The sequence below is a fragment of the Citrus sinensis genome, chromosome 9 (genome assembly GCF_022201045.2).
Source record: "Citrus sinensis cultivar Valencia sweet orange chromosome 9, DVS_A1.0, whole genome shotgun sequence".
Lineage (NCBI taxonomy): Eukaryota > Viridiplantae > Streptophyta > Magnoliopsida > Sapindales > Rutaceae > Citrus > Citrus sinensis.
Window position 1 is genome coordinate 13,651,720 of NC_068564.1, and position 144,179 is coordinate 13,795,898.

The following is a 144,179-nucleotide window of genomic DNA, read 5'->3' on the forward strand; positions in this document are numbered from 1 at the left end:
ATAACACCCATCAATGATTCTTTCCCTGATAAATTTTTATTTTCTGTTACTTTAATGCCATGGTATGCTAACATTGTTAATTTTCTTGTTACAGGTAAAATGCCTTTGCAATGGAATGCTCAAGAGAAGAAGAAATGTTTTGTTGAAATAAAGAAATTTTATTGGGATGACCCTTGTTCAAATATTGTCCAGATCAAATTTTTCGATGATGTATTACTGATAATGAGGTAAGTAGTGTCATTAATTTTTGTCATTCTGAAGCATGTGGTGGACACTTTTCTTCAAGAAAAACTACTGCTAAAATTTTGCAGTGTGGATTTTATTGGCCTACCATGTTCAAAGACACATATGAATTTTACAAAAGTTGTGAAAAATGTCAAAAATTGGGATCAATTACAAAAAGAAACATGATGCCCTTAAATCTCATACTTGAAATTGAAATATTTGACTGTTGGGGAATTGATTTCATAGGTCCATTTTCATCATCTTTTGGATTTGTGTATATATTAGTTGTAGTTGATTATGTCTCAAAATGGATTGAAGCAATTTCTGGTCGAAATAATGATAGTAAAACTGTGGTTAAATTTTTAAGAGAAAATATTTTAATTCGATTTAGAATCCCTCGAGCCATTATCAGTGATGGAGGTAAGCATTTTTGTAATAAGTCATTTGACTCTTTAATGAAGAAATATGGAATTACACATAAAGTTGCTACCCCTTATCATCCTCAAACAAATGGTCAAGTTGAATTAGCAAATAGGGAGATAAAATAAATTTTGAAAAAAAGGGATAACCCAAACCGAAAAGATAGGTCTCTTAGACTTAATGATGCACTTTGGGCTTACCATACTGCATTTAAAACGTCATTAGGAATGTCACCCTATCGGTTAGTTTATGGTAAACCTTGTCATTTACCTGTTGAACTTGAACATAAATCACTTTGGGCTATTAAAGCTTTTAATTCAATTTTAGATGATGCTGGTAATTTCGAAAATTGCAATTAAATGAACTTGAGGAATTAAGGAATGATACATATGAAAATTTAAGAATTATTAAGGCAAGAACAAAAACATTTCATGATAAAAGAATTTTTCGAAAAACATTTGAGATTGGTCAAAAAGTGTTGTTTTATAATTCTCGTCTTCATTTATTTATAGGGAAGTTAAAGTCAAAATGGAGTGGCCCATTTGTTGTAAAAAATGTATATTCATATGGGGCCATAGAAATTGAGAATCCAAATAATGGTGTCACATTTAAAATTAATGGTCAAAGATTAAAACCATATCTGGAACATCACCCACGTGACAAGAACACAGAAATTAATTTGGGTGACCCACCAGTTCTTGACACAATCTTTAATGATTGATTTTTTTGTGTTTTATTATTATTTTGCTGTTTCATTGTTTGATTTTTTTTTCTAGATAGATGCACTGTACATATTTTTTTTAACATTATTTTTCTTGTGCAAGCGTGTTTATTTGACAGTTGTACATTCTCTCATCAATTTTCATTTTACATCATGAGCACCTCAATGAGAAAATTCCTGTTCACACATCTTAAAAGATTTATGCATGTGAAATTTCACTTAAGAGGCCTGATACAAAGTTGTAAATCACATCCACTTTGGGATCTGCAACCACCAAAATTTTTGTCCTATGTTAAGGATCTAGAAATACAACTCAAAGAAATAGAGCGTGGTATATATGAATTTAAATTGGAGCTTGAGGTTAACTCAATGAGAGGACGAATGTAAGTTCATTTTCCTTTTATATTGTGTGTTTCTTTTTGCTCGCCTTCAAGTTTGATTTGATTTTGCAGATTTGATTTTGGTGTGTTTTGATTTATTTTCCCGTATAAATAGCGGATAATGGTACTCCGTGACTTCTTAAGTCGGTATCTTCAGTTTTCCACAATAACTGAAACCCCAAAATCAAACATGAAAGAAATACAACATAAACTGCATAAGCATTTTCCCTCTCTCTCTCAAAATGCCCTCAGGAAAATTTACAAAGCTCGTTGTAAACGACTGCGTTTGTTAATGATCAATGGCATTCCTTCTTACATTCGTTGGTTAATTAAAGCAAAGGTCCGATTAGCAAGTGAGTTTTCTGATCCATTTGTTTCTTACATGCCTGCTTTTGGTAAAAGTACGTTTGCTAAGAAAAGGAGAGCTAAAGTGTAAAACTTGGTTGCAAACGACCGGATTATAAATCTTTAGGAATGGTTTCTGATACTCGTGAAGATAAAATTAAATTCGTTAAAGATGGCATGAGTAAAGAATTGTTGGATAATATCTTACGATCTCTTGAGACGCATCGAAGCGGATTTGTGCAACGTGAGATTTATAATTTGTGGATACTATTCCAAAAAGAAAGTGCACAGTTTAGTCTTGGGAATCTGACTCAAAAAGACCTTGTTTGCCAGTTTATAAGAAAACTGGATGGGAAGCCAATCCTCGACCCATAGAGGGCGTTCAAGCCATTACTGGACGTAAAACCAGAGGAAGATGTGAACCACAATCACAACTACCAGTAAATATCTTTTTGCTTCAATGTTATTTTACTTTACTGTTATTTTATCATTTGCATTATTGCATTTAGCGGTGTGATTTTGTATTTAATAAATATTTATTTTCTTTTACTGTTTGCTTTTTCTAATCATTATTTTCTTTTTACTGTTTGGTATTAAATTATTGAGCCACGAGCGTTACTCGTCATTTGACAAATATGCCAACCCATTTACAGCTATTTCTCATTATTTATGTCACCAAGATCTTTAAATATGGGCTTGTTTTTCAAACACTCACAACTTGTTTTTGAAAAATTAGTCCAATGGCAGCATCTTCGAGTAAACAATTCAAAAACATTTGTGTCCTTTCTTGGTTTCACTATAGAAAGTACAAAGAGTTTGTTCAGGCAGCAGTAGATCTTGGTCGTGTCATAGCAGAGAGGAAACTGAATCTTGTATATGGAGGAGGTGAACGAGGGTTATCAAGACTTGTCTCAGAAGCTATTTTTACTAGAGGAAGCCAAGTACTAGGCATTATCCCAAAAGCCATGAAACCACTGGTGTGCATGTCTGGCCCACCAATTGGAGAAGAATTAGTGGTATCAAGTATGCAAGAGCGAATATCTGAAATGATGAATCATGCTGATGCTTTTATTTTCTTGCCAGGAGATCTTACAATTTTTGAGGCATAGATTACATTTGTATCTTGGGCCCACTTGAACATTCATAAAAAACTCATTGGTTTGTTAAATGTTAATAATTTTTATGGTGGCTTTCTAACTTTTATTAACCATGCAATAAAGAATTATTTTGTTTCATATTCTATAAAAAAAAACTTTTTATCTTTGCTTCTACTGCTAATGAGTTACTTAATCTTTTACAAGCTTATACACTAGAGCCAGATCCAAAAATGTTTGCATTGAATTGGTCGACTGATGATGGTAGCAGTCACAGTAGTAGTAATAAGAAGTGCGAATTAGATTTAACTTTTTGTCTGTAAATATTTTCTATTGCAGTGTTTATGTACTGTCTTCTAAACTCTCTCTTTTCTTTTAAAACATTGAGGACAATGTCTTTTTCATGTTTGGGGGAGGGAATAGTTAATAATTATGGAATGTCTTAGTCCTAGTGATGTTTTTACAAAAAAAAAAAAATTCTGTAAAGACTAACTTTGGACTAAAATTAAGTCGAAGATGGCTGGAAATGGAGAGTGCAGTACCTCTAGAAACGCATCTTTTTAAATTAGGGTTGACTAAATTAGGAGAAATTTGAGTCAAAGATGGCAGGATATAGAGAATGTAGTACCTCTAGAAATACATCTTCTTAATCTTAAGAGTGTTGTTTAAAAAAAAAATATGCGTTTTAAAATTGACTTTTTCTTGTTCTTTGTTATCTGTTTTTAAGCTTCTGCATCAAGTTCAGGTGAGATCTCCTCATCTTCTTCTTTTATTATTATTATTTTTTTTTTTTTTGCATATTTGTAAAATTATAATATGTTAAGATAATGTTTAGATTAGGTTGGGGGGTGGGGATAATTGTCATATGTTTTTAAATATGTGTGTTTATTTGTCCCTTCTCTCTTTTCTTTTCTTTGTTAAAAAAAAAAACATTTTTGCTTTTGTCTAGGATGGCCGTGTAAAGAGTCACGACTTTTGAGACGCATCCTACTAGTCTTGTTGTATTATATTTTGATTTTGAGATTCATAGTAAATTGTTTTTGTTCCATTTTCTTTGAATTACTCAAATTTGTGAACTCTCTACTTGGTTATTAAGTTATTTAATTGTTTACTCATTTAACAGGTATTATTAAATCATTCTTCACACACACACTATGACACATACTAGTGGGTTGTAAGTTAAAATTTTACAGCATTTAGTTCTTTTGATTTATTAGGAATACTATCTAAGGTAGTAGAAAGTGTATATTTCCCAAAAAAAATGTTTTTAATTTTGCTATATCTAGAACTCAAGTAATTAAGTCCGTAGGGGTGTTTCAACACCTAGTGCCCTAAGGTCAAATGGTCTGAGAGTCACTGACCTAAAACTTACTACATGAGTAATAGATATAGTGTTTGTTTATTAGAAACCCGAGTAATTAAGTCCATAGGGGTGTTTCAACACCTAGTGCCCTAAGGTCAAATGGTCTGGGAGTCACTGGCCTAAAACTCACTACATGGGTAATAGATATATTGTTTGTTTATTAGAAACCCGAGTAATTAAGTCCGTAGGGGTGCTTCAACACCTAGTGCCCTAAGGCCAACTGGTCTGGGAGTCACTAACCTAAACTTCGCTATACGGGTTAGAAATGTAATATTTTAAAAATATGTGCGAATAATCTACTGCCTAAAGATATAATTTCTAATGAATTTTGGAACGAAAATGATATTTTTCTTTTAATGAAGCCCCATAAGTATTGTGTTAATTGTGGCAATCAAACATGAAGTTCATTTTCTTCTCCCATTTAAGGTACATTTTTGGGTTAGATTTTTCTTGAAAAGAGGGGATCTTCATCTTTATACCAGTCAAACCATTATCCCTATTCCTAGCTCTCCTACCCCGTTCATTTCTCCTATAACTACCTACTGAATCCTCTCCTTTATCATTCTCATTCCTGTAATAGTTATCAATCTCTCCTCTAGCCAGAGCTCTCTCCCTCCTATATGCTTGAGGAACAGGTTTAGGCTGCCCGAACATGTTTCTCTACTTGATCTAAATGCTCATGTATGTGTTCTAATTTAGCCCTCATCATCCTTTTCATCTCTCCCATCAATGTTTGAATTAGCAAATTCTGAACAATTGAGGATTTATCATTTTCATTTATGTTTCGTTCTTGGTTGTAAGACATGACTGACATCTGCAAAAAAAAAAAGTTGGAAATAATGTGGAAAGGACCTTACCACACTCCCTTATGTGTTTCACTCAAATTTATTGGCTTTTCCTCTAATACGCTCACACTCTCTTGCCTTTTTCCACTCACGATAATTCTCACTCGATTCTTATCAAACTAATCAAACCAATATCAAAATTCCAGTAGCAATTCACAAATATTACACCAAGGAGTCTCAAATTTCAAAAGCAAAAATACAATGCGTACGTACGATCAAGTTGCAAAAGCTCAAATTACCAAAATTTTGGGTAAAATTTTTCACCTATGGGGTAAAATCAATTTGGACTATCCAAAATACTAATAATAGAAAATGAACAAAAAAATTTTAAGTAGAGGTTGGGGACTCTTTTTTTTTCACTATCCTCTTCCTTCTCTTATTTCTTTGTTTCCCCTTTTTTTGTCCTTTTTTTTTAATACAAATCAATATAGAAGACTAATGAAACTTAGAAATTAAAGCAAGACTCACAACTCAATGAATTAAAACAAAAAGAAGCAACAAATCGAAAAGAGTGCAAAATTCGGCCAAAAAGGTTTTAGGGATTTTAGGAACGAAATTGAGAGAATGGGAATTAAAACTTACGATTAACAAGGATCGAAAACTAAAGAAAAGGATAAGCAAAAACCAGTCAGAACCTCACTTTGATACCAAATGATACGAACCCCACCAAGAACTGATGCAACCTTAATCAATTTAGTCTCTAAGATCACTTCTAAACTTGGAATTGAATGGAACTGTGACCTGATACTCAATGACAACACCAACCTTGGTATGTGAGAACGCCAAAATCAGTTATTGATGATCTGATTGATAAGTCAAGAGTTTGAACACCACGGAAATCTAATAAGTTCAAAGAGTTTGTTTAAGAACAAAAGAGAATTAACTCTCTCACCAATTGCATCAAAATTGATCTCTCCCTATTTATTGGATACAAGTACATTATATAAAGTTGGTTACAAGAATTTTTGAAAATAAATCCTAAATCAATATCAAATTGGAATCCTAATCTAAAGTAAATAAGAAAATAATCTAAATCAAATCAGAATCTTAATCTAAAGTAAAGGGGAAAGAATCTAAATCAAATTAGAATCCTAATTGGCTTAAATACCTTACATCGATTAAAATGGAAACTAGGTAATTAAAAGAGAAATAACTAATTTGTTTGCCACTACCCTCCTCAAGAAATGGGAAAGTATCCGAAAAGGAAAGTAGTGTATTCTCCAAACGGGAAAGTATCTAAAAAGAAAAGTAATATATTTTCCATCATAATGTGCAAGCCAACTTCCTAATTTCATAGAAGTGATTATTTGGAAACTTAAAGAGCCTGAATGATGCATTTAGTGGTCTGAATATCATGTACGATTCCTTCAACGGGCCTCCACAACTTTGAATGAGCCTAAATTACTTGAATTAACCCATTAAGCACTTCTTTGAATTTCTTTGCATGAGCTCTTGTGACGGGTTCGACATGAACTTCAATAGGATCTGAATATACATCATCCTACGTATAGTTTTTTCCTTAATTTCACATTAACTAACCTCAAAAACTCACACAAAGTTTTGAGAATTGAAAATATTATTAACCTCAAATCTACAATTTATTCTAAGGAATAATAAATAACAAATAATCAAGGCCTACCTGTAAAAGCTACAAAAGACACTTATTTTACTAACTACGACTTATCTTAAATTGACTAGAAAACTTATTTTAGTAAGATATATATCTAAACTAAGAATACAACTTAAATAAGCTGGGAGTAAGTATTGAAACTCTCAGTGGGAAACCAAATTAAATTAAAATACAAATTAATTAAAATATTTCTAAATATTATAAATTTAAATCTAGTTAGGATTTATTCAATTTCTTACTCTGCATCATTCCCGCCAGGATGGAGAAAATTCATCCTCGAATTTTGTTTGTTGCAGTCTCTAAGAACATCTTCACATGTATACGAATTAACTTTTACAATAGAGATTTGATGTAGATAATGAATTTTAAATTTTTCAACTTTTGCAATAATGCCCATCCAATTTCTCCAATAACGGAAAATAAATTCTTCTATCAACAATTTCTTAGCATTACCGTTTTGCATTCATATGGAATTTCCTCAACATAGTTGAGGAAAAATGATTTCTTTGCATAATCCACTAACAATTGAAGACTATCACTACCTTTTTTGTCTTTTTTTTGGCAAATAAAAAGAACGATAAGAGATTGTATCAACAACTACCTCTCTTTGCTCTATAAGATCAAAATATGTATTAACAACTACTCTCATTCCATAATATCAAGGTAGTCATCAAGTTTCGATAGTTGATCCAAATCAATGTCTATGTGTGGAGAATTTGTTTTAGAAGTGAATGGCCAATTAATATTCTCTTTAGAAGGAATAATATTCTCAAGTGAGGCAAAGTCACTATTTTCCTCATTATCCTAATAACATGCATCAACATGAACAACTTCATCAAATCTATATCTCTGCTTTATGTGTAAAGATTTGCTACTTCGAAGCTTTTGTAAATCTGGAGCAATCGAATACAAAATCCTCAACATTTTAACTAGAACATCTTCTATTAAGATGAAATCGTCACTACGATGTTGTGGCCTCGTGACTATCTTTTTCCCTTACTTTTTTAAATCACTTTTTTTTCATTTTATATTTTCACTCTCCCTCTTTTTTTTTTTTTTTGTGTGTTGTTTGGGCTTTTTGCTAAGATTGAAAAACTGAAAGGCAATATTGGAATAAATAAAAGAACTGGGTCAAAACTATAAATAAGCAAAAGATGGGGTTATTGGCGATGGTGATCGAAAAATTAGACAAGGACGAGTGGATCTAAAACTTCGGTGAGTGTGATGATGGCAGTGCTTTAACTCAAATCATTGTGGATTGGTCAGAAACTTAAATTGAAGTGGTGTTGGGAGTCTAGGTTTCGATTTTTGGTGATTGCCACGTCTATTGATGGTGGGAGGTAAGACAAGTCGTGCTAGTAGAAAAGAGTTGAGTGATAGTGGTGGTGCTAGCCAACATGCAATGAAATCCGATAGATGGACAGCAGTAATATCGCATGAGTTTTGGCTAATTCTGGCAACTTCAGTGGTAGATTGGTAGTGGTCTCGACTAGTTTTGTCTGCCTGCTCCTTTTGATCCTAGTGGAGTTTGATTTATGAAGAAAGCCTTGGCAAAGGTGGAGACACCGTTGCTAGTAGTGGTAGGTGCGATGGTTCGAGTTCTGGTTTAGTGTTTTTTTTTCAACAGAAGTAAATCAAACACAATATGGAAAAGATTGATAATGCATGCAGCAACTACAAACAATATGATCCAAGCTATTATCTCTGATACCAAATTGATGTAACAGAAGTTTAATGTTATCATATTCGTTGATTCTAGAGAATACCGAAATAAGGAACAAACTAAATTCATGTGGATTCCAAAGAATACCGCGAACCTATGAGTTAAGACTCGTTAATTCCACAAAATGCCAAGAATTAACTAAACTCAAAAACTCACACAGAGTTTTGAGAACTGAAAATATTATTAAACTCAAATCTACAGTTTATTCCAAGAAATAATGAATAACAAATAATCAAGGGATGCCTATAAAAGTTATAAAAAACATTTATTTATACTAACTATGACTTATTCTAAATTTGTTAGAAAACCTATTTTAATAAGACTTATATCTAAACTAAGAATGCAACTTAAATAAGCTATGCCTAAGTAATGAAACTCTAAATAGGAAACTAAATTAAACTAAAATATAAATTAATTAAAATATTCCTAGATATTATAAATTTTAATTTAATTAGAATTTCTTTAATTTCTTGCTCTGCATCACTAATTATGATTAGTTCTTGGTTGAATTTGGTTGAGAAGTTCTAGATCTTCTTTTTTGGGCCTTGTTTCAAAGAGAATAGGTCTGAAGTGGACTTTTGCTCCCTCTAGTTCTGGTAATATTGTGCAATGAATTTTGCACAAAGTTCCTTAAGTTGTGGTTGGAGTTCGACTGTAGACTACAAACCTAAGACAACGCTATTTTGGTTAGGCTTGTAAAAAGGCTTTGAACATCAATGCTTCATCATATGTTTCAAAGGACATCTTCCACTTGTAGTGATACAAATGATATTCTGGGTTCGTTTTTCAATCAAATTACTTCATCATCGGAATTGAGAACTTTGTGGGTTTTATAATAATGTCTTGAGAGAAAGGGCTAGTATTGATCTTTTGGGCAATCAAAATTGCACCTTCTATAGCTAACTTTGCCCGAAGGGATTTTCTATATTCCTTAAACACTTTCTTAATTCCCTCCTACAACTTTTCTTAAAATTTCCTTTCTTCTTCCTCTGCTGCCCATGTGTCAATTTCTACTGGTTGTGCTATTCGTAGGCTTGGCGCCGCATCTGGAGCAACATATTCTGGCTTTTGAGACTTTGGCACCTCTAATCAAGATTTCAATTCTCGATTATCTCTTTGGGTCTCCTCGACCTGTCTGCAGATTTGATGTAGTATTTCCATTTTACTTAGCATACTGTGTCTAAGAAGCCATTTATGTTATCTCGATCAAATAACAATTCATCTATAGCTTCCTCCATTTTAGATTGTGGAAGTCTAGCTTTTCGTGGTTTGGCTATTGTCCTTATTATTTGTCACAAGTGTCATCAATTCCAAATAACTCTATTTATGCATTTTCAACAAGTTTTTCGTAATTCGTGCTATTGACTTATAAATGAGTAGAGATCGATAATCCAGAAATCATTTGTCTTAGTGTATATCCGTACATCTTTTAGATTCTTTGATCGTCATATCTTTTGTTATGAGATTTGGTTCATTAATAGATGAATATAAACTTTGATGTTAGTAAATTGATTCCAGAATTCATCCATATGAGCTACCATGTTCGTTGGATTTCTTTCATCACTGCACCATCGTCAAAATCCGGATTCATACATCTGTTCATCTAACTTTTGAAAAGAATTCATATGATAAGCAAATTATAATCTATCACCACAATCAAATTGTATATCCGAGTTATAAAACTGCTTTGTGCGATGAGTATCTTACAGTTAATCTATGCAATTATACTGTGCAATCATGTTGTGCTAGGCATTATCTAAATCATAACTCCTTTTTTTAAAAATAAATTATTATCATATATCAAGGATTTATTCTTTTTTCACCAATTTATTTCACGATCCAATCAAATCAACAAGTGAAATTCCATCTATCATAATTCAATTTTGGTCTTTATTATATGTCACAATTCATAAAATCATCCCCATAGACGACGATTCTAAATAATTCAATGTTGAGTGAACAAATAATTTTACCTAATTACTTTGAAAACTTTTCAAAACGATATGTGATCCTCGTAGATTTCTTTTTTTTATTGAACTCGAGCATGTATCTGCAAAGGTATTCTAACACTCAAGTTATTGTTTGTTGATCAAGAATTGTTTAGATATGAAATTCTTTAAACTCTGTTATAAAAAATTGTCAAAAGATCCTTTTTAGCCCCTATTTATAAATTATGAAATATGGGATTGACGAGAAACTTTATTTTAGATCTAAATACCCACTATCCATTTCCTTTGTTTAACTTACACTATTAAATTTTATAACCATCTTTGTCTGTATCTAAGAACCTTGCGCATGATTTTATTAGTAATCTTGCGCTGCTAATCATCAATATTTCTGAGTTCAATTGTCATTAGTTTTATCTGGATCATTAATTTAATTAACTGATGAATATTGATATTCAATCCGAGTCAACGTAAGCCATATCCAATTAGAGATGGCCAATGGGCCGGGTGGCACGAGACACAGCACGAAGGGCACGTGTCCGTATAGCACGGCACGACACGAGCACGTTTCAGTAGGACATGCGGCACGGAACAACACACATGTGGGCTGTACCGGGCCTAAAATTTTAGGCACATGGGCCTTAAAAGCACGGCACGATTAGAGGTGGACCAAAGCACGGCAAGCGAAAAGGCACGTAATTAGCACGTTTCATTGGTGGGCTAAGCACGCGGCCTGTGGGCCATCAATAGCATGTGGACCAAAGTATATCAAAGTAAAATTTTTTAATGAAAAATAAATATAAAATATCATGAATTTACAAATATCTTGCAATTAAATTTTTTAATATATTTTTTTAGCATAGGCTTTTAAAATTTAATTTAAGTCCTAGTTTAAATAAATATTCTAATTTTTATGTTTATAATTTATTAAATGGATAAATAAATGTCATAATTTTATAAATGATAAATAAAAACTTTTACGACATTAATATTTCATTTATGAAATCATAACTTAGTTAATAGTTAATGGAGATATGTTTCATTTGTGATTGAAATATTTTTCATATTTATGCACAAAAAAATAAAATTATGACCAAAATATTGTTATGATAAATTAAAAATTACATTTTCATTCAAAGGAGTTCAAGGGCAATTATAATATTAGTAGTTCAAATAAAATTAGGTGTAATTGTTATTCTAAGATTGTAATTTTATTTTTCATTAATCAATACTATGATCTATAAAATTATTATTATTATTATTAGGCTGGTGGGTTTAAAAAAGCACGTCAGACACACAGGCTTGAAAAAGGCACTCCAAGTACGTAGGCTTTTTTATACACGTCGGACATGTGAGCTTAAAGGAAAAAAAAAAAGATTGGTGGACTTTTTTTGACACGACCCACGGCACGGCACGAGTGAGCTTAAAGGAAAAAAAAGATTGATGGACTTTTTTGGACACGGCCCACGACACGGCACGAGCGGGCTCGTGCCGTGGGCCGTGCCGAACTCTTATAAAAAAAAAATGAGCATAGCACAGCACAGCCCACCCATTTGGTGGGTCGATATTTGGTGGCCGTGCCATGCCCATTGGCCATCATTATATCCAATACCAATTTCTTAATCAAGAGCACATATAAACCGTATTTGCATTAATCTTTTATATGTTGTCAATGCAAAATATACCTCTTTATTTGAATTATATAGTTTTAAAGGACACGTGTGTATAAGTGATTTATAGGTTTTAGCACTTATAGTAAAAAAATAAAAGTTCATCTTAAATTATTATAGGAATTAAAAAATCTCGGTTTCTTTGAGTATTAAAATTAAGTTCCGGACATTTCGTGCGACACATTAAAAATTGCGAGTCCTTACCTAACCCTGAAGAAGTTGACTTCACTGTAGTCAAGATTTATGTTTATTTCATGCATTTAAATTTTCTAAATCTCCCTCTTAAAAAAATAGCTTAATCACATCACACAAACTATAAATACATTCTGTATTAAAATAAGTAACAAACTTGATGAGGAAATAAAAATCCAAATTAATGATAAAATAAGAATTACTAGTGAAAAAATTGAAATAAATAAATAGAGCATTTTAAAAAAAATCAAAGCGGTAAAAGGAAAGGCAAAAAGTGGTGGCTTTGAAAAATGAAGAAAAAGGTTCGAGCAGAAAAAGACTTGGGGAGGAGAGGTTAGAATTATCTGACCGTCACGCTTCTTCTCACCCTTTAAAGAAAGTGCTCAAAATTGAAGGTACCCTTCTGTTCATTCTTTTATCTTTCTTTTTGCATTTTGTTTTTTAATTTACGTATGAGTAAACACACAAACTCATTAAAAAAAAAAAGAAAAAGAAAAACACACATACACCGAATACAAATTCATTTTTTTAAAATAAAAATACAATATTATATAATTTGATTACAAAAACCAACCAACTCATAATAAATTAATAATAATACAAACTATACTAGTCTTTTAGTCGGCCTACAATCAGAAAAAGTCAAAAGAGAATTTTGAGTATTTATCGTGAAACAAAAGCCTCTAATATTCAGCTTAGGTTTTTCCTTCTTAGTTTGAGCTCGATTCATTCAGTGTTATTTTCCTTCATAATGATTTTACTGTCAGCTTAAGAGGTTGGTCTTGAGGTTTATTTGTTACTTTCTTGCTACCAAAACGGCTTCGTTTTTTCTGTTCAGATTATATATAGTGATATTTGATTCCTGTTATGTTTTCGTAATTCCTCTTCAATTCTACAGAAGTGGGTTATAAGATATAAGAAGATATATATATATATATATATATTTTCCCGTTTTGTTAGTTTCTAGAGTTTCAAGTCTCAGGGAATTAGGTTTTAGTTAAGTTTGACTGCAGGATTTTTTAAGGGTTTTGATTTAATATAACTCTGTGTGTGTGTGTGTGTGTGTGTGTAGATATATCTATATGTTTTAGTTTCCTTAGTGTGAGGATGATGGTCAGGTGCCTTTCAATTCGAAGCTTATGTAAATTCTCACTTTGCTGAAGTTTTTAATGACCTTACTAGTTGGTATATAGTTAAGGTAGTTTTAGTTAATCAAGTATGCAGTTGAAATCAAATTCTGCCTTCTGTTTTTTTTTTTTTTTTTTTTTTTTTGAGAGAATTTATCAAAAATGGAATTTAGATATTAAAGTTTTATATTCATTTGAAGGGAGCTTAATGAAATTACTTGATTTCTAATTTGTCTACAATTGAATGAGCTAACTGCGTGGATCAGATGGTAACAGCCAAGAAATGATTGTGTAATGAATTTACTAGGCTTTCATAGTCATAGTTAGGAAAGAGAAGACTACAGCTCTATTTTGTCATTCATAAGGTCCATGTAGTAACATATATGATTAAGCCGTAAGGGCCTTTCAGATCAATGCCCACATCTGAATGTTTCTTCAAATTTGCCTATCTAGGTGCTTAAATGAAGCAAAATACTTGAAATGATTGTGTTTGGTTTTACAATGATGACTCTATATCTTGCCATCTTATTATTTACCATTTTTTCTGCTTGTTTTTTCTATTGATGTTGGTGGTTGTCAGCAATTAAACATTGGCTTTACATTGTTTTGTTCTTCCTATAAATTGTTGATAAAACTTGACCATAATGCAGTCATTGATAGGCTAGATTGGCCATTGTTTATTTAAAATGACTGTGCTCTGTAGGAGTTTAGTAACAGCTCAAATCTTGAAGTGGAATGGTATTGACACATTGTTAACGTAAACTGATATGGTTGGGATGACTCCATCTCCAATCAAGAAGTTAAAGCCGCCTTAGTACCTAATTTTTGTAAATGAGCTGTTGTACCAGGGAATTTCTGTTTTGCTTTCTGAATTGAATTTTGTTTTGGTGCTTGTGGATCTTATAACTTTTGGTATTCAGTGACCCAGAAGGAAACACTATTTACTCTTCTCGAATTCTGGAACTCAGAGCACAAGATCAATCTTTTGGAATTCACATGGAGAATGCTGTTGACCTTAGCAGAAGTATGCTGTAATTATTTTTGTTTCTGTTTGCCATATGCTAGAATTTTACTCTTGTTGATTTTTCAAGAACTACCTCATCAATGTTTTTTCAGTTACCCAGTTAGAAAGAAAATCGCATTGCTCAATTATCAGTAGCTACAGACCCATAATTAGAAGAAACAATTGATTTGTTTTATGGATTTAATGTGATCTTTTATCTCCATTTACCAGCCAATCTCTTCAATTTTCCTAAATGTTATTTCCTTGGTTATTTTTTTCCTGATTCATTGTTCATAAATATCTAGTTCCAACTGACTACCAGAGGCTCTAGAGAAAATACTACTAATAACTCAATTGTAGGGCATATCTCTCCCTAGCACACTAGCAGGAAGGGCAAAAAACATTAATGTTTAGTTTATGAATATGTTTTTTTAACTTCTTGTTCACGTTTTAGCTTGTTCTGAGGGCACTTATATGTGGTAGCTAAGTTCTTCTCTGGTTTATTGGCTCTAGATGCTGACCTATATTCTTTTCATGTTTTTGGTGTGTCCTAGATAGTGTATTTTATCAAATGAAGACAGGTAACCAGGCAGTAGGAACTGATGTCCAATTTGGCACCTTGAGTAAGGTGAATCTTTGGCCTTCACTTCATTTTATTATCCTGAGATTAATGAAATTTGAAGTTACTAAGTTCTCTTTCTCTCTGTGTCACTTTGGGATTAGACACTTGCCTCCTCAGATATAAACCTTTCGTCACATATTGTGGGGTCCCAGTCAATGCCACTACAAAAAGAACCTCAATCGAATTTGATTTCTGTATCTAGTGGTCATCGAGAGAACTGGGGGGAGTCCAACATGGCAGAAGCCAGTCCAATAACTGATACGTCAACAGATGATACAGAAGATAAAAATCAAAGGGTAATGACTCTTACTTTCAGCTTTGAGCATGTGCTGCTTCTTGGAAACAATTGAGTAGCGTGTTTCTTCCATCCCTGCAGCTTGCTCTTTTTTTTTTTTAATTCTTTGTGATCCTACTTGAAAACAAAAGTTCCTGCTTTTGCTATTGATAACTGTATTTATTATACTTATTTCAAATAAAAGGTCATCTTCCGTAGTGAATTTAACTACTACGAAATGGTGGATTCTAATTGTCTGATTCTCTTGTGCAGTTTGAAAGAGGTCAATTGACAGCTGTTGCAGCTTCTGATTCTAGTGACAAATCAAAAGAAAAATCAGGGGATCAGAAGGTTACATAGTTAAGCTAATTTTATTTATATAGCCACTTATCAGCGTAATTTTATACTTATAAATTAATTATTGTTCCCCTAATATTTATTTGCAGACGTTACGCCGGCTTGCTCAGAATCGTGAGGCTGCCAGGAAAAGCCGGTTACGGAAAAAGGTATTTCCTCCTGGGATAGAGTTTGGTCCTTGTTGTGCAAGCTGTTAATGTAAAATGGAAGTGTGGCTGTATGGTGCTCTTATTATTAGTTCTATTTTCTGTACAAAGACAGTGGTTGTATTGCATCTGCATATTCTACCAAGCTTCTAATAATCCTTCCCTTCCTCCCAACTTTTACTCCAGGCATATGTCCAACAACTGGAGAGCAGTCGGCTTAAACTTACTCAACTAGAGCAAGAGCTCCAGCGTGCTCGCCAGCAGGTTTGGATAATGTTGTTCCATTTATATAGTATGGCCTAAATATAGGCAGACTCCTGTAGTTTGCGAAACATCAATAACCTCCTCTGATAGGAGGTTTGTTACAGATTAAAGGTTACATTCTTGAAACAAATTTAAGATCATGTGGAAGTTCTCAGACAAACTATAGCTTTTCATGAGGAAGCTTCTGATGAATTTTAGAACTTTCAGGGCACACTTATATTTAGACCATACTATAGGAGATGTCCACAATATTTGCCTTTTTGTTTGCATCGGATACTATTATGTCTAATTAAGTTTCTTAATTGCAGGGTATATTCATTTCCAGTTCAGGAGATCAATCCCATTCAATGAGCGGCAATGGTATTTAAACTTCACTTACCTTTACTATTGTTTATAATTTGTTTAACAGTCTGGAAACTGATCAAGGCGATGATCTGTGACTTTTTAATGGTCTGCCGATATGTTCTGTGAGATCTGTGAGATCCAAGGAAAGCATTTAAAGTCTTGCTGCAACATCAAAGTTGCTTGTTCATAATTATATTGGATCAAAATCTCTGCTGCATGAGCTTAATATACTGTATGTCTTCTGAGATGTAATCTTTTGTCCATACTGATACGTTTTTAGTACTGCACAATGGTTTCTTAAAGATGTTGTTAGTTCTCTTTTTTGATGAAAATGAATTAGGGGAAATTGAGAAATACAAAAACATCAGAAACTATCAAAACTTACCATTTTGAAAAAGAGCCCCTCTCCCCTGCAACAGAAACCCTCCTCTAAACCTTCAAATTATCTCAGGACCGCCTCCCAACTTAAATTAACAACGTTTTTGTCACTTTATTATCTGTTTTGGATTGTTTCATGCGTAAACAATATTAGGAGGAATGGTGTCATAGATTGTAGTTGTAATTTAGTTAATAACAACATATCTCTTGTTTGGTGGATGACTTTGTCCCCTATTTTTATAAACTTTCTTTGATCTAGGAAATAAATTTAAATTTCAGTGCTATCAAACTGAGATGGTTTTAGAATTTTTTCTATGCTAGGAGTGCTATGAGTGTATCAATAGATCTACCCCTGTACGTCAGTTGAAGTATTCATTTATAGGCTAGGATATGTTCTCTAGATTTTTTTAGCAAAAATAGTGAAATTTGATCTTATATGTTGGTTGATGGCGGATGTACACCTGTCCAGTATCTTTATATTTATCAGTGATTATTGTTGTGGTGAGTAGAATAAATTTAGCGTTAATGGTTTTTTCTGAGTTTGTGATCTTGGTCAGCTTGATAATTATAAGCCAAGATCACTACTGCACTAACACATCTCCAAAGCGGTATTGTGATTATATTGCTGACACCTGGATGATCTGCAGGTGCAGCAGCATTTGATGTAGAATATTCTCGCTGGCTTGAAGAGCACAACAGGCATATAGTTGAGCTAAGGGCTGCAGTCAATTCACATGCAGGGGACACTGAACTCCGTACTATCGTTGACAACGTTACATCACACTTTGATGAAATTTTCAGGCTTAAAGGCATTGCTTCAAAGGCTGATGTCTTCCACATCTTGTCAGGAATGTGGAAGACACCAGCAGAAAGGTGTTTTATGTGGATTGGTGGGTTTCGGTCATCTGAGCTCCTTAAGGTGAGTAGACTGCTCATCGCTATTGTTCCTACGGGCATCTGGCTTCTCTTTTTCTTTTATTTTTTATTTTTTTGGGTAGTTGTGGATTTGGTTGCTAAGTTGGGCAGAGGTGGTGTGAGGGGTTCATCTATATCTTCACTAGTGGAATTAAGACACAAGTACTTTTCAAATTTGGATATGTAACAAAGGCAAATAAATTATTGTTGTGAAATTTTATTTTTGATTGACATGAAGTTTATGCAAGAGAGAATTGTAGGAGAAAGCACTGGTTTTGAAAGATTGATATTTAACCGTTAAGTGTGTTGTGTTTCTTTAATTTTATAGGCTTTTTCTGTATTTTCTTTAGAACCATCATCGTTGGTTTTTTGCTTAAAGCCTCGTCCCTAACTTTTTTCTGTTGAATCACTGCAGCAAAGGCAATTTCAATTGGCCATTCTGTTTTCAGCTGAATTTATGTTATTTCAAGTTTTATTATGCGTCACATTTGCATTTCTACCAATCAATTTTTGTGCTCTGCTTTTGAGCTGAATCAATGCTCTTGCAGCTTCTTGTGAATCAGTTGGAGCCTTTAACCGAGCAGCAGTTGGTAGGCATCTATAATTTGCAGCAGTCATCCCAACAGGCAGAAGATGCTCTGTCACAAGGGATGGATGCATTGCAGCAATCTCTGGCTGAGACATTGGCCAATGGGTCACCCAGCCCATCGGGAACATCTGGGAATGTTGCAAACTACATGGGTCAAATGGCCATGGCAATGGGAAAGCTAGGAACTCTTGAAGGGTTTCTTCGTCAGGTAATTTCTTTTAAATTAATTAAGCTTGCTTGTTTTATGATGCCAGTACCAGTTTGAAGAATAATTAACATTTCCAAAGAAAATAAATAAAAGTAAAGATGTGAAATGAAAGGTCGGTGCCTCAAGGTGGGTTTTCAAGTAGCTTTTGTCAGAATCTTCTTTTCATTTTCTTTTTGACTTATTGGCAAAAGCTTGGTACTCTGAAGGTGAGATAGTTGTGGTATTTTAACCTTGTATAGACTTTCTCTTGTCAAACAAAAGCAATAAATGTAAAAGTCATATACAAAGTAAACAGATCATACATATGTGGGCTTACCACAAATAGTCACACTTCGCTTTTGACATAGGCTAACCACCAGACTGCTCTGGAATTTGGTAACCGCTGGAGACAAGAACGATTAAGTACCATAAGGCATAGAGTTGGTTGGTGTGTGCACATTTACATTATTGGATTCCCCCCCCCCAAAAAAAGAAAAAAAACAAAAAAGAGTTATTGCTGATCCTAAATAATGTATTTGAACAGCTAGTATTCTTTTTTGTTCTTAATTATAATTGTATGACACAATTCATCAATCTGATTTTGGTGATATAGACAAATATATATTCTTTGGTCCCAATCATTCGCAATATTTTTGGATTCACCTTTTCTTTTTCCTGACTTTTCAAATTGATTTCTTTTGGAGGAAAAGTTCAATTTGGTTGTTACATGGCAAATTGTTTTACACTTTAGTCTGTTCCTTTTCCTTACATGATTTGCTGTGATGAAATTGTTTAATTCTCATGTTTTGCAAGTTCATGGGGTTATAGTGTGGCATGTTTTATACGAGTTATTATTAGATGCCAGAGTTATTTATTTCTTTCTGTCATTTAGGGTTAATAATAAATGGTCTTGAGCTGCATGCTCAATCCCTTCTGCCTGTCTTCCTTCCCATATGACAACTGTCATTTCTAATTATTGTTTATCTCTTGCAATCACCAGGCTGATAATCTACGTCAGCAAACTCTACAACAGATGCATCGTATATTGACCACCCGACAATCAGCTCGTGCGTTGCTCGCAATAAATGATTACTTCTCTAGGCTTAGAGCCCTCAGTTCTCTCTGGCTGGCCCGGCCACGGGAGTGAGAGACAGTTCCCCTTCAAAAAGTTATTCTGAAGGGTATATGACTTGGTAGATGATTAAATTATAACCACAAGTTTCTGCAGTGACAATACAAATTAATACTGGTTAGAGCTCCTCTGTTCTATATCGTTAAGGAGCAATGGAATGGCTCACATTTGCTGTATTTATAGGTTCCATCTATATCTGTAGCTTTAGATATGTTCATTTAGGTTTTGTATGCTTATTGTGTTGTAAAATAGTGCTAATAATCTGGTAATGCTTGATGTTTGTTAGAATTGAGAAATGAATATAGGTTTGTATGTAACATAGGGTATAGTTTTCAACTTCTTTATCGGAATTCAGATGATAAAATCAGGTTGAAAGAGTATTCATTTGGAAGTGTTCATTTTCTTCTGGCATTTGGTCATTTCATACTCTGAATGTAAATTGCCCAGACCCTTGCACATTTTTCAGTTAACTGCAGTGTAGAAAACTCTTTCCTCTATTTGTGTGTCTTATTATTTTCAAATGTATGGAAAACATTTAAGTGATTCTGTATCTGATCTTTTTCTTCTCTTTAGTTCAGTATATTGTTAAGATTGTTTTATGATTGCTACTCTTTTAAACGAAATGAAAACGTTGTACTAGCATATTATGAATCAGTTTCTTATTTTATCTCATTTAATTTCTTCTTGGTTTTGTTTCGTTGGTTTGGATTATTTGCACCCTAAAATTTATTATAATCATTTTTCTTCTACGTTCATCTGTTATATTTGAAAAGTTAATTTTTAGTTTGTACATTCTTTGAAATGTTAGAAAAGAAAATCCTTAGTAATTAAACTCTTTACATTAATAATTTTTATTTACTCTGCACTTTTATGAGAATTCTTAAAGAAAGATTTGAAGAATTTTTTTCTTCTTTTACAACAATGAAATTGTAAAACAAATTTATTTAGAACATTTTATTTTATTTTATTTTTGGCACCTCGAAATGGGAATGGAGCTTGTGGGATTTGTTTATTCGTGGGATTGGAAATGGGAGTAAAGAATGAGAATTATTGATATTATTTATCTTTTTTTTTTGGCACCTCGAAATGGGAATGGAGCTTGTAGGATTTGCTAAATTTGGGAATGAGAAATAAGAATTTCATTCCCACGAGATCATTGCCCATTCCTTGGTTTGACATTTTTGCCTTCATATAATTTTTAAAATTTCAATTTTATTCCCTTTACAAAATGAAAAATGATAATAATTTTATCAAATTATTATTATTATTATTATTATTATTATTATTATTATTATTATTATTATTATTAAAATAAAAATATTAATATAGTTAGAATACAATTGTTAATGCAATTGTAAGCTAAGCAATAATGAATTAGAAGTTTCTTGATCCAAAAATGTCTATTTTATGGCATGATCGCCCCGTGGCCCAAGATCTATGATGATCTATAAAACTATTAAGAAATGGACACTCATTATACAACCAGAAGATTCTATTGTCCAACGAGATTAGTTGTACAACTTGCTCATAGTATATTTGTTGTTAGACCATCCCCTTTTAAGATTGAATTTCTCCAAATTTTCTTTAAAGAATTCATGAGGATATATGTGGCCAATCCATCATCAACTTGACTGCTTTGTTTTTTTATGGTTTTGATTAATGCATCTACAGGTGGTCACATGTTTGTTTGTTGTCCTATGTAATATTGCATTTACTAGATTGCTCGCTCAAATTATAATATTAAGGGCATAGTTTCTAGATTATCTAATCAAAGCCATATGTTTTGATAATACAGGTGAGTTCATTTTTAAAACATTTGATGACTGTTATACATCTGTTGGAATTGATGTAGAATATCTAATTTTACATGTAGATACACAAAATGGATTGGTAGAATCATTGATTAAATGATTTCAAGTAGTTATACGAACTTTACTGTTACGTACATTATTATCAATATCCATATAAGGTCATGTTATTTTACATACTGCAACATTAATTCGTCTTAGACCCTATTCTTATCATTAATATTCTCAATTACAACTTGTGTTCGGTTATCTCTATATTTCCTATCGATGCACATTTGGTTATGTTGTGTAATTCCTACCTCACCCCTACAATGCACAAATATGGGACCTCTAAGTAATCTAGGGATCTATATTAGGTAGGGATCTATATTAAGGTTAATTCTCCTTCGATTATCAGATATTTGGATTCTATGACAGGTGATCCTTTTACCATACAACTTTGTGGATTATCACTTCGATGACACATTTTTCTTGCCATTAGGGGAATAAAATGTGCCTTCTAAAGTAAGAAATGAATTTTTTTTAGAAAATTTTCACCATGTCTCATTTAAATTTTTACGCCAGCCAATGTCAAACTAAAGTGCGAAGGATAATTCATTTGTAGCAAATGTAAAACAATTGCAACATGCATTTATAGATCCATCAAAAGTAATTAAGTCAACATATTTTAGTTGTTAATACATTAGTCTGGATGATTGTTCCTATTGAACAATCACGTGTAAAGGCAGCTAATGAATTATATGTTGCACGTCCTAAAGCGTGGTAAACAATTTGGTTCTAAAGATACTATTCCTCAAAAAAGGAGAATAAAAATCTGGATTCAAAAGAAAATAATACTTAAGTAATAAATGTTCCCACATTACTTGAATCACTAGATTTAGATAAACGGATTTTCCTAAAAGAGATATTGAATCAAAGGAGACTTATATCCTAGAACAGACATAAATCTCTAGAGTGATAAAAGTCCTTAGAGAGACATGAGCCTTGAAAGAGACACAAAATTCCAAAAATAAAGAAAAAGCCGTCAAATTATACTTTTACAAAAGAAATGTGGGTCGTAATAAAATTATCATCGATAGTGTATTTTCATTTAGAGTAGTTACTAAAATTACAAATGATTTTGAGCCTAACTATTGATGAATGTAGACAAATGCATAATTAAAGCATAATTGACTTCTCCAGCCAAATTTGAAGTATTTAAATTTATAGTCAAGATATTCGAAGATGTTAAACTTGTTGGATACAAATAGATATTTGTGAGAAAGTATAATAAATATAATAAAATCACAAAATGAAAGTGCGACTAGTAGTACAAAATTTCTCCCAGAGACTTAGCATTAATTATGAAGATACACATTTTCCAGTAATATATAGCATTATGATTATGGATTCACGTGGATGTGGTTAGAAATTAATCTTTTCATTTAGTTGCCTCCACCATTTGTCCTTTTTATTCCATTAATTTCAATCCATTTGATTTCAAATAACATATGAACGAGCATGTTTGGTTTTGTCTTGTCATTTTGACAAGTTACGTTTGTTTGTTTTGGCAGTTCTTTTCTTTTGCTTTTGTGGCCTCCACCTTGTGTAGTGGCCACTTGATTCAACATAATGGCTAATACTACTACTGTTGCAGAGACTAAAGTGATGGATGCGTGTGCTCAGTTGTTGATTGATGAGGAAGAGGAGGTTGGTCTGGTTTTCAAGGAGGATGAGATTCAGGCTGAGAGTGAGGGAAGACTTGATCTTCGATTCTGTTTGGTGGGGCGTTTTCTTACCGATAAGGCTATCAAATTTCCAGCGATGAAGAATACAATGACAGCTTTATGGAGGCCTGGAAAGGGTATTTGCATCAAAGATCTATCACCTACTTTGTTTATATTCCAATTTTTCCATGAGGTGGATATCCAAAGAGTGATGGATTCTGGTCCTTGGACATTTGACCAACATTTGTTTATTACGAAACGTTTGGGAATGGATGAACAGCCACAGAGTGTGCCTCTATTTCACACTTCTTTTTGGGTCCAAGTTTATAACCTTCCAATTGGTTTCCTCACGGAAAAAGTATTACAAATTTATTTTTGGCTTAGAAATTGATCAATTTTAAAAATCATTTAACTTTTCAATAAGCCAATTAGTGCATGAAACATATATGCATACAAGACCAAACATATGAAATCGTATCAAACAATGATGTCAATTTTATAAATGAACGATGATATAACACAATTAATAGCACAAGAATTCACACATATAATTCATTCATCATGTGTATATTTTACACAATCATGAAACATATAAGCATTCAAAGATTAATAATTCAAGCATATCACTCATTTATCAAGCATAGGCATTACATAATCATCAAAATCAAACAAAGCTATCATGATGAGTTGACAAGCTATCATCTTATATATATAACCATGCATCATGATAAAGCACTCAATGTTAAACACAATTCAATCATGTAAACATACAAGTAAACTTTCACAAATTCAAGTTATTATCCATTTATCATGATCTATTCAACAAAATTAATATGGCAAGAATTATTACCAAAACAATTAAATCATCTTGCCTCATCTTTTTCTCCTAGATCATGCTCAAGTGATTATCCTCATAAGCTTCATCAAGGAACTCTCCACCATTCCTTAATTGTGGTACCTACAAAGAAAACATTCACGTTGTGCCATTTGGTACCCAAATACTCTTGGGTCCTTGAGTGTTAGCAATGATTCCTTTTGGAACCCAAATACATTTTGCTCCATAATACACATTTCTTTTAATTGGACATCTATTCTTCATATGACCATTTTGATTGCAATAATGACATACAATTTGATCATTAATGGAGGTAGTTTTAACAAAATAACTCTTATAATATTTTTGTTTCAAATTTGGCTTATAACCAATACCTCCTTTATCAAACACACATTTTTGTGAATTAAGCAAATTATCCAACATCTTTTGCTCATTTGTGAATTTTAACACAATTTGATTTAGTTCATTGCTTTTCTTCTTAAGCACTTCATTTTCTTTCATTAATTTATCAACATGTGGTTTTTCATGCTCATACAAAATACTTTGTTTACTTTTAAATGATGCAATCCTATCATGTAACAATTCATTATCTAATTTCAATTCTTTGATCTTTTCATTTAATGAATCATTGCATTTTTGTAAAGCATCATTTTCATTTTTCAAGTCATCTACATATGATTCTAGATGCTTGTGTGAAGTGCTAAATTTCTCATTTGATAATGCAACTTCATCATGTAATGTTTTATTCTCTAATTCTAATTCCTTTATCTTCTCATTCAATGAATCAATGCATTTTTGCATGGTATCCTTTTCATTTGTAAGTTCTAGCATTTTCTTCTTAAGGCATGCATTCTTTTTATCAAGTTTCATCCACTCATCATGCAATTCTTTAAAAGCATCATGTAATTCATCATAAGTAGAAAGATCATTTACCTCATCAAGTTCATCATCTGATTCATCTTTAATTGCCATAAGTGCCAAATTCGACACTTCATGAAATTCCTCCTCGCTTGTAGTCTCCTCGTACACAATTTCAAGTTTTCTCCAAATTTCATAAGCATTAGAACAATTTGAAACTCTATGAAATTCCTTTTTATCTAAGGCACAAAATAAAGCATTCATAGCCTTGGAATTTAAAGACATATTTTTCTTATCCAACTCATTTAAAACATTCTCCCTAGGAATGAATGAACCATCACAAACTATTTTTCATATTTCACAATCTAAGGCTTGTAAAAACACTCTCATCCTAGTTTTCCAATAAGGATAGTCATTACCATCAAAGAATGGAGGTCTAGTGGTGGATTGGCCTTCCATGAAAGTTGAACTAATTTGGGTTGCTATTGATCTTTAACTCTAGACGATTAAGTCTACGCAAGAGCACCTCGCTCTGATACCAAATGAAATACTAACTCGGCAACCCAAGAGGGGGGTGAATTGGGATTTTAAAAATTATCCTAGGCAAACCACACAACAATTTAATCTAATGCCTTAATAAATTCGAAAACAATAAATTCAATAAAAGCACAATAATAAATGAATAAGGGAAGAGAAAGCAAACTCAAGGATTTTTACGTGGTTCGGCAATCCCCGCCTACGTCCACGCCTCCAAGCACACCGGGCTTGAGGATTTCACTATCCAGCCTTTCCAAGGCTTCAAACGTTTACAATTGACTTCAAGGTGTCAATGAACCTTTACAACAAGAGATTATATCTCCAATCTCTTCACCCCAAGTTTTTCTCACACTTGTACTCTCACAATTTGATGAGAAATGAAAAATACAACAATGAATCTCTCTTTAAGAGTGGATATACAAATTGAAGAACAAAGATGATTTAAGGAATGATGATTCACGAAGTTGAAGCTCAATATATATTGTGTGTACTTGTTCTTGCTTGCTTGGATTTTCCAAAAATGAATTGGTTTTGAGTTTATATAGTTTGAGCTCACAAACTAGCCGTTACTCAAATTCTAGGCGTATCCGGTTTGCCGGTTATGGAATCCGGTAAGCCGGATTTATGTTAACGTTAAGGCAAAATTCAAAATTCTGTCTATCCGGCTTGCCGGTTTCGGAATCCGGTAAGCCGTTTGCGTTCTGGATGCATTTTGCCCCGAATCCGGTTTTCCAATTTTTATAACCAGTAAGCCGCTTGCTACAGTAACCTGCACAGTGCACTATTTTTTGAAATTATACTTTGACCCTAAAACTTTACAAAACTGTACTACGGCCCAAAACGTTGTGAAACTTTACAAATAAGTCCAATTTCAGAATTTCTAAATAATGCTTTGTTAATCACAAAACTTTTTGAAATTATAATATAGCCAAAAAATACTATGACACTTTTCAAATAAGTCATTTACCAAAATTTCAAGCAATACTTGTTTATTTCAAAGTTTTCAAAATTCTTTCAATTAAACCATAAACTTTGAAAAGCAACCAATTTCATAAAATCATTTTTCCATTAAATATGAAACATTTATAATGTGAAAATAATGATTTATTTAAAAAGAATAAAAACAATCAATTTCATAAAATAATTTTTCCATTAAATATAAAACTTTTATAATGTAAAAATAATGATTTATTTAAAAAGAATATTAAATAATTTGGGCTTTAAAGATTAATCATTCTTAATCTTGTTTGTTATCATCAAAATCAATATTATGGAAACATATATGTTAACAATCTCCCCTTTTTTTATGATGACAAACATTTCATGTATTTAAACAATTATTTTTCATAAAATCATTTTTCCATTAAATATAAAACATTTATAATGTGAAAATAATGGTTTATTTAAAATATATAAAAAATAATTTGAGCTTAAAAGATTAATCATTCTTAATCTTGTTTGTCATCATCAAAATCAATATTATAAAAACATATATGTTAACAATGCCAACCACAACTGCCATTTGAGTCTCCTTATTCCCATTGACTTCCACTCCATAATCACCTCTATGTTTGGAACTATCCGATATTATGGGATATCGGATAGTAATGAAATACTAACTAGGCACCTCGCTCTGATACCAAATGAAATACTAACTAGGCAACCCAAGAGGGGGTGGATTGGGATTTTAAAAATTATCCTAGGCAAACCACACAACAATTTAATCTAATGCCTTAATAAATTCGAAAACAATAAATTCAATAAAAGCACAATAATAAATGAGTAAGGGAAGAGAAAACAAACTCAAGGATTTTTACGTGGTTCGGCAATCCCCGCCTACGTCTACGCCTCCAAGCACACCGGGCTTGAGGATTTCACTATCCAGCCTTTCCAAGGCTTCAAACGTTTACAATTGACTTCAAGGTGTCAATGAACCTTTACAACAAGAGATTATATCTCCAATCTCTTCACCCCAAGTGTTTCTCACACTTGTACTCTCACAATTTGATGAGAAATGAAAAATACAACAATGAATCTCTCTTTAAGAGTGGATATACAAATTGAAGAACAAAGATAATTTAATGAATGATGATTCACGAAGTTGCAGCTCAATATATGTTGTGTGCACTTGTTATTGCTTACTTGGATTTTCCAAAAATGAATTGATTTTGAATTTATATAGTTTGAGCTCACAAACTAGCCGTTACTCACATTCTAGGCGTATCTGGTTTGCCTGTTATGGAATCCGGTAAGCTGGATTTATGTTACCGTTAAGGCAAAATTCAAAATTCTGTCTATCCGGCTTGCCGGTTTCGGAATCTGGTAAGCCGTTTGCGTTCTGGATGTATTTTGCCCCGAATTCGGTTTTCCAGTTTTTATAACCGGTAAGCCTCTTGCTACAGTAACCTGCACAATGCACTATTTTTTGAAATTACAGTTTGACCCTAAAACTTTATAAAACTGTACTACGGCCCAAAACGTTATGAAACTTTGCAAATAAGTCCAATTTCAGAATTTCTAAATAATGCTTTGTTAATCACAAAACTTTTTGAAATTATGATATAGCCAAAAATGCTATGACACTTTTCAAATAAGTCCTTTACCAAAATTTCAAGCAATACTTGTTTATTTCAAAGTTTTCAAAATTCTTTCAATTAAACCATAAACTTTGAAAAACAACCAATTTCATAAAATCATTTTTCCATTAAATATGAAACATTTATAATGTGAAAATAATGATTTATTTAAAAAGAATAAAAACAATCAATTTCATAAAATAATTTTTCCATTAAATATAAAACCTTTATAATGTAAAAATAATAATTTATTTAAAAAGAATATTAAATAATTTGGGCTTTAAAGATTAATCATTCTTAATCTTGTTTGTTATCATCAAAATCAATATTATGGAAACATATATGTTAACAGGCACGCCAACTCATAGTCAACTGAACAAGAAAGGTAAGAATGTAGCCCATGCTCATCATGCTAGGAGCTTACCTAAAAGAGGTGTTGTTGAAGTGGAACAAGGTATGATTGTTAAGGACACTAAAAAGAGGAGGGCTCAAATTGGGCTGGAATTTACAGAGGGGCCAGACATGAATGATTCTTCTAGTTTAATGAACATAGATGTGGATCCAAAAAACGGGCTAGCAGTGGGACATGTATTTCAGACCCACCGACAACAATGAGTACCCTTAGTTGGAACTATCGTGGGCTGGGCCACCTACTCACAGTTCAAGTACTGACTGAGATGGTCCAGTATAAAAAGCCTTCTTTTATTTTTCTTATGGAAACGTTAAGTTGTAAAGCTTCTCTAAAAGGGTTAAAGCATAAGTTGGGGTATGATGGTTTATTTGTAGTGGATCGAGTGGGTCGTAGTGGGGGGCCTGCTTTGTTCTGGCAATCTAAGTTCAAGGTGAGGCTTCTGAAGTTTGGGCGTACGTTTATTGATGTTGAAGTTTCTAATTTTGATATGGTGGTTTGGAGGGTCATGGGTTATTACGGGTACCCGAAGGCAAGAGTCATGGAATCTGTTGCAGCATCTTGCTTCTTTCTCTACATTGCCATGGGTTTATTTAGGAGACTTCAATGACTTGCTTGATTCTAGTGAAAAAAAGGGTTCTCGTCCTCATGCTTCTTAGAAAATTCAAGGGTTCAGAAGTGCAGTTGTTGATGCTAGGCTTTCGGATTTGGGAATGGTTGGGTATCAATTTACTTGGGAATGGGGTAGAGGCACTAGCAAATGGGTTGAGGAACGTCTTGATCGTGTTCTCACTTCTTCCTCTTGGTGTGATAAATTTCCCAATACACGAGTTCAGAGTTTGGAGGCTGATAGCTCTGACCACTTACCAATATTCTTGGATTTAGCTCACAACCTCTCTCATGCTTCTAGGAATAATCGTTTTCGCTTTGAGAACCTGTGGCTTCGTGAAGCCGATTGTGAACAGATTGTCCGAGGTAGTTGGGAAGACACAACCGATTTCTCAATTCAACAAAAACTCTCAGCTTGTAGTGTGCAGTTAATGAATTGGGGTGGTCATATGATTCACGATTTTCGTAATCGTCTAAATGATTATAAGACTCGTATGAGACTCTTAAGAGGCAGACGCGATATTGAGGGGCTTGTGGAATTCACTGAAATTCGTAAGCGCTATAATGAGCTTCTTCACAGTCATAGATATTTGGAAGCAGCACGCAAAGACCCTTTAGTTGAAGGAAGGGGATATGAACTCCCGTTATTTTCATTCAATGGCATCTGCGAGGAAGAAGAAGAACACCATTATTAGATTACGCAATGCTTAGGGGCTATGGTGTGTTGATTCGGATGAGATTGATACCCTCATCAAGTCCTACTTTATTGATCTTTTTTCTTCTAGTGGCAGTAACAATGAAGCTGTAAATTCTGCTGTGGTTCCTTCTATTTCGTCTTAGCAAAACCAGATTCTGTTGGCTCCATTTATGGCTGTTGATGTCAAGGATGCTCTGTTCAGTATGCACCCCGATAAAGCGCCAGGACCTGACGGTATGAATCCAGCTTTCTACCAGAAATTTTGGCATATTGTGGGGAGGGATATTTCATATGCTTGTCTTCAATTTATAGCAAACAAAGAATTACCTATGGCTTTAAATAAAACATTGATTGTGTTGATCCCTAAGAAAGCTCATCCTGAGGTTTTACTAGACATGCGGCCAATTGCTTTGTCCAATGTTCTTTATAAAATTATTGCCAAGATGTTAGCTAATCGGTTGAAGCTTGTCCTCGACACTGTCATCTCTAATCCTCAAAGCGCTTTTGATCCCGGTAGAGCCATAACGGACAATATTTTAATCTCAGCCGAAATTATGCATTTTTTAAAAAGGAAACGGCAAGGAAATGAGGGGGTAGCAGCACTGAAAATTGACATGGCTAAGGCCTACGATCGTGTTGAATGGGATTTTCTCCGAGCTATAATGTTGAAGATAGGGTTTGCTGCTGAATGGGTCCAGCTGATTATGCTCTGTATTACCACAATAAGCTATAATGTGCTGAGGGATGGTAATAAAGTGGGTCCTATCAATCCGAGCAGGGGACTTCGATAAGGTGACCCTTTATCACCTTATCTTTTTCTACTTTGTGCTGAGGGGCTTGGTTCTTTAATTACTAAGTATGAGAAAGTGGGTTTGATTCATGGTGTTCGAGTTGCAAGGAAGGCTCCTGTCATATCCCACCTTCTATTTGCAGATGATTGTTTCTTATTTTTTCGTTCAAATCAAGTGAGGCTAATTTAATGAAACATGTGTTGTCTGTTTGGGCAGTGTGTTAACTATGCCAAATCTTCTATCTCGTTTAGTATGAATGTAAAAGAAGATATTGTTCAACAAATCTGCAGTATTCTTGGGGTTACGGCAACTAGCAATCATGGGCCATATTTGGGGCTACCCTCACATATTGGTAGAAAGCGCAGTGATGTTTTTCACTTTGTTAAGGAGACAGTCTGGAAGAAGCTTCAAGGGTGGAGTATGAAGTATTTATCTAGAGCGGGAAAGGAGATTCTATTGAAGACTGTTGCTCAAGCCGTGCCAAATTTTTTGATAAACATCTACTTGCTACCTCTTGAGCTTTGTAAGGAGCTAGAAATCATGATGAACTCCTTTTGGTGGGGTAATTGACGCAATACTGGGGGGGGGGGGGGGTATCACCTGGATGCGATGCTATATGTCAACCAAAATTAGCTGGGGGAATTGGTTTTAAAAAGCTCCGTGCATTTAATCTTGCTATGTTGGGGAAGCAGGGCTGGAGATTGCTGACTAAACCAAATTCTTTAGTTGCCCAAATCTTCAAAGCAAGATATTACTCTCGCACTACTTTTGCCGAAGCTACTTTGGGGCATAATCCTAGTTATGCATGGAGGTTAATTATGGCAGCAAAGCAGGTTGTTATTAATGGTAGCCGTATTCAAATAGGGGATGGTAAGCAAACATTTATCGGAACGGATCCTTGGCTTCCTGACAGTGAGTGTGGATTTACTAGTACAGTGTTGAGTGAGCATGTTCAATCTGCTCCAGTTAGTTCATTAATAGTCCCTAGCACTAGAACTTGGGATCATGATATCCTTAACGACATCTTTGATGACCGGGATAAGAATTTGATACTAAAGATTCCCCTGAGTGAGAGAAGAACTGCGGACCTATGGTATTGGATGCGTGAGCCTAAAGGAGCTTACACTGTACGCAGTAGTTATAAGGTACTGCGTCCCTGTCTCGATATCCCTTCTAATAGCATTTGAAATCGACTATGGAGTCTGAGTGTGCCGAGTAAAGTGAAGCATTTCATGTGGAGAGCATTGACAAATGTCCTTCCTACAACTGAAAATCTTCTTCAGCGACATGTCGAGGTACCCACTACTTGTCCTATTTGTCATGCTAGCTCTGAAAATGTTTACCATATCTTGCTGGTTTTCCCCTTTGCGAGAACTTGCTGGATGACTTCTTCTATTGGCTTCTTTGGGGATGAGTCTAGTCTCCTACATTGGTTGGAATGAGTGTTCAATCGTTGCAGCATTGACAACACTTAACTCGCTGTCATGATCTGTTGGGGCCTTTGGCAGAATCGGAATGCTATGGTTTGGAGAGGAAAATCTATTGGTGTGCAACAACTTCTCAACTCTGCTGGACATTTCCTTTATCAATGGCATACTACTAGGAAGCATCAGTTTATGGTTTCGTAGCCATCTAATGCAGGTCATGATGCAGTTTGTTGGGAAACTCCTCTAGGTGGCAGATTAAAGTGCAATGTTGATGCAGCCGTGTTTGATTCTAGAGGGCAGATTGGGCTGGGCAGCGTTATTCGAGATTCAACGGGTGCTTTTGTGGCAGCTAGGTGTCGTTGTATTTGTGGATGATTTAGTTCGCGTGATGCTGAAGCCCTTGGTGTTCGAGAGGCCCTTAGTTGGATTAAGCAATTACAACTGTCCAATATTATCATTGAGATGGATTGTCTAAGTGTGTACAATGCATTAGTTGATAACCTCTCAGGTCCTAGTAGTTTTAGTCTTATTATTGAAGACTGTTGTGCTTTGTCTAATTCTATTCTAGATGTTTCTTTCTCATTTGTTAGATGATCTGCGAATTCCGCTACCCACTCTGTAGCTCAAGCGGGGAATTCTTTGTCAGGTCATGAAGAGTGGAGATCTGTTCCACCTTCATTCTTATTTGCTGATTTGTTTGGTTCTTCTTCTTAATGAATACCAGTTTCATCTATAAAAAAAAATAACATATGAACGAATGATACCAGCCGACCATAAAGTAACCGAAAACTGTAACTTAGCTAGTTAGCTGTGGCCTTTCAAGAGAACTGGAAAAAAAAGAAATAAATACAGGGGTAATTTTTAAAAACCTCCCCTGAGGTTTGAGCTTGTTGCAAGTAGATAGCGAGAATCTGTTTATTTGTAAAAAAACCCCCTACCGTCAGTTTATTTTAACATTGACCGTTAGTTGACTGTGCAAAGACAATATTGCCCTTAACAATAGTTTGTAGACTGACATAACTAAAAAAAAACTAAAATTGTTGGTGCGAAAAGCACAAACCCTATTTTTTGACAATTTTATCCTTATCAATTCCAAAGATTTACAATATCATAGGTAAAGATTATGACTATTTTATTTTCAAGTTTTTAATTTTATCTTTCTTGTAGGAACTTTAAGGAAATATTAATAATTTAAAGAGGATTTTTTACGTTTTAAATTTTATCTTTTTTGTAGGAACTTTAAGAAAATATCAATAATTTAAAGAGGGTAAAATAACCAACAATTTTGGTTTTTTTTTTAGTTATTTCCGTCTACAAACTATTGTTAAGGGTAATATTATCTTTGCACAGTCAACTAATGGTCAATGTTAAAATTAATTGACGGTAGGAGATTTTTTACAAATAAATAAATTCTCGCTATCTACTTGCAACAAGCCCAAACCTCAGGGGAGGTTTTTAAAAATTACCCAATAAATACATGTAACTAAAGTAGATATTGAAGGCTAATTCTGAAACTATATTGGTATTGATAGGTAATTGCAAATATTGGGGAAATTTTCAATATTAGAGCAAAATTTTAGGGGTACCATAAAATTATCCCTTGACGTTAATTAATTAATTATTTTAGGATTGTGAGTTTAGCTTTTATGTAAGAGTGACATTATTGGCACCTTTCTAAATATTTTTTAAAAATTTTTTAATTATTTTATAATTTTAATTTTTATTAAAATTACATATTAAGATAATTTTTAATTAAACTTCCATTAAAGTCAAATAATTTTTTATTTTAGAAATTAAAAAAGTTATTTTTTCCTCTAATTTTTTGTTGATAAATTTACTATCGATAGTTATAATGGAGAAAATAAGAATTTATTATTATTTTTAAATGAAAAAGACCCAATTGTTGAAATGAGATTTAATAATAAAAATTAGATAATAAAGTTTACACAATAAATTTTTTAAAGTATATTTTTATTATTGTTGAAAAGATTTTATAATATTTTAAAATATTTTAATGAAATTAATTAAAAAAGGGTGTTAAAAGATATTAAGAGGGATGTCAATAGTCCCACTCTTTGTGTACGAGTGTACGAGTGGAGGGAAACCGAAGGCGTATATTGTCAAACGGGAAAACCAAAACCCTTTGCTTCTCAGTTTATAATAAAAGTTTCTGATGGCGCGTCTTCTTCTGAAAGCTCCTTATCTTCATATTCGCGTGCTCATGGCCTCTCGTTGTTTCTGCTCTTTTAGCTCCTCTCTCTTTTTTAAACCTAGGTTTGTTTTTCCTTTTTCACTTCCACTTCATTCTATTTATTTGTTTATTTTAAAATGAAATGATTTTTACTATTATTTTTCTCTAAATTTTGAAATACTTGAAGAAAGCAATGATAAAATAACAACAAATAATCTCTTACAAATTCTTTTTTTTTGGGGTCATTTTTAGGACAAATTTTGCGATAAGAGGAGTTTCGAGTCAAGTTTTAACTCGGAGCAATGTGGTTTTACCGAGGGCATTCTTGTCGTCTAGCATTGCGACAGAAGCTTTTAAAGAAAATCCCGTCTCTAAGACCTATGGCTCCGAACAAATTCAGGTTAGTTTTAAAAATTACACAAAAGCCTATTATGCTTCAATTATCCATGCTTTTTTATTTTTATTTTTTGGTTTATGTATTTAGGTGCTTGAAGGTTTAGAAGCTGTTAGAAAACGGCCAGCAATGTACATTGGAAGCACAGGCCCTCGTGGTTTGCATCATTTGGTATCTTTTGTTGTCTTTTTATTTACAGTATTAATACTATGATTTGTATAGGCCATAGGAAACGTTTTAAATTGCTTTTTTTTTTTTTGGGTCAATCTCTTTATCTTAGGTGTATGAAATATTGGATAATGCTGTCGATGAGGCCCAAGCAGGATATGCTTCAAACATAGAAGTTGCTTTGCTTGCAGATAATTCTGTGAGTGTTGCTGACAATGGTCGTGGGGTATGCTACATCTTGCTTTTATTTCTTAAGTTGAGAAATCATTGCTGTCTTTCATAAGCCTTGGAAAGAGTGATATAATTCGTTCACATCCGTGCTTGATGATTTCAATCTAGGTCTTTTGTCGTGGTAGTTTGGGTTTTTAATCTACTGTTGATTTATTTATTTGTTTATTTGTCATATGTTCCGTATCTAGAAATTGCTTATTGCATTTTTACACAGTGTACAAAGTTATGGATATTTGTTAGACTACAAGTGAATGGAAAATTATGTTTGGTGAACATTGTTATAATCTGCTTTGGTATGCAGTAACATGTCGCATTCCGCTTGCAATAGGATTACCATCCATCATAGTTGTACGCTTAGGTTCTCTGTACTTTTGGTTTCACAAGCTAGGTAAATCAAATAACTGCTATTTCATTTTTGCTTTCTTGTTCATTAAATTTTTTAACATTGTTTGCCAAGATCTGTGGTGAAGCTTGCAACAGTTTTTTGGGTGGACTGAATTTCTTTTACTCTAATTGAATGCTTTTATATTGTATGAGAGAGCTTTATTTTATAAAAAAATTAAAGATACACCTAACAAGGACAGACATAATGAGCCTTGCCCCTCAAAATATTTGTTTAATACATCATATGAGATTATTTAGATAACATATTTACCTCTCACATGATGAATTTGAACAAGAATTAGATGATAGTTGAAGAGGTGACATATAAAAATTCTTATATGGGTTTCAATAAGGGTAATTTTGTAATTAAATAAAAAAACTTTTGAGAGAGCTAGCCCGGCCTAGCCCTTTTTGAGCTTTGCCACCAGCCAAGAAGTTACTCTTATCAGTGTCCTGGCTTTTATGCCAATTTGTTTTTCCACATTTATAGAAAATGTTCCATCTGTCTAACATATAGTTGTAGTCCTAATTATTTTATATTTATGTGCGTTTCTCATCGCGTTTTGCTTCTGTTTCACTTGCTTCCTTGTTTGTTAACTTGTAATATTGCAGATTCCTATTGACTTGCATCCAGCCACAAACAAATCTGCCTTGGAGACTGTATTAACGGTATTGTTTCTAAATGATCTTTTTAATACTTAGTTCTGTATCCGAGGCTAGAATGTCATCCCATGAATAGTTTCACTCTTTTAGAATCATTTATTCTTTTACAATTGTATATATGCTTGGTTTATTATTTACCTGTTCGTTCCAGAACCGAGCTTCTCATCTGTAAAGAACTTTCTGCTGTTATTTTGGTTCATAGTGTATCCCAAAACAAGCTTTCCCTGAGCTCTTTTTAAGGAATCTATTTCTGCCTCTTACTATAAGTTATCGGAGACCTTTGCATTACGTTGAATGGGAAAAAAGAGAACACCTCTTTCATAAGTAATAAGGAAAGCATCTGGTAGATGAAGTGTCCTAGATTGCTGTAGGTGCTTTTTTCACTTGGAAAATTGTGAAAATTGTACACTATCATGTTTAATGGCTCTGAAGGAGTTTATAAATTATCTGCATACAGTAAAAGTTGCAGGAATGGTAGTTCTATGATAGTTACGGTACTGATAAATTTCAAATTTAAGACACTTGAAAGTTTGGGATGAAACTTAAAACTTAGATTAAACTAATCTATTTTGTCCATTCTAACATAATATAGTACTTACTCTTTTTCCCATAATTGTTCAATTATGTTGAAATGGCCTATGCTATCATTTGTGCAGGTCTTACATGCAGGTGGCAAATTTGGTGGTTCTAGTAGTGGTTACAGTGTATCTGGCGGATTACATGGTGTGGGTTTATCCGTCGTTAATGCCTTGTCTGAGGTGTCCACCATACACTTAGCTTTTAATTTTCTACTTTTGTAGTGATTATGAAATAGAGTAACTATATTTTTGCTTTTGTTTAGTACTTTATCAGTGTTCTGGACTTCCTATGTGTATGCTAACTTTACAATGTTTCCAACAGTTTTCCAGTCTGTTTGGTGTTACTTTACTGGTAGGGTATCAATGCTGGACCCTTTGTCTCCCAAATGTGGTTTTTAAGATATGGATGAAAAATAATACTCAAGTGTATGAATTTTTGTGGGTTTTTCAGTCATTGATGAATAATCATAAATCTCCATGTTTGTGTATGCACATGCATAACAATGTTTTTCAGTTGTTGAAATCTCCCTCTGTTTGTGGGTGACAATGTTTTTGACCAAGGGGGATGTCCTCGGGCAGTCACACTGTTGCAAGTCGATTTTCAGTAGTAGTAATGATGATGTGTAGTTTTTACCAATTAAGCTCACTTCCTATGTCTTGCTTTGTCTCTGTTTTCTGACTATTGGTTATTAGCATGTGTAATGTAAATTTTGATAGTTTATAATGTCATTCATACAGTCATTAGAAGTTACAGTTTGGCGCGATGGAATGGAATACCACCAGAAATATTCTCGCGGGAAGCCTGTGACAACTCTGACATGTCATGTCCTTCCAGTTGATTCAAAGGATCGCCAAGGGACACGCATAAGATTTTGGCCTGATAAACAAGGTCTCCTTGACTCTTAAAGCCCTTATCTTTATTTTAAAACACTGGATGATACTTTTCCACCAGTGATTAACATTTTGTTTTTCCCCTTCTAACTTCTCCCCTAGTATTCACTACTGCTATTCAGTTTGACCATAATACAATAGCTGGAAGAATTAGGGAGCTTGCTTTCCTAAACCCTAAGGTAGTGCTATTATTTTAGTTATGACAACTATGTTCTTTTCACTTTCTGCAAATAAATTTGTTAGAAATTAGATTGTTCTTACCTTTCACTTCTTTGTTTGAAGAATTAATTGTGGCTATAAATTTTCCATTATTGTGATGGACTGGTGGCATTAAGAAGTTATACTATTTCATTGATTTTGAATTTTCTATGTTTCCTTCTCCTTTGACCTCTACAGCTTACTATCGCTCTTAGGAAAGAGGACAGTGATCCAGAGAAAAACCAGTATAATGAATATTTCTTTGCCGGAGGTTTGGAGGAATATGTACAATGGCTCAATACCGATAAGGTATAATTGGTTTATTTATTTATTTTTTGTCCTTTCCTTTTTATCTTTGCTGTTTTTGTTTTGCCAGCTTAGATTTTCTTTATTCTAAGGGTCCTTTAAGTGAGTTTACCCCTTTCTGGCATAAATATGGGGGTTGTTGCCACTTAAGGCTGTGTGAATGGTTTTTATGAGACAGATGAATGTTTGGAGAGAAAAGAGCGAAATTAAGACTAAAGATGTAGTTGTTGCTTGTTATAATGGATTATATACAGATATTTATGGGGATAGTAGCTGAGAGATGATTCTTGAAAGAGATTAGAGGTAGATGAGAACATGGCATGATGTTTTAATTACTAATTGACTTGTTTTGGTTTGCAAGGAAGCATGAGGTGAAATTTATTTACAAGCTTTTAACAAAATGATGTTGCTCAAAAGCGCATTTCTTAAAATCATGCCTTAAATATTATCATTATGGTGTATATAGGCAAGTAAGATCATTCCCACAGAAGATTGTGCCCAATTAACAAGATATTAACACAAAATTCACAAACTGACCAGCAACAAAGATTGAATTAAAGACCTTATCTATACTTAATGAAATTAACTTAAACTTTCTAGATCTACTACGGACACATTAATGAACACTCACACAAAATTATGGGGGGATTTGTAGTTGATTTGCTATGTAAAATAAAAGAATTTAAAGTAGAAAATATGAAATTGCAGAAAACAGTTTTCAAGAGGCTGATATATGATGCGAAATATGATTAAGTAATCATTCTCTATTACTAAACATTGGATTTTAGATCAATTATCTGAATCATCATCCACTTTCTTTTGAAAACAACAACCCTAAGATAATTACAAGCTCAATTATCTTTATTTTTCCTTAGCTATCAAGTAAAACAAGCTCTTTACTAATTATTTTCTATGCTGGGGCTTGTTTCTACGGGTGTTTATATAGATCTTTAGCCGTAATTCTTCTAAGACTTATAAAATTTAATTTGTGTAAGCTCTCCTTTTTCTAGTAAGAATAGAACTTGGAACCTAGAAAGGTCTATGTATCAAAATAGCTGCAAAATGCATTTTCAATGTGGATCCAAATAGGAAATCTGACCAGCCCTTCAAAAATCAATCTTTATGGGCAAATTTGGTCCTCAACTTTAACACATGTCTAATATAGCACAACAAAGTGAATAAAGCCCAAAAATTCGTCCAAGGAAGCAATTAGAATCTATGAAGTCGCAGTTTGACTGTTCTTCACACTAATTTGTAGCTTTTCTACTAACTTTTGTTCATGCCTCAAAAACTCCTGCAAAACATAAAAGACTAATAAAGATTCAAGAAGTTCATGAAAATATCAAATAACTGCAAAGAAAATAATAAAAGCTGATGTGAAATTAAGCACTTATCGCAAAGAAATGGAGAAAGCATAGATATTTTTGTTCGATTGTTCAGTACTATCGTTTTGGGCCCTATCTACTAGCTTAAGCTTTAAAGTCAAATGGTAACTTCATATGGTATCAAAACCAGTTGCCAAGAGGTCTTATGTTGAAATCCTCCGCGTAATTGTTTTTATATTTGTTCCAGTCTCGTCTTTGTTTCTATCTTTAGTCTCTATTTAAGCTTGGATCACATGTGAAGCATATTATTGCACAAGAAAGGGCTGATACATAATACTATTGTTTGACCTTTTTCTTAGCTGGTTAAGCTTTTAGGTCAAGTGGGTAACTTGGTAATTTTAATGCCATTGTGGACCTTTGGTTCCTTGCTGTACCTACTGCACCTCGTTTATAAAATTCTCAGTTTCCTATGCTAAATGTAGAAAAATGGAAAAAGAAAGACCTCAGACCTGGCATTACTTGCTTCTGACCAGAATGCAGTATGGGGACTTGATGGAGTTCATTCCTGGATGACCCAATATCATTTCTTAATGTAGTCTCAGATGATTGAAAAAGAAATTTGGAGAGCTTGAATAATGACTAATATTGTGAAATGGATTGGTGGCTGTCCAGTGTCTCAATGGTTAACGCACAGAAACAAAGCATACTTTGCATACAATGTTCCCTGTTGAGTGGAAATTCATGTTTTGGGCTAGCGATGATAAATTTTCTAATAAAATCTGTTGAAGAAAGGATATATCTTGCAAAATTGAAATAAAATCTTCCATTTGGGCATCAACTTCCAAGGATTTTCAAGATTCCTCATTCTTTTTCATTCAGCTTGATTGGGATGCAGTTTTGGTTAATTTTGTTGGTTTGGATTCTTATTCCTGTGTCTCAGGTTTGAAGGGTTTCTTTTCTCATTGTTTGTATAGATTTTGGTGTTCTACACTGCAGGGAAGATTTTAGTCTGGTTTACTTTTGTAATATATATGTTCTTCTAATATTCTATAGAAGTATCTCTGTTTCCTATCAAAAAAGAAAAAGATTTTAAGGACTGTAATCTGAATGATAGACTAAGTTTAGTAAGGGGGAAAAGAGGGAGAAAAAAGTAAAAAAAGATTGCAAAAAGCTACCAATGTATGGTATGTAGAACTTTCTTTACAAATTTTCTTTCAATATTCTGTTCTGGCGTATGGTAGTATCTTTGTGTCAAATATAATAACCCAGTCAAGACATTCTTACTTTCGTCTTTCTACCTGAAAGTGATTTCTTAGAAATTATTATCTTTGGATTAGGAAATTGTGTTTCATTTATGGAATCCTGAGTGATACTTTTCTATTGGTCCAGAAACCACTTCATGATGTTGTGGGCTTCAGAAAAGATGTAGATGGAATCACAATCGATTTAGCTCTCCAATGGTAAATGACTTATCTACTACTATATTGCTTTTTCTCAACCTAGCTGCTGTTTTAAAATCTAAAAATACCTTTTTCATGACACTTTTTGGTAGACAGCTAATTAATAAGTTCTCTGGGCATATGTAATTGATATTTGTTGTTACATCTTGCGTAATGAGATACTAATAATGTCTTTATCATAATGAGATAGGCATTCGTCCTTGAGTAGTCCAAGTGATTTGTTTTAGGTTTTTCATTCTATGCCAGGTGTTCGGATGCATATTCAGATACTATGTTGGGATATGCGAATAGCATACGTACCATTGATGGTGGCACCCATATAGAAGGGGTGAAGGCTTCATTGACAAGAACTCTCAACAGTCTTGGAAAGAAGTCAAAAACTGTCAAGGTGTGACCATAACGACTTTCAAATTGCATTAATTTCTTATAATTTTATTTGATATCTTTAGTCATTTTCTTTTTTCTTCTTCTTGGTATAGTTTTTTAAATCTTGGTTGGGCCTTAGGATAGCTTGGTTTTAGGTTAACAGTTTGTTCCCTTCTCTTTTATTATTTCATCTTGTGATTAATACAATTATTAAATTAATTACCAGACATATGTGTGCTTGTTGGGGGGTTAGTGCCGTATATCCTTTCTGAAAGAAAGTTCCATTTTTATGTTTCCAACTCCCTTCCCAAGAGGTGCCCACACTAACAGGTCAAAAATATAAATTATAATATAATTCAAATAAAAGATATACCATTTTGCATTGGGCTGTTGGACCAGCAGTTTAATTCATGGGTCTGTTAGTATCAGTTGTAATTTTTTGGACCGTTACATCTGCAAAAAGGAAGAATTGCATGGAATTGCAACTACAAGAGAAGGAAAAACTGTAGGAATCATCAATTAAGTGAAACATTAATTTGGCAAGCCCATTTATCCAGTTCAAGATTACAAAGAATCTGTTGAAGGAAAGATAAAAACCTAAGGCACATCAGCTGAATTTTGCACTTTTAAAGGTTTCAGTATTCTTTAACTTCAAGCAAGCTTTCTTTCTCCTTAAATCTCTCTTTGCCATAAGATCAAAAAACTTTAAAATTTCTGTTAAATTTTCAAATTATAGTCAGGGACTAAACCATCAAATTCATGTATTTGTCATGGTGCAAAGTGCTTCGTAGAAGATTGATTATGTCATACAAGAAGGAAATTTGATTGGCTTATGTTTGATGCATACAAATATTGACTGATGTGAAGACAACAAGGATAGTTGTAACTGTCGCTTGATTATGATAATGGATCTTTTCCAGGATAAGGATATTAGTTTAAGCGGTGAACATGTTAGAGAGGGACTGACATGCATTATCTCAGTGAGAGTTCCGAATCCAGAATTTGAAGGACAAACAAAGGTATTGTCTATTCGCAAAAAAATCCATGAGTTACCATGCAACCGGCATTTGCTTATCCTTTTATTGCTGACATTTAACCTTCTTGGCTTTCTGTCTATCACTGGAAGACAAGGTTAGGAAATCCAGAGGTGCGGAAAGTGGTTGATCAATCTGTTCAGGAATATCTTACTGAATACTTAGAGTTGCATCCAGATGTACTTGATTCAATCCTTTCCAAGTCTCTGAGTGCGCTTAAGGTAATTTTCATTTTAGTTGAGCAATAAATTATGGTTAATATTCATTATAATGAATGAAGCTAATGCTGTTTCAAGGACTCTATTAAGTCCACTTGCAACTTGGTTTAAACATTGGAAATATAACTTGTGTCCTTGTGTCTTTCGATTATTCAGGCAGCTCTGGCAGCAAAGAGGGCAAGGGACTTAGTGAGACAAAAGAGTGTGCTGAGATCTTCATCGCTTCCAGGAAAATTGGCAGATTGCTCGTCTACAACTCCTGAAGAATCTGGTATGTATTGTGCTTTTTTTGTCTTCATGGGTTACATTGATTTGAAATGTATGATTATGAAATTGTCAATGGGAATTCATAAATAAACTTGTTATTATTTTTTCTACAAAAGCTGACTCAGTAAACCTTATAGATTTAGATACCACTGCTATAGGCGGAGGTTAGAGTAAAGGTTATAGTTTGTGGAGATATTTGGGAAGGATGGGAATTTGACTGGTGGAATATTACTGTACTTTACAATAGTTGAGAGTTTAGTTAAGCTTGGTTGACTTTGGTGAAAAGTTAAGAAAGAGAACGTATGGTTCAGTTCAGGTATTTTGAATTTGTTTCTTAAAAATCAGAAATGCGAGGAATATGATAAAGTAAACTATAGAAGAAGAAGAAGAGAAAATAGAAAATATAGACTATTATGTTCTTGCCTTTGAGCAACATTTCAAGTTGGAATTCTCAATAGTATGCCATTCAGCCTCAACAACATGCTTATTGCTTGAATGGACACCAAACTCTGGAAGATATTGAAATCTCATCTCAAAAGTACTAAATCATAAGTATTGACTAAAAGCCAAGTTAAAAGAAGCCGAAAAGGAACTATCCCAACTTGTTCCCAGTTTCTGTACCGCGACTAGTGCTTAACGGGATGGTACCCTACAAATACAAGGTACAACATAAAATAACTGAATTCAACCGACTATGACCAACATGTCAAAAGTGTTAATGCAGACATTTCACATAAAGAATAGCATATATATTAATTTACACATTTCATATGTGCGAGTACATCAATTTATTAATGGTGTTTGTGAATTTCCTTTTGTAAAAAAAATTTATAATTGTTTTCAGGTAATTTGACATCTATTCAGAAAAGCTCACTATTTGTGGCAATCTATTATTGTTTATGTAACTATGCATTTATTAGATGGCAAACTCTCAACAGGGATGACATAGGTTATGGAAATTTTAGTGATTGTTTAGTCTTTTGAAACATATAGAACCTTCTGTGATGCCTCTGCTGTAGCCTTCCAGCGGTTTGGCATGTTTACATGCTGAAATTTTATGAACAGTAGGTCTGGAGGCACTTGTTTTATTGTTTTGTTGCATTTATAGGTGTATGTTTTAAATTCTTTTCTACTTGATCTTTGCAGAAATTTTTATTGTTGAAGGCGATTCTGCTGGTGGAAGTGCAAAACAAGGACGTGATAGACGTTTTCAGGTAATAATTAATCCACTTCAAGAGTCAATATTTGCATTTGCAAGTGCTTGAGGTTGCCTATTCCAAAACCCTTCTGAGAACCATGCCCAGCAAGACCAACTGTTCTTATGAGCGTATAAGAAAGTTATCACTGTTGATAGCACACAGTTCATTTGCAGTCTGAAAACTACATTTTGGAAGCATGAGAAGGATACTAATGGGAAAAAGTACTATTATTTTGGTTTGCAAACATTTCTCGTTTTCCTCATGCGCCTAACAGAAGTGCCCAGTTCCATGACTGTGCGGAATTTAACTGAGTACAGATACCATCACACCAGATCTACAGTTATGCTGCCTTTAACATCTAGAAAAGTGTTCTTCTACTGTTGCTATTAGATATTACGACTAATTAACAAAACCAACAAATGCCCAAATCAATTTGATGAGGAAATGGAACTTAATTCTAGTGCAAGGGAATATTTGTGCTTGAAAGTAACAATATCATAGCAAATGAGAACTTTATAAAATTGCATTGTGCTATTGTAAAACAAACCATCCTGCAGGTATTCCAGAATAAATACTTCCTGTCACAATGACAAGGGCTCATTGATTTTCCATTGTGTCTGAAAACTTGACAGAGAAGGACATGAAATGGGTAGGCTCTGAATTAGCTAACTTTCTATGAAATGGAACATTGCAGGCTCTGAAATTATCATTCTATATTTATGGTGCTTTATGGAATAAGCCATTGTGTCATAACTTTTAGGATCCTATGAAAATTCCCCTCGTCCACGCCGCTTGGTTGTCACATGCTCTAGCTCAAGTTTGTAATATTGGTGGTACCTTGGGTAGCTTGTCCAACAAGAGTTGGTCTTGCTGCAGACTCGCATTCATAATGGATTAAGCTGAACTTTGTTTTTGTTCAACATGCTGACCTTGTTGATCACATTATTGCTGAAGAGTAGTATAGGATACAAAAAATGGATGACGGCAGAAACATGTTTATGCAGGCTATTCTTCCGCTGAGAGGTAAAATTTTAAATGTTGAAAGAAAGGATGAGGCAGCAATGTACAAGAATGAAGAAATTCAGAATCTAATTCGTGCTCTTGGACTTGGAGTAAAGGTTAAATCATACTGTTTTTATTTAATTAATTAATTTATTTTTGGCTTTAGCTTCCTGACTTATTTCACAAACTTAAAATTTTCTTTGTTTCAGGGAGAGGATTTTAAAAAAGAGGCTCTGCGTTATCATAAGATCATCATATTAACAGATGCTGACGTCGATGGTGCTCACATCCGAACACTGTTATTGACATTTTTCTACAGATATCAGGTATATAAAAGTGAAGATTGAATGCTTTTGTAGAGGAAAGAAAGAAAGTCTTTCGAATATAGAATTTGAGAAAAGTCAAACTGATAAAATTGTTGCTTGCAGAAAACCTTATTTGATGAAGGTTGCATTTATGTCGGTGTTCCACCCCTCTACAAGGTTTGTTTTTGGCTGTGACAAATCTGCCAAGCAAAAGCATATAATTGAAACAATAAACATATGTCATCTTTTCTGAATTGCCTAGGTTGAGAGGGGAAAGCAAGTACAGTACTGCTATGATGATGCAGAGCTAAAGAAGGTCAAGAGCTCCTTCCCTTCAAATGCTTTGTATAGCATTCAGAGGTTCAAAGGTATGATAAACAAGACAACTCTTCTGGTTCCTTTATGTTTGTATTCATGCTTGAAGCCTGTGTTTAGTGTTCATGATGCATTGTTCGCTTATGACTTGACACTTGCTCAAAACAAAGTCAAGTGATAGCATCTTTAAGAAAAATCTCTGAACTTTGATGTCATTAATGCCCTAAAAGCACCCCAAAATTTCACTCTGTTCCTTGAGGAGGAGAGTGCCTTGCATAATCATGAGGAGGAGAGTACCTTGCATAATCATCTAAAATTCTTTTTGTACACAGTAAGATGACAATCGCAGGCCTTTATTCCCTTAGGTTGCGTTTAGGATTGAGGTTGGACAGTTGTAGTTTAAAAGTTACAGCACTAAAGTGTTTGGTAAATACTAGCTGCTATAGTTTGGAAACTATATTAATCTAATTTTTCACTTGTATGGTGGAAAATCTATTATATCTTTAAAAATTTTGTCAAAATTATTATTTAAAATTTATATTTACTATATATTATTAACTTTTGTTTCATAGTTACAGTTTTTTTTCCACAGCAGACAGGACCTTAGAGAACACTTTTTATGGTAGTTCATCTCATTCAGTTTAATCATTTTTAAGAAAACACCGTGGTTTTTTTTTTAATATAACTAGCTGATGCAAGATATTTGTTCAGTTATAATGAGTATCCTTTGAACCACAAAAGAGATTGCTTAATGCTTATTCACTTTTGTGTGCAATCGGCATTTTTATGCATTTTGCTCTCTGCCTTCCTTAATAATGGTCCATATTTATATAGAAGACGTGTCTTTTGAATTCATGATGATGATGAAGAGCCAACCTGAAGACTGACTGCTGGCCATTCTCAGGGACCAAACTGCTAAAATTTGTTGTCCTAAGAAAATTTCTTTGTAGTTTTACTTACTATTTGCATGGGTACAATGCAGGCCTGGGAGAGATGATGCCTGTGCAGTTGTGGGAGACAACATTGAACCCAGAGCAAAGAATGCTTAAGCAACTGGTGATTGAGGATGCAGCAGAAGCAAATGTTGTTTTCTCCTCCCTCATGGGGGCCAGGGTAAGTAGATAAGTTTTGAAAACTTTTGAGATTTTAGTTCTTTTTGAGAAAAAATTTAACATCTGCTGATATTGTTCTACCCCCATTTGTTTCTCTTTGGGATGAGGGGTTGGGTGGATTTGGAATCTGCAAATAACAAATGCAAAACCTGATGTGGACCAATTTATTTGTACGGAAGACAGTGAGCTTCCTTACTATAATGCCCAAGTTAATCCTTCAGGACATCCATGAAAACCTTTTTCTTTAGTTTCCGTTGTAATAATCATATGTCCATATGATGTTCTAGCTAATTTTAGATAAGCTCTTATATTTGCTCTAAGCTGTAGGTTGGGAGATGTATGCTAGTGACATGGTTCTTACTTGTGCTTCTTTTTTTTAATAGGTGGACACTCGGAAGGAACTCATCCAGAATGCTGCAAACCTCGTAAACCTGGATCATCTTGATATTTAGGGCATCACTTAGTATGAGAGCATAAGTTTTTGGATGTAAAACGCAGGAAAACAAATAGAAAAGTTCAGAGATCACATTGAAGATGATTCTATTTTTGTAAAAGGTTATTTGGACAGTTGTACAGGTTTTAATACGTAAGATTTATGTTTTTTCTTCAGTGTTCTTAGGGCTTGTTGGTTATTGAGATTGGATAGTTGTATTTTAAAAATTACTGTCCCTGATGTAGCGTAAAAACTAAGTTAATTTTATCTCAAATTTATATGATGAAAAATTTATAATATCTTTATTATTTTTGTCAAAATTTTTATATAAAAATCACGTTTATTGCACATTATTAATTTTTATTTTATAATTATAATTTATTTTCTATCATAGCAAAAAGTTAGAGCATTTTAATACCAAATAGAGTTACATTAATTTGCATTAGAGCGGAACATTTGCATTGTCTTACCTATCCCTTGTGTATTGATTCTCTAAACATGTAAACTAATTGGTGGAGCATTTGTTATGATGGCCAAGTGGCTTCCTCGTCTTTTAATATTGGCATTGTCTAGAGTTTAGATTAGGGGTGGGCAAAATATACGATTCGACCTGACCAGACTTGAAAAATTTCGGGTTCGGATCATATCGGGTTGTAAATGAAAGTCGATCGGATGAAATTTTCTGAACCCAATTGGATTGTGATAGGATCGGGTAGAACTCGATTTGATCTGAAAAATTGATCGGGTTGCTTAAAAAAAAAACTAAATAAACACACGCACGCCACACATACAAATCATAGATTCACAGTACATACACAAACACAAGTCACAACCCTCATTACACAAAACACATACACAGTCACACCCAACGCCAACAGGGGCCAATGCTCATGGCCTCACAAGTGAACCTCATCCTCAAGAAGTAAGAACACTCTCCAGTCTCCACACTCAATCTACTGCGCGTCCGCAATCTATAGTTATCATGCTGCGGTCCGCGATCTACTACCATGATGTGTGTCCATGGTCACCATTCTGCTGCCAAGTGCCACCGATTTACTACTCCAAGCCTCTAACACGATAGCAGCTGCAGCCTACAAGTGTAACCCGACCCGAGTTTCTCCCCTTTAAGTTTTGACTTTTGAAGCTTTGATGGTATATATAGTTACTAATTTACTATATAGCAAATTAACGTTTAGTATTTGATTGTTGTAATCCGAACCCAATCATATCTGAATTCAATCTGATTTTTTGACCTGATCTGATCCGATTTGAATATATATCGGATCGGATCGGGTCGGGTTGTAAGTTCGAGTTGCATCAGATTAATTTTTACCCAACTCGAACAATCTGAAATCTGATCGAATTGATCCGAACTCAACCCGAACCCGATTTTGCCCACCCCTAGTCTAAATAGTGTTACTTTGCTTACACTCTTATTCTTCTAAATTTTCGGTTCAGCTGAAGAAGTAAATCCATGGTCGAAAATTAGGGGAGGGCACTATTTAGTTTGGTTCGATTCAGCCCTCAAACCGAACCAAACTGAAACCAAATGGTTCATGAATTTATGAACCAAATGCGAACCAAATTATAGAACTGAACCGTTCATTATTTAATAAAAAAATATAATACAATAATACACTATTAATACAACAATAATCTTGAGTCTATAAATTAGCACACAATAAACAACATAATAAAATCTAACAATAGTAAATTAGCATAATAAATTCCAAAAATAATCTAGAAATCCATAAATAATAACCAATATAATAAAATCTAACAATAATAAATTAAAATAATAAAGTTCAACAATAAAATAAAGTGTATGCTATGACATATATAATATCATGTATTAACTAACAAACAGAAATTAAAAAAAGATAAATTCTGAACTATGTTTTAATTTTATTTTGAATTTTTTCTTGAACCATTTGGTTCGGTTTGGAAGCGAACCAATTTAGTTTTCTGCTCCGAACTAAACCAAACCAAATTGTCATAATACGGTTCGGTTCAGTCTGAACCGAACCAAATACCCACCCCTATATAAAATATGCAAATTAGTGATATATGTTTTTCCTTTTTGGATATTTTCTGTTTAACCTCACATCGAAGCTTGTGGAATGTCATCGAGATAGAAAATTAGAAATCAATTATAATCAAATAAGTCAAGTTAAACCCAGGTGAATAAATATTAATAAAAGCAAACAAAAAAAAATCCTAATGGAAGATAAAACACAATTAGTGAATAGAAAATACATAAAAGAGATTAAAAAATATACATATAAAAAAGAATTAACGGTTTAACGGTTAACATTTGAGATTTTATGTGATTTAACTTTGTTAGACTTTTCATGAGAAAAATTCTATTGTAATATCACACATGTATTCTATGTGCGTATTGAATTATGACTATAGTCTAAATCATCAATCTAAAAGTAAATACGTATATCGAATTATGACTATAGTCCAAATCATCAATCTAAAAGCAAAAATAAGAACACTGAAATGAACATATATATATATACATAACTTTTTTACGTTAAATTTTTTACTTAAATTTCGATATAACTTTTCGTCACTCTAATAATAGTTATACAAACATTAAAGTAATTTTTTTTTTCTATTTTGAATATTTACTATTGAATTATACAATTCAATGGATAAGATTTACAGGATTGGGCATGTTCGGTTCAATTAATTTTTTACCCAACTGAATTAAACCGAATAGTTATTTTTAAAATTATGAACCGAGCATTTGATTTCAAGTTTTTCAAATTTTTAATCTTTAAAATATTTTATTTTACCGGTTTGAGTTGATTTTTTATTTATTTAAATAAATCGATCGATTTTTTCTTATTTTTCAAACGAACCAAACAATAAGAGGGGTTTGATTTTTTCGGAACAAGGGATTTTTACCCACCCTGAGGATTTATGTACGCCAAAAATTTGAAGTGAAAAGTTGTGTAGACATATGTAAATTCTGACTTTGAGGTGCATTCAACGCCAACTTTTTTTATGTTTAAGGAAGAAATTTGTGGGATATACCTCATTCACCTCAAAATACCTAAAGTATGCCTTAAATTACTACACACTTACACCTATATACTAAAAAAAATTAGGAAAAGTACGAAAATATTCTTAATTAAATCTGCACAAAATTGAACTGAAATCTTGAAGTCAAGGAAAGTTGCATAATAAGTTGAGAATACTCAACTTCTAACCACAAAGATTAAGTTTTCTGACAACTTCTTGACTTCTTCAATTAAACCAAGTGACGAGCCGAGTATACTCGACCTCAATTGAATCACCACTAATTAAATCCCTTGAAAAATTCTCAACTTCTTTAATGAAGTCATCGAGTTGAGCATATTTGACATTAGTTGAACCACGACCAATTAAGTTTCCTGAAAAATTCTTGATTTTTTTTCATGGAAGTCAGGTAATAAGTTGAGTATACTCAACTTTAATTGAATCACTACTGATTAAGTCTGCTAAAAAATTTGAAACCTTTTTATAGAAGTCGGATAAAGCATTGAGTCTACTCGCCTTCAACTGTATTAGTAAGTAATCATCTTCCAAGATATGCAATAATCATTAAAAAATAATAATATCTACAACATCCGTAAATTATCCAACAAACATTAAATATAATGTCATCTCATAACAACTAGCAAAGTTATCATTATATAATTTCAATAAGAAAATCCTATACAATGACTAAGGATAGTCTTTCACTTGCTCCAAGCGCTCAAGCCATGACCCAAAATCTCCAAGACCCCACCCTTTAAAGACAACACACCATCTACGATCCTCCATCAAACTTTGTATAGACAAATAATTTTGAATTTAATATATGTTTAAATAAATAAAGAAAATAAGTAAAGTATAGTTTATCAATTATCTCATGCATTAGTTTATGGATAGGTAACAATCATTTAGATTTTAAAATCATACTCGACGTGTTCAAAAGACTCACTTCACTTGTTCAAATAACTTAACATAACATAATTAATACTCGATTTGTTTAAAAGACTACTCGGTTTTTACTCGACTTGTTTAAAAGACTTAGGTGGCGTTTGTTTTTTAACTTAATGACTTAAAGTGACTTAACTTAATTAATTAAGTTAATTAGAGGTGTTTGTTTTTATAACTTAATAAGACTTTTTAGATAATTTTGACTTAATAAAATAAGCTAATTTTTTTGGCTTTTTACTTAATGGAGAAATCTGAATTAAGTCAATTACTTGCTAATGTCAAAAATATCCATGTTTTATAATTTGTTTTTCATGTCTATCCCAAAACTCACCCATAGATATTTACCCCACATAAAAATATCCATGTTGTTTCTTTTTTATATTATATACGATAAAATTTGAAATTTATGGTATTTTATTTATTAAAATTTTAAAATAATTATGTATTCACTTGAATATAGTTTTACTTATAAATGTTAAAATATTGTGGTATTTAATATATTTTTTTATTTAACATTCAAATTTAATAAGGATACAAATATAAAAGTACATATTTTCAGCTTTTTAAGTTTAAAAAAACAAACAACTTAATACTTATTTTCTGAGATTCAGTCGAAAAAAACAAACATATTATTCAGATTCAGACATTCAGACATATTCAGAATTCAGACTAATTCAGGTCTATTCAGATTTCAGACAAAAAAACAAACGCCACCTTACTCATCTTAATACTTGAAGTATTCAAAAGATTTACTCGAGCCCTACTCGACATGGTCAAAACACTTACTTGACTTCATCAAACAACTTAAAATAATTAATATTCGAAATGGTTCAAAAAATTATTTGGGTCCCACTCAACGTTTTTAAAAGACTTAAATTAACATTCGACTTATTCAATAGATTTACTCGACTAATACTTGGCTTATTTATAAACTTACTTGACTTCTGCCTGAATTGTTCAGAGATTTGTTCCACTAATTACTCGAATTATTCTATATTACTTTACTACTTGGTTTACTATTGCTCGACATATTTCTAGAATTCCCACCCAACTTACATCATAACTTATTTTACTCCAATTTTTATTACACTAGATACTTGACTTACTTGACTAGATACTCAAATTAATCAACTCTCTTACATCACTTCTTACTAGACTAAATACTTGACTTACCAAACTTCATACTCGACTTGTTCCTGAAATCATTTTTCAACTAACCCAAATTTAAATTGAATATTTTGATGTTAAATCTCTGCATTTAATGCAATAATGTATGTGTGCAAGTACTTAAATGAATAATATATTATTACAAACTCATAAATCATTAGTAAATACATTTGTAATAAAATCATATCAAACCCTAAGTACACAATTATACAAAATGTTTATATTTTCTAAACATATGTTATCTATCACTTGACAATGCACCAGTAAGGCTGTTTTTGAATAGTTTGTATTTATAAAAAATCTTTAATATCAGAGGTAAGAGATAAAATGGTGAGAGATGAGAAAATCGTGAGAGAGGAAGAAATAAATTATGAGGTGCAAAAGAATGTGAAATGGTAAATGAGGAAATAGATAGATGAATTTTTAAGGATAATTTTGACTTTTTAATCGCTTTCTCGGGGCTTCGGCCTGCAAATGTAATGAGATATAAGTTTGCTGGGCAAATGGGGTACATTCAAATAAAAAACCCGTTTGTTTGACGGGTTTAGGAGAGAATATGCTAATAAGCGTTCGAATCTGTTAGGAAATAGATGACTTGAAACCGAACTAAACCAAACTGACAACAAAACCAAATAGCTTTCATCTCCAGTGTGTCTTCGAGCTCATACATCTCAAAGTCTCAAACTATGACTGCAAAAACCTTTCAAGTAAGTTACTTCCCAACAACCCCCAACCCCCCCCCCCCCCCCCCCCCGCGGCGCCGGGAATTTAGTCTGATTGTTGAAGCTGCAGTCGAGTTAACAATTTTTATGCAACTGGATATTATGCAAAAATCAAGTTATGCTTGTGTTAGGTTTGGTTTTGTTTTCTGTTGCAATTGAGCTTATTCTGCATGACATCTGTTTGTTCCGGTGGTGAGGGATAAATGGATAGTGTTATTGGTGTTGCAGTAGTTGTGTTGTGTAGTTTTGTAGGAAGCTGCTTGCTAGTTGCTATTGAGTTTTGAAAAATTAGGAAACCCTCATTTTTTATGATTACAGGATCCTTCACTAAATTTGGATTTGGTTAATTGATTATTTGCTGCTTGCTAGTTGCTACTGAGTGTTATTAACATATTATTTCACAACCATTTATCAAATCTGTTTTTGTCAGATTATGTCACAACCATTTATCAAACCTATGTTTCCCTTATAGCAATGAAGATGAATATAAAGATTGAGCCCCAGTAGGGGCCTTTTAACCCCCTTCCCACGAAATGTAGCAGTAGAAATCTCCCTAATATTAGTGAGATTATATTTATGAGCTAGCCTCGGTAGATTTATGTGCTAGTTGTACTATAAGTGTATATATCTAGATTCTCAATGGATTGTAATATACTTTTTGTTTGTAAACATTTCAAAGATGGCTTTCCTTTTCACTTAAAAGATTATATATACATATATATACATATATGTATATATATGAGTGTGTGTGTGTGCGCGCGCGTGTGTGTAGCAATTCATGGATGAATTTTCCATAACATTATCATTCCTAAAGTATTAAGAACTGAGGGCAAATGTGATGAAGAAAAATGTTGCATATTTATGTTGTTCGTGTTCAGTTAGTATTAAATCATTCTAAAATTGTTAATATTGATTTAAGTTTAAATCATATGTGGGTCCACTTTTTGGAATCTGGTTCAAGTTAATTCCCTTCTGGTAGAGTTCAAAGTATTGATCTCTTATAGAGATGTGTTCTAGCAGCTTCTAGCAAGTTAAATGTTCATCGCTTAATGGTCCAAGATTATTGTGTTGTGAAGTCTAATGAGCTGCCAAGTAGCATGTTGAGCAATTAGTAAGAGGGGAATGTTAAAATGAGTACTAATGATTAATTAAGTAGCCAAAAAGAGGGTGACTACTACTTGATCATGGACTAGAATATATACCTTTTCGAATAACATGGGAAGTGTTTGTTACTATTCTAAGTTAAATGTTATTGCAGAAATCAGTCTACTCATTGAAACAGAATTAAGAAACCAGCCCTCCCTTTTTGAGCTGCTTTCTTAAAGAATGTCTGAATTTCTTAGGTTTTTCCTAAAAGTTTCTCCAACAATGGAATCAGCCTTAACAAATACAGCAGGATAGCCAATTGGAGCTTCCACCCAAGCTTCAGAACCTTTCCCTGTAAATATCTTTTCCGTCCAAATATGTTGCCAAGTGCTGGTTTCCCCAACTGGAAAATAAACTCTGACTTTCTTCTTTCCTTTGTCTAGGATTGGCACAACTAAGATCTCAGTACCCACCAAAAACTGCTGGTAACTCAATCTCTGCACCTTGTCATCATCTGGGTAGTGGAGAAATAGGTGACGGCATACAGGAAGACCTTTCTGAGAAGCCTCCTGTTAGAAGGCGAGAAAGAGGTTTGTTAGAATTTACACTGAAAATGCTGAGTTGAATTGAATGGATCACCTGTGTGCATATATCACCTTTACAAGTTTGATTCTGTAGAATTTCCATGCTCTATATACTTTAGCAAATCGTGCAAAATGGGATAACGTTTGTTGGTTTGAGTAGAACTGGCTGTTGAAGGATGGTTTGTTTCCCTGCATGTAAATGGGTTAGCTGACTTGGTTATTTAGAAAGAGAGTAATGACTTATCTACTTATTTCATTTTCACTCACAAAAGATGCTAATAATGATAATGCCATTGTTAATGCAGGTATATGAATTTCTGGAAAGAAATTTTTAACTTACTTCATGGGTCCGGAAAACGGTGGTGAAAGCATTTAGCTCCATCCATCGCAACAGCAACTCTTCACTTCTTCTGTATTTGATTAGAGGTAAGTTTACTGCACAGTAACCTCCAATATCACTGTGGTTAAAAGCATAACCAGAAAGTCCACTGCTCAGTAAGCCAACAACAGCACTCTTTATCCCATCATTAGCTTGCCAACTTACCATTTGGTCTCCTTCCCAAAACAGCATCCCCCATTTGGGACTATCTCTAAAACCTGCTCTCATGAAAAAAACCAAATCCTCTTTTGTGTCTTCCCTCTTTGTACCTGTACATTTATCTTTCCATTCTTCCACAAACTCTCGGTTAATTTGGGCCCATAGTTCTGGGTATCTGTTATGGGCTGAAATAGGATCTTCACCTAATAGAGTAACATTAAACTAGATAAATAATCATGCGAATAAAAAGTATTATCACAAAATATTAAACAGTTTTTAAATCATGTAGAACCAGCCGGTTCCCACTTTTCATTCAGTTAGCACTTGCTTAGTAGGGCAATCAACTGGGATCTCTGATGCCTACAAAATCTCTTTTTTTAATCCTCCACTTCTTTTTGCCTGTTGAGATGATTATGGGCTGCGTAAGTGTTGGTGAGTTTATTCAGCAAGAAAGTAGTTTGCCAAAAAGGCAACAGTTTGCATGCTTGCCAAAAAGGGTAATTAATAGGCAACAGTTAATTAGAGAAACTCGTTTCATGACTAGGATCCATCTTTCCTACAATATCACTAGTAAGCATTGTTAACAGTTGCAAAAGGTATAAGCTTTAGAGGAAAGGTATAGCTTGAGAGGTAGAGTTCTTTCATCATTCATCATTTTTTATAAGTTGAGCTTTAGACTAGTGATGGTTTAAACTAATTGTTTAACATAAAGCACGTCAGAAATGCTAATCAAATGACCATCAAACTTTTAGTCATTTGTTTCACTTAGTTTCAAACAGCCTCACATGGGAGTGAAGGTCAATCAAGAAAGAAATTAGAATTCAAACCTGAATAAAGGATGGCATCCACAGGCAAGCCTTCACCAAAATCGGCCATCCATCCTCTAACTCCATCTTCCACCATTTCTTGTAAAACCTGCTTGAACCAACTTGCTGTATCTGGGTGTGTCAAATCCAACATTCCCACATCAAAAGCTGTGTTTGGAACTAGGTATTGTTCACCATTCTTATCTTTTACCAGTATGTCCAACTTCTTGGCCTCCTCAAAAAGATTTCTCCTTCTATTTGGCTTCTCATGAGACTGTGAAAGCAGGTAGAATATTCAGAAGAAAATGTGGCAGATTTTCAGTATATTGCCAAATATCACAATATAAGGCTGTACAAATGTCATAGCCTTTATTATATGTTAAATTGGAGAACATACGTACTGGTGCCAAACAAGGATTGCAGTATGTCATCACTTTAACATGATGAGCGTTGAGATCTTTAAGAAGTTGTTTCCATCCCTTATATCTTGTTGTATCCACTTCCCAATTCCACCACAGTTGTGATCCAATCAATGTCTCCCGTTGACCCACCCAATCCTAATCAAAAGTTGTTCGACAATCAAATATGATGCATTCTATGGTATGAAATATGAATGTGAGTTGTGTTTATTCTATCAGATATTGCTCAAGGGACTGGATTTGGAATTTGAAGTTGTTCAGTTGTGGTCTAAATTAGAAATTATAAAATATCAATATTTTGAAAGGTGTCTATCAGACTGCTAAAAGTTTGGTACCGATGCACCAGTTGAAATCTTGTGGAATATGGTGCCACCTTGAAATTGACATTTTGTAAGAATATATTGGTAAGTTTGTGGAGTTGAACCTGCAACCAAAATGCTGAAACTGGAACTTGATAACTCCTAAGTGCATCCCAGACACGACGTACAGCATCTGTACCACCCTGCATTCCAGCTACAGCTCCAGATACGATCCAATCGGGAAGCTCAGGAGGCCTCCCAATAGTTTCTGTGAAGTGTTCAATGAGCTCACAAGGTGAGTTTCCATGCAATATCCTTCCCTGAACTGAATTTCCATGTATCTGCAAACTCCAGTATACAGAAAATGGGAAACTGCAAGTTTAAAATCTGAATGAGCCTCAATATGTCTCAGGCTTTTAATTAATCCTTTTCAAATTGCAGTTGTAAATTTTATTGTGCAGAGAACACAGTGGAATTACAAAATATCAGTCACAATTTTCAATCATCAATTTTTCACCGTGCTCTCAGATTCAGATAATTATAAATTGAACAATTTACCTGTATCTGAACTCTATCAACTCTTGTGAGATCAAACACCGAATAATCATATCCTTGAAGGTAAACAGACCTCATTTTGGAAGTCATATAAAATGGAGATGGAGCATAAGTGGTACTCCAATCACCCCCGGCCCTATAAGAAGAAAATATGTTACTATGACTTATGAGCAAGTGTTTAAGAAGGAAACACGAGTGATTTTAAGTGGGGTACCATGTAGTATGTACCTGTAGCTAACCAAATTGGCAGCAAAAGTAATAGGTTGGTCTCCTCTTCCAATGCCTTGTTCTTGAACAAAAATGGGAACCCTTTTGCCTTTGAAATCCATATGAGAAAACTGCTCTCCGAAACCATAGAATCTCTCATTTCCTTCACTTGAATATGTCAAAAACACCCTGTTGAATTCTCTATGCTGTGGAATTGGAATCTTCAACTCCGCCGCTGGCTGGTTCTCAGTCTCTGTTGAGGAAATTCTTACAAACCCTTTTGGCCTTGTAAGCGACCAACACCATCCAAGATTTCTCTTCCGGATCCGAATCCGACCCATTCTCCTCTGCCTGATCGCAAAGTTGGGTTGACCAAGCTTCAATTCAAATCCGATTTGGTGACTAGTCTTTTGATCAAACAGTAACCAATATCCTGCCTTTGTTTCAAATTGTATATCCTTCTTGTTATAAATCACATAACTTTGATTTGTCTTCTTAATCTTTTTACTGAAAATCCATCCTGTTATAAGCACAAGGGGGAACTGGACATTCTGATGTAAAGTAAAAGGACCGTCAAAGTGGAACTGATCATTGATCACTCTTATGTCATCAATAGTTTGATCCTGACAAAGCAAATGAATATGTCTGTCTTTGATAACGAAAGAGCCTCTGCTTTCTTCCACCAGAGTCTCAGCCAGTGCTGCAGAGACAAAGGCTTTTCCTGGGATGCTAGACCATAGGGGTCTTGCTGGCTTAGATTGATGAGAAATTGAGAGACACCCACCATTGTTTGAACTCCAAAGAATCTCAAAATCGTTACCGATTGTGAATATTTGGTGAGAAGACAGTTTTTCACAATTGAAGGCAAGAGATCCTTGGATTAATGGCAGAGATTTTGGGGTTGATGGAAATGGATTGTTAAGGTGTTTATGGTGCTTTTTGGTGATTTTGATAGTTTCCATTTTGGACAATGCCGATGTTGCATGAAATCTCTTATTTATAGATTAGATGAATGTGACTAAGTCAATGGCCTTTTTACGGATTTACCCTACCAACCAAAAAGTTTTTCTAACCATAAAGATAAAAGATTTTGTGGTTGGCCACTGAATTAATAGTTGTTAAATAATAAAAATAAAAATTTAAAATAAATCTTAACAATTAATTCTTGCTTAATAAAAAACAAGTTCAGCACTAAATCATAATCTTGTGAACAAATCCTTATGATAAAACACCTTATCACCTCTTCCATAAGGTTGAAGGTTATACTTGCTTATATATATATATATATATATATATATATATATGCATGCTGAATTTATTCATATTTAGATTATATTATATTGTATTATCTCAAGTAAAATTAGAACATATTGTTTATGTCACAATTGATATGATTAAGAATTAAAAAAAAAAAAATGAAAAGTGGGGCAGGGAGGATATGCATTAGAGATGTCCAATGGGTTGGGTGGCATATGGCATGACACTGTACGAGTACGTTTTGATAGGTCATGTTGTACGACACGCACGTGGACTGGGCTGGATTGAGAATTTTAGGCACATAGAACTTAAAAACATGTCACGATTAGAGATAAGCTAAAACACAGTAATGAGAAGGCTTGCAATAAATATGTTTTATTTTTGAATGAAAGTAAATTTAAAATTTTATGATTTTACAAATAATTTGAAATTGAATCTTTTAATATATTTTATTAGTGTAAGTTTTTAAATTCATTTAATCCTTAGTTTAAAAAAAATTCTAATCATTTTAGATTTACAATTTATTAAATGAATAAATGATATCATAAATTTATAAAATGCATGTAATAATATTATTATGAACTATGATCTATGACTCTATATAAGTTCAAGTTAATAATTAAGTTAACCCTTAAGAAAATTTATTATTGTTGTTGTTGTTAAGTATAAAAAAGAATTCTAATACCGTAGGGTCTAACTTAATAGTTATTTGTACATTCTCTTATTACTATTGATTTATGATTATTGAATATGGACTTGGGTTTTAAACTTTTAATTTTATTGAATTTGACTAAAGGTAGGTGGACCCGAGAAAAAAAAATATGGGCTTGAAAAATGTATGCCAACACCTTAGCATGCCCTCTTAGAAAAAATGAAAAAGTGGAAAAAAGCTTCTTGTGCTTTTTTCTTAAGCGCGATTCATGGCACGTGTGGGTTCAGCATGTGTGCCAAACCAAACCTAAGCAGCAAAAAAAAAAAATAAATAAATACAGTACGATACGACACAAGATACATGGCACGGCTCCTGAGCCCTCATGGGCCTTCCCCCCCGTTAGCCTGCTAATGTAAAGATATGCCAGGCGGTGCCACATTGGATGTAGTCCAATTAGAGGTCGCCAATGGGCCATGCCGTGTCGGCCCAGGTCCATCAAAGGAAGCCCACCCGTGCTCTTGCCGTGCTGTGCCCACTATGCGTTTCGTGCCGTGCCGTGCTGTTCTTAATTTTTTTTCTTAGGCCCGGCCCGGCACACGTGTAACTTATAAGAGAATGTAATATTAATTACTAAGTTTGACTCTATATTAGAATTCTTTTTTAATACTTAACAACAACAACAATAATAATTTTTTTTAAGGGTTAACTTAATTGTTAACTTGGAATTACGTAGAGTCATATATCATAGTTTATAATAATATTAATACATATTTATAAAATCATGATATCAATTATTTATTTAATAAATTATAAACATAAATCAATTTTATTTTTTTAAACTAAGAATTAAATAAATTAAAAAAACTTGAGATAACAAAATGTATTAAAAGATTCAATTTCAAGTTATTTATAAAATCATAAAATTTTAAGTTTACTTTTATTAAAAAATGAAACGTGCTTATTGCGTATTTTTTCACGTGCTGTACTTTGACCCATCTCTAATCGTGCCGTGCTTTTAAAGCCCATATGCCTAAAATCTAAGTCCAGCCCAGCCCATGTGCGTGCTGTGTCGTGTCGTGCCGCGTGCTTTACCGAAATGTGCTCGTGTTGTGCCGTGCTGTACGGACACGTGCCGTACCCATGCCGTGCCTCGTGCCGTCCGACCCATTAGCCACCTTTAAGTCCAATTGCGCACATTATTTTAAAATTTTCATTAATTTATTGAATTTTCTTTATATATACACTAAAGACCTTGAATATTTCTTCCAAGAAAAAGTGATAATGTGGTCACAGGACACTATTGAGGCAAATATATTGGCGTGGTCTACTCGGAACATTGATATGTAGTTTGTTTGATCATACTTGCTGAAATTCAGGTAATTGTGTGCGATTTACATTTAATTATTTTATATTTTTATACATTAACCACTCATGAAAATTTTATTTGATAGAAATTTAAATGAAGAGAAAATCCTAATCGATAATTTCCGTTCATTTTTCATAAATAAATTACGGCTTTCTAATTCAAATAACCTTTCGATTTCATACTATAATCTTGTAAGTAATTGTCAATTATTTTAGGTACCTTTTTATCCAAGACAAAATGTTGTTCAATAACACTTCATCATTTGATTAAAGAGTATACGTCATTGTATAAACATCATTATCAAGACAGCTTTTAAGAAAATAAATTTCTTTTCGATACTCAAGTATTGCCGTAAAGCATATATAATATCCAATTTCAGATTCGACACTCGATTTTGAATTGTAAAAACGAAAAACCACATAGCAGGTTCTCAAGTTATTCTTTTTAAAAATTAATTATTATCTAGAATTAAGGATAAATTAGTAAGGATTGTAGGGGACATATTGATGAATTTTTAGTCACCGTTCACACACACAAGCGCGCGTGCACACAAACACACAAATATCTTGGAAGAGGGATATTCCTTGCTTTAGGTGCATGGATTTATGGTCAATTTGATAATATTGTAATTCTTAAAAATTATTATTAGTTATACTATAGAAATAATCAACTATAAAGAGAATCAGTTAAAATATTTGATAAAATTTATTTTTCAAAGTACTATATAAATTTTAAAAGTAGTTGTATATATTTGACAAATCTTAGTATTGAATAGTTGTAAAAATATAAATAAATAAGATACACACAAAGTTGAATAAAAATTATTTAAACATTTGTAAACACACACACACATATATATAATATTTTTATTGTGTATATAGAATATTTAATAACTAAAATAAAATTTTTAATTCTATTTTTTTATTTTGTTATCTTAATATAATTAATAATAATAATAATAATAATAATAATCTCTTTAAATCTAATTGAATGAGGATAATTTTAGATTTTTATAATATATTGCATTAAATAGAACAATGATTCTAAAATTAGATTTTAAAAATTTATTCATTCCATTATTTTCAAAATCTTCTGTAGAATTAAGTGATTTTCCAAAATTAATTCAAAAAAAATTATCAAACATTATACTAAATTTAACTTTTTTTCTTTTTAAAATCATTTTTAAACTTCTGAAAAATAATCTTAAATGGCCCCTTACGCCAATAAATTCTATTTTTGTCATCTGTTGTCAAATGCAAAACAACCTAAAACGAGCTACTTTAGAAATTAAAAAAGGAAGAACGCACAATTAATATAAGTGTTCTTTAATTCGATACATGTTCAGAATTAGGCGCAATGCTTAAGTTGAATCTAAGATACATGTAATATAATTTAGGAAAATGCTAAGTAGCGAGAGGGACGAGAGAAGGACGACAGAAACGGCAATCTTTCCTGTCGTTTCTCCTCTCGTTTCCTCTCACTCTTTAAACATAAAAGAAATAAAAGAAATGATCAAATGAATAAATAAATGGCGTTGGAATGCTTTGCTCCCTCTTTCACTTTTTCACTTCCCCCGCGATTTCACTTTCCTCTCTCCTTGATTTTTTTCACTTTCCTCCACATGAAACTTTCTTCTCTCTTTCACTTTCATTTTTCTCCATTTTCGTCAGTTCTCACGCAGCTTCACTTTCAGGCTTCTTCTCACGCAGCTTCACGACCTCCTCCCTCTTCCCCTCTCTCGGCTCTCTCGGCAAAGATTAAGTGAGCAGTGGCTTTTTTCAGCTTGTTCTTTTTGTTTTAATTTTTGTTATGTGAAAGATCTGGCGTAAAATTTAAGTGTATTGTGGAAGTTAAGTTCTTTTTGTTTTAATTTTTTGTTATGTGAAAGATCTGGCGTGGAATTTAAGTGTATTGTGGAACTAAAGTTTGTTTTTTTTTTGGTGTTGTTGCTGGATCTTGTTGTAATTTAAGCTTCTGGCATTTAAACAATGTAAATTTTGTTACGGGTTATGAAGACAACAATCGCCGCAATTGATGTTTGATTTATATTTATTTCGATTATTTTCATTATTATTTCAGTTAGGGGTCCGCTTATAATACAGCCGCTGTATCTCATACAGCCGCTTTTTATTATTTGTTTATTTGTGCATACAACCGGCCACCTAAGGTAACTGTTATACAAGGAAATATAAAAGAAAATACTAAAGGTAATTATCATCTACCTACCCTTATTTCAAGCAAATATCAAACTAATCAAATCAAACTAAAAAGCTACCGAAGACCCCCTCAACTTTGCATGAAAATATACTTTTCTATTTTTTTAATAACATGAAAATATACTTAAAATATGAGACTCCTATACTACTGGGAAAAAGATTTAAGTATCAGTTAATAAAATTGATTGTAACTAATTAAATTATTTTAATATTACATTATAAATTTAACTATATTTTACATAAAAAATTATCATAATATTTTATTAATTTTTTATAGTATAGTGTAGTTTGAATATCTAGATCCATAATTAATCATATTTATTTTCAAATAATTGGAACAATCAATCCTATAATACACAAAATGACTCAAATATCTACCTACCAATCTAATGATAGTTTTTATCCAACTATCGGATAATAATGAAACAATTATCTTGGTGATAGTCCATTATAATTAAATGTAAAATATTTTTTTCATTATTTTTTATTAATGATAGTTGCTAATATTAATATGTTACTCTATACCCTATAACAAAATATTTGTATATTAGACAAATATAATGTTTCTAATATTCTATAAGTTTAAATAATGCTCACAAATAACCTCTTGTGCAAATTAATTCATGTGAATATATTTATGAAATTAATTACTTTATTTATTCGTTTATCTTTTATAGTTATATTTATTCACTATTTTCAAGTCACAACAATTTCTATAAATACTTAAAATGGACAATTACATATGTACTGTTAATTTTTGATCTATTGCTATTAGTGGTATTGTGATTAATGATCTTATAACATTAAGCTTTATTATGTTGTTACTAGCCATAATTGTTAGCCAATTTAAATTTGATTAAACTAAACTTAGTTACGATATTTATTATCAGAATATGTATACATAAATGACATTGTTCTTATAATAATAATAATAATAATAATAATAATAATAATAATAAAAAGGAGATGTTTAGAGTCATACATGAGTTTAACTCACCCATTAGGGTTTAGTAATATTATTAGTAATAATTACAATTCATATTCCCATTGTATAGTAAATGTTAGGGAAAACGTCAACAACAAGCCATGGTTTAGCAAAATGATCATAAAAAGTCCATCTTAATCTCATAATGATCGCATACACATCTTTTTGGACAATTATGCCCTTTGAATATAGTGACTAAAATATATTTCATTTGGATATAATTGTTCAAAAAAAGATCTAAATGGTAAAAAGTAATTGAGTGACATATGTATTTAGAATACAAATTAGGTTATAAATATTGGGATCCTATCATTATTATAAAGTATTAATATAATAATATCAAATTAGTTTAGGACCCATGGGTGTAGCTAAGTAATTTTAAATTGCTTTATTTTAATTGGCTACCTAAATTTGAATTTTCGGGAGGTAAGGGATTAAAAATAAATATAAATTTTTTTAAAAAGTCATATTTTTTTCTAATAATATAAGTGAATGAATTATTTTTCACCTAGGCGGGCAAAATTAGCGCCTAAATGAAATATTTAACAAATTTTATTCTATTTTTAATATGTATCAAATTGAATTTTTATGATTTTTCACCTAAAGTATAAATACTTCATATTCTACTATTTCTTTAGAAACCCTAGCCGCTCTCACAATATCTCAGTCCTCACACACTCAAAACCTCACCGGCCACCAGCCGAGCTGCCATCGCTATTCCAACATGACTAAACTGCTGTCGTATTGACCATCGCAAGCATATCTACTAAGTTGATTAGAGCCAAAAATAGAGACCGCTGGAGCAGGAGGACCCGATAATCATCAAAATGTAGAAGCAGTTATGAGTCGTCAAAAGAAAGGGCTCAAAAAGCATGCATTCATTTGTGTTCTTTTGGCCTTGGTTAATTCAATTCTATTGGGTTACGGTGAGTCTTCATTCAACACCCTTTTCCTGTTTGCTTTTAATTTTTACTCTAAATGTTAATATATAAATATTTGGCATGTAATTGTAATCGGATGGTGGCATGGTGACGTGAAATGAAGCTTTTGGGGTGTAGACATTTGAGTGATGAGTGGTACAGTTCTTTTCACAAAAGAAGATCTTGACAACCGGTAGTCCAAGTAGAGCTTTTGACAAATTCTTGCAGCAGATTCACAGTAAATCCTCTCTCTTCGTTCCTTATTTTCACAAATACTTGCATGTTTATATAAGTTTTTAAATTTCTTTTTATCTAATTGGATAAATTTGAGATGAAATTTCAGTTAAATGTCACTGATTTTTTTAAATTGAAAGTGTTTTACACAGCTGGTTTCTTTGATTGATTCCTTCGGTTACTTGTTTACACCACCAAGTTGAGCTAGTTTATATGCCTTTAGATCACAAACTAGCATACCACATGATTTGGTCTTTGATCCTAAAACCTTGGATGGGGTCTGGATTTTGTTTAATTGTCAATGTTTCTTGAATTGTGATTTCCTAGAGTCTGGCTTTTCAAACTGCGAGACTGAAAAGTTATTTTAGTTCTTAAAAAATTAAAAAAATAATAATAATCTAAGCCCTAATCTTTCCTTCCATATTCTTTCGTTGCTTAGGGTCTGTGAGTCATCAGAATATGAGGGGAGGCTTTTCAGGGAGATCTTCGTGCCCTGACGGTCATTATTCTCATTGTAACAGACAGGTGACCTTATCCTGTTACCTACTTGTTTTACTTTTGATTTTTGTTTTTTGATCGAGCAGCAGTGAATATTTTTTGTGTTTATTTTCCAATTTTTTTCTTTATATAACTCTTGGTTTTATGTTAAAATGAGTGGTGAGGGGATATTGTTGTCATTGTAGTTGACTCTGTCTTTAGAAATGTTTTATTAAGATTTACTTTTGCTAATATCACTTGGGTAATTCCCTGGAAATGTTTATCAAATGTCATTACTGCCAGTTTTATGCTCATTGGCCATAGTTCTTAGTCTCTAATTAGTTTGGAATATTAGGAATCTCTTTTTATGGCATATTTGTCTTTTCTTTTCGTATATCCTTGCTCTGTATTCAGAGCTGGTTGACTTCTCCTAATGTTATTTCAAATTCTCTCAAGGTTGAAGGGAGTAATGTCAAACAACCCAAGTACTTTGAAGCTCCATATTCTTTCTATAGAGATTATGATCTCCATTCATCATCTACTCAGTCTGATTGTAAGAACATACATTCGAATGTGAGTAGAATTTGAATTGGAATTATTTTTTAATTTTTTTTAAATGATGAATATGTTAGTATCTATGTGTCATTCAAATAACAGATAAAATAATATGATTAGTCACTGAAAGCACATTTTATATCTTCTCTTTCTTGCTCATCAGTTGCCTCGTTGTTTTTATTTATTTATAAGCTTACTGCAGCTTCAACTTTTGCCGTTACTTTCTATGGATTGCAACTCTTAATTTAATCAAATTGCACATTTCAGATGTTAAAAGCTCCAATGCTTCTAATATTGGTCCTTAATTCGACCATGCTATTGAATTCTATTTTTTTGCAAGAGTTTTTATGATGCTGAGTTTGATTGTATTCTGATTTCATATTGAATCTTACAACTATTCCAACTTGAAAAGAAAAAGTAAACTATTGTACGAATATGCTAAGTCTTGCCTTTTTGTCTTTTCTCTCAATTCAATTAGGGATTTACTTAATTATTGATTGACATGAATTCAATTATGATTGAATTGAGTAAAATGAAGGTGATAAGGACATTATTTGATCAATTTTTCTGCACAAAATACTGTGGATGTTAACATTGTTTATGGGGAAGGGATTGTAAAATTGGATATTGAGGTTCTATAATGTTTGTTGATTTTGCAGTGAGATTGGATATGAAGAAGAGGATAAAGGCTGATTGAATTGAACAATGACATTATACAAGGTGCGAATTCAGAGCTGGTTGACATAGTTATGTCTCTGATTGTACTAAATTTTATCATTTAGCTATGAAAAAAGAGTTTTATCTTCATGTTATATTTATTGTCTTAGAATGGAAACATGACAACTTGCTCAAGCTGTGAAAGCTTGGTAAGGCTTCTCAAAAACCAGAAAAGTGGGGATGGCTACATGCACATATTGAGAATGGCTACATGGGTAAAGGGAACTTGTATGCAAAGTGAAAGTTAAAAGTCTGTAATAGTCTCATTGCTTCTAGAATGATAAGTTCGTAATGGTGAAATGTTTAGGTTATATTGATGGGAGTAAGCCCATGAATTGATGTAGTGATGGATACTGAATTGGAAAATGGTGTTTCTGGTTCATGGAATATCTTGGAGGAAGTACAAAAAGTGATACAAGACAACAAAGCATACATCTTCTTAAAATATTGAATGGCTTTGTTTGCTTTCTAGGCGTGGTTTATTTTTCTACTTTAACTAGATGGCTTATTGATTCTGGTAATAGATTGGTTTGTTACCAATTCCTTGATTTGAGTTGCCTTTTTTTTGTTTTGGTTTTTTCAACTATTGTGGTATTGATATTCCTACATTTCAAATGCTTTGGTAATTAGTAATCCAGTCATTTTTAAGTATTTTGGCTACTTGAATAGTGTCTGGGTATGCTGATAAATTATAAGAATTGTCGAAACTATAATAAACAAATAAACAAGGCTTTGTTTTGGATGCATTTTACTCATGAATGAATCTATATGCTTACAAATTTTTGCCAGTTATTTTTAGGTGTTTAGTTTCTATTGCGTTTTGTGAGTTTTTTCATACCAATGCTATTTCATAATTTATATTATTCATGCAATCATGAATCAGTACTGCTGAAATTTTATTCTTGTTTATTAGGATGTATTCTCCTCTATCTTTATTGCCGTGATCAATTTGTCATTAAATGAAAGTAAACATAAAAGAGTATGCCATTTGAGAATATTTTTTATATTCTGAATATTGCTGTTAAAAAATTCATCAAAAAATATGTTGTTAAAATTAGAATGTAGTTATGTGTTTATTTTATTTTTAAGTTTCAATTTTTCTATTAATACAATATATGACTGATCCTGACTAAGAATTTAGATCATGCATTTGAAATTTTAATATTGTTTATTTTTTTGCAGCCCTTTTTTCTAATATGATTTTTTTTTTTAATGCAGAGACCCATGAAATCTAAATCTCAAATTAGCAGCAGCATCTGAAGTTTAATTTTGTGTGATCAAAATTATTGATGTTAAAAGTTATAAATTGATTTAATTTTGTATTAGTTTATTGATGTTAAAAGTTTTTAAAGAGTTATTTTCTTGCGAGTTTGTAAAATAATTTCTCAATAGAAGGGGTTTTTGGCTCTTCTTCCTCTGCAATTCTAACTTTTTAGTAGTCCACATATCGGTTCACTATAGTCATTAACTGCTTAAGTGAAAGTCTTGTATTGGATTTTTTTTTCCATTAATTTTCAACTACATTGGATAAAATTATAGGACATTATAATTTTATTTGTAAATAAGGACCATTTGAAAAAGATAAGTTGATTAAACATGCAAAAGCATGTTAAAAAATGTTGGTTACTGTAGTGTTAGATTTTCATAATGTCGTAGTGGCTAAAATAAACTTTTAAAAATTATTTTAGCTAAGTCTTGAAAATTAAAGAACTTATTTTATAAATTAAAAATGATATGCATACTTAAAAACGAAAAAGAAAGATACTCATTTTAAAAATAAAATGTTAACAAATCTCATGAGCTAGGATCGCAATAATGATCATAGTAAGAGTAAAAAAGTAAATAATAATAGTGATAATAATTTAAGTATAATATAATATTTATAATTAATGACATAAGTTTTTGGTTACAGTAATAAGAAATTAAGAAAACTAATTTGAAAAGAAAATAGAGAGGTAAAAATTTAATTTGAATTGAAACAATCTTAATTCTTGATTTATTTTAGTTCAAAGATAAATAAAAATAATTAATTGAATGATAAAATGGGCAAAATGTTTTTAAAGATCAAAAGTTAACTAAAATAAATTCAAGTTCAAAAAATCTAATGAAGTCAACTGAGGCCAGAAAAGAAAAGGAAAAAGATAATTCAACATAAATAGATTAAGAAAGTTTTAATTTTTTGTTAAAAAATTATAATTATTTAAATGATAAATGAGTATAAATGTGAATAAAGGCCAAAATCTCTAATATAGGTGATCAAATTCACGATCAGATCTCCTAGAGTAATGAATAATGGTTTCAACTAAAAAAAGTATTTCAACGCGTTAGGTATTGTAACTTGTAGAAATCAATTGTATAATCAAAATGTTTTAAGAATATCTCAGTAATCTAAAAGGGTATAAAAATAGTGCTGGACATAAACATATACGTTCTTATTATATTCTACTATAAATCTCATGAGACATGATAGTAATAATAATAATTTTAGTAACATTATAAATAAATAATAATAGTAGACGAAATACAAATAAAATAATAATAATAATAATACTTATAATAACATAATTTTTTTTGAAGTCATGAGAAACTAAAAAAACTATTTTGAAAAGAAAATAGAGTGGTAAAAGTTTTATATGAATTAAATTTTTTTGATGAAGTTTTTTTAAAATATAAATGACTAGGTTAATTGAAATGATAAAATAAGCTATCCTAAAAATAAAATAAATAAGTTTCAACACAAATAGACTAAGTAAGCTTCAATTTTGTAAGTTAAAATAAACAAATATAATTAATTGAATGTTAAAATGGGCATAAAGTTTATAAAGATTAGAAGTTAGGTATAAATAAATTTAAGTTTAAGAAATCTCATGAAGTCAATTGATTGCAAAATGAAAAAGTAAAAAGAAATTTCAACACAAATAGATTAATAAAGTTTTAATTTTAGTAAGTTTAAATATTACTTTTTATTTACCGTCAAAGTTTTTAAAAATTAAAGAAATTATTTTAAAAAGTAAAGAGAAAGAGGAAAATAAATGCATTAATTCATTTTAAGGATAACTAAAAATAATCAATTAAAATAATTAAATGGGACTAAATTTGTATAAAAACTAAAAGCTCAATTATATATACAATAAGCTCAATAGATCTCACAAAATAATGAAAATAGAAAAAAAAAAAGAGAGACTTAGATTATGGATCCAAAATATTGGAAAAAAATAAGGGTTGCAATAAAGATTTTTCAATATTATATGGTAAGTTGATATTTACTAAAATAGTAAGGGGTCATACATAGTTCACCTTATTAATATTATTGTTTTTCATAACACACAAAAATTTGGTATTTAACCCCAATAAATGAAATTTTACCAGGTTAATTGGAATACTAAACGCAAAACTAGTGGAATAATAATTGAAATAAATAAACCCACAAGAGAGAAAGTATAACTAAAATTAGAGATTTATTTAACCAAAAATAAAATTATGAAAAATAAATTTGGTACTTAACCCAAATAATTGGAATCAGTCCAAGTCAATGGGAATATTCAATACAAAACTAGAGGAATAATTAGATGAAACATTTGAACCAATAAGCGAGAAAATCTAACGAAAATTAGGAACTCATCCAACGAGAAATTAAAATTACTCGAAATCTAACAAAAAATATTGATATTGAACGAACTTAGTAGGAATACATAACATAAAACTAATGGACTAATAATTTGAAACATGTGAACCTAAATATGAAAAAGCTTAACCAAAATCAAGAACAAATTTAACCAAAAAAAGTTTTTTTCGGTATTTAACCCAAATAACTGAAATCTTATCAAGTTAGTTGGAATATTAAACGCAAAATGAGTGGAATAATAATTGAAACAATAAACCCACAAGGGAGAAAGTGTAACCACATTTAGGGACTTATTCAACCAAAAATAAAAATTACGAAAAATAAATTTGATACTTAACCCAAATAATTGGAATCTATCCAGGTTAATAGGAATATTTAATACAAAACTAGAGGAATAGTTAGATGAAACATTTGAACCAATAAGCGAGAAAATCTAACGAAAATTAGGAACTAATCCAACGGGAAATGAATATTACTTGGAATCTAACCCAAAATATTGGTATTGTACGAACTTAGTAGGAATACCTAACACAAAACTAGTTGACTAATAATTTGAAACATGTGAACCTAAATATGAAAAAGTTTAATCAAAATCAGGAACTAATCTAACAAAAAAAATTATTTCGGTATTTAACCCAAATAACTGAAATCTTACCAAGTTAATTGTAATATTGAACACAAAACTAGTAAAATAATAATTGTAGCATATAAACCCACAATAGAGAAAATATAACCAAAATTAGGGACTTATTTAACCAAAAATAAATTTGGTACTTAACCCAAATAATTGGAATCTGTCCAAGTTAATGGGAATATTCAACACAAAACTAGAGGAATAATTAGATGAAACATTTGAAACAATAAACGAGAAAATCTAACGAAAATTAGGAACTCATCCAATGAGAAATTAAAATTACTTGGAATCTAACCCAAAATATTAATTTTTTTTATTTTCCTAATGTTATATTGGCCATAATAAACTTTTAAAAATTATTTAGCTAAGTCTTGAAAAATTCAAGAACTTATTTTATATATTGAAAATTATATACATAATTGTAGTAACAGAAAAAATCTCATGAGGCTACAAATCTCATGAGGCTTGAGAGTAATAAAAACAATTGTAGTAACAGAAAAAATAAATAATCGTAATAGTAGTAATACAAGTATAATATTATAATATTTGTAATTAATAAAATAAATTTTTGGTTGAAGTAATAAGAAATTAAGAAAACTATTTTGAAAAGAAACTAGACTGGTAAAATTTTATACGAATTCAAAAAAAATCAATTCTTGATTTATTTTAGTCTAAGGTATATAAATACAATTATTTTAGATCAAAAGCTAAGTATAAATAAATTTAACTTAAAGAAATCTCATACTGTCAATTGATCCCAAGGAAAAGAAAAAAAAAGATAAAATATTTTTATAACATATACTGTCGTAACTTTTAAAAAATATTTTTTTGAAAAATAAAGTTTTTGAGAAGCATAACAATTGCAAGCACTCTTACATATTATTTTTTATTTATTGTTGAAGTTTTGAAAAATTAAAGAAATTATTTTAAAAAGTAAAGAGAAAGATGGAAATAAATACATTAATTTATTTCAAGGAAAACTAAAAATAATCAATTAAAATGATAAAATGAGAATAATATGTATAAAGACTAAAAGCTCAAGTATATATACAATCAAGTTTAAGAGATCTCAAGAACAAAAAAAAAAGACTTACATTATGGACCCAAAGTGTTCAAAATGATAAAGGGTTGCAATTAAAAATGACTTGAAAATTTTATTGATGGCATGTAAAATTTTTTCAGCAAGATTGAGGACTTTACACTTGTATCAAGGAGTGCGTTTGTAGAAATTAAAGGAATGTAGGCTGGGCAATTATTGTTACATATTCTGGTCTTGTGTATTTTTAAGTGCATCCAATAAATTAGTACAACATTATAATTTATTTGTAAATAAATGCCAAAAAATTTATGAATAAAAAAGACCATTTGAAAAAGATAAATTAATTAAACATGCAAAATCATATTACAAAGTGTTCTTACTATGATGTTAGATTTTCATCGTACCTATTGGCCATAATAAATTTCTGAAAATTATTTTCACTAAGTCTTGAAAATTGAAGAACATATTTTATAAATTGAAAATTATATACATATTTAAAAATGAAAAGGAAGAATGCTCATTATAAGAAAAAAAGTTGTGAAAAAAATCTCATGATTGTAGTAAAGGTCTGGCTATATTGGAACCGCTCTAAGGTAGACACCCTTTCATAACCATACGATCAAAGTTATAATGAGTTTTTTTTACTATTTATCACTTTACGTATGTAGTTATAATTTGTGCTCTACCTTAGAGCAACTCCAAAGTAGCCATAGCCTTGTAGTAATTATAATAATAGTAATAGTAAAAAAAATAATAATAGTGGTAATAATCCAAGTATAATAGACTAATATTTATAATTAATAACATAAATATTTTTTGAAGTCATTCGAAATTAATAAAACTAATTTGAAAAGAAAATCGAGTGGTAAAAATTTAATTTGAATTCAAAAAAATCTTAATTCTTGATTATTTTATTTTAAAGATAAATAAATATGGTTTATTTTAAATATAACTAAATACTATTAATTAAAATGATTAAATGATAATAAATATGTATAAAGATTAAAAGCTTAAGTACATATACATTCAAGTTCAGAAGAACTCATGAAGTAACAAAGATTTAAAAAAAAAGGACTTAAATTAAAGACCCAAAATGTTAGAAATGATAAAGGGTTGCAATAAAAAAATTTCAATATTGTATAGTAAATTGATATTTGTTAAAATAATAAGCGGTTATATATAATTGGCCTTACTGATATTGTTGTTATTTTAAAAAAGTAATATTAGTATTATTTAAAAAAGGAAATGGAACATGTATCTATAGTGTTGGAATATAATGAAAATAATAGGAACATAAAACCATTGTAAGGTGTAAAAGAGTAGGAATAACTTAACTTAAAAGTGGGAATAATTTACTAAAAAGTTGAAAAAAATATAATGGAAAGCATGAATTTATGAAGTAAAATTGGACCGTCAGCCAAAATATTGGAATTCACTTAAAAGAGTAGGAATATGTAACCACAAAATTTTGAAAATAAAGTTGAAATTTATTAACAAAAAGTAGGACTACAAAAAATAAACTTGAAACATCTAATCAAAATATTGGAATTCAATACAAATAGTGAGAATATAGAACCAAGAAATGATAGAAAAATGAGTGGAAGAGCAAAACTTAAAAGTTGGAATAACTTGATAAGAATTTGATAAATTCCAATGAAAAGTCGAGATCCGAAAAATGAACTTAAAACATTCACCTAAATGTTGGAATTCAATCAAAATAGTAGAAATATAGTATCGTGGAACAAAAAGTTGAAGAGGTTAACACAATAGTCGGAACAACTTACAAAGAATTTGATGAATTCCAATGACAAATAGGGATCTTAAAAATGAACTTGAAATATTAACCCAAAATATTAGAATTTAGTAAAAAACAGTAGGAATATATAGCCAAAATGTGATGATAATAGTTGAAGAACTTAACCAAAAAATTGTAAGTATCTACCAATAATATGATAAATTCCAACAGTAAATGATATGAAAAATAAACTTGAAACATCTACATAAAATATTGAAATTCAATTAAAAAAGTAAGAATATAGAACCAATATATGGTAGGAAAATGAGTGGAAGTGCTTAACACATAAATTGAAACAACTTGACAAGAATTTAATAAATTATAATGAAAAGTAGAGAACTAAAAAATAACTTGAAACATGTACTCAAATATTGGAATTCAATAAAAAAAAAGTATGAATATAGGACCAAAATTTGGTGAGAAATTAAGTTGAAAACGTTGACCCAAAAGTTGGAACAATTGACAAAGAATTTGATAAATTTTAATGGAAAGCAAGGGTTTGAAAACATAACTTGATATATTTACCCAATGTTGGAATTTAATAAAAAGAGTATGATTATAGAACCAATAAATGGTGGAAAGGGAGTGCAAAAGCATAACCAAGAAGTTGGAATGACTTAACAAGAGTTTGATAAATTCCAATGAAAAATAGATATCTTAAAAATAAACTTGAAATATTCACCCAGATGTTGGAATTCAATAAAAAAAGTAGAAATATTGAACCAAAATTCGATGGGAATAAAAGTTGAAGAGGTTAACTCGAAGGTTGGAACAACTTACAAAGAATTTGATAAATTTTAACAGAAAGTAGGGATCTAAAAACTGAACTGGGTATATTTACCTAAAATGTTGGAATTCAATGAAAAGAATAGAAATATAGTACCAAAAAGTTGTGGGAATAACAAGTAAACAGTTTAACCCAAAAGTTGTAAGTACTTACCAATAACTTGATAAACTTCAACAATAAATAGGGATTTAAAAAATGAACTTGAAACATCTATGGCAAATATTGGAATTCAATGAAAAGAGTAGGAATATAAAATCAAAAAGCAGTGGAAAAAAGAGTTGAAAAGGTTAACCTAAAACTTGGAATGAGTTACTAAGAATATGATAAATCCAACAACAAGTAGGGATCAAGAAATAAACTTGAAACATTTGGAAAAAATATTGAAATTACGTAAAAATAGTAGAAATATAGAACCAAAAAATGGTGGAAACAAGAGTTGAAGAGCATGACCTAAAAGTTTGAAGAACTTAACAAGAATCTGATAAAGTTTAACAACCAATCAAGATCTAAAAAATGAACCTGAAATATCCAAACAAAATGTTAGAATTCAATGAAAAGAGTGGAAATATAGAACCAAAAAGTGGTGGAAATAAAAGTGGAAGAAATTAACCTAAAAGTTAAAATAACTTAACAATAATTTGATAAATTTAAATGTGAAGTGGGGATCCAAAAAGTAAATTTGATACATTTACCTAAAATATTGGAATTTAATAAAAAGAGCAGGAATATTGAACCAAAAAGTAGTGGAAAAATAAATTGGAACAACTTAGTAATAACTAGATAAAGTCAAACAGAATATAGAGATTAAAAAATAAACTTGAAATATTAACCTAAAAAATAGAAATTTAATGAAAGAACTGGAAATATAGAACTAATAACTAATGGAAAAATGAATTGAAACAACTTACCAAAAATTTGATAAATTGCAACGGAAAGTAGGGATCTAGAAATTGAACTTGAAATATTTAAACAAAATTTTAGAATTCAATAAAAATATTAGGAATATAGAACTAAAAAATGGTGGGAACAAGAGTTGAAGAAGTTAACCCAAAAATTGAAATAATTTACCAAGAATTTAATAAATTCAAATGAGAAGTAAAGATCTAAAAACTAAACTTGATATATTTATCCAAAATGCTGGAATTCATTAAAATTAATAGGAATATAGAACCAAAAAGTGGTAGAAAAATAAATCGGAACAATTCACTAATAACTAGATAAAGTTTAACACATTATAGAGATATTAAAATAAACTTGAAATATTCATTTAAAAAGTTGGAAGTTAATGAAAAGAGTGGATATATAGAACCAAAAACTAGTGAGAAAATGAGTTGGAACAACGTACCAAAATTTAGATAAAGCGCCACGAAAAATAGGAATTGAAAAGTAAACTTGAAATGTACATTATAAATATTGAAATATGACAAAATAAGTAAGAATATAACTATTTTGTGGTATATTTATATATTTTTTTTATATTTTTTGTACTATTTTTAAATTTAAAATTATTACAATGTTTTTCCTCATTTAATTACAATTTTATCTTTTTTTTCATAATTTTTCATAATTTTTTCACATTAAAAACAAATAAAAAATGTAATTTCATTATATTACCCGGTTAAAAACCGGTTGTACCGGTTGCATGCATGCGCTGTATCAGATACAGCGCTGCATGGTAGGTTGACTCTTCAGTTAGATTTATCTTTGAACTGTCAGAATTGAGATTTAAGTTAGAAAAAGTGTCAAATTAAAAAATCATTTCAAATGTTCGGTTATTGTGTTGTTTTTGTTTGTTGGAATTAAGATTTTGGTAAATATTACAATTATACAAATTATCCACAAACGAGAGGAGATAAAGAATATAAAACTAAAGAGACTCCATTTAACAACGCCACTTGCGAACAAATGAAGTCTTGCCATGAAATAAGAATTAGTAGCCAAAAGAAAGATGATCAAGACTCTACATCCTGTTCCACATACATAATTGCAAGCTACCATTAACGAGAAATAATTTTTATGTGTGTGTATACTCTATATACTATGAACTGAATGCATGGACGGAACAAACTCGAAAGAAAAATGTTCAATCAAAACAGAGGGCTGCTTGACTGCAAATTTGAAATTATATCCAAGAAGAACGTATGCAGAAAAAAAATAAAACGTATGGCCAAGTCAAAAAGTGCCTGCTTAGATGAAAGATATTTCAAATTTTCTGTCGATAATGATTTAAATGGTGAGCTCTTCCCATAGTAACGATGTTCAAGTGAAACCACAGCTGCTACAAACTTCTTTGCCAGAACCTGCCCAATGATACATGTGTCCAAATATTCCTCAAATTATTCTAGCCACTCAACAATAACCATGAATGTTCTTTTTTTTTTAAAATTATATTAGTTAAGGATACAATTAAAACTTACACCAAGATAATCATTTGGTATGCCATCGCAAGTATATTCACCACAAATCCTCAAAAAAATAGGTCCATCCGGAGATCGAAAGTGGTCAAGTAATTCATAATATCCAGTAATTCAGCATATTCAGAGATACATACATAGAAAAAAAAATGGGGAAGAAAAGAGAAAAATGGAATTTAGGAAATACGAATAACTTTAGAGGAATAGGGAGAGAGAGGGGCCGGTTACATAAGGTGAGAAATGATCGAGAGAATGTCTTTGCTAGTGCAAAGCCGAGAAAAAAAACTACTAGTGCAAAGCCTTCCCCTTCGTTAAAGAACTTTAGCCGAGAAAAAAAAAATTACTAGTGCAAAGCCTTCCCTTTTTGTACGAAGCAAAGGCAATCAAGAACTTTAGCCGAGAACTTTAGCCGTGAGGGATCTGGAAGCGTGAGGCACGCCGGAAGCTGTGAGGGAGCTTCTGGAATTGTGAGGCACGCCGGAAGGAAGCCGTGAGGGATCTGGAAGCGTGAGGCACGTCGGAATCCGTGACGGAGCTTCTGGAAGCGTGAGGGAGAGAAGCTGGTGAGGGAGAGAGGAAGAGTGAGGGCTAGAGATAAAATGCCAAAATTTTCCTCCTCTGCACGAAGTGATAAAAGCAGTCTTTCTTTATTATTTTTTATTCATTCTTTAGCGAGAGGAACGAGAAGCGAAACGACAGGAGAGAATGCCGTTTCTCTCGTCATTCTCTCATTCCTCTCGCTACCTAGCAGCACTCTATAATTTAGTCACACGCGCATTCATTTACATTCGTTGTTTGTCCGATTTTGTAGATTTGAATCTACCCTTTATAACCGACGGTTACATTGTAATGAATGTAGCCATGTTTGCTATTAATGCACATAGACGTGATCATGGATACCATTCATTTTTGTCGGGATAACTTGAATCCTTGTTTCAATTTCCCTCCAAAATGAACATCGCCGTCTTTTTAGCTTTATGCATAAATTAATTGGCTCGCATGTCGATTGAATTCTCTTTGGCTTTCTCCTTCTAGTATTCATGGTTTTGGAGTGAAAGATAAAATTAAAGGACAACTGACTTATTTTTAGTCATTTAAATGTTTTGAATATATTGGACTTTATTGTTATTGTTGTATCCTTAACAAATGGCGATCTTATAATATTTTATGAATTATCTTATGTAACAATTTTATTTATTCATATATTACTTGTAGGCTACCTTTTCAAGATCGTATTTACATGTTTATTTAAAAGTAAGCATACCATGTTCATACAAATAATAGATTAATAAGTGTCTTTTATGAATTATCTTATGTAACAATTTTATTTATTCATATATTACTTTTAGGCTACATTTTCGAGATCGTATTTATATGTTTATTTAAAAGTAAGCATACCATGTTTATACAAATAATAGATACAAAATAAGTGTCCTTTATAAATAAGCAAAAGCTTTATTTAGCAAAGTAAGTTAAACAAAAAATAAAGACAAGGTATACAAAAATAAATAAAATTGGAATAGAGTTTTATACGGTTTAACTCTAGGCAAGCTGTTGTAATAAAACAAAAGATATTTTAAATTTATGACTCTTGTAATCACTATATTATGAAATAATATTTCAATAATAAAATTTATTAAAAAATATATTTTATTTTTAGACCCACAACACTCTTAACCACACAATTTATTAAATATTTAATTATTTTTTCATTTGACAACTTATTTTTACCAATAAAAAAGAAATAATTTATTTCATCATACACATAATATTAATGTAATTCTATGTCCTGCAAGAGAATATAAAAAATTAAAAGAATAGTAATCAAAGTGAACTGCTTAAGATTTTAGTTGTCTCATCTATTTTGTTGATGACAATGAGTTTTCACGTTTTCAGTTGATGTCATCAATATCTAGTAGGATCTAGGTACGAAAGTAACTCTTTAACCCTTGCTCCATCTCTCCTCCTAGTAAGGGTGTTCAAAATCCAATCCGATTCGCTCAATCCGTCTAATCTGTAGAAATCCGATCTGTGAAAATTCGATCCATGAATTGATGGATTAGATTGGATTAAAAATTTGAAAATCCATGGTCGATGAATTAGATATGAATTTACTTTTGTGAATTTGCAAAAATCCGCGAATCCGCAAAAAAATAAAAATATTTATTTAATAAAAAAATTAAACTTGTAAATATGACATTATACTTACTAATAAATAAATAAGTTAAAATATAGTTACATTAACACCATATTATGTCTTATCCGATAATAATATAAATAAAAATAATTAAATAAAAAAGCTTCCCAAGCAGTTAATTTTCATGTATTGATATAAACAAATGAGATTTTTTTTTTGGTGTGTTATATTTTGAAATTTTAAATGTATTTTATAGATTTATTTAAACAATTAATTTATTTAAATCTGATTTAATTTTGAATTTGATCGGTAGTAAAATTTTTTTATATTAATTTTTTATTTAGCTAGTTCATGGATAGGACATGATTAAAAATTTTTAACTCGCAAATCAATCTGCAAAATAGTAGATTGGACATGGATTGGGTCAAATGCACATCCGATCCGCAGACGTATGGATTAGATTTGGATTAAATTTTACCAATCCGTAAATTGAATTGGATTAAAAATTTATAATTCATAAATTATGAATCAAATATAAATTGATGTCCAATCCATAAAATTCAATCCCCGAACAACCCTACCTCTTAGTCAAAGTTGGATGCCTTTATTGAGGAAGTAGCATGCAGCTACTCACTTCTAGAATCTTTAGCTTATTGAGGAACTATTGGACTTGTCGGGTGCAGTTGGAGGCCCATAAGCTACCATCCAAAATGGGATATGAACATCAAACTAGCAATTTGTGCTTGAACTAAACAATTCACGGTCAAATCAAAAGATTCATCTCATGGCTTCCCATTTCATGTTCAAGTGACACGCTCTGACTACATATTCCGAGTAATAATATTTGATTTTTCAGATTATCCCATCAACTCTCACTTATTAATTTATGTTATTATTTTTAAGAATCATTTTTATTAAATAAAAATTATTCTTTTATTTTATTCTCTCTCTACCCCCACTCCTCTCTCTTTAACTTTTGGTAAAAATTATCACCTAAAATTTTAAGAATATTTATGTTGTATAAATATATTATTTTCCTTTTTCAGACACTTTCCCGTTTCTTGAGAAAGCTATTAGGGAAACAAATCAATTATTTCTATTTTAATCACCTAGTTTCCATTTAATTGATGTAAGGCATTTAAGCCAATTAGGATCCTGATTTGATTTAGATTCTTTCCTATTTACTTAGATTAGGATTCTGATTTGGTTTAGATTCTTTCTTATTTACTTAGATTAGGATTCTAATTTGGTTTAGATTCTTTCCTATTAGGGAAGATTCAGATTCAGATTTGATTTTTGGTTAGGATTTATTTCCAAAAATTCTTGTAACCAACCCTATATAATGTACTCGAATCCAATAAACAGGGGAGAAGTTTTTTGATGCAATTGGTGAGAGAGTTAATTCTCTTTTGTTCTTTACAAACTCTTTGGACTTATCAGATTTCTATGGCGTTCAAATTCTCGACTTATCAATTAGACCATCCATAATTGATTGTGGCGTCTTCACATACTAGGGTTCGTGCTGTCAATAAGCATTGGGTCGAGGTTCCATTCCATTCTTGGTTTAGATTCGATCTTGGGAACTAAATTGATTAGGGTCGCGTTAGTTCTTGACGGGGTTCGTATCATTTGGTATCAGAGCCTAAGCACCAAGGTCAGATCCATCTATCTTTATTGTTTTTCATTCTTGTTTGAATTTTTCATCCTTGTTCTAGTAGGTATAAAAAAAAAAAATTGTGAATAGTACCCCCATGAACAGTATTTGTGTGAACAATGCCGCGTGAACAATTCTGCGTGAACAATATTTTTAGGGTTTCTTTTTTAAAATATATTTTGCATCCTTGTGACTTAATTCTCCTTAAATCCACAAATTTTACCTATTCCTTTTCCCAAAAAAAAAAAAAAAGATAGAGAGAATCCCCAACCCCCTCTTAAAATCTTTCATTTTTTCCATTATTTGTATCTTGGAAGTCTAAAACGGGTTTTACCCCATAGGTGAAAATTTTGCCCAAAATCAAAACTTGACTTTACGTACACATTGCCTTCTTACTCTTGAAATTTTAGTCTCAGTGTAATATTTGTGAATTGCTGTTGAAATCTTGATATTGGTTTGATTAGTTTGATAAGAACCGAGTGAGAATTACTAAGAGTGGAAAAAGGCAAGAGAGAGTGAGCGTATTAGAGAGTAAAAGCCAATTAATTTGAGTGAAACACGAGTGGAATTGAACCAGTCATTTTCTTGAGTGAAACACATAAAGGAGTGAGGTGAGGTCATTTTCAGTCCTTTCCACATTATTTCTAACTTTCTTTTGCAGATGTTAGCTATGTCTCACAACATAGAACGAAACACAAATGACGAGGATCAATCCGCAACTACTCAGAATTTACAAATTCAAGCATTGATGGGAGAAATGAGGAGGATGATGAGGGCTGAATTAGAGCTCATACAAGAGTGTTTGGATCAAGTGGAGAACACACGTGCAGGGCATCCACAACCCGTTCCCCAAGCACGTAGGAGAGGAAGAGCACCAACTAGAAGAGATATGGATGACTATTATAGGGATGTGTATGATGAAGGGGAGGACTAAGTGGGTAGCTATAGGAGAGATGGACAAGGTATGAGAGCTAGGAATAGAGATGATGAATTAAGTGGCATAATGATGAAGATTCCATCTTTTCAAGGAAAATTCGACCTAGAAGCATACCTTGAATGAGAGAAGAAAATAGAGTTCATATTTGACTGCCACAATTATTCAGAGGCAAAAAAGGTAAAATTGACTGTGATTGAGTTTTTCGACTATGCTATTACCTGGGGGGATCAGCTTGTTATAAGTAGGAAGAGAAATAGGAAATGACCAGTTGAGACATGGGATGAAATGAAATCATTGATGAGAAGGCGTTTTGTACCAAAAATTATAACGTCTTACACAGGGTAACTAAAGCGTGGAGGATTATTATAAAGAAATGGAGATTGCCATGATTAGAGCAAATGTGGAGGAGGATATAGAAGCTATCATGGCACAATTCTTAAATGGTCTTAATTGGAAGATTGCGGATAAGGTTGAGTTGCAACATTATGTGGAGATTGAGGAGATGGTCCACAAATCCATCAAGATTGAGCAGCAACTCAAGAGGAGGGGTAACAGCCGTGCAACCCTAAGCTCGAGTTCCATTCTTTGGAAGCCGAGCTATGTGAAATGAGACGAAAGGTCACAAGCATCTACTACACTTAAGCGAAGATTCGAGCCCTTCAAGCATAATTCAGCAGGTAACACCATAACTCCTACTATTAGGAATCATGACATTAATGCTGCGTTTACTTTTTGGATTGGAGTGGGAATCCTGAGGAGTGGGAATCCTTGGATTAGGAATGTGGAGTGGGAGTGGGAGTAGGGTGTTTACTTAGACTAAATGAAAGTATGAATTGTCAATCAGAATCCCAATTATTTGTTTACTTTGTCTTGGATTGGGAGTAAATTGTTTTAAATTACAATTTTATCCTTATGTACAGAATTATAATTTGTAATTAAAAAATTAATAAAAAATATATTTGGAAAATAAAATAAATATTTTATTATATTTATAAATTAATAATAATTACTAATATTCTTAATTATGTAAATCATAATTTTTTATTAATTTTAATTTAAATTATGTGAATAAAAATTATTAATAATAGCAACACAAATGAAATATTATTATTGATAATATAGTACAAAATTAATATTTTTTTAGAATAAAATATTTATTATTATTAATTAAATAAATAATTAATATTTATTAAAATTAATGTTTAATATTATTAATTTAAATATAATATTTATTTATTTTTATTTTATTAAATTTAATAAAATAAATATGATATAATTATTATTTTTAATAAATATGATATTATTTATTTTATTAAATATTATTTATTTATTTTAATTTTAATTATAAGGATAAAATGGGAAGAGGTGGGAGTGGGAATCCCCATGGGAGTGGGAATCCCACTCCCCACTCCAAAATTGAGTGGGACCCACGGATTCCCACTCCCACTCCCCCCTTTTTTAAGGTAAGTAAACACTGGAGTGGGAGGAATCCACACTCCACACTCCTACTCCAGCAAGTAAACACTACCTAAGTGTTTTAAATGTCATGGCAGGGGGCATATCGCAAGTGAATGTGTGAATAAAAGAGTTATGGTGTTGCGGGACAATGGTGAGATTGTAACTGAAGATGAAACGAAGAAAATGAGATGCCACCATTAGAGGATCTCGAAGATGAAGAGTATATAGCCCTTGGGGAATTAACTTGTGAGGAGAGCTTTGGGTGTGCAAGTGAAAGAAGACGAAGTAGTGCAACGGGAAAATATTTTCCATACTAGGTGCTATGTTTAAGACAAAGTATGTAGTATGATTATTGATGGAGGAAATTGTACTAATGTTGCTAGTATTATCTTGGTAGAGAAGTTAGGGCATCCTACACTTAAACACCCACGGCCATACAAACTACAATGGTTAAATGATAGTGGTGAGGTGAAAGTAAACAAGCAAGTACTAGTGACTTTTCGGATTGGCAAATATGAAGATAAGGTGCTTTGTGATGTAGTACCAATGCAAGCTGGACACTTGTTACTTGAGCGGCCTTGGCAATTCGATAGACGTGTGAAGCATGATGGCTTCACCAACAAATATTCATTTGTATTTAATCAATGCAATATCACTCTTGTTCCATTGACACCAAAGCAGGTTTATAGAGACCAAGTGAGCCTACAGAGAGAGAGTGAGCAAAAGAAAAAGAGAGAAAAAAAGAGTGAAAGTCAAAAAGAGGCTGAGGAAAATGTGAGAGACAAACCAAAGAAAAATACAGATAAAAAAAATGTTGTTTTCACATCAGCCGATGATTGTACTTTTGTACAAAGAGGCATTTTTGAACACTAACGAATTTGACCCTACTTTGCCTAGTTCTATTATTTCTCTTTTGCAGGAGTATGAGGATGTCTTTCCTGAGGAAGCACCACATGGTTTACCTCCAATCCGATGGATTGAGCATCAGATTGATTTTGTGCCTAATGCAGTTATTCTAAATAGATCAGCCTATTGTAGTAATTCGGAGGAGACCAAGAAACTTCCAAGGCAGGTTAATGAATTGATAGAAAAAGGGTACGTGAGAGAAAGCATGAGTCCATGTGCAGTTCCCGTTTTATTAGTTCCTAAGAAGGATGGGGTGTGGAAGATGTGTGTTGACTATCAAGCCATCAACAATATAATGGTTGTTGGGAAAAGGTACGTGCAATTCAAAAATGGCCAAGTCCCACAAGTGTAAGTAATGTGAGAAGCTTTCATGGGCTTGCTAGTTTCTATCGACAATTTGTGAAAGACTTTAACACATTAGCCACACCGCTTACTAAAGTAATAAAAAAAGATGTTGGATTCAAGTGGGGAGAAGCGCAAGAAAAGGCATTTCAAATAATCAAGCACAAGCTGACCAATGCTCCTTTATTGTCTTTGCCTAACTTTAATAAAACATTTGAAATTGAATGCGATACCTTCGGTATTGGTATTGGCTCAATCCTAATGCAGGAGGACGACCAATTGCTTACTTTAGTGAAAAGTTGAGTGGGGCAACCTTAAACTACCCTACTTACGATAAGGAGTTGTATGCGTTAGTTCAAGCGTTAGAAATGTGGCAGCACTACCTATGGCCTAAAGAGTTTGTGATTCACATTGATCATGAATCCTTGAAACACCTTAAAGGCCAGCACAAGCTGAACAAGAGACATGCTCGATGGGTAGAATTCATTGAGACATTTTCATATGTCATTCGTTGCAAGATAAGCAAAACATTGTTGCAGATGCGCTTTCCCGCAGGTATGTCTATTACTCAACACTTAATGATAAACTACTTAGTTTTGAATATATTAAGGAATTATATGCTGATGACCATGATTTTAGTGTTGAATACCAAGCTTGTGAAAAGACCGCAGTCGGTAAATACTTTAGGCATGATGACTATTTATTTTGGGAGAATAAACTATGTGCGCTTAACTATTCTTTGAGAGATTTGTTAGTGAGAGAATCCCATGGAGGAGGGTTAATGGGGCATTTTGGAGTTATAAAGACTCTAGCAGTTTTACAGGAACACTTCTATTGGCCACATATGAAACGAGATGTTGAAAGACTTTGTGATAAATGTGTCACTTGTAGGCAAGCCAAATCGAAAGTGCAACCTTATGGCTTATACACCCCTTTGCCAATACCTAGTGCACCTTAGACTGATGTTTCGATGGATTTTGTGATAGCTTTACCTAGGTCTAAAAAAGAGAAAGACTCAATTTTTGTGGTTGTAGATAGATTTCAAAGATGGCACATTTTATTCCATACCACAAAACGGATGATGCTTCTAATATTGTTGACCTATTCTTTAGGGAGATTGTGAGGTTGCATGGTATGCCCAGAACAATTGTTTCTGATAGGGATGCTAAGTTTTTAAGTTACTTTCGGAAAACCTTATGGGGTAAGTTAGGAATTAAGTTGTTGTTTTCAATTACTTGTCACCCTCAAACTGATGGTCAAACATAAGTTGTGAATAAAACTTTATCTACTCTATTGCGAGCTATCATTAAAAAGAACATCAAAACTTGGGAAGATTGTTTACCACATGTTGAGTTTGCTTATAATCGTTCCATTCATTCTGCTACTAAGTATTACCAACTGGGGTGTACGAGAGTGACGTGGTCAGGTAAACCAGACACTTTGTATCTCTTTTTTATCTAAGAACCTAGACAATCCCGCTAGACATAGACTCTCTTGGTCACTTAGTCTAAAAGATAGGACTCCGTCTCTTTTTCTCAGATCAAAGAAAGAGCATGGTTATTTGCATTCTGTTGCACATGATCCTTACTAAGGCAAGTGCAGAGTATACTTGCAAAAGATAGATATTGAACAAGGGTAAGAGTTCTGGGTCTAAAGGAGTTTTGAATTAAGAATATAAAATTGAGTTTTTAGTTATCCGTAGAGGAGAACATATTCGAAAAGTTTTTCTTAAAACCTCTTCTATTTTATTTATTCAAACGATCTCCTTATATAGACATAAGGAGTGATAGATACAAAGGCTGGAATATGACAAATCCAACTGTTATAGCTTTATAAAAGCTAGACTTAGTGGCCAACAAAGCTAAAATACACACTTATTACAAAGCGACAAACAACTTTAAAAAGTTAAAGCAAAAGCTAAAGCAAAAGCCAAAACACTCATTAAAGACACTCATTATTACAAGACGACAAATATCTTAAAAAGAGATTAAGGCATCTTTAGATGATGATTCTGTCTCGTCAGGATCACGATTAGGGTCCTTGTCTTTTTTGAAGAGTTTTTCTGGATGAGAACACCCTGTAACACACGACCAAGGGCAATATTGACCTTTTGGTGATGGAGGAGTTGGCTGAGGAAAGTGTTCAGGTTGAGAGGAAAATGGCGGATATGGAGAAGAGGATGAGCCAGGGAATTCATATGGTGATGGTGAAGGTACCGGGGTAAAATCTTCATAAGGATCTTGTGAATCCTGGAATAAAAAGTCAGTGTAATCCGGTTTTTCTTCTTTTATGATGATTCCTCGGTTAGGAGGTTGAGATTGTAAGGATGATGTGGGGATCATGAACATTTCATGTTTTGGTCCAAGAAATGTGTGAAGGATATCTGGTTGGTCTGGAGGAATGTGGTTGAGTTCCATGAGGAAAATTTTCAAGAAAGTTTTGATATGGAAATCTTGTTCAAGACAAGCAATGTGAGGAACAATGATCCATTCATAACTCTGATTATGTGTCAAAAAATCTTTGGTATGAGGATGCTGAAAGTATGGATGGTGGATAATAAAAATAGTAGTGAACTATTTTCCTTCTTGGTTTGGAAGTTCTAGAAGACGATGTGTGTCAGTAATCTGTTGTAGCTTTTGGTGCCACCATGGTAATGGCGAAAACCATTCAAACAGAGTCCAGGTGAGAGAGGTGGAAAACTCTGGATCATTGAGCTTAGTGAGAAGGGGTAAGACTGGGAAAACCATTTTCATGGCATACTGAACAGTAAGGCACCATGTATACCAAAGTTCATCTTCGGTAATATCTCTGTGAGGTGTGATTACTAATCCTGTAAGGAAAAGATGATCAGGATGAAAACTAGGGAAAAACATAGGTTCTTTACTCATCATGTAGATGTTCATAAAAAACCTAAAGAGGAATTTTCTGGCGAAGTCTTGGATCTAGTGAGGTGATTGAAAAGTCATGTTGAGTGGGAAAGACTTCTGAGTGAGGGCTGTTTTAAGGAGTGAACTAGCCATGGCAATAATCAGGAAGGAAATCTGAGAGGTGATACAGAAGAACTGAGGAGGTTTTGGTTTTGGAGGTCTGGGATGAGGTTATGATCTCCTTTTATATGCTGGACATGGTAGTCATATCTTGAGAACCATTCTTTAAGCCGAAGTAAGGTTTTCTCTAGAACAACCTTCTGCTTAAAGATCAAGATATTGGGAAAAACTGAATTATCCAATCGGATCAAGAATCTATAGCCAATCAAATGGAATTCAAATTTCTTGAAACCATTTTTCACGGCTAAGATTTCTTTATAGACTGTGTGATAATGCTTTTGTGCATCAGGAAATTGTCCACTTGCGTAGGCAATAAAGTGCTCTTTTCCATTGCAGTTTTCAAGGAGGATGGCCCCCCATGATTCATCACTTGCATTTGTCTGTAGAATCCTTTTACCGTTTGTGATAAGCTTTAAAGGTGGCGGATTCTGGGGAATCTCCTTTAATGGCTTTACAGCATTTGTGTGGGTGTCTGACCAAGATGGTGGATTCTTTTTGAGAAGTGCAGACAACTTGCTTGTATGGTGGGTGACATGTGGCAGGAAATCACAGATGTAATTGACAATTCTAAGGAATTGTTGGACTTGCTTTTTGGTAAAGTTACTTTCGGGAAAGTGGAGTAACTCTTGTGCAATATGGGGTCTAGGCTGGTAATGTCCGTCTTGAATTTTCATGCCAAGAAAGTCAACAGAGGTTGTCGCAATCGTTCTTTTCTTGTCAGAGATCATGATTCCATATTCTTGAATTATCTGAAAAAACTATTGGAGTAGTTTGTGATGTTCATCATGAGTTCCTGAAAAAAGAAGCAAATCATCAATGTAAACAAGGGTATGGTGCAGAATGGGTTGAAAGAGGGTGGTCATGGCCTTTTGAAAAATAGAAGGGGCAGTTTTGAGGCCAAAAGGAAGGATGGTCCATTGATAATGGGCATTTGGGATACAAAAAGCAGTTTTGTATCTTTCACAGGGATGAATGCCAAGTTGCCAAAATCTAGATTTTAAATCGAATTTTGAAAAGATGTGAGCATTTTTTAGGTGAATGAAGAGGGTGTGTCTGTTGGGTAAAGGGAACTTTTGGTCTTGGAGAAAGTTGTTGAGTGGTTGATAGTCAATGACTAGTCATTTTTTCCCACAAAGGATTTTAGACCTTTTTTCAACATAAAAGGCTTGGCAAGCCCATTGAGAATTTGTGGGCTCAATGAGACATTGTTTGAGCAACTGGGCACATTCTTGTTGGGCCAAGATAAGGTCTTGAGGAGTCATTCCGGTGTGTGTGGCTTTGGTTGGGTTGCTGTCTTCATTTAACTTAAAAGGTAAGGATATGAAGAAATTCAGGTTTTTCCATAAAGGTTCTGGATAGGTAAAAAGGCTATGATTTTCTGAACAAAATTTGAGGATTTAGTCGGTAATAGCCTGGTATGAAGGTGGTGGATTGGATAAGGAAATTTTAAGAATACTGGTAAAGGGCTTAACCATGGACTTGTAACGAAGACCAGAGGGGGTGATATGGACATTTTTTGCCGGATGTAGGATGTTAAAACCTACAAGAAGATCTTTGTTTGGTAATGAAGAACCAATTAGCTTTAACCAGACAACACAATTAAGAAATAATTGGATTCCTATTGGATGTTTAGTAGCCAATGTAGTTGTAAAGATCTTTCCATCAGCTGCTTTGAAATGTTCTTCCTGCGCTTTCCAACATTCAGAAAGAAGGATAACATGATTAATCATGCTTCTTTGAGAACCAGTATCAAGAAAACCAATGGCGGTGATAGGTTTATGATATTTGGAAGAAATGATTTGAATCTTGACAGAAGGGATTAGAATAGTAGGTTAAAGAATTAGGATGGATAGAGGTTGGACTGTATAGATAGGCTCAAAATCTGAATTGTCCGAGTAACTGGAATTGATTGGCAAGGCAAAGACTGTGTGGTCATTGGGTTCTTCTTGTTCTAAAAACAAGTGTTCAACCTGGTCAGTGGATGGAGAAAACTCTGTTGCGGATTCCAAATGTTGGATGAGCTTAATCACCTTTTGAGGTTTCATAGGGCAGTCTTTTGCAAAGTGGCCTTTCTTTTTACAGATGAAGCATATGCTTTTCTTGTGGCTAGGAACATTCTTGGAATGGGACTGTTTTCTTCTGAAGAATCAGAATTGTTTAGAATACCGTTTGTTTGATGAAGATGAAAACTTGGATTTTCTGAAATGAGACTTCTTTTTAGGTGAACAGTCACACCTTTTTGGATCTTTGCATTTGATAGCCAGATAAGGATTTTTGCAAGCAGATCGGAAATGTTTTTTGTCCTTGATGAGTTCTTGGAAGAATTTCTTTTGTTCACATAACTTATCAAGACATCCCATAGCGATCTAAAATAATTTCTCCAATGATAAAGTATCAATGTTGAGCTTATGCGCTGCTAACTGTCGGTGGATTTCTAATTGTAACTCTTCTGGAAGAGATGTCAAAAAGACATGTCTGAGTGTAGCATCATTAAATCCATTCAGCTTATAATAAAGCAAAGACATCCATTTGTAATGATAATGAAGATCTTTTGTGTTGAGGGAATAACACTTCATATTGAGATAAACATTTCTTGCGCTTCAAAAGTCGCGCTGGGCTCTCTAATAAATTGATCATGAAGGAGTGCCAAAGCTTAGGAGACTTCTGGGATCTGAATGAATTGGAGCTGTCTATATTGGCCTAAACTGTCAAACCAATCTCGAAGAGAACCAGTAAACCGAGTACTAAATTCTTGTAGAACAGTTTGGGTTGTAGCTCTAAAGGCTAGCATTTGGACATCTATCTAGGCAGACAACTCTTGTAACCTTTCTCTCCACTTTGTTATGGGGATATCATCAAAAGAAAACCAGGGACCATTTGAAGGATTGGGGATTTTTGGTTGTGGAGGAATAGAGTGAGAGGATTCGCCAGTTTCATGTGTAGTTTGTGGTTCATCATCACTATCAACAACTTCGGTTGTAGGTTCAGTAATCGCAGTGGGTTCAGCCATGAGAAGTTTGGAAATGTCTGCTAGATTTGAATCTGAAGTGTCTGAAGTGTCTGACTCATTTATATCAACTGACTGGTTGTTGAGGATTTGGAGTCGGAAGAAGAATCTTCAGTAAAAGATGGCAAAAGTGAGGGATGATAAACTTGATGAGCAGAATACTGGTGCATGGGTTGTTTTTCTAAAGAAACTGGAGGTTGAATTGATGGTGAAGCAGTCACCGGCAAAGAGGGTGGTGATAGAGATGGTGATGGTTTAAATATGGATGTTTGAGGTATATATTTCAGAAGTGGTTTGGGTGTCTTCTTTGGCTTTGATGGGGGTTTTGAAGGGAAAAGGGTATGAGTCATTCTAAAAAGTTTAGACGGATCATATGTTCTAGAAGAAACTGGTGGAAGGAAAGGGTGATAGGTAGGATTTATGACAGGAAGTAGAGCATAATTGGTAAAAAGAGTAGGTTGAACTTTTTCGGAATCAATTTTGGCAATTTCAGCTTTCAGGGCTCTGATCTCAGCTTCTTTTGATCAAAATCAGGACTGTAAATTCTTTGAACGATCATGGTTCGAAGTTCAGAGTCAAGTTGATTAACTCTGTTGTGAAGATTCTGGTAGATCTGATTTAACTGATCTGAGATGGTGTCAACCTTTTTCTCAACTTGGTTGGATTTGTGGGTGATGTGGTCGACCTTGTGATGTAAGGTAGTGATTGCTTGGTTTTGTACAACAGCATTTTGAGTTTGCTAGTTCAAGAGTGCTTCAAAAGAACGAGGTTCTTCTGGGTGGCCAGCATGGGTAACTGCGGATGGGATATAAGGTTTAGAAATAAAATTCTTTTGTTGGTCAGTCTGTTTTTCTAGGGGTGGAAACTGGGCTTGGTATTCTGTAGATGTTGAGGGAGAAAACATCATACAAGACTGGAGGAGGGGAGCATATTCATCTGGGGATTTACAAGATGATTGTGTCCTGCAATTAAAGAAAGTACACTCATGTTTTTGGATCCAAGCAAGACCTTTGTGGTAAATGGGCAAAGGTGCTTGAGAATCTGGCGCAGGTGGATCTTCTGGATGAGCAACATGGTATTTGCAAGCTGGATATATGATCTTTTTGGACTTGCGCTTGCGTTTTTGAGGTTCATCATCTTCTTCAACGTCATCCCAACAAGGGCAGCCTGTATCACATTTTCCAGAGGCTAGGACATCCCAAAGGAAATGTCCATTGAGTTTTGCTGGATATATGGGAGAACCTTGAGCATCGAATGCTGAAACAGGTAGATTCTCTTGTTCTGTGTGTACAGAAGTAATCATTGAAGAATAGGTGAAAAATAATCTTGGTGGGTCGGAAGGAGAGTTGGGTGGAGGTTTAAAGGTGAGATGAACAGTTCCATCTGGATTTTTCTGAAATTGACTTTCAGAAGTGTGGATAGGTTCAGAATTTTGATTAAATTGTTCATAGTTGGACAACCATTCTAAAGCCATCAATTTGATTAATTCTTGGCGAGGAATCTGCCTTGGGATTTGAATAATGGTTGGGATTTCGTCTGATTCTGCAATAATCATAAGAGCTTCAAAATTTGCAGTCTGTGGAGTTGGCAAATCTAAAGCATGATTTTTCAGCTTGTAAACAAGCTGATTGTGCAGGGTGGCTATTACTCCACTTTCCCGAAAGTAACTTTACCAAAAAACAAGTCCAACAATTCCTTGGAATTGTCAATTACATCAGTGATTTCTTGCCACATGTCACCCACCATACAAGCAAGTTAATCATGTAATCCCATTTGATTCAACTTGATTACCTGTTTCTGAGCGTATTAACTTAGATAGCAAGAAAAATGCTGAAATTGTTAAACAGATACACGAGAAGACGAAGTTCAACATTGAACGGAGAATTGAGCAATATGCTAAACAAGCCAACAAAGGGCGACATAAGCTAGTCTTTGAACTTGACGATTGGGTATGGTTACACATGCACAAGGAACAATTTTCGGAACAAAGGAAATCTAAGTTATTACCTCAAGGGGATGGCCCATTCCAAGTTTTGGAACAGATCAATGACAATGCATACAAACTGAATTTGCCTAGTGAGTATAATGTAAGTGCTACTTTTAATGTTTCTGATTTGAGTCCTTTTAATGTAGGTGATGATTTGAGGACAAATCCTCTTCAAGAGGAGGGGAATGATGAGATTAAGGATAAAACTATTACAAGCACACGGGATGAGGCATATTTAGATCCTACTCAAGTTTCCGTTGGACCCGTTACAAGAGCGAAAAAATTCAAAGAATCGCTTAATGGATTGATTCAAGCAACTTAGGCTCAATCAAATTCGTGGAGGCCCGTTAAAGGAATCGCACATGATAAATGCATGATTCAGGCTCTTAAAGTTTCCAAATAATCACTTCCATGAAATAGGGAATTGGCTTGCACATTATGGTGGGAAAATATATTATTTTCCTTTTTCAGATACTTTCCCGTTTCTTGAGGAGGCTATTAGGGAAACAAATCAATTATTTCTATTTTAATCGCCTAGTTTCCATTTAATTGATGTAAGTCATTTAAGCCAATTAGGATCCTAATTTGATTTAGATCCTTTCCTATTTACTTATATTAGGATTCTGATTTGGTGTAAATTCTCTTCTATTTACTTAGATTAAGATTCTAATTTGATTTAGATTCTTTCCAATTAGGGAAGATTCAGATTCAGATTTGATTTTTGGTTAGGATTTATTTCTAAAAATTCTTGTAACCAACCCTATATAATGTACTCAAATCCAATAAACAGGGGAGAAGTTTTTGATGAAATTGGTGAGAGAGTTAATTCTCTTTTGTTCTTTACAAACTCTTTGAACTTATTAGATTTCCATGGCGTTCAAACTCTTGACTTATCAATCAGACCATCCATAGCTGATTGTGGCATCTTCACATACCAAGGTTTGTGCTTTCAATAAGCATTGGGTAGATTCGATCTTGGGGACTAAATTGATTAGGGGTCGCGTCAGTTCTTGACGGGGTTCGTATCATATGTGATGTAGTACTTATGCATCCTGGACACATTCTTTTGGGACGACATTGGTAATATGATAGGCGTGTGACTAATGATGATTACTTAAACATATATTTTTTGTAATGAATGAAAAGCCCATCACTCTTGTACCTTTAACACCTACACAAGTGTATGAAGATCAAATGTCAATAAAAAAAGAAAATGAGAGTAAGAAAGAAAGAGAGTTTGAGAGAAAAAAGTAGGAAGGAAGGAAAAATTAGAATATTGTTGAGAGGAAAGAAAAGAGCAAGTAAATTTTTTTTTAAGGGAGAGCAGGGTTAAGAGCGCTTTCTTTTCAAAACAACCTATAATTGTGCTTATGTGCAAGGAGGCTTGTTTATGTACTAATGAACTTAATTCTTCTTTGCTTAATGCTGTTGCGACTTTTTTGTAGGACTTTGATGATGTGTTTCTAAATGAATTCCTAGTGTTTGTCACCTATTAGGGGAATTGAGCATAAAAAAGACTTTATCCATGGAGCTACCATACCTAATAGACCCGCACATAAAAGTAACCTTGAGGAGATAAAGGAGCTTTAAAGGCAGGTATAAGAGCTCTTAAGAAAGGGATATGTAAGGGAGACCATGAGTCTACGTGTCGTACTAGTTTTGTTAATGCCCAAGAAGGATGGAACATGGAGGATGCGCGTTGATTATCGTGTAGTCAATAAAATCACTGTAAAGTATTGACATCCAATTACTAGCCTTGATGAGATGCTTGATGAATTGCATGGTTTGTGTGTTTAGTAAAATTGATCTTAAAAGTGAATATCATCATATTAGGATGAGATAGGGAGATGAGTGGAAAACTACCTTTAAAATAAAATATGGTTTATATGAATGGTTAGTTATGCTATTGAGGCTATCTAATGCACCAAGCACTTTTATGAGATTAATGAACCATGTTTTGCATGCTTTCATTGTTAAATTTGTTGTTTATTTTAATGATATTTTGATCTATAGCAAAAGTTTAGATGAACACATTGAGTATTTGCAAAGTGTGGTACTTATTTTAAGAAAGGAAAAGTTGTACGCTAATTTGAAAAAAGTGTTCTTTTTTTTATAAATTTGATTGTTTTTCTTGGTTATGTTGTGAGTACTAAACGAATTAAGGTTGGCGAAGAGAAGGTAAGGCTATTAAGGAGTGTCTTACACCTAAAAGTGTAAGTGAGGTAAGAAGTTTTCATGGTTTGACTATTTTTATGGAAGATTTGTGAAAGATTTTAGCACCCTTACTGCACCATTAACTGAAATTGTAAAGAAACGTGTGGGATTTAAGTGAGGTAACAAGAAAAGACATTATACCTGATTTTGCTAAAACTTTTGAAATTGAGTGTGAATGCTTCAGGTATAGGTATTAGGGCTGATTTAATGCAAGAAGAGCGTCTTATTGCCTACTTTGGTGAGAAATTGAGTGGAGTAGCCCTAAACTAACCTACCAATGATAAAGAACTTGGCAATGCTATCTTGTACCTAAAGAGTTTGTTATTCACACTGATCATGAGTTCTTAAAGCATTTGAAAGGGCAAGGTAAGTTGCATAAGAGACATGCTAGATGGGTTGAATTTGTTGAGCCATTTCCTTTCGTGATCAAATACAAAAAAGGTAAAGAAAATGTGGTGGTTGATTCATTATCTGAAAGGCATTCACTTATATCTACATTAAATGCAAGGTCGTTCGGATTTGAGTACCTTAAAGAATTATATGTTAATGATCCTGATTTTGCTAATGTGCTTAATGCTTATGAGAAAGTTGCATTTGATAAGTTCTATAGGCATGATTGGTTCTTATTTAGAGAAAATAAATTGTGTGAATTATTTGCGGATAAAGCTCATGGGGGACATTTAAAAGAATAAATATTTTAAATATTTTAAAAGAATAATTTTTTTGGCCACATATGAAATGAGATGCTGAAAGGATATATGAGAAATGTATTATTGGTAAGCAAGCTATGTCTAGAGTTTTATCCCATGGATTGTATAACCCTTTACCCATACCTAATAAACCTTAGGTTGATATTTCTCGGGGCTTTGTTTTGTTTTTACCTAGGTCAAAAAGGGAAAGAATTTTGTTTTTTGTTGTTGTTGATAGGTTTTGAAAAATGGCATTCCATGTCATAAAACTGATGACACAATAAACATAACTAATTTGTCTTTCAAGAAGATAGTAACATTGTATAGAGTACCAAGGAGCATAGTTTCATATTGAGATGCTAAGTTCTTGAGCCACTTTTAGAAAACTTTGTAGGGGTAAGTTAGGTAGTAAGGTTTTGTTTTCTACTTCTCATCCATAAACTGATGGGCAAACTGAGGCTGTAAAATAGAACTTTGTCTATTTTATTGCGTGCCATTATTCGAAAGAACTTGAAAACTTGGAAAGAATATTTGCCATATGTTGAATTTGCTTATAATAGAACTATCCATTCAGTTATTAAATTTTCATCTTTTGTGATAGTATATGGTTTTAATCCATTAACTCCTTTGGATTTATTACTTTTACCTATTAATAAGCGTGCTAGTTTGGATGGTAATTGCATGAGAAAAAAAATGAATTTGTTAAGTAATTGCATGAGAAAGCATGATAACACATAGAAAATGGACTGAACAATATGCTACTCCAGCCTATAAAGGACGTAAGCAAGTGGGTTTTCAGCCTATAGATTAGGTTTGGGTGCATATGAGAAAGGAGAGGTTCCTAGCACAAAGGCATTCCAAGTCGCTTCTAAGGGGAGATAGTCCTTTTTAAGTGGTTACACGGATCAATGATAATGGCTACAAATTGGATATTCCTGGTGAGTAAAATATGAGTGCTACTTTTAACGTTTCTGAACTTTGTCCTTTCAATGATGTAGGTGAAGACTCAGAGACAGATAATTTTGAGAAAATGGGGAATGATGAGAACAATAAAAAGAATGCCATTAAAGCTTCAACTAATCCTTTGCACATTCATAGGTGCTTAATTACAAGAGCTAAAGCTAAAAAAAATGCAAGCTGTTTTAAATAGATTAATTGAGAAAATGTGGACTGAAAATGCAATTCGAGATGTAAGAGACAATGAATTGGGTTTGGAGAGGAGACAACATTATGGGCATTATTCAAGCTATTGGACAGATACATACATAATCTAGGTCAATTGTAGAAAGGGAAAATTCAAAATAAAATTGGTGTTGATTGAGTTGGAACTATGTGCAAGCTATATATCATCAGAAAGATGATTAAGATGTATTTCCAATGCAATTTATAGACTTAGATTTGGAGTTCTCTAGAAAAGGTTATGACCAATTTATTACAACTTGTTCAGGCTTGGGAATTCCAGCCACCCTTTTATTTATTCAACTTCATTTATTTGTTATGTTATTCAAGTTTGTCAATGTGTTAGATAAGTCTACCGTTAATGATGGTGGGCTAGTATTAATTATGGTAGGCTAGCATTAAGTTTGTCAATGACTAGTATTAACAATGGTGGGTTGGTGAAGACTTTTAAAGCATTCTTTGACAAACCTATGCTTGGAGGGTTGTGCCGACCAAGATAGTGCCATTAAAGCTTCAACTAATTCTTTGCACGTTCACAGAGGCCCAATGCAAGTTACTTTAAATGGATTAATTGAGAAGATATGGACTGAAAATGCAATTCAAGATGAAAGCGATGATGAGTTGGGCTTGGAGAGAAGACAAGGCATTGTGGGCATTATTCAAGCTATTGGATAGCCACGTACACAATTTAGGTCAAATGGAGAAAGGGAAAATTCAGAACAGAACCAGTAAAAAATTAATTGAGTTGGAATTAATGTGCAAGCTATTTACCATTGGAAAGATGATTAAGTTAACTTTCTAATGAAATTTACAAAGTTGGATTTAAAGTTCTCTAGAAAACGTTATGACCAATTTATTACAACTTGTTCAGGCTTGAGATTTCTAACCACCCCTTTGTTTATTCAACTTCATTTATTTGTTGTGTTTCTTTTTGCTCGCTTTCACGTATAAATGGCGGATAACGGTACTCCGTGACTTCTTAAGTTGGTATCTTCAGTTTCCCACAATAGCTGAAACCCCAAAATCAAACATGGAAGAAATACAACATAAACTCCATAAGCATTTTCCCTTTCTCCCTCAGAATGCCCTTAGGAAAATTTACAATGCTCGTTGTGAACGACTGCGTTTATTAATGATCAATGGCATTCCTTCTGACATTCGTTGGTTAATTGAAGCAAAGGTCCGATTAGCAGGTGAGTTTTCTGATCCATTTGTTTCTTACATGACTGGTTTTGGTAAAAGTACGTTTGCTAAGAAAAGGAGAGCTAAACGACTTGGCTCAAAATGTCATAACTGTGTAAGACTTGGTTGCAAACGACCGGATTGTAAATCTTTAGGAATGGTTTCTGATACTCGTGAAGATAAAATTAAATTCGTTAAAGATAGCATGAGTAAAGAATCGTTTGATGATATCTTACGATCTCTTGGGACACATCGAAGCGGATTTGTGCAATGTGAGATTTATAATTTGTGGATACTATTCCAAAAACAAAGTGCACAGTTTAGTCTTGGGAATCTGACTCAAAAAGACCCTGTTTGCCAGTTTATAAGAAAACTGGATGGGAAGCCGATCCTCGACCCATAGAGGGCGTTCAAGCCGTTACTGGACGTAAAACCAAAGGAAGATGTGAGCCACAATCACAACTACCAGTAAATATCCTTTCACTTCACTGTTATTTTACTTTACTGTTATTTTATCATTTACATTATTGCATTTAGTGATGTGATTTTGTATTTAATAAATATTTGTTTTCTTTTACTGTTTGCTTTTTCTAATCATTATTTTCTTTTTACTGTTTGTTTTTGAATTATTGAGCCACGAGCTTTACTCGTCATTTGACAAATATGCCAACCCATTTACAACTGTTTCTCATTATTTATGTCACCAAGATCTTTAAATATGAGCTCGTTTTTCAAACACTCACAACTTATTTTTGAAAATTAGTCCAATGGCAGCATCTTCGAGTAAACAATTCAAAAACATTTGTGTGCTTTCTGGGTTTCACTATGGAAAGTACAAAGAGTTCGTTTAGGCAGCTGTAGATCTTGGTCGTGTCATAGCAGAGAGGAAACTACATCTTGTATATGGAGGAGGTGAACGAGGGTTATCAAGACTTGTCTCATAAGCTGTTTTTACTAGAGGAAGCCAAGTACTAGGCATTATTCCAAAAGCCATGAAACCGCTAGTGTGCATGTCTGGCCCACCAATTGGAGAAGAATTAGTAGTATCAAGTATGCAAGAGAGAATATCTGAAATGATGAATCATGCTGATGCTTTTATTTTCTTGCCAGGAGATCTTGCAACTTTTGAGGCACTAATTACATTTGCATCTTGGGCCCACTTGAACATTCATAAAAAACCCATTGGTTTGTTAAATGTTAATAATTTTTATGACGGCTTGCTAACATTTATTAACCATGCAATAAAGAATCATTTTGTTCCATATTCTGTAAAAAAACTCTTTATCTCTGCTTCTACTACTAATGAGTTACTTGATCTTTTACAAACTTATACACCAGAGCCAGATCCAAAGACTTTTGCACTGAATTGATCGACTGATGATGGTAGCGGGAATAGTAGCAGTAATAAGAAGTGCGATTTAGATTTAACTCTCCGTCTGTAAATATTTTCTGTTGTAGTGTTCATGAGCTGTCTTCTAAACTCTTTCTCTTTCCTTTTAAAACATTGAGGACAATGTCTTTTTCAGGTTGGGGGGAGGGAATAGTTGATAATTGTGGAATGTCTTAGTCCTGGTGATGTGTTTACAAAAAAAAAAAAAAAAATTTTTTTTTCTGTAAAGACTAACTTAGGACAAATTTGAGTCGAAGATGACAGGATATAGAGAATGTAGTACCTCTAGAAACACATCTTCTTAATCTTAAGGGTGTTGTTAAAATTTTTTTTTTTGGACTTTTTCTTCATCTTTGTTATCCGCTTTTAAGCTTCTGCATCAAGTTCAGGTGAGATCTCCTCTTCTTTTTCTTTTATTATTCTCTTTTGTTATTATTATTTTTTTTTGCATATTTGTAAAATTATAAAATGTTAAGATAATGTTTAGATTAGGTTGTTGGGTGGGGATAATTGACTTATGTTTTTAAATATGTGTGTTGTTTTTCTCTTTTCTCTTTTCTTTTCTTTGTTAAAAAAAAATATTTTTGTTTTTGTCTAGGGTGGCCGTGTAAAGAGTCACGACTTTTGAGACGCATCCTAATAGTCTTGTTGTATTATATTTTGATTTTGAGATTCATAGTAAATTGGTTTTGTTCCCTTTTCTTTGAATTACCCGAATTTGTGAACTCTCCACTTGGTTATTAAGTTATTTAATTGTTTACTCATTTAATAGGTATTATTGAATCATTCTTCACACACACATTATGACACATACTAGTGGGTTGTAAGTTAAAATTTTACAGCATTTAGTTCTTTTGATTTATTAGGAATAGTATCTAAGGTAGTAGAAAGTGTATATTGCAAAAAAAAAAAACAAAAAACAAAAAGAAAGAAAGAAAAAAAATGTTTTTAATTTTGTTATATCTAGAAACCCAAGTAATTAAGTCCATAGGGGTGTTTCAACACCTAGTGCCCTAAGGCCAACTGGTCTGGGAGCCACTGACCTAAAGCTCGCTACATGGGTTAGAAATGTAATATTTAAATATATATATATATATATATATATATATATATATATATATATATATATATATATATATGTGTGTGTGTGTGTGTGTGTGTGTGTGTGTGAATAATCTATTGCCTAAAGATATAATTTCTAATGAATTTTGGAACGAAAATGTTGTTTTTCTTTTAATGAAGCCCTATAAGCATTGTGTTAATTACTAGAGCACAAAAGAAGGTTTGATGATATTCTTGATAATGAGTGAACATCAATGTGGTAAAGAAATTTGGGAGAGTTCATTTATTTGGTAATTTAGAGGATAGATGAACAACTGTTAACTTGCATGTGAATTTTATAAATCTTAATTTAATATAACGCTTTAATTGCTAGAGGGCTAGCAATAAGCTGGTTGGGGGGTGTGATTAGTATTAAAAATTGTTTAATTATCAAGCGATAATATGTTATTTTATGCTTATGTTATAATTTATATTTTTGTTTATGTAATATATTAGGAATTATTAATTATGTTTTAAATATATTTAATTTTGTGTATTTTATGTGTTTATTAGGAAAAATATTAATTTCACGTAATTCGAGGCTCTAAACAGATAAACGAAGGTCAAATCTGGATTCTGGAGGTCCGAAAACCTTAAGATCAGTCAAGATCGGCTTAAAATTGGGCTTGTGTAAAAAAAGTTGACTTTTCTTGTTGACCGAGCACTAATTGGATGATGAAATGAGCTTACAATAGATTTGACTAAATCTCAACCGTTCATGATTTAATGGCCATGATTGTGCCACGTGGCAATGGTTGGTGAAGCAAGTTGTAGGATCCGAATCTTTGTATTTGGGTCGACTCGATCCACCCATTAACCCGCCAAATCTCAACCGTTCTTTGGGCAAATCGGACGAGTCAAACGATGCCACGTGTGATGTTGACTTTTGAAGTTTGACCAGCCATTGGATCTTGATCTAAAGGTTGTGAGGGGCACATGCATGAAGCTTATGATGGACCGCAAAGCACTGGATTATGAATTTATTTTTCTATAAATAGAGCCTCATTTTTATGTTTTTAATCATCTCTCTACAACTCTCTTCTTCTCAAATTCTCTCCATCTCCTTGTAATCTTGATTTCCAGGTGTGTTTTTAATATTTTGTATAATTATTTTTATAAATAAAATTAGTTTTATTTCCAATTTTAGTTGTTTTTATTACTTTTAATTATAAGTAATTCAATTTTACTACATTTTATTTTAATTATGCTTAACTAAATAATATTAATTAGGGGAAGGTGAAACTCTTAGGAAATAAATATGATTTAATCAAATTCTATTTTTAATTTTATAAATTAAATTATTTTCTATTTAATTTTATACATGTTTTATGTTTTGAAATTTTGATTTATTGTAGACAAACAAATGAATTTGGCACAATAAATTCTTAAGATCTTATTATAAGGCATGGTGAAATGGTATTTTGACTTATTGTAGACAAATTAAATTTTGGCACAATAAATACTTAATCCATCATAAAATTAAAGGGAAAATAATAATAATTTGTATAATTAATCTTTTGGGTAATAAATCTAAAAAAAATTGGCAAAAAGAATTTATTAAGTTTTATTTACTTCTAAGAGTAGATCCATAACCCTAACTAGTTCAATTCCATAGTTTCATTTAAATTAAGTTGTTTATATTCAAGTTTTAATTTCAATTTTTAGATAAAATAAAATAAACAAATTAAATCTTTTCTGTGGATCGACCTCGGACTCACCGAGTTATAATACAACACGACACTCTTATACTTGGGAGTTAAATATTACTAATGATACCAGTGGGTAGTTGTACGTGGCGTTGTTACACCAGAGTGATGAGATCCTTGGCAAGCCAAGATATTTAAATCTCCTTTGGACCAGTAGTCCGCACACTTTGGTTTCCAGCCGATATACACTTATCCAGTTAATACCAAATCCGAAATTCATTTTTGAAAACAATTTTTTCACGATACCACCCGAAAACCGTCAAAGAGGGTGAACATTGTGAGAAAACACTTTCATTTTAGAAAAATCAGTTTTGGAGGATAAACAGGACCTTTCTGATGCACGGGATCCTCAGGCTTGAGGCAAGTGCAGAGCATACTCAGTTTAGAAATTTTGAGGTGAGCGTACCATTATTAATTCAAATAATTTCTTCGATTCCTAGAAGAGAGAGAGAGGTTTAGGGAAACATGATGTATAAAACTTAAGCTTTTTTATTTCAGATTGGCTCCCCTACAACTGAGACCAAAGGTGCCTTTTATAGAGGATCATTGAGAACAGGACCTCTCAAATGATCATATCACATGGCACACCTTTTTTGAAAGCAAAGCACGCCGATCAGGACTTTTACAAAAGTAAAGCATACCGACAAGGACTTCAGCAAAAGGAAAGCATACAGATAAAGACTTTAACAAAAGTAAAGCATGTGGATAAGGACTTTAACAAAAGACAAACGGGAGTCACATGGGTGATTGCATCAAAAGCTGTGTGAGAGTGACAACGTGTCATCATGGAGTGGATGGATAGCGGGATGGTGACACGTCTCCTGTGTCTTTTTCATATTGGTGCTTGTGTCGACGCCTCTGTCTCTGGTCGAGATACGCCTCAGCTTACTGATACTTCTCTTTATCAACTTCAAACATGTGCTGTGAAGTAGATGGAGCAGGAGAGTCTGGGTTTGTGACAGTATAATGAGGAGTGTCAGTATGGAGAAGGGACTGAAAGTCTTCCCATGGGTCCTGAGCATCTTGGAATAAGACATTGGTGTAGTCAGGACGTTGTTCCATGACAAGGATTCCTTGAGGACTTGGACTTGAACTTGAACCTAGAGTACAACCTTGTGTTTTCAGAATTATTTCAAGGGTGTGTGATGGTCCAATGGAGGTGTGGTGAATATTTGTGGCAGGTGGAGGAACATTGTTAAGTTCCATGAGATAGGCTTTGAGAACAGAGGTGACCGATGTATCATGGATGAAGGTATAAGGATGAGGGTAAGTTCTCTATTCATATGCCATGTCCTGTGTCCAGTAGTCCCGTGTTTCTGGATGCTGGAAATAAGGCCTGTGGACGATGAAGGCTGTAGTCCACATGTTAGCTTCTTGTTCTGGCATTTTGTCTAATCCATGAAAGGTACACAACTGTTGGAGTTGCTTGCGCCACCAAGTGAGGGAGGAATACCATTCAAAGAGAGTCCAGAGAAGGTCTGGTGAGAACTCTGGAGTGGTAAGGTGAGTCAGGACTGGTTTGATGGGAAAAACTAGCTTTGTAGCATACAAGGTGGTGAGACACCACATATACCAAAGCTCATCTTCAGAGATGGACAGAGAGGACAGAGTGAGGCCTGTGAGAAACAGGTGCTCCATGCAAAGATTAGGAAAGCGGTCAGGGTTTTTGGTCTGAACATTAAAGAAAAACCTGTAAAGGAATTTCTTTGCAAAATCTTGAAGTTGGTAAGCCGATTGAAAAGAGATGTTCATGGGGAAATTTCTTTGGTTGAGAGCTTTGAAAGGAAGTTGGCGATTCATGGCTATAACTGGAATGGTTTGAATTGAGGAAATGAGTGCGGGTTTATTTATAGCTGGACGGGTGAGGAAGTCTAGAATGAGGTTTTGGTTGCCTTTTATGTGTTGAACAGTGAAATCATACTTAGCAAACCAGGTTTTGAGGCTGAGTAATTGCTTGTCAGGTAGCAATTTGTTCTTGAAGTCAAAGATGCGGGGAAAAGAAGAGTTATCCATGTTGATAAGGAATTTGTGGCTGATGATATGGAATTCAAATTTCTTAATTCCATATTTGACTGCCAAAATCTCTTTGTAGATCACATGGTAGTTCTTTTCAGAGTCTTTGAACTGTCCGCTTGCATGTGCACAGAAATGACGCACGGCATTGGTGTCTTCAAGGAGAATGGCACTCCAATAATCATCGCTGGCATCAGTCTGGAGGATGTGTTGTCCACTTGTGGGAATTCGGAGTGGAGGAGGTGATTGGGCTATCACCTTTAGCTGCTTGACAGCTTCTGTCTGAGCAGGGCCCCATGGAGGGCACTGTTTCTTGAGCATGAGTGACAGCAGGCTGGTGTGGATTGCAACTTTTGGGATAAAATCACGGACATAATTAACAATCCCGAGGAATTGTTGTATTTGCTTTCTATTGAGATGTGTGTCCGGAAACTTGAGTAATTCGATTGCAATATGGGGACCAGGCTGATACTGGCCGTCTTTAATCACCATGCCAAGAAAGTCAATTGATTCCTTTCCTATGCTGCTTTTCTTTTCAGAAAGCATGATGCCATGTGCCTGCACAATGTGAAAGAAATCCAAAAGGAGCTTCTGGTGGCTCTCATGGTCAGAAGAAAATAACAAGATATCGTCAATGTAGACCAATGCATGATGGAGAATAGGACTAAAGATTTTTGTCATGGCTTTTTGAAATAAGGAGGGAGCGACTTTGAGACCAAAAGGCATAACCGTCCATTGGTAATGGGCATTAGGGATGCAGAAGGCAGTTTTGTGACGGTCAACTGGTGAAATACCAAGTTGCCAAAAACCAGCTTTTAAATCAAACTTAGAGAAGATACGAGCCCCTTGAAGATGGACAAACAGGGTCTGGATTTTGGAAGGGGAAATTTATCATCTTTAAGAAAAGAATTGAGTGGCTGGTAATCAATTACTAATCTCTTTTTCCCACGAACTAATTCAGATCGTTTTTCAACATAAAAGGCTTGACAAGCCCAATCTGAATTAGTAGACTCAATAAGACCTTGTTGGAGTAACTGAGAGCATTCTTGCTTGGCAAGTAAGAGGTCTGAAGGAGACATACCCGGGTGTGATGCTTTTGTGGGGTTTATGTCTTCATTGAGTTTGAAGGGAAGCTGAATGAAGAATTGTTCATTTTTCCAAAGAGGTGAAGGATGGTGGAACTGTGAGTGGTTTTCTGGACAGAACTCTAAGAGCTTTTGTGAGATATGACTGTATGGAGATGGTGTCTTTGAAAGGGCATACAGACGGAGAGTGTCTGTATAGGGCAGGAACATTTGTTTGTAGCGAACTCCAGAACTGGTAAGGAAAAGGTTTTTAACCAAATGAAGAATGTCAAAACCGATGAGTAAATCTTTATCTGGAAGTTTGGAGGCTACAATCTTTTTCCAAATTATACAATTCGGAAAGAATTGAATACCAATGGGTTTTTTGGTAATCAAAGTTGTTTCAAAGGTCTCACCATTAATGCTCGGAAAAGTTTAGAATGAGGTTCCCAACTGTCTGATGGAAGAACAGAAGGATCAATCATACTGGTACCCACACCAGTGTCAATAAACCCAATAACAGGAATAGGTTTATGGAATTTGGAAGGAAGGATGGACATCTTGAGAGAAGGCCTTGGAATAGTGGAAACATGATTAACAGTTTGAACTGTAGAGATGACAGAAATATCTTCAGAATCTGAAGATTCTGCAATTAGAAAGGCAGTCTGATCATCTTGTGTGGACTATTCTGAAAAATTTGATTCGACACCGTCATTCTCAGATAGCAAAGAAGAATGTTGAAGATGTATAAGACGAACAGCTTTGGCTGGTTTGTGGGGACAATTACGGGCAAAGTGACCGCGTTTCTTGCAAATGAAACAACGGTTGGATTTTTTCTTCCGGTACTGAGAGACATCTTTCTTTTTGAAATACCGAAAAGGTTTTTTGGAGGATGACTTTCTGTGGAAGTGTTTCCGGAAATGTCGTTTCTTTGTGGTTGGACAAACACATTTCTTTTCATCCTTACACTCGATTTTGAGATAAGGTTTTTTACAAGCTTCAGAGAAGGGTTTCTTGTCTTGCATGAGATCTTTAAAGAATTCTTTTTGTTCACAGATCTTATCAAGAGATAGCATGGCCATTTGAAAAATCTTTCCCAGAGAGATATCAGCTATACTCAGATTTGTGGCTGTGAGTTTTCTTTGAAGATCGGGTTGTAACTCAGGGGGAAGAGAGGCAATGAAGACATGTTTAAGAGATGGCTCATTGAACCCATTTAGATTGTAGAATAGAATACTCATTCTTTTATAATGAGCATCCAGAAGGTGTCTTTTGAGAGAACAACATTTCATCTGATGGTATTCTTTTCTGTCTGCTTCAGTGGAAGCAGTTTTTTCACCGATGAATTGCTCATGAATAATATTGAGGGCTGTACCAACTGGGGATTCCATGAATTGGAGTTGTCTGTATTCCCCTAAGCTTTCTAGCCAGTCTCGTAAAGAACCCGTGGAGCGGGCCATGAATTCACGAAGAACAGCTTGAGGTTGAGCATTAGGCTTGGTACCTTGGAGATCAATCCAAGCAGCAAATTCTTGAAGTCTAGCAGCCCATTTGTGACGGGGAATGTCATCAAATGTAAACCAAGATGCTGAAGATGGTTTTTTTGAGTGTTCATGAACTGGTGGTGGTATGGGTTCTATTTGAGATGCTTGGTCAGAAGGATTGTCATCAACAATAGGTGTTGAAGTAGAGGCACTTGGATCAGCAGTTTCAGTGGGCATTAATATGCCTGTAATGTCAGCATATTCAGACTCGGAGTCAGTGGAGGCATTTGATGAGTCATAAGAGGAGGACGAACATGAATTGTGTGTTTCAGGCTCAGAAGAGTCGGAGGAATCTAAAGATTGGGTCTGGACAGTATGATAATGATACTGATCCATTGGGCCTTGATCTTTTTTAAGAGGCTCGGGACGGTCTTGTAGAGAACTGTCATCTCTACAGTTCAAACTGTTAACCATGTTTCCACTATTCCAAGGCCTTCTCTCAAGATGTCCATCTTTCCTTCCAAATTCCATAAACCTATTCTTGTTATTGGGTTTATTGACACTGGTGCGGGTACCAGTATGATTGACCCTTCTGTTCTTCCATCAGACAGTTGGGAACCTCATTCTAAACTTTTCCGAGCAGTTAATGGTGAGACCTTTGAAACAACTTTGATTACCAAAAAACCCATTGGTATTCAATTCTTTCCGAATTGTATAATTTGGAAAAAGATTGTAGCCTCCAAACTTCCAGATAAAGATTTACTCATCGGTTTTGACATTCTTCATTTGGTTAAAAACCTTTTCCTTACAAATTCTGGAGTTCGCTACAAACAAATGTTCTTGCCCTATACAGACACTCTCCGTCTGTATGCCCTTTCAGAGACACCATCTCCATACAATCATATCTCACAAAAGCTCTTAGAGTTCTGTCCAGAAAACCACTCAGTTCCACCATCCTTCACCTCTTTGGAAAAATGAACAATTCTTCATTCAGCTTCCCTTCAAACTCAATGAAGACATAAACCCCACAAAAGCATCACACCCGGGTATGTCTCATTCAGACCTCTTACTTGCCAAGCAAGAATGCTCTCAGTTACTCCAACAAGGTCTTATTGAGTCTACTGATTCAGATTGGGCTTGTCAAGCCTTTTATGTTGAAAAACGATCTGAATTAGTTCGTGGGAAAAAGAGATTAGTAATTGATTACCAGCCACTCAATTCTTTTCTTAAAGATGATAAATTTCCCCTTCCAAAAATCCAGACCCTGTTTGTCCATCTTCAAGGGGCTCGTATCTTCTCTAAGTTTGATTTAAAAGCTGGTTTTTGGCAACTTGGTATTTCACCAGTTGACCGTCACAAAACTGCCTTCTGCATCCCTGATGCCTATTACCAATGGACGGTTATGCCTTTTGGTCTCAAAGTCGCTCCCTCCTTATTTCAAAAAGCCATGACAAAAATCTTTAGTCCTATTCTCCATCATGCATTGGTCTACATTGACGATATCTTGTTATTTTCTTCTGACCATGAGAGCCACCAGAAGCTCCTTTTGGATTTCTTTCACATTGTGCAGGCACATGGCATCATGCTTTCTGAAAAGAAAAGCAGCATAGGAAAGGAATCAATTGACTTTCTTGGCATGGTGATTAAAGACGGCCAGTATCAGCCTGGTCCCCATATTGCAATCGAATTACTCAAGTTTCCGGACACACATCTCAATAGAAAGCAAATACAACAATTCCTCGGGATTGTTAATTATGTCCGTGATTTTATCCCAAAAGTTGCAATCCACACCAGCCTGCTGTCACGCATGCTCAAGAAACAGTGCCCTCCATGGGGCCCTGCTCAGACAGAAGCTGTCAAGCAGCTAAAGGTGATAGCCCAATCACCTCCTCCACTCCGAATTCCCACAAGTGGACAACGCATCCTCCAGACTGATGCCAGCGATGATTATTGGAGTGCCATTCTCCTTGAAGACACCAATGCCGTGCGTCATTTCTGTGCACATGCAAGCGGACAGTTCAAAGACTCTGAAAAGAACTACCATGTGATCTACAAAGAGATTTTGGCAGTCAAATATGGAATTAAGAAATTTGAATTCCATCTCATCAGCCACAAATTCCTTATCAACATGGATAACTCTTCTTTTCCCCGCATCTTTGACTTCAAGAACAAATTGCTACCTGACAAGCAATTACTCAGCCTCAAAACCTGGTTTGCTAAGTATGATTTCACTGTTCAACACATAAAAGGCAACCAAAACCTCATTCCAGACTTCCTCACCCGTCCAGCTATAAATAAACCCGCACTCATTTCCTCAATTCAAACCATTCCAGTTATAGCCATGAATCGCCAACTTCCTTTCAAAGCTCTCAACCAAAGAAATTTCCCCATGAACATCTCTTTTCAATCGGCTTACCAACTTCAAGATTTTGCAAAGAAATTCCTTTACAGGTTTTTCTTTAATGTTCAGACCAAAAACCCTGACCGCTTTCCTAATCTTTGCATGGAGCACCTGTTTCTCACAGGCCTCACTCTGTCCTCTCTGTCCATCTCTGAAGATGAGCTTTGGTATATGTGGTGTCTCACCACCTTGTATGCTACAAAGCTAGTTTTTCCCATCAAACCAGTCCTGACTCACCTTACCACTCCAGAGTTCTCACCAGACCTTCTCTGGACTCTCTTTGAATGGTATTCCCCCCTCACTTGGTGGCGCAAGCAACTCCAACAGTTGTGTACCTTTCATGGATTAGACAAAATGCCAGAACAAGAAGCTAACATGTGGACTACAGCCTTCATCGTCCACAGGCCTTATTTCCAGCATCCAGAAACACGGGACTACTGGACACAGGACATGGCATATGAATAGAGAACTTACCCTCATCCTTATACCTTCATCCATGATACATCGGTCACCTCTGTTCTCAAAGCCTATCTCATGGAACTTAACAATGTTCCTCCACCTGCCACAAATATTCACCACACCTCCATTGGACCATCACACACCCTTGAAATAATTCCGAAAACACAAGGTTGTACTCTAGGTTCAAGTTCAAGTCCAAGTCCTCAAGGAATCCTTGTCATGGAACAACGTCCTGACTACACCAATGTCTTATTCCAAGACGCTCAGGACCCATGGGAAGACTTTCAGTCCCTTCTCCATACTGACACTTCTCATTATACTGTCACAAACCCAGACTCTCCTGCTCCATCTACTTCACAGCACATGTTTGAAGTTGATGAAGAGAAGTATCAGCAAGCTGAGGCGTATCTCGACCAGAGACAGAGGCGTCGACACAAGCACCAATATGAAAAAGACACAGGAGACGTGTCACCATCCTGCTATCCATCCACTCCATGATGACACGTTGTCACTCTCACACAGCTTTTGATGCAATCACCCATGTGACTCCCGTTTGTCTTTTGTTAAAGTCCTTATCCACATGCTTTACTTTTGTTAAAGTCTTTATCTGTATGCTTTCCTTTTGCTAAAGTCCTTGTCGGTATGCTTTACTTTTGTAAAAGTCCTGATCGGCGTGCTTTGCTTTCAAAAAAGGTGTGCCATGTGATATGATCATTCGAGAGGTCCTGTTCTCAATGATCCTCTATAAAAGGCACCTTTGGTCTCAGTTGTAGGGGAGCCAATTTGAAATAAAAAAGCTTAAGTTTTATACATCATGTTTCCCTAAACCTCTCTCTCTCTTCTAGGAATCGAAGAAATTATTTGAATTAATAATGGTACGCTCACCTCAAAATTTCTAAACTGAGTATGCTCTGCACTTGCCTCAAGCCTGAGGATCCCGTGCATCATAAAGGTCCTGTTTATCCTCCAAAACTGATTTTTCTAAAATGAAAGTGTTTTCTCACAATGTTCACCCTCTTTGACGGTTTTCAGGTGGTATCGTGAAAAAATTGTTTTCAAAAATGAATTTCAGATTTGGTATTAACTGGATAAGTGTATATCGGCTGGAAACCAAAGTGTGCGGACTACTGGTCCAAAGGAGATTTAAATATCTTGGCTTGCCAAGGATCTCATCACTCTGGTGTAACAACGCCACGTACAACTACCCACTGGTATAGGTAATAAATTTGAGAGGTAACCCTCACTTAATCGTACTTTGGCTTTAAAACGGATGTCAACAGGGATGTTATTTCATATAAGTAGTTGCAACCGTTTAGACCGCATTTTGTAGATTGTGAGGAGTGTATTTTGAGGCAGTGAAGGAAGCTTTGCAAGAATTGGTGTTCCCATCCATACACTGGCTTGAGAATTTTAGCCATTGTGAGAAATTGAAAGAATATGCTTTAATAGTCACGGAGTACCATTATTTGCACCTTAACCGGGTAAGATATGACAACACACCAAATAAAACAATCAATCTAGCAAAAATAGAATGTGATTTACAAATAAAAACACACAATGTAAAAAGTGGTATGTTAATTCACCATCGTCCCTTTATTGAGTTTACATTAAGTTCTAATTAGATATCATAGATACCGCCTCTTTGTCCTTGAGTTGTTTTTCTAGCTCTTCAAAATGGATACTAAAATTGTTGGGTCATAAATCTGAACAGGATGTGATTTACAAATTTAGAACAAGTCGTGCACGATACATAAGGACAAACAACTTTAAAAAGCTAAAGCATAAAGCACTTTATTTTACATTATTACAAAGTAACTGGGTGACGAGAGTGACGTGGTTAGGTGAAACCAGACACTCCGTAGTATCTTACGATGAACTAAGAGCATAGACAACCCAAAAAGACACAGACTCTCCCTGGTCACTTAGTCTAAAGGCATGATTCCGTCTATTGTCTCAGAACAAAGAAAGAATGATAGCCTGACTAGTTTTCTGGTGCACATGATCCTTTTTCAAGGCAAGTGCAGAGCATACTTGCAAAAGATAGATATTGAACAAGGGTAAGAGTTCTAAACCTAAAGAATCTTAGGATTAAAGAATAGAAATGAGGGTTTTAGTTATCCATAGGGTGGAATATTGAAACTTGAAATGTTATCGAAAACTTTCTAATTTTTATTCAAAATAACTCTCCTTATATAAAGATAAGGAGGAGAAAAGACAAAAGCTGGATCGAGATTATTCCAGCTGGCATACAGGCACGCTTATTTTACAAAAGTAGGTAGGGCTCACTGGTACAGTAGTAGCCCACAAAAGTAAAGTGCATGATTACATAAAGACAAACAACTTTAAAAGCTAAAGCATAAAGCACTTTATTTTACATTATTACAAAGTGACAAATCTCTTAAAGAGATATTGACGCATCTTCAGATGAGGAGGAATCTATCTCGTCAGGGTCACGATCAGGGTCTTTGTCTTTTTTGAGGATTTTTCCTGGATGAGAACATCCTGAAACACATGGCCAAGGGCAATCTCGGACTTTTGGTGATAGAGGAGTTGGCTGAGGGAAATGTTATGGTTGGGTTGAAAATGGCGGATATAGAGAAGAGGAGGGACTGGAGTGAAGTCTTCATAAGGGTCTTGGGAATCTTGAAATAGAAAGTCAGTATAATCTAGCTTTTCTTCTTTTATGATGATTCCACGGTTGGGAGGTTGGGAATGTAAGGATGGTGTAGGGATCATGAACATTTCATGTTTTGGTCTAAGAGATGTGTGGAGGATATCTGGTTGGTCTAGAGGAATATGGTTGAGTTCCATGAGAAAGTTCTTTAAGGAAGTCTTGATTTGGAAATCTTGTTCAAGACAGGCAATGTGAAGAACTGTGGTCCATTCATAACTCTGATTCTGGGTCCAAAAATCTTTGGTATGAGGATGCTGGAAGTATGGATGGTGAATAATAAAAACACAAGTAAACTGTTTGCCTTCTTGGTCTGGGAGTTCTAGAAGACGATGTGTGTCAGCAATCTGTTGTAACTTTCTGCGCCACCATGGTAATGGTGAAAACCATTCAAAAAGAGTCCAGGTAAAAGAAGTAAAAGACTCTGGATCATTGAGCTTGGTGAAAAGGGGTAAGACTGGGAAAACCATATTTGTGGAATACAGAACAGTAAGACACCACGTATACCAAAGTTCATCTTCGGTAATATCTCTGTGAGGTGTAATTACTAATTCTGTAAGGAAACGATGATCAGGATGAAAGCTGCAAAAAAACATAGGTTCTTTACTCATCATGTAGATGTTCATAAAAAACCTAAAGAGGAATTTCCCGGCGAAGTCTTGAATCGAGTGAGGTGATTGAAAAGTCATGTTGAGTGGGAAAGACTTCTAGGTGAGAGCTGTTTTAGGAAGTAAACTAGCCATGGCAATGATCGGGAAGGAAATCTAAGAAGTGATACAGAAGAATTAGGAAGGTTGTGGTTTTGGAGGTCTGGATAGTAAGTCTGGGATGAGGTTATGATCGCCTTTTATATGCTGGACATGATAATCATATCTTGAAAATCATTCTTTAAGCCGAAGTAAGGTTTGCTCTGGAACAACCTTCTGCTTAAAGTTCAAGATATTGGGAAAAGATGAATTATCTAGTCTGATAAAGAATCTATGACCAATAAAATGGAATTCGAATTTCTTGATACCATTTTTCACAGCTAAGATTTCTTTATAGACTGTGTGATAATACTTTTGTGCATCAGGGAATTGTCCACTTGCATAGGTAATAAAGTGTTCTTTTTCATTGCATTCTTCAAGGAGAATGGCCCCCCATGACTCATCACTTGCGTCTGTTTGCAAGATTCTTTTGCCATCTGTAATTAGCTTTAGAGGTGGCGGATTCTGAACAATCTGCTTTAATTACTTTACAGCATCTGTGTGGATATCTGACCAGGATGGTGGATTCTTTTTTAGAAGTGCAGACAACTTGCTTGTATGGTGATTGACATGTGGTAGGAAATCACGGATGTAATTGATGATTCCAAGAAACTGTTGGACTTGGTTTTTTGTAAAGTTACTTTCGGGAAAGTGGAGTAACTCTTGTGCAATGTGGGGTCTAGGCTGACAATGGCCATCTTGGATTTTCATGCCAAGAAAGTCAACAGAGGTTGTCGCAATCGTACTTTTCTTGTCAGAGATCATGATTCCAAGATTCTTGAATGATTTTGAAAAACTGTTGGAGTAACTTGTGATGTTCATCATGAGTACCTGAAAAAGGAAGCAAATCATCAATGTAAACAAGGGTATGGTGGAGGATTGGCTGAAAGATAGTGGTTGATAACTCTATGAAATGAGAGTTATCATGGCACTTTTAGACTTAAATCAATAGTACTTAGAGAGTAAATTATGTGTTTCTATTGCATTTTTGTTACATTTTGCATAAATAATCATTTTAGTCAATCTTAATAAGTTTTGCTCGATTTAAAGTAATTTGTGCTTAAATTGTGTGCATAATTGTAGGTTTCCAGAAGCTTATAATTCATGGAAGGAATGCTATGCAATAGGCTTGCAAAAATAAGGAAAGAATATGGCTACAAAAGAGTTAAAACAAATTAGGAACAGTGCAGTTGCTGTAGATATTGCTGTAGCCGTTGTTGTAGCAATCCTGGAACAACGACAGAGAAAATTCTGCGCGGGATAACTGCAGAATTGCGATCTGCAGTTTCTTAATCTGACTTATGTGTGACTTAGGCTTCCGTTTACCCTAAGTTTCAACTATAAAAGAAGCACACATCATAAGAAACGAGGAGGGCCGTCACCCAAGGAGAAAAACACAAAGAAACAAAAGAAAAACACGATTCAAGAGAGAGATTGAGGGTTGTACAAGAGGAGAATTTACAGAAATAAATCAAGAACTCAGTCCTTCTTATTCTTCTCTTGTTTTCTTATTTATTATTTATTCATGGGGATGTGTTTTATGGCCGGAACTTGGTTCTTTATTTTTCTTTTACAAACCATGAACTAAATTTATTTGTGATTGAGTGATAAACAATCTTGATGGTTTATTGACTGATTATATGTGTTGCTGCATGTTTGATGTAGCAGTTTGTTTTGATAATATTTATGTTTATTCATTATTTCGGTTGATCACCCATTTAATGATACAAGTTAGGAGAGAGCAGCAAAATGGCATATCTTAGTGGAACATATCATAACAAATCTTGATCTTAAATTGAGTTTCTCGGATTGAGTTTTACTTGAGTCCCAAAAGGGCCATGCTTGATTTAAGATTAGTGATGAACTAGACATAGGGATTCACCTTGTAGGGTAAATAGAACCTAAGCGTGTAATGCTATATCTTATGTTGGCATAACAATTTATCACTGTTAGGTTGCATATATATATAAGATATCCAACATGCGACGGCTGAGGATACATAAGGATTCTGCCCAGTGCTATAGCAGATACTGCAACAACCGAGCCAACCATTAGAAAATAGTCAAGACCATTAGGAGAGTTTATTCACTCAACTACTCTATATTCTCATCGTTTTTATCCTTGAGCTTGACGTGATAGTTTACTTTGTTGTATTTTAATTAGTATAATAGTTTCACCAATTGTTTTATTTTATTTTAGCACAAAAATCTGCACTGTTAAGATTGATGTAGCAAATCTGATAACATCAATCCCTGTGGAGACGATCTTGATTACTCATCACTTTATTACTTATTGTGTACACTTGTACATTGACACCAATAGCATTAGTATTTATACACCAACAGTGGTCATGGCCTTTTGAAAAATAGAAGGGGCAGTTTTGAGGCCAAAAGGAAGGACTGTCTATTGGTAATAGCATTTGGAATACAAAAAGCAGTTTTGTATCGTTCTGAAGGGTGAACGCCAAGTTGCCAAAAACCGGACTTCAAGTTGAATTTTGAAAAGATTCGAGCATTTTTGAGGTGGACAAAAAGGGGTGTCTGTTGGGTAATGGAAATTTATGATCTTGGAGAAAATTATTGAGTGGCTAATAGTCAATGACTAATCGTTTTTTGCCGCGAAGACTTTCAGACCTTTTTTCAACATAGAAAGCTTGACCAGCCCATTGAGAATTTGTGGGCTCAATGAGGCCTTGTTTTAGCAATTGGGCACATTCTTGTTGGGCCAAAATGAGGTCTTGTGGGGTCATTCCTGTATGGGTAGCTTTGGTTGGGTTGCTGTCTTCATTTAGTTTGAAAGGTTAGGATATAAAGAACTTTGGGTTTTTCCACAACGGGTTTGGATGGGTACAAAGGCTATGGTTTTCAGGGCAAAATTTGAGGATTTGATTTGTAATGGCCTGGTATGTGGGTGGTGAATGGGCTAAAGAATAGATCTTTAGACTGTTGGTGAAGGGTTTAATCATGGATTTGTAACGGAGACCAGATGAAGTAATATGGACATTTTTTGCCTGATGTATGATGTCAAAACCTACAAGGAGATCTTTGTTTGGCAAAGCTGAACCAATTAGTTTTATCCAAACAACACAATTAGGAAATAACTGAATTCCTATTGGGTGTTTAGTAACTAATTTAGTTGTAAAGATCTTTCCATCAGCTGCTTTGAAGTGTTCTTCCTGAGTTTTCCAATACTCAGTAGGAAGAATAGTAGGATTAAGCATGCTTCGCTAAGCACCAGTATCAAGAAAACTAATGGCTGTGATGAGTTTATGATATTTGGAAGGGACAATTTGGATTTTGACAGAAGGTATGGGTATAGTATGGTCATCGATTAGGATGGAGGAAGGTTGGACTGGATAGATGGGTTCAAAATCAGAACTGTCTGAATCACTGGATTCTGCTGGTAAGGCAAATGTTGTATCATCGTTTGGTTCTTCTTGTTCAAAAAATAAGTGTTCAACTTGGTCTGTAGTTGGGGAAAATTCTGTAGTGGATTCCAGGTGTTGGATAAGCTTGATTGCCTTCTAAGATTTGATGGGACAGTCTTTGGCAAAATGACCTTTCTTTTTGTAAATGAAACATCTACTCTTCTTTCTGTTAGGAAAATCTTTGGAGTGGGATTGCTTTTGCCTGAAAAAGTAAAATCGTTGAGTACGTCGTTTCCTAGATGGAAATGGGAATATGGATTTCTTGAAATGAGACTTTTTTTTCGATGAACAGTCACATCTTTTTAGATCTTTGCACTTGATAGCCAAGTAAGGCTTTTTGCAAGCAGATCTGAAAGGTTCTTTGTCTTTGATGAGATCTTGGAAAAATTTCTTTTGTTCACACAATTTGTCAAGACATCCCATAGCAATATGAAATAATTTTCCCAATGATAATGTGTCAATATTGAGCTTGTGAGCAGCTAACTGACTGACGCTGAATCTCTGGTTGTAATTCTTCTGGAAGAGAGGCCAAAAATACATGTATGAGAGTAGCATCGTTGAATTCGTTTAGCTTATAATAAAGCAAAGACATTCGCTTGTAGTGGTAATGAAGATCTTTTGTGTTGAGGGAACAACATTTCATGTTGAGATAATCACGTCTTGCAACTTCAAAAGTAGCACTTGGTTCTCCAATAAAGTGATCATGGAGAAGGGCTAAAGCCTGAGAAACATCAGGAATTTGAATGAACTGAAGTTTTCTATACTGTCCAAGACTGTCAAACCAATCTCGAAGAGAACTCGTAAACCGAGTATTGAATTCTCGTAGAACAGATTGGGTTGTGGCATCTGGAGCTAACATTTGGAGATCAATCCAAGCAGAAAACTCTTATAGTCTTTCTCTCCACTTTGTAGTAGGGATATCATCAAAAGTAAACCATGGACCATTTGAAGGTTTGGAGACTTTTGGTGGAAGTGGAACTGACTGAGAAAATTCACCAGTTTCGTGATTTTCTTTATCGGTGCCAATAGGTTCAGTTCTTGGACCAGTGTCAGTGGCACCAGACTGTTCAGTAGGTTCTCCCATGAGGAGTTTGGAAATATCAGCTAGATTTGAATCAGAAGTGTCTGAGTCAGACAAATCAGATGACTCAATAGATGATGAATCTGATTGTGAAGGGGAATTTTCAGTAGAAGAATCTAGAGATGGAGAATGATAAATTTGTTGAGCAGAATATTGATACATGGGCTGTTTTTCTAAGGAAACAAAGGTTTGGATTGCCGGTGGTTGGGTAGATTTAGGTAAAGAGGTTGGTGATGGAGAGGGTGATGGTTCAAATCTGGATGTCTGTGGATTTTGCTGAGAAATGGGTTTTTAAACTGGGACTGGTTTTGGGGTTTTCTTTGGTTTTGGCTGAGGTCGTGGATGTGAAGGAAACAAATATGGGTCATACCAAAATGTCTAGAGGGTTCATATGTTTGGGAAGAAGTTGAAGGCAGGAAAGGATGGTAGGTAGGATTAATTAATAGTAATGGAGCAGAACTCGTAAAAAGGGTAGGCTGGACTTTTTCTGAATCAATCCTGGAAATTTCAGCTTTCAAAGCTCTTATCTGAGCTTATTTTTTATCAAAATCAGGACTATAGACTCGTTGAGCAAGCATAGCCTGAAGTTCAGAGTCAAGTTGAGTAACTCTATTATGAAGATTTTGATAAATTTGATTTAACTTGTCTGAGATGGTATCAACCTTTTTCTCAACCTGGTTGGTTTTGTGTGTAATGTTGTCTACCTTATGATGCAAGGTAATGAGTGCTTGGTTCTATGCAACAACATTTTGAGTTTGCCAGTTTAAGACTGCTTCAAAAGAACGAGGTTCTTCTAAATGGCCAGCAAAAGTTGCTGCAGAGGGGACATATGGTTTGGAGACAAAACTCTTTTATTGGTCAATTTATTTTTCCAAAGGCAGGAACTGGACTTGGTATTCTATAGATGTTGATGGGAGTTCATTAAGCTGGTTGAAAAAGATCTGTCTCATTGAGGTACTCATAACGTTTAATAAAATGGATAAAAAAATACAATTGTTAAACAAATGCACTTAAGTGAGAAACAATCAAATAGTTTAATCAGCAAAATGAAATGACAAAAAGTTAAATCACCCAAAGAAAAGACTCAATCAAGATTTAGTGTGTCACTCAATTTTATTTCAGTGTCTTCTTCATGTGGTTAATAGTATAGATATGGCTTTAATCTTTGGCCATTAACTTTAAAAATGGCACAATTCTTGAGCCTTAAATTTAGTGGCCCCATGTGGAAAAAAAGTATGAACAATAAATAGATCAGGCCATCGAAGTGTAATCTACTTGGGAATAAATGTACACGAGAATTTAATAAGAGCAATTTCTGACTTGTTGTCAAATATTGAATCCCAAAACAAATATTGAATCCATACCCCTCTGAGTACGGGGTAATCCCAAAACAAAATCCATGCTAATATCAGCCCAAAGTTATGTTGGAATTGTAAAGCAGCATATATAATCCAACATTAGTTGCAGTACCCTTGGAAACCAAACAAATGCGACAAGTCTCGACATAGTGATAGACAACATGCCTCATAGTAGGCCAAAAATAATTGTTGGTTATTAGAGTCAGAGTATTGTCACGACCCATATGCCCTTCATTATATAATTCTACAATGATCTTTAGCCTCAAACTCGAATCAAGAACACAGAACTAATTACCTTTGAAATAGAATTTGTCATGTAAATGGTAGTCTGAACGAAACCCTATAACAATGTCTTCTAATAAAAGAGCAATGCAAGGGTCAGTAGCATATAACTCTTGAAATGTGTCAATTCTAAGAACTTGATTATGCATTCTTGTCAACAAAGATGTTACCCAGTTGGATTCACTAGAGGTATGTTTTACCACAAAAGCAAAGTGCTGAAGGAATGCTGTCTACATGACGTGTTGGTTAGAAAGCTTATCTTGACTATTGAGATGCTTTAATGCGGCATGGTCAGTGTATAAAACAAAGTCTCTATGAATTAAATAATCGCGCTAATGGTTTAATGCTTGGACCACTGCATAAAACTCCATGTCATAAGTGTTGTAATGTGCCTTTGCTCTGCTCAGCTTCTCATTGAAATAAGCTATAGGCTTACTCTACTGGTTAAAAATAGCTCAAATGCCTACTTTAGATGCATCACAGTGCACTTTAAAAGAGAGTGAAAAATCTGATAGGGTAAGTACTGGGGCAATAATAAACTTCTCTTTGATAATCTCAAAAGCTTTAGTAGCTGCTTCTGTCCATGAGAATTGCCCTTCTTTCATGCTATTCGTGATTGGTGCCATAATAGTACCTAAATGAAAAATGAATCGTTTATAAAATGATGCCAAACCATGCAAACTTCTGGTGGCAATTAAAGTAGTTGGTTGTGGCCGATCTCAAATAGCATCTACTTTCGATTGGTTAATATATATACCATCCTTTAATATCGCAAATCTTAAAAATAATACTTTCTCTATCAAGAAAATACACTTCTTTACTGCAATATATAAACTTGTTGCTCTTAAAGCTGAAAGTACTTCCCTCAAATGCTGTAGATGTAATTCATGGCTGGTACCACAAACTTTCCAATGAAAGGGCGAAGAACTTGATTCATAACTCATATAAAAGTACTCAGAGCATTGGATAAGCCAAATGGCATTACCAACCACTTGTATAACCCTTTGCAAGTTTTAAAGGCTGATTTCCATTCATCTCCAAGCCGTATTCAAATCTAATGGTAGCCACTCTTCAAATCAAGTTTGGTAAAAACTATTGCCTTACTAATCTAATCCAATAAGTCATCTAATCGAGGAATTGGAAAATATATCGAATGATAATTTTATTAATAGCTCGACTATCCATGCACATTCTCCAAGAACCTTCTTTTTTTGGAGTCAACAAAGCAAGGACTGCACATGGACTGATACTTTCACGAATAAATCCCCTTTCTAGTAACTCTTCCACTTGATACCTTAATTCTTCAAATTCTGTAGAACTCATCCAATAATAAGGTCGATTTTGTAATATAGAACCTGATACCATATCAATTTGGTGTTGTATATCCCGAAAAGGTAGTAAATCATGTGGTAGCTTGTTAATGAACAAAACTTGAAATTCCTCCAATATAAGTGTAACTTCAAGAATCTTCAAATTACTATGACTGTCTTTTTCTAATAAAATGTAGATTTTTTTCATCTTTGTTGTAACATCTATAAACTGGTTCTTGCCTAACAAATAATTACCCAAGTTTTGTTTGAGAGTGAGCTCCTTGTTAGGTAGAAGAATAATCTTAATGCTGTTAAACATAAAGCTATAGGTATTTCTTTTCCCATCGTGCACTACATTTCGATCATACTGTCAAGGTCTGCCTAGTAATAGAAGACAAGCATCCATCGCCAGAACATCACACCAAACTTGGTCTTTATAGATTGATCCAATGGATAAGCAAACTAAGCATCGTTTCGATATTGTTACTTGATTTTCTTTCTTCAACCATGTGAGCTCGTATAGAGTTTGATGAGGTTCTGTCTTTAAGTTTAGTTTCATTACAGCTTTTCTGAAATAACATTCTCGCAATTTCCTGAGTCTATAAACATACGACATTTCCCCCCCCCCCCCCCACTGTGCAAGTAGTCTGAAAAATATTTTGTCATAATCACTTGTCTTTGTCTTGTTCTTTAGCAGTAAGAATGCATGATTTACGATCAACAGTCCGCTATTACTATGTTCTTCAACGGATCGTGCACTATCACTACTATCAAAAGTTGGCTCTTCAATGAACTCTTCAGTTTCTTCCTCCTGTAGTCTTCACTTTCCTTAGTGCCTATGAATAAGCCTTTGCTGTACTTTCCTCCCTCTTTACACTCTGTGATTCGGTGACCACTTTCTCCATAATTAAAGTAGTGTAATCCCGAACCCAAGGATTGGGTTTTGCAATTTTAATCGATTTCACTAGATTTACTAGTTTTCTTTGGAGGATTTAGAGGAGTGAAATTGCAAAATTAAGAAGTCTGGTTTAAATTATTACAAATAACACTTCAAGAACCTGAAAGTTTGAGTCACTAGTATGCCGACTAAATTACTTTTCCAATTGCAAAGCCTATTGTTGTGATTCTTAGATAGAATATGGATCAAGTAAATTCAACTGATCTTGAAACTATGATCGTAAGCCTCTAATATAGCGGGAAACTTGTTGTTCTTCTGTCTCTGTTATGTCATTGTGTGCTACCAACCAATGAAATTATGTGGTGTAATGAACCACTGATTGATTACTTTGCCTCAAATTTTGTAGCTATTGGTATAATAGTTTGGCATAGTTGTGAGGCAAGAATGCTCCACGTAAATGCTTCTTCAGCTTTTCCCAGGAGTCAATCTTTTTTTTTGCCTTGCCTCATCCTTATGAGCTTTGTTTGTTGCCACCAATGATGAGAACCATCAAGGAAATGCCATTAAAGCTTCAAGTGATCCTTTGCACATTCATGGAGGCCCAATTACAAGAGCTAGAGCCAAAAAGATGCAATCTGCTTTAAATGGATTAATTGACAAAATATGGATTTGACATCATGTCTTTATGGGCATTATTCAAGTTATTGGGCAGCCAAATACACAATTTGTATCAAATGCAGAAAGGTCATATTCGGAATAAAACTGGTATTGATTGACCCATAATTAATTTGAAAGCTATATACTGTTGGAAAGATAATTAAGTTAGCTTTCCAATGAATTTTACAGAGCTAGATTTGGAGTTCTCTAGAAGGTGTTATGACCAATTCATTACAGCTTGTTCAGACTTGAGATTTTCAACGACTCCTTTGTTTTTCAACTTCATTTGTTTGTTTTGTTTCAAGTTTGTCAATGTGTAAGGTAAGTCTACCATCAATGATGGTAGGCTTATATTACGTTTGTCAATGATAGTATTAATTATAGTAGACTAGCATTAAGTTTGTCAAAGATAGCATTAATTATGGTAGGTTGGTGAAGACTTTTGAAGCATCCTTTGACGAACCTACTTGGACGGTTGTTCCAATGTTTCCATTTATATTTTTAGGATCTTGGATTTCTTTTAGCCTATTTAAACTCAACAACCTTGCTATGTTTTAAAATTAGAGATTAATGTTATTTTAATTTGAAAGATTATTCTTTCTTTGGTTCTTTTGAGAACTAGTGAACTTATCAAGAATTTGCATTCTTGTGGCGTTCCAAATTTAGACTTATCACTCACCTTCTCATCTATTTCTTAAGTGTGGCGTCAATATCATTCTCTATACCTTTGGTTCATGTTTTCTTAAGTATTGGGTCAAGGTTTTGTTTGTCTTAAATATGTTTAGAACTTTCTTGGGAAGTTGAAACTTCAAATTAAGAGTGGGTTTCAAAGTTTCATTATGGGATTCGCATCAACCAAGCTGCTGCTCTTTCATAGAATCAAGTTGCAGCAAGCGAAACTAGTTTATTATCAGCAACTTCCTTGTATTCAAAAACTTCCTCAGTGGTATTAATCCAGTCCAATAATTCTTCTGGTTGACCACTTCCTTGGAATTTAGGAATGTTAATTCTCAACCCAGATTCCCATATTCTATCATCAATAGTCATTCTTTGTCCACGCCTAGAGAAAGGGTTATCAAAGTTTTCACTTAATTTGTCTACGCGTTTTGGACTACAATGGTGTTCAGCAAACAACTCTACTATTTTGTGTTATTTGTGCAGCTAACATATCAATCCTAGCTATCATATTAGCCAGGACTTCATCTCTAAGAACATCATCCCAATCGTAAGTTGCTCCATGAGGGGCATGGCAACGGGCTTTTCTTGGAGGCATTTCCCAATTTGGTTTTAAAAAAGGTCTGGGCTAAATTAAAAATTAAGTAAAATTCTAGGTAAAATAATAATTAAGTAAAAGTTTAGGTTTTTAGTGACAGTGGTCGGAAATCAAGCAAGAATGGGTGGATCTGAAAGATTTTGAGCCAGTGAATATGATGCTGGTAGTGGTTTGTCAAAAAAAGTGGTGATTTGGCTAGAAGTTGGAGATAAAGGCTGCAGTTTGGTGTTGGCTTTGATTGTGGTGGAGAATGGTGAGAAAGGTTGAGCTCGTGGGCAGGAGTGTATTGATGGTGGTGGTGTTGGCTAAATCACAGCAGAAATCGGCGAATGACGGTAGTGGCCTTCACGGTTGTTTTGGCTATTTTCTGGCGATCTGGGGTTGATCAGTGGTGGCCTTTGCTCGGGTTTGATGGCTGGTTATTTATGGTTCGAATGGTAGTGGTTGCAACCAAAGTAGTGATGCAAAATAAAAGTTGGCAGCCTTGAGTGGTAGCTGACGCGAGGCTGATGTTTCTATTTAAGTTTTTTTCTAGGCTAAAGGGTGAAAAGAGCGAGGATAGATGGACGAGAAAAGCTAAGAATTAGGCTTTTGGCTCTGATACTAAACTAATGCAACGAAAGTTTAATGTTCAAAATAGATATGTATTACACCATTTCGATTATCAGATTAAGAGTTAAAATTCAAAATAGATTTGTAATGTTTAAAATACATCCATGAGTGATAGTCATGGACGTATGGATGTCTAAAATAGATATGTAAGGTATTACACCATTTCGATTATTAGATTAAGAGTTAAAATTCAAAATAGGTCTGTAATGTTCAAAATACATCCATGAGTGATAGTCATGGATGTATGGATGTCCAAAATAGATCTATAAGGTATTACACCATTTTGATTATTGGATAAGAGTTAAAATTCAAAGAATCTAGCTTGTACGAGTATGAGTTAGAAAGCTAGGATGTTGGGATAAGTTATTAATAGTTATATCTTCTATTTATTTAAGTTTTTAAGGTTATTGGAGGCTTAGAAATGTGTTTAGATCATTGATTTTGTTGAGAAAAGTAATCTCATTCCTAGTATGCTGGATATGTACAATTATTTTGATACTATTATAAGTACATGTATTTCCATAGTTCTTTAAAAATTATTTAATTTTCACAACAAAATTTGTCATGTAAATGTTTTCAAATATGAAAATTATGTTGTTTTCATAGTTCTAACAAAATATTCTATGAGCTTCAAATGTGTAAATTATTTTGTTAAATGATTACCTTTTATGAAATTATCTATAAAATACTAGAATGAATTTTGGTTTGTAAGCTTATATCGTAACAATGATCTTTAATGAATCTGATATGAATTTTTTTTTTACATATACGACTAAGATTATTAATGAAAATTTGAAGAGCTGCCTCTTAAAGTTGTATGGGTGCCACCTTTTGAGGGTTAGAACACCACGAAGTGCAACCCATAGTACAAAGTGCCACATGCTAGTCCTTATATATGAAAAATGAATTTAAATGTCTTGGCTTATCGTACATAGTCATTATAATTCTAATACAATATATATGTCCAAGACCAATACTGGGTTTTTATTTTGAGTATGCAAATGATATCCCAATTCCGATTATACTTCTGGCCAGGTTATTGGGAGTATAGGTGACACTATGTGACATGACCTGTATATGTTATACAATTTATTTTCATGATTAATTATGCTTTCAATATTCTGAGTCACTTATGAATTTATTTCATTTTGTTATATTATGGAATTTCATAAAACTTATATTTCTAGTACATTAAAAAAAAGACTTAGAACACTTTTGGTACCTGATAACCCTAGTGTATGGGAATGGTATTACTTATCAAGTTGACAGCTTACTCTTCGTCATTTTTATCGATTTGAAAGTTGAAAGCTTGAAACAATTCTTGATTAGCTTTATTTAAACTTATCCTTACGCTTATATCTCTTTGAGTTCTTGATTCTAGCTTGAGTTATCTAGCATTCCCCCGAATGGTTAGCCAACAGAGCTCTTATCCCAAAAAAGGATGACAAAGCCGCATGTGTGTAATCTTGATACTTTTGAAGTTGAAATTAATGGATTCAAGATTGACAGTTTACCCTTGATTCTCATCTCAATTATAAAGTTATCAAGATGTATAGGTACACAATCAGACATAGTTGCCTATAACTCTTAAAAGTGAAGTTATCTTTAAGTAGTTTGAGTCTATGTAACACCACAATCATAAATAACTACCTATCCTTCAATAATTTGAGTATGTCTATCACGAATATGACAGAGGATGATCTACCATGAGAAAAATACTAGCATAAAAGGTAGAGTAAAAGCTTTTAATTGCAGATATAAAAATCAGTATTTAAGAATTAAAAAAAATGAAAAAGTGCATATTTACAAAAAACAAAAAAAAAGAAGAAAAAGAAAAAGGAAATTTATAAAAAAAATTGCAATGTCTGCCTATTTCAATAAGCTTCAACTGGAGATCAAGATGAAAAGGTTAGTTTGACTTGTTTATTCTATTTTCTGATACTAAGGTTGTCAGTATTGAGAGAAAGGGCAATAAATTTAGGATGATTTGCTTTTCATACATGCACATGCAAAAGTTTAAATTTCTCTAACCTTTAGTTGGTTTGAGATTCAAGTTTAATTTTGTTGATTTTATGTGTATTGTGATGAGAATATATCGAAGAAAATTTTTATTTGCATTAAAAGTTTAGTTTAAGCATTTTATGCATAAGCTATTTATTTTGTATGTTCTTAAATTTTTTTGCCTGATGAACATTATTTGAGCCTTAATTTTGGTCATACATGTTTATTCACTGCCTATTAAACCTTAGACTACGTTATTCATTTATCTTTTGAATACTTCTGATAAAAAAGGCGAATATTTAGCTAGGGGACTAAAATTCATTCTTAGAAGTGAATTGTTCATTAAGGGGAAGTGGTGAATTTTATTTGCCATGCTATTATTTATTTTAGACTAATTTGCTCTAATGTTTATTCTTTGGTTAGTTCTATCATTTGCTTTTGCATACGACTTTGCTCAAATGCTATGATATGCTTTGAAGACTAGTTCATAAAGTTTCTACCACAAGGATGTCAAAGGGGAGGTTGTTAAGACCTTTGGTCTTTATAGTGTTAGTATCTTATAGCAATTCTAATTTATTTAATAAATAATTTATTTGTCCTTATTATATTAGGTTTTACCTTATTTTTGTGAGTTCTTTCCTGTATAGTTTGCATATTCATTTTTTAAATGAATTAATTGAGAAAATATGGATTGAAAATGTAATTCAAGATGCAAGACATCATGAATTGGGCTTGGAGAGAAGACAAGGCATTGTGGGCATTATTCAAGCTATTGGGCAGCCAAATACACAATTTAGATCCAATGCATAAAGGGAAAATTTGCAATAAAACCGGTATTGATTGAGCTAGAACTAGTGTACAAGCTATATACTGTTGGAAAGATAATTAAGTTAACTATCCAATGCATTTTACAGAGCTGGATTTGGAATTCTCTAGAAGGAGTTATGACCAATTTATTACAGCTTATTCAGGCTTTGGAATTCCAACGACTCCTTTGTTTATTCAACTTCATTTATTTGTTTTGTTTCAAGTTTGTCAATGTGTTAAGTAAGTCTACCATCAATGATGGTGGGTTAGCATTAAGTTTGTCAATAATAGCATTAATTATAGTAGGCTAGCATGAAGTTTGTCAATGACTAGCATTGATAATGGTGGGTTGGTGAAGACTTTTGAAGCACCCTTTGACAAACCTATGCTTGGAGGGTTGTTCCAATGTTTCCATTTGTATTTTTAGGATCTTGGGTTTCTTTTAGCCCCTTGCTATGTAAGATAATTAGAGATTAATGTTATTTTAATTTGAAAGATTATTCTTTCTTTGGTTCTTTTGAGAACTAGTGAACTTATCAAGAATTTGCATTCTTGTGGCGTTCCAAATTTAGACTTATCACTCACCTTCTCATCTATTTCTTAAGTGTGGCGTCAATATCATTCTCTATACCTTTGGTTCATGTTTTCTTAAGTATTGGGTCAAGGTTTTGTTTGTCTTAAATATGTTTAGAACTTTCTTGGGAAGTTGAAACTTCAAATTAAGAGTGGGTTTCAAAGTTTCATTATGGGATTCGCATCAACCAAGCTGCTGCTCTTTCATAGAATCAAGTTGCAGCAAGCGAAACTAGTTTATTATCAGCAACTTCCTTGTATTCAAAAACTTCCTCAGTGGTATTAATCCAGTCCAATAATTCTTCTGGTTGACCACTTCCTTGGAATTTAGGAATGTTAATTCTCAACCCAGATTCCCATATTCTATCATCAATAGTCATTCTTTGTCCACGCCTAGAGAAAGGGTTATCAAAGTTTTCACTTAATTTGTCTACGCGTTTTGGACTACAATGGTGTTCAGCAAACAACTCTACTATTTTGTGTTATTTGTGCAGCTAACATATCAATCCTAGCTATCATATTAGCCAGGACTTCATCTCTAAGAACATCATCCCAATCGTAAGTTGCTCCATGAGGGGCATGGCAACGGGCTTTTCTTGGAGGCATTTCCCAATTTGGTTTTAAAAAAGGTCTGGGCTAAATTAAAAATTAAGTAAAATTCTAGGTAAAATAATAATTAAGTAAAAGTTTAGGTTTTTAGTGACAGTGGTCGGAAATCAAGCAAGAATGGGTGGATCTGAAAGATTTTGAGCCAGTGAATATGATGCTGGTAGTGGTTTGTCAAAAAAAGTGGTGATTTGGCTAGAAGTTGGAGATAAAGGCTGCAGTTTGGTGTTGGCTTTGATTGTGGTGGAGAATGGTGAGAAAGGTTGAGCTCGTGGGCAGGAGTGTATTGATGGTGGTGGTGTTGGCTAAATCACAGCAGAAATCGGCGAATGACGGTAGTGGCCTTCACGGTTGTTTTGGCTATTTTCTGGCGATCTGGGGTTGATCAGTGGTGGCCTTTGCTCGGGTTTGATGGCTGGTTATTTATGGTTCGAATGGTAGTGGTTGCAACCAAAGTAGTGATGCAAAATAAAAGTTGGCAGCCTTGAGTGGTAGCTGACGCGAGGCTGATGTTTCTATTTAAGTTTTTTTCTAGGCTAAAGGGTGAAAAGAGCGAGGATAGATGGACGAGAAAAGCTAAGAATTAGGCTTTTGGCTCTGATACTAAACTAATGCAACGAAAGTTTAATGTTCAAAATAGATATGTATTACACCATTTCGATTATCAGATTAAGAGTTAAAATTCAAAATAGATTTGTAATGTTTAAAATACATCCATGAGTGATAGTCATGGACGTATGGATGTCTAAAATAGATATGTAAGGTATTACACCATTTCGATTATTAGATTAAGAGTTAAAATTCAAAATAGGTCTGTAATGTTCAAAATACATCCATGAGTGATAGTCATGGATGTATGGATGTCCAAAATAGATCTATAAGGTATTACACCATTTTGATTATTGGATAAGAGTTAAAATTCAAAGAATCTAGCTTGTACGAGTATGAGTTAGAAAGCTAGGATGTTGGGATAAGTTATTAATAGTTATATCTTCTATTTATTTAAGTTTTTAAGGTTATTGGAGGCTTAGAAATGTGTTTAGATCATTGATTTTGTTGAGAAAAGTAATCTCATTCCTAGTATGCTGGATATGTACAATTATTTTGATACTATTATAAGTACATGTATTTCCATAGTTCTTTAAAAATTATTTAATTTTCACAACAAAATTTGTCATGTAAATGTTTTCAAATATGAAAATTATGTTGTTTTCATAGTTCTAACAAAATATTCTATGAGCTTCAAATGTGTAAATTATTTTGTTAAATGATTACCTTTTATGAAATTATCTATAAAATACTAGAATGAATTTTGGTTTGTAAGCTTATATCGTAACAATGATCTTTAATGAATCTGATATGAATTTTTTTTTTACATATACGACTAAGATTATTAATGAAAATTTGAAGAGCTGCCTCTTAAAGTTGTATGGGTGCCACCTTTTGAGGGTTAGAACACCACGAAGTGCAACCCATAGTACAAAGTGCCACATGCTAGTCCTTATATATGAAAAATGAATTTAAATGTCTTGGCTTATCGTACATAGTCATTATAATTCTAATACAATATATATGTCCAAGACCAATACTGGGTTTTTATTTTGAGTATGCAAATGATATCCCAATTCCGATTATACTTCTGGCCAGGTTATTGGGAGTATAGGTGACACTATGTGACATGACCTGTATATGTTATACAATTTATTTTCATGATTAATTATGCTTTCAATATTCTGAGTCACTTATGAATTTATTTCATTTTGTTATATTATGGAATTTCATAAAACTTATATTTCTAGTACATTAAAAAAAAGACTTAGAACACTTTTGGTACCTGATAACCCTAGTGTATGGGAATGGTATTACTTATCAAGTTGACAGCTTACTCTTCGTCATTTTTATCGATTTGAAAGTTGAAAGCTTGAAACAATTCTTGATTAGCTTTATTTAAACTTATCCTTACGCTTATATCTCTTTGAGTTCTTGATTCTAGCTTGAGTTATCTAGCATTCCCCCGAATGGTTAGCCAACAGAGCTCTTATCCCAAAAAAGGATGACAAAGCCGCATGTGTGTAATCTTGATACTTTTGAAGTTGAAATTAATGGATTCAAGATTGACAGTTTACCCTTGATTCTCATCTCAATTATAAAGTTATCAAGATGTATAGGTACACAATCAGACATAGTTGCCTATAACTCTTAAAAGTGAAGTTATCTTTAAGTAGTTTGAGTCTATGTAACACCACAATCATAAATAACTACCTATCCTTCAATAATTTGAGTATGTCTATCACGAATATGACAGAGGATGATCTACCATGAGAAAAATACTAGCATAAAAGGTAGAGTAAAAGCTTTTAATTGCAGATATAAAAATCAGTATTTAAGAATTAAAAAAAATGAAAAAGTGCATATTTACAAAAAACAAAAAAAAAGAAGAAAAAGAAAAAGGAAATTTATAAAAAAAATTGCAATGTCTGCCTATTTCAATAAGCTTCAACTGGAGATCAAGATGAAAAGGTTAGTTTGACTTGTTTATTCTATTTTCTGATACTAAGGTTGTCAGTATTGAGAGAAAGGGCAATAAATTTAGGATGATTTGCTTTTCATACATGCACATGCAAAAGTTTAAATTTCTCTAACCTTTAGTTGGTTTGAGATTCAAGTTTAATTTTGTTGATTTTATGTGTATTGTGATGAGAATATATCGAAGAAAATTTTTATTTGCATTAAAAGTTTAGTTTAAGCATTTTATGCATAAGCTATTTATTTTGTATGTTCTTAAATTTTTTTGCCTGATGAACATTATTTGAGCCTTAATTTTGGTCATACATGTTTATTCACTGCCTATTAAACCTTAGACTACGTTATTCATTTATCTTTTGAATACTTCTGATAAAAAAGGCGAATATTTAGCTAGGGGACTAAAATTCATTCTTAGAAGTGAATTGTTCATTAAGGGGAAGTGGTGAATTTTATTTGCCATGCTATTATTTATTTTAGACTAATTTGCTCTAATGTTTATTCTTTGGTTAGTTCTATCATTTGCTTTTGCATACGACTTTGCTCAAATGCTATGATATGCTTTGAAGACTAGTTCATAAAGTTTCTACCACAAGGATGTCAAAGGGGAGGTTGTTAAGACCTTTGGTCTTTATAGTGTTAGTATCTTATAGCAATTCTAATTTATTTAATAAATAATTTATTTGTCCTTATTATATTAGGTTTTACCTTATTTTTGTGAGTTCTTTCCTGTATAGTTTGCATATTCATTTTTTAAATGAATTAATTGAGAAAATATGGATTGAAAATGTAATTCAAGATGCAAGACATCATGAATTGGGCTTGGAGAGAAGACAAGGCATTGTGGGCATTATTCAAGCTATTGGGCAGCCAAATACACAATTTAGATCCAATGCATAAAGGGAAAATTTGCAATAAAACCGGTATTGATTGAGCTAGAACTAGTGTACAAGCTATATACTGTTGGAAAGATAATTAAGTTAACTATCCAATGCATTTTACAGAGCTGGATTTGGAATTCTCTAGAAGGAGTTATGACCAATTTATTACAGCTTATTCAGGCTTTGGAATTCCAACGACTCCTTTGTTTATTCAACTTCATTTATTTGTTTTGTTTCAAGTTTGTCAATGTGTTAAGTAAGTCTACCATCAATGATGGTGGGTTAGCATTAAGTTTGTCAATAATAGCATTAATTATAGTAGGCTAGCATGAAGTTTGTCAATGACTAGCATTGATAATGGTGGGTTGGTGAAGACTTTTGAAGCACCCTTTGACAAACCTATGCTTGGAGGGTTGTTCCAATGTTTCCATTTGTATTTTTAGGATCTTGGGTTTCTTTTAGCCCCTTGCTATGTAAGATAATTAGAGATTAATGTTATTTTAATTTGAAAGATTATTCTTTCTTTGGTTCTTTTGAGAACTAGTGAACTTATCAAGAATTTGCATTCTTGTGGCGTTCCAAATTTAGACTTATCACTCACCTTCTCATCTATTTCTTAAGTGTGGCGTCAATATCATTCTCTATACCTTTGGTTCATGTTTTCTTAAGTATTGGGTCAAGGTTTTGTTTGTCTTAAATATGTTTAGAACTTTCTTGGGAAGTTGAAACTTCAAATTAAGAGTGGGTTTCAAAGTTTCATTATGGGATTCGCATCAACCAAGCTGCTGCTCTTTCATAGAATCAAGTTGCAGCAAGCGAAACTAGTTTATTATCAGCAACTTCCTTGTATTCAAAAACTTCCTCAGTGGTATTAATCCAGTCCAATAATTCTTCTGGTTGACCACTTCCTTGGAATTTAGGAATGTTAATTCTCAACCCAGATTCCCATATTCTATCATCAATAGTCATTCTTTGTCCACGCCTAGAGAAAGGGTTATCAAAGTTTTCACTTAATTTGTCTACGCGTTTTGGACTACAATGGTGTTCAGCAAACAACTCTACTATTTTGTGTTATTTGTGCAGCTAACATATCAATCCTAGCTATCATATTAGCCAGGACTTCATCTCTAAGAACATCATCCCAATCGTAAGTTGCTCCATGAGGGGCATGGCAACGGGCTTTTCTTGGAGGCATTTCCCAATTTGGTTTTAAAAAAGGTCTGGGCTAAATTAAAAATTAAGTAAAATTCTAGGTAAAATAATAATTAAGTAAAAGTTTAGGTTTTTAGTGACAGTGGTCGGAAATCAAGCAAGAATGGGTGGATCTGAAAGATTTTGAGCCAGTGAATATGATGCTGGTAGTGGTTTGTCAAAAAAAGTGGTGATTTGGCTAGAAGTTGGAGATAAAGGCTGCAGTTTGGTGTTGGCTTTGATTGTGGTGGAGAATGGTGAGAAAGGTTGAGCTCGTGGGCAGGAGTGTATTGATGGTGGTGGTGTTGGCTAAATCACAGCAGAAATCGGCGAATGACGGTAGTGGCCTTCACGGTTGTTTTGGCTATTTTCTGGCGATCTGGGGTTGATCAGTGGTGGCCTTTGCTCGGGTTTGATGGCTGGTTATTTATGGTTCGAATGGTAGTGGTTGCAACCAAAGTAGTGATGCAAAATAAAAGTTGGCAGCCTTGAGTGGTAGCTGACGCGAGGCTGATGTTTCTATTTAAGTTTTTTTCTAGGCTAAAGGGTGAAAAGAGCGAGGATAGATGGACGAGAAAAGCTAAGAATTAGGCTTTTGGCTCTGATACTAAACTAATGCAACGAAAGTTTAATGTTCAAAATAGATATGTATTACACCATTTCGATTATCAGATTAAGAGTTAAAATTCAAAATAGATTTGTAATGTTTAAAATACATCCATGAGTGATAGTCATGGACGTATGGATGTCTAAAATAGATATGTAAGGTATTACACCATTTCGATTATTAGATTAAGAGTTAAAATTCAAAATAGGTCTGTAATGTTCAAAATACATCCATGAGTGATAGTCATGGATGTATGGATGTCCAAAATAGATCTATAAGGTATTACACCATTTTGATTATTGGATAAGAGTTAAAATTCAAAGAATCTAGCTTGTACGAGTATGAGTTAGAAAGCTAGGATGTTGGGATAAGTTATTAATAGTTATATCTTCTATTTATTTAAGTTTTTAAGGTTATTGGAGGCTTAGAAATGTGTTTAGATCATTGATTTTGTTGAGAAAAGTAATCTCATTCCTAGTATGCTGGATATGTACAATTATTTTGATACTATTATAAGTACATGTATTTCCATAGTTCTTTAAAAATTATTTAATTTTCACAACAAAATTTGTCATGTAAATGTTTTCAAATATGAAAATTATGTTGTTTTCATAGTTCTAACAAAATATTCTATGAGCTTCAAATGTGTAAATTATTTTGTTAAATGATTACCTTTTATGAAATTATCTATAAAATACTAGAATGAATTTTGGTTTGTAAGCTTATATCGTAACAATGATCTTTAATGAATCTGATATGAATTTTTTTTTTACATATACGACTAAGATTATTAATGAAAATTTGAAGAGCTGCCTCTTAAAGTTGTATGGGTGCCACCTTTTGAGGGTTAGAACACCACGAAGTGCAACCCATAGTACAAAGTGCCACATGCTAGTCCTTATATATGAAAAATGAATTTAAATGTCTTGGCTTATCGTACATAGTCATTATAATTCTAATACAATATATATGTCCAAGACCAATACTGGGTTTTTATTTTGAGTATGCAAATGATATCCCAATTCCGATTATACTTCTGGCCAGGTTATTGGGAGTATAGGTGACACTATGTGACATGACCTGTATATGTTATACAATTTATTTTCATGATTAATTATGCTTTCAATATTCTGAGTCACTTATGAATTTATTTCATTTTGTTATATTATGGAATTTCATAAAACTTATATTTCTAGTACATTAAAAAAAAGACTTAGAACACTTTTGGTACCTGATAACCCTAGTGTATGGGAATGGTATTACTTATCAAGTTGACAGCTTACTCTTCGTCATTTTTATCGATTTGAAAGCTGAAAGCTTGAAACAATTCTTGATTAGCTTTATTTAAACTTATCCTTACGCTTATATCTCTTTGAGTTCTTGATTCTAGCTTGAGTTATCTAGCATTCCCCCGAATGGTTAGCCAACAGAGCTCTTATCCCAAAAAAGGATGACAAAGCCGCATGTGTGTAATCTTGATACTTTTGAAGTTGAAATTAATGGATTCAAGATTGACAGTTTACCCTTGATTCTCATCTCAATTATAAAGTTATCAAGATGTATAGGTACACAATCAGACATAGTTGCCTATAACTCTTAAAAGTGAAGTTATCTTTAAGTAGTTTGAGTCTATGTAACACCACAATCATAAATAACTACCTATCCTTCAATAATTTGAGTATGTCTATCACGAATATGACAGAGGATGATCTACCATGAGAAAAATACTAGCATAAAAGGTAGAGTAAAAGCTTTTAATTGCAGATATAAAAATGAGTATTTAAGAATTAAAAAAAATGAAAAAGTGCATATTTACAAAAAACAAAAAAAAAGAAGAAAAAGAAAAAGGAAATTTATAAAAAAAATTGCAATGTCTGCCTATTTCAATAAGCTTCAACTGGAGATCAAGATGAAAAGGTTAGTTTGACTTGTTTATTCTATTTTCTGATACTAAGGTTGTCAGTATTGAGAGAAAGGGCAATAAATTTAGGATGATTTGCTTTTCATACATGCACATGCAAAAGTTTAAATTTCTCTAACCTTTAGTTGGTTTGAGATTCAAGTTTAATTTTGTTGATTTTATGTGTATTGTGATGAGAATATATCGAAGAAAATTTTTATTTGCATTAAAAGTTTAGTTTAAGCATTTTATGCATAAGCTATTTATTTTGTATGTTCTTAAATTTTTTTGCCTGATGAACATTATTTGAGCCTTAATTTTGGTCATACATGTTTATTCACTGCCTATTAAACCTTAGACTACGTTATTCATTTATCTTTTGAATACTTCTGATAAAAAAGGCGAATATTTAGCTAGGGGACTAAAATTCATTCTTAGAAGTGAATTGTTCATTAAGGGGAAGTGGTGAATTTTATTTGCCATGCTATTATTTATTTTAGACTAATTTGCTCTAATGTTTATTCTTTGGTTAGTTCTATCATTTGCTTTTGCATACGACTTTGCTCAAATGCTATGATATGCTTTGAAGACTAGTTCATAAAGTTTCTACCACAAGGATGTCAAAGGGGAGGTTGTTAAGACCTTTGGTCTTTATAGTGTTAGTATCTTATAGCAATTCTAATTTATTTAATAAATAATTTATTTGTCCTTATTATATTAGGTTTTACCTTATTTTTGTGAGTTCTTTCCTGTATAGTTTGCATATTCATTTTTTAAATGAATTAATTGAGAAAATATGGATTGAAAATGTAATTCAAGATGCAAGACATCATGAATTGGGCTTGGAGAGAAGACAAGGCATTGTGGGCATTATTCAAGCTATTGGGCAGCCAAATACACAATTTAGATCCAATGCATAAAGGGAAAATTTGCAATAAAACCGGTATTGATTGAGCTAGAACTAGTGTACAAGCTATATACTGTTGGAAAGATAATTAAGTTAACTATCCAATGCATTTTACAGAGCTGGATTTGGAATTCTCTAGAAGGAGTTATGACCAATTTATTACAGCTTATTCAGGCTTTGGAATTCCAACGACTCCTTTGTTTATTCAACTTCATTTATTTGTTTTGTTTCAAGTTTGTCAATGTGTTAAGTAAGTCTACCATCAATGATGGTGGGTTAGCATTAAGTTTGTCAATAATAGCATTAATTATAGTAGGCTAGCATGAAGTTTGTCAATGACTAGCATTGATAATGGTGGGTTGGTGAAGACTTTTGAAGCACCCTTTGACAAACCTATGCTTGGAGGGTTGTTCCAATGTTTCCATTTGTATTTTTAGGATCTTGGGTTTCTTTTAGCCCCTTGCTATGTAAGATAATTAGAGATTAATGTTATTTTAATTTGAAAGATTATTCTTTCTTTGGTTCTTTTGAGAACTAGTGAACTTATCAAGAATTTGCATTCTTGTGGCGTTCCAAATTTAGACTTATCACTCACCTTCTCATCTATTTCTTAAGTGTGGCGTCAATATCATTCTCTATACCTTTGGTTCATGTTTTCTTAAGTATTGGGTCAAGGTTTTGTTTGTCTTAAATATGTTTAGAACTTTCTTGGGAAGTTGAAACTTCAAATTAAGAGTGGGTTTCAAAGTTTCATTATGGGATTCGCATCAACCAAGCTGCTGCTCTTTCATAGAATCAAGTTGCAGCAAGCGAAACTAGTTTATTATCAGCAACTTCCTTGTATTCAAAAACTTCCTCAGTGGTATTAATCCAGTCCAATAATTCTTCTGGTTGACCACTTCCTTGGAATTTAGGAATGTTAATTCTCAACCCAGATTCCCATATTCTATCATCAATAGTCATTCTTTGTCCACGCCTAGAGAAAGGGTTATCAAAGTTTTCACTTAATTTGTCTACGCGTTTTGGACTACAATGGTGTTCAGCAAACAACTCTACTATTTTGTGTTATTTGTGCAGCTAACATATCAATCCTAGCTATCATATTAGCCAGGACTTCATCTCTAAGAACATCATCCCAATCGTAAGTTGCTCCATGAGGGGCATGGCAACGGGCTTTTCTTGGAGGCATTTCCCAATTTGGTTTTAAAAAAGGTCTGGGCTAAATTAAAAATTAAGTAAAATTCTAGGTAAAATAATAATTAAGTAAAAGTTTAGGTTTTTAGTGACAGTGGTCGGAAATCAAGCAAGAATGGGTGGATCTGAAAGATTTTGAGCCAGTGAATATGATGCTGGTAGTGGTTTGTCAAAAAAAGTGGTGATTTGGCTAGAAGTTGGAGATAAAGGCTGCAGTTTGGTGTTGGCTTTGATTGTGGTGGAGAATGGTGAGAAAGGTTGAGCTCGTGGGCAGGAGTGTATTGATGGTGGTGGTGTTGGCTAAATCACAGCAGAAATCGGCGAATGACGGTAGTGGCCTTCACGGTTGTTTTGGCTATTTTCTGGCGATCTGGGGTTGATCAGTGGTGGCCTTTGCTCGGGTTTGATGGCTGGTTATTTATGGTTCGAATGGTAGTGGTTGCAACCAAAGTAGTGATGCAAAATAAAAGTTGGCAGCCTTGAGTGGTAGCTGACGCGAGGCTGATGTTTCTATTTAAGTTTTTTTCTAGGCTAAAGGGTGAAAAGAGCGAGGATAGATGGACGAGAAAAGCTAAGAATTAGGCTTTTGGCTCTGATACTAAACTAATGCAACGAAAGTTTAATGTTCAAAATAGATATGTATTACACCATTTCGATTATCAGATTAAGAGTTAAAATTCAAAATAGATTTGTAATGTTTAAAATACATCCATGAGTGATAGTCATGGACGTATGGATGTCTAAAATAGATATGTAAGGTATTACACCATTTCGATTATTAGATTAAGAGTTAAAATTCAAAATAGGTCTGTAATGTTCAAAATACATCCATGAGTGATAGTCATGGATGTATGGATGTCCAAAATAGATCTATAAGGTATTACACCATTTTGATTATTGGATAAGAGTTAAAATTCAAAGAATCTAGCTTGTACGAGTATGAGTTAGAAAGCTAGGATGTTGGGATAAGTTATTAATAGTTATATCTTCTATTTATTTAAGTTTTTAAGGTTATTGGAGGCTTAGAAATGTGTTTAGATCATTGATTTTGTTGAGAAAAGTAATCTCATTCCTAGTATGCTGGATATGTACAATTATTTTGATACTATTATAAGTACATGTATTTCCATAGTTCTTTAAAAATTATTTAATTTTCACAACAAAATTTGTCATGTAAATGTTTTCAAATATGAAAATTATGTTGTTTTCATAGTTCTAACAAAATATTCTATGAGCTTCAAATGTGTAAATTATTTTGTTAAATGATTACCTTTTATGAAATTATCTATAAAATACTAGAATGAATTTTGGTTTGTAAGCTTATATCGTAACAATGATCTTTAATGAATCTGATATGAATTTTTTTTTTACATATACGACTAAGATTATTAATGAAAATTTGAAGAGCTGCCTCTTAAAGTTGTATGGGTGCCACCTTTTGAGGGTTAGAACACCACGAAGTGCAACCCATAGTACAAAGTGCCACATGCTAGTCCTTATATATGAAAAATGAATTTAAATGTCTTGGCTTATCGTACATAGTCATTATAATTCTAATACAATATATATGTCCAAGACCAATACTGGGTTTTTATTTTGAGTATGCAAATGATATCCCAATTCCGATTATACTTCTGGCCAGGTTATTGGGAGTATAGGTGACACTATGTGACATGACCTGTATATGTTATACAATTTATTTTCATGATTAATTATGCTTTCAATATTCTGAGTCACTTATGAATTTATTTCATTTTGTTATATTATGGAATTTCATAAAACTTATATTTCTAGTACATTAAAAAAAAGACTTAGAACACTTTTGGTACCTGATAACCCTAGTGTATGGGAATGGTATTACTTATCAAGTTGACAGCTTACTCTTCGTCATTTTTATCGATTTGAAAGCTGAAAGCTTGAAACAATTCTTGATTAGCTTTATTTAAACTTATCCTTACGCTTATATCTCTTTGAGTTCTTGATTCTAGCTTGAGTTATCTAGCATTCCCCCGAATGGTTAGCCAACAGAGCTCTTATCCCAAAAAAGGATGACAAAGCCGCATGTGTGTAATCTTGATACTTTTGAAGTTGAAATTAATGGATTCAAGATTGACAGTTTACCCTTGATTCTCATCTCAATTATAAAGTTATCAAGATGTATAGGTACACAATCAGACATAGTTGCCTATAACTCTTAAAAGTGAAGTTATCTTTAAGTAGTTTGAGTCTATGTAACACCACAATCATAAATAACTACCTATCCTTCAATAATTTGAGTATGTCTATCACGAATATGACAGAGGATGATCTACCATGAGAAAAATACTAGCATAAAAGGTAGAGTAAAAGCTTTTAATTGCAGATATAAAAATGAGTATTTAAGAATTAAAAAAAATGAAAAAGTGCATATTTACAAAAAACAAAAAAAAAGAAGAAAAAGAAAAAGGAAATTTATAAAAAAAATTGCAATGTCTGCCTATTTCAATAAGCTTCAACTGGAGATCAAGATGAAAAGGTTAGTTTGACTTGTTTATTCTATTTTCTGATACTAAGGTTGTCAGTATTGAGAGAAAGGGCAATAAATTTAGGATGATTTGCTTTTCATACATGCACATGCAAAAGTTTAAATTTCTCTAACCTTTAGTTGGTTTGAGATTCAAGTTTAATTTTGTTGATTTTATGTGTATTGTGATGAGAATATATCGAAGAAAATTTTTATTTGCATTAAAAGTTTAGTTTAAGCATTTTATGCATAAGCTATTTATTTTGTATGTTCTTAAATTTTTTTGCCTGATGAACATTATTTGAGCCTTAATTTTGGTCATACATGTTTATTCACTGCCTATTAAACCTTAGACTACGTTATTCATTTATCTTTTGAATACTTCTGATAAAAAAGGCGAATATTTAGCTAGGGGACTAAAATTCATTCTTAGAAGTGAATTGTTCATTAAGGGGAAGTGGTGAATTTTATTTGCCATGCTATTATTTATTTTAGACTAATTTGCTCTAATGTTTATTCTTTGGTTAGTTCTATCATTTGCTTTTGCATACGACTTTGCTCAAATGCTATGATATGCTTTGAAGACTAGTTCATAAATTTTCTACCACAAGGATGTCAAAGGGGAGGTTGTTAAGACCTTTGGTCTTTATAGTGTTAGTATCTTATAGCAATTCTAATTTATTTAATAAATAATTTATTTGTCCTTATTATATTAGGTTTTACCTTATTTTTGTGAGTTCTTTCCTGTATAGTTTGCATATTCATTTTTTAAATGAATTAATTGAGAAAATATGGATTGAAAATGTAATTCAAGATGCAAGACATCATGAATTGGGCTTGGAGAGAAGACAAGGCATTGTGGGCATTATTCAAGCTATTGGGCAGCCAAATACACAATTTAGATCCAATGCATAAAGGGAAAATTTGCAATAAAACCGGTATTGATTGAGCTAGAACTAGTGTACAAGCTATATACTGTTGGAAAGATAATTAAGTTAACTATCCAATGCATTTTACAGAGCTGGATTTGGAATTCTCTAGAAGGAGTTATGACCAATTTATTACAGCTTATTCAGGCTTTGGAATTCCAACGACTCCTTTGTTTATTCAACTTCATTTATTTGTTTTGTTTCAAGTTTGTCAATGTGTTAAGTAAGTCTACCATCAATGATGGTGGGTTAGCATTAAGTTTGTCAATAATAGCATTAATTATAGTAGGCTAGCATGAAGTTTGTCAATGACTAGCATTGATAATGGTGGGTTGGTGAAGACTTTTGAAGCACCCTTTGACAAACCTATGCTTGGAGGGTTGTTCCAATGTTTCCATTTGTATTTTTAGGATCTTGGGTTTCTTTTAGCCCCTTGCTATGTAAGATAATTAGAGATTAATGTTATTTTAATTTGAAAGATTATTCTTTCTTTGGTTCTTTTGAGAACTAGTGAACTTATCAAGAATTTGCATTCTTGTGGCGTTCCAAATTTAGACTTATCACTCACCTTCTCATCTATTTCTTAAGTGTGGCGTCAATATCATTCTCTATACCTTTGGTTCATGTTTTCTTAAGTATTGGGTCAAGGTTTTGTTTGTCTTAAATATGTTTAGAACTTTCTTGGGAAGTTGAAACTTCAAATTAAGAGTGGGTTTCAAAGTTTCATTATGGGATTCGCATCAACCAAGCTGCTGCTCTTTCATAGAATCAAGTTGCAGCAAGCGAAACTAGTTTATTATCAGCAACTTCCTTGTATTCAAAAACTTCCTCAGTGGTATTAATCCAGTCCAATAATTCTTCTGGTTGACCACTTCCTTGGAATTTAGGAATGTTAATTCTCAACCCAGATTCCCATATTCTATCATCAATAGTCATTCTTTGTCCACGCCTAGAGAAAGGGTTATCAAAGTTTTCACTTAATTTGTCTACGCGTTTTGGACTACAATGGTGTTCAGCAAACAACTCTACTATTTTGTGTTATTTGTGCAGCTAACATATCAATCCTAGCTATCATATTAGCCAGGACTTCATCTCTAAGAACATCATCCCAATCGTAAGTTGCTCCATGAGGGGCATGGCAACGGGCTTTTCTTGGAGGCATTTCCCAATTTGGTTTTAAAAAAGGTCTGGGCTAAATTAAAAATTAAGTAAAATTCTAGGTAAAATAATAATTAAGTAAAAGTTTAGGTTTTTAGTGACAGTGGTCGGAAATCAAGCAAGAATGGGTGGATCTGAAAGATTTTGAGCCAGTGAATATGATGCTGGTAGTGGTTTGTCAAAAAAAGTGGTGATTTGGCTAGAAGTTGGAGATAAAGGCTGCAGTTTGGTGTTGGCTTTGATTGTGGTGGAGAATGGTGAGAAAGGTTGAGCTCGTGGGCAGGAGTGTATTGATGGTGGTGGTGTTGGCTAAATCACAGCAGAAATCGGCGAATGACGGTAGTGGCCTTCACGGTTGTTTTGGCTATTTTCTGGCGATCTGGGGTTGATCAGTGGTGGCCTTTGCTCGGGTTTGATGGCTGGTTATTTATGGTTCGAATGGTAGTGGTTGCAACCAAAGTAGTGATGCAAAATAAAAGTTGGCAGCCTTGAGTGGTAGCTGACGCGAGGCTGATGTTTCTATTTAAGTTTTTTTCTAGGCTAAAGGGTGAAAAGAGCGAGGATAGATGGACGAGAAAAGCTAAGAATTAGGCTTTTGGCTCTGATACTAAACTAATGCAACGAAAGTTTAATGTTCAAAATAGATATGTATTACACCATTTCGATTATCAGATTAAGAGTTAAAATTCAAAATAGATTTGTAATGTTTAAAATACATCCATGAGTGATAGTCATGGACGTATGGATGTCTAAAATAGATATGTAAGGTATTACACCATTTCGATTATTAGATTAAGAGTTAAAATTCAAAATAGGTCTGTAATGTTCAAAATACATCCATGAGTGATAGTCATGGATGTATGGATGTCCAAAATAGATCTATAAGGTATTACACCATTTTGATTATTGGATAAGAGTTAAAATTCAAAGAATCTAGCTTGTACGAGTATGAGTTAGAAAGCTAGGATGTTGGGATAAGTTATTAATAGTTATATCTTCTATTTATTTAAGTTTTTAAGGTTATTGGAGGCTTAGAAATGTGTTTAGATCATTGATTTTGTTGAGAAAAGTAATCTCATTCCTAGTATGCTGGATATGTACAATTATTTTGATACTATTATAAGTACATGTATTTCCATAGTTCTTTAAAAATTATTTAATTTTCACAACAAAATTTGTCATGTAAATGTTTTCAAATATGAAAATTATGTTGTTTTCATAGTTCTAACAAAATATTCTATGAGCTTCAAATGTGTAAATTATTTTGTTAAATGATTACCTTTTATGAAATTATCTATAAAATACTAGAATGAATTTTGGTTTGTAAGCTTATATCGTAACAATGATCTTTAATGAATCTGATATGAATTTTTTTTTTACATATACGACTAAGATTATTAATGAAAATTTGAAGAGCTGCCTCTTAAAGTTGTATGGGTGCCACCTTTTGAGGGTTAGAACACCACGAAGTGCAACCCATAGTACAAAGTGCCACATGCTAGTCCTTATATATGAAAAATGAATTTAAATGTCTTGGCTTATCGTACATAGTCATTATAATTCTAATACAATATATATGTCCAAGACCAATACTGGGTTTTTATTTTGAGTATGCAAATGATATCCCAATTCCGATTATACTTCTGGCCAGGTTATTGGGAGTATAGGTGACACTATGTGACATGACCTGTATATGTTATACAATTTATTTTCATGATTAATTATGCTTTCAATATTCTGAGTCACTTATGAATTTATTTCATTTTGTTATATTATGGAATTTCATAAAACTTATATTTCTAGTACATTAAAAAAAAGACTTAGAACACTTTTGGTACCTGATAACCCTAGTGTATGGGAATGGTATTACTTATCAAGTTGACAGCTTACTCTTCGTCATTTTTATCGATTTGAAAGCTGAAAGCTTGAAACAATTCTTGATTAGCTTTATTTAAACTTATCCTTACGCTTATATCTCTTTGAGTTCTTGATTCTAGCTTGAGTTATCTAGCATTCCCCCGAATGGTTAGCCAACAGAGCTCTTATCCCAAAAAAGGATGACAAAGCCGCATGTGTGTAATCTTGATACTTTTGAAGTTGAAATTAATGGATTCAAGATTGACAGTTTACCCTTGATTCTCATCTCAATTATAAAGTTATCAAGATGTATAGGTACACAATCAGACATAGTTGCCTATAACTCTTAAAAGTGAAGTTATCTTTAAGTAGTTTGAGTCTATGTAACACCACAATCATAAATAACTACCTATCCTTCAATAATTTGAGTATGTCTATCACGAATATGACAGAGGATGATCTACCATGAGAAAAATACTAGCATAAAAGGTAGAGTAAAAGCTTTTAATTGCAGATATAAAAATTAGTATTTAAGAATTAAAAAAAATGAAAAAGTGCATATTTACAAAAAACAAAAAAAAAGAAGAAAAAGAAAAAGGAAATTTATAAAAAAAATTGCAATGTCTGCCTATTTCAATAAGCTTCAACTGGAG

General features: G+C 33.4%; 5 protein-coding genes and 2 long non-coding RNA genes across 19 annotated transcripts; 5 read left to right on the forward strand and 2 right to left on the reverse strand.

The window, feature by feature from the left end:
• The first annotated feature begins 12,916 nt into the window (after positions 1-12,916).
• LOC102614544 (transcription factor HBP-1b(c38)) lies at positions 12,917-20,443 on the forward strand. 3 transcript variants are annotated; one of them, XM_052433537.1, is made up of 11 exons: positions 12,917-12,949; positions 14,602-14,705; positions 15,239-15,312; positions 15,408-15,602; positions 15,854-15,931; positions 16,027-16,086; positions 16,270-16,347; positions 16,656-16,707; positions 17,718-17,989; positions 18,534-18,782; positions 19,762-20,443. In XM_052433537.1, the coding sequence occupies exons 2-11, from the start codon at positions 14,678-14,680 to the stop codon at positions 19,906-19,908; spliced, it is 1,233 nt and encodes a 410-aa protein (XP_052289497.1). In that variant the 5' UTR covers positions 12,917-12,949; positions 14,602-14,677; the 3' UTR covers positions 19,909-20,443. The 3 variants fall into 3 exon arrangements, with proteins under 3 accessions (XP_052289497.1, XP_006477494.1, XP_052289496.1); XM_006477431.4 differs by lacking the exon at positions 12,917-12,949 and adding an exon at positions 13,133-13,329; XM_052433536.1 differs by lacking the exon at positions 12,917-12,949 and adding an exon at positions 13,373-13,752.
• A 9,655-nt stretch (positions 20,444-30,098) lies between these two features.
• LOC127899877 (uncharacterized) lies at positions 30,099-32,521 on the forward strand. The gene is made up of 5 exons (XM_052434017.1): positions 30,099-30,683; positions 30,936-31,281; positions 31,353-31,864; positions 32,228-32,264; positions 32,361-32,521. The coding sequence occupies exons 1-5, from the start codon at positions 30,099-30,101 to the stop codon at positions 32,519-32,521; spliced, it is 1,641 nt and encodes a 546-aa protein (XP_052289977.1).
• Positions 32,522-34,223: 1,702 nt separating this feature from the next.
• Positions 34,224-47,491, forward strand: LOC102614049 (DNA gyrase subunit B, chloroplastic/mitochondrial-like). Of its 3 annotated transcripts, none has more exons than XM_006477429.4 (21): positions 34,224-34,420; positions 34,590-34,737; positions 34,822-34,902; positions 35,012-35,125; positions 36,127-36,183; positions 36,834-36,935; positions 37,494-37,644; positions 37,749-37,825; positions 38,043-38,153; positions 40,865-40,935; positions 41,182-41,323; positions 42,222-42,320; positions 42,428-42,556; positions 42,710-42,824; positions 43,967-44,034; positions 45,024-45,137; positions 45,231-45,347; positions 45,450-45,503; positions 45,589-45,694; positions 46,624-46,754; positions 47,137-47,491. In XM_006477429.4, the coding sequence occupies exons 1-21, from the start codon at positions 34,320-34,322 to the stop codon at positions 47,203-47,205; spliced, it is 2,157 nt and encodes a 718-aa protein (XP_006477492.2). In that variant the 5' UTR covers positions 34,224-34,319; the 3' UTR covers positions 47,206-47,491. The 3 variants fall into 3 exon arrangements, with proteins under 3 accessions (XP_006477492.2, XP_024954842.2, XP_006477493.2); XM_025099074.2 differs by having other exon boundaries at positions 35,012-35,098; XM_006477430.4 differs by lacking the exons at positions 37,494-37,644; positions 37,749-37,825.
• A 5,293-nt stretch (positions 47,492-52,784) lies between these two features.
• Positions 52,785-57,287, forward strand: LOC102613453 (uncharacterized). 2 transcript variants are annotated; one of them, XR_008051791.1, is made up of 5 exons: positions 52,785-53,035; positions 53,481-54,490; positions 54,580-54,726; positions 55,026-55,146; positions 56,703-57,287. It is a non-coding gene; the product is annotated as an uncharacterized LOC102613453 (long non-coding RNA). The 2 variants fall into 2 exon arrangements; XR_003065435.2 differs by having other exon boundaries at positions 52,824-53,035; positions 54,309-54,490.
• LOC102613744 (uncharacterized) lies at positions 54,370-58,523 on the reverse strand. Its single transcript, XM_006477428.3, has 8 exons — positions 57,566-58,523; positions 57,341-57,473; positions 56,908-57,123; positions 56,466-56,621; positions 56,086-56,338; positions 55,061-55,461; positions 54,793-54,909; positions 54,370-54,705 (listed from the first exon to the last, which is right to left on the reverse strand). Exons 1-8 carry the CDS (start codon positions 58,504-58,506, stop codon positions 54,370-54,372), a joined length of 2,553 nt encoding a protein of 850 aa, XP_006477491.2. The 5' UTR covers positions 58,507-58,523.
• A 6,116-nt stretch (positions 58,524-64,639) lies between these two features.
• LOC107176587 (uncharacterized) lies at positions 64,640-68,345 on the forward strand. 8 transcript variants are annotated; one of them, XR_008051852.1, is made up of 7 exons: positions 64,640-64,946; positions 65,065-65,178; positions 65,614-65,699; positions 66,108-66,224; positions 66,866-66,926; positions 67,034-67,138; positions 68,142-68,345. It is a non-coding gene; the product is annotated as an uncharacterized LOC107176587 (long non-coding RNA). The 8 variants fall into 8 exon arrangements; XR_008051851.1 differs by having other exon boundaries at positions 66,866-67,138; XR_001507885.3 differs by lacking the exon at positions 67,034-67,138 and having other exon boundaries at positions 66,866-66,952.
• A 19,334-nt stretch (positions 68,346-87,679) lies between these two features.
• Positions 87,680-88,426, reverse strand: LOC127899878 (uncharacterized). Its single transcript, XM_052434018.1, has one exon. It carries the CDS (start codon positions 88,424-88,426, stop codon positions 87,680-87,682), a length of 747 nt encoding a protein of 248 aa, XP_052289978.1.
• Between the last annotated feature and the right edge of the window lie 55,753 nt (positions 88,427-144,179).

What these genes read in the sequence shown, in the direction of transcription:
- LOC102614544 (XM_052433537.1), top strand. Translation starts at nt 14,678, where the DNA reads ATGGAGAATGCTGTTGACCTTAGCAGAA. An exon ending in AATTTGGCACCTTGAGTAAG is followed by an intron (nt 15,313 to 15,407) that starts GTGAATCTTTGG and finishes CTTTGGGATTAG; the next exon opens with ACACTTGCCTCCTCAGATAT. An exon ending in AAAAATCAGGGGATCAGAAG is followed by an intron (nt 15,932 to 16,026) that starts GTTACATAGTTA and finishes ATTTATTTGCAG; the next exon opens with ACGTTACGCCGGCTTGCTCA.
- LOC102613744 (XM_006477428.3), bottom strand. Translation starts at nt 58,506, where the DNA reads ATGGAAACTATCAAAATCACCAAAAAGCACCATAAACACCTTAACAAT. An exon ending in TTGATAGAGTTCAGATACAG is followed by an intron (nt 57,124 to 57,340) that starts GTAAATTGTTCA and finishes TGGAGTTTGCAG; the next exon opens with ATACATGGAAATTCAGTTCA. An exon ending in GGATGCCATCCTTTATTCAG is followed by an intron (nt 55,462 to 56,085) that starts GTTTGAATTCTA and finishes TTACTCTATTAG; the next exon opens with GTGAAGATCCTATTTCAGCC.
- LOC127899878 (XM_052434018.1), bottom strand. Translation starts at nt 88,426, where the DNA reads ATGATCTCTGACAAGAAAAGAACGATTGCGACAACCTCTGTTGACTTT.
- LOC102614049 (XM_006477429.4), top strand. Translation starts at nt 34,320, where the DNA reads ATGGCGCGTCTTCTTCTGAAAGCTCCTTATCTTCATATTCGCGTGCTC. An exon ending in TACAACTCCTGAAGAATCTG is followed by an intron (nt 42,825 to 43,966) that starts GTATGTATTGTG and finishes TGATCTTTGCAG; the next exon opens with AAATTTTTATTGTTGAAGGC. An exon ending in CCTCCCTCATGGGGGCCAGG is followed by an intron (nt 46,755 to 47,136) that starts GTAAGTAGATAA and finishes TTTTTTTAATAG; the next exon opens with GTGGACACTCGGAAGGAACT.
- LOC127899877 (XM_052434017.1), top strand. Translation starts at nt 30,099, where the DNA reads ATGGCTGTTGATGTCAAGGATGCTCTGTTCAGTATGCACCCCGATAAA. An exon ending in CTGTACGCAGTAGTTATAAG is followed by an intron (nt 31,865 to 32,227) that starts GTACTGCGTCCC and finishes GGCCTTTGGCAG; the next exon opens with AATCGGAATGCTATGGTTTG. An exon ending in TTGGAGAGGAAAATCTATTG is followed by an intron (nt 32,265 to 32,360) that starts GTGTGCAACAAC and finishes CATCTAATGCAG; the next exon opens with GTCATGATGCAGTTTGTTGG.